The following is a 144,179-nucleotide window of genomic DNA, read 5'->3' as shown; positions in this document are numbered from 1 at the left end:
TTCAATCCCTGTACAAAAAAAAAAAAAGATTCAAATTCCTACTTCATGAAACTGGCACATAATTAGAGAAAATCAAAATTGGATCTGAATGATGGAACACAGAATTCATGCTTTAACATGTATGTGGAATACTGATTATTGACAGAGCTGGTGTTATTCATCTCAAGTAAGAAATCAGAAGCCAACTTTAACTTTATGCTTACCCTAAGAAAAAGTAAAACTGAATTTCAAAAGATGTCAATCAGGGACAACAATGGTAAATACATTGCACACTGTCATCCCCAATACATTCATCCAGAGCACAAGATGTTTGTATTCAATTTTCCAAACAATACTGAGCTGAGTTAGTCAAATAATATTGGCATTGAGACAGGGCTAGGTCCTCTAAGGAGCCCATGCAGAAGCCCAGATACCTTGCAACTCTGGGGAAGCCAGATACTTCCTGGTAAGAGTCAAACTTCAGGACAAAATATTAAGCAAATGCATTGATATTGTAAGGATTCATTCGAAATACTTCCCTAGCACTCTGAGGAAATTAGCAGTCACCATTCAAATAAATGTATCCCTATCTTAAAGCCTGATACTTTAAATAATACCTATTATCCCAGTGAAGTCCTGAGACACCTGTGAACCCCCTAATTAAAGAGTCACTACTACATAAGAATGCCTGCTTTCTGTGTTACAGGCTTCCCCATTTGTTCCCAATTTAATCAACTTTACCTGAACTATTAATCTTATTAGCTTCTATATTTCTGTCCAATCTTATGCCCATCTGCCTTGTGAGTTCCCAGTATTACCACCTTAAACCCATCTCACCAAATTATTTTACTCTATAAATGTCCCTAGAAAAGTGTCTTTGGCAACCCGGACCCCTTCTCTCTCTCAGACAGCTTTCTTTCTCTCAATAAATATACTCTACTTTTAAATTCTGTTGTTCCTAAAATTTATTCTTTAATTTTAGAGAACACAAATTCATCCTGGACATAGTAGATCATGAGTTTCTTTCCCCTGTAGCAACACCATTATAAATTTTTCTCTTTAGTGAACTCAGATAAATGAGTAGTAGTTTGTGTTCTGTAATGTTGATCTCACCTCTTCAGGGATACTCTCACTGAAGGCCCTTATGCCTGTATTTAAGTGCTGCTTCTGTTTCCTGAAAGTGAACTGATCTGTAATTGTGGTTATGGTATCTACAATTTATTAAGGATATGACTAAAAATATTTCTTTTGAATGGTTTACCTCCAGCCTTGGAGGAAGATACATAGCAAAAATTCTTTATTTTTATTTCATCATTCAAACTGAGGGATGTACTTGAAAGAGTTTTGCCCTAGAATGAGTTACAGGACCTCCTGGTTGTAGTTCAACATGGTGGAAGGCCCAATCTGGGATGCTAACCATATGGCCACTTCCACCTTTTCCCTGATTACAACTTCCTCATTCCTTTCCCAGGGGCCTGAAGAAAATTCCAATCAGCTCCTCACATAACAGAAATGTCTGCTTCAATCTCCACATCCAGGCAAAGTCACACAAACCCCTAACGTCATAGTCAGTAAAAAAAACAAACAAAAATAATCCTTGTTTTTTTAGGGCTCCTCTTCACATTCCTTGAATAGAAAGGCCACTTTTATTCTGCTTCTCTATTGCACCAGAAAATGCTAACAGTACTGATTCTTGTCTATGTACCTCCTCAGTAATTCATATGATCAATACCATGAATATCTAATTGAAATTAATGTAGTAGACTGTTGCTTAACTCCATCAGTGTCAATGCATTGAGTTTCATCCTAAGATAAAAATAAATCTTCAGACAAACTTCAATGCAGAAAAAGCATCAAAATATAAACAGGGTCCTACAGGCACACAGACTTCTTTCAATAACATAATTGAAGCTTTCTAGAAAAAGGCAAAAATACAGTTTATGTATCTTAAAATTGTTGAAGCAGCCAATAATGTAGAAATTGTTCTGAACAATTTTACGTGAACCTTCACTTTTATAAGAGATAACCTACTGCCATGGCAATATCTAGTTCTTGCTAAATTATACACTCAAATCAATTATTTTACATTTATAATGACTGATGTATACAGCTTTACACATTGCCAGGAATACAACCACTGTGAGTTGTATTGATCGCTTAAAACTGCAGGAAAAGGGAAAAGCATTCAGACAAATCATAAAGATATTTATGTTAATTTGGCTCATGTTTATGATAGAGGGGAATGTAACTCCTGACCTACTATATGTCTGGTATGAGTTTGTGTTCTCTAAAATAGAATACTGTTTAGAATGATGGAGTTTAAGAATGGAATATATTTACTGAGAGGAAGAAAACTTCTGTCCGGGAGACAGAAGGGGTCCTGAGTGGGTTGCCAAAGACTCTGTATTTAGAGAGTAAAAACAGGAGGTTAGATGGGTCAAAAGAGGGGAAGAATGGGAACTTGCAAGGTGAGCATAAGGTGGGATAGAGCTGTGTTCAACCAATAGGGTCAACTGCTCTGGTAAAATTGATTCAATTAGGAATAAATGGGGGAGCATGTCCCATAATAAGTGGGCTTGCTTAACAGCAGAGACTCTTCCTGTAGGGGGGTTGGGATGGTGTGTCTTGACTTCTTCACTGTGATAGAGAACTATTTGGACTATTGGTCCTTAGCACTTGGTGTATTTCTGTTGGCTTTTGTCTTGAGATTTTGTCAGAGCAGGAGGTGATTGTCTCTTCCAAGGCTATAAGCAATCTGCATTTATCCCTTGCTCCTTTGAGTCCCAGGCCTGTTGCTCCAGGCAGCTGAGTTAGGTAGAAATATATAGGCAGTGAGACAGGACTAGGTCCTAGAAATGGCCAATGGCAAAAGCCCAGATACCTTGCAACCATGGGGGAGATGGATACCTCCTGATTTGGGTCAGGCCTCAAGACAAAACACCAAGCAAATGCATCCCTATCCTAAAGGCTGAGCCAGTGCTGACAGACAGGCATGGACTGGCTCTGACCTTGCTGCTTCCCCAGTCTCAGCCCCACTGCTGGTCTCATTGTTCTGTTGCCCCCTGCATCATATAACCTTTTTTTTTTCCTAGAAAATATCTGGTGGATCCTAGCACTAGGAATCAAAAGGGAATTTATAATTATCTTTTAACTGTAGCTGTTAAACCTCCAGAAGATTATACTATACAGTGCAGGACAAGCAGTAAACTTAATATAGAACATTAAATGGAACTGTTGTTTTCTATTACCATGGGTGTTTTAACATTTGAGCACTGCAGAAATTTGTGACATATTTTGGACTGCTCACTATTACATTAAATAAATTTCTGCTAAAAATTTTTATTTGACTGGTGATCTTGTATTGGCCTTATCTAAATCATCAGGCTGAAACACAAGAAAAAGTCATAAGACATCTAGATATGAAAGAAAATATATTTGAAGGCATGAATATACCATCAGATCAGCAACAATGAATTGTCTTAGTAATGTGAACTTTACTTGAGCTTTCTCCCATGAGGCTACAGAGTTTATTTGGACCTACAATCAGTGAACCTTATCTGGTTGTCCATGTGTGAATACCATATAGTCTCGCTAGTTTGAGAAATGTAAGAGTACATAAGAGTTTGTAGTAATCCTGCTTCCCCATTGCGTTGCTTTGGAGCCTGATAATATTCCCATTCATTACTCAGAATGGTTTCATCCTGGGTTGTTTGATTTTATTCAAAACCAAATAACACAAAATGAACAATGGTTACTGTATTATCTATGATTATTTGAACAGCTTTTTTTTAAGAAAACAAGACATTATAATAGCTAGTACTGATTTAATATCATCTTGTTTTGAAGTGCTAACATGGTTTTAGTCTTCTGTTCCCATTGGTTCTATCTTGTTGTATCTTATTGATTGTATTATTTGTGATAGTATAAACAAATATTTTATGGGCAATGAGTAACCATTGTTCATTTTGTGTTATTTGGTTCTGAATAATCTGTAATACTTTCATGCTCTTTGATGGTTTTATAATATTTTGTTATGTTTGATACTATTGTGTATGAAAATATATTCAACTCCTTCAATGAAAGAGACATTATAGTAGTTACTGATGTCAGGTTGTCTTGTGTTGAATACTGTGTTGCTTCAATTGTTGTGCTCCAATCTCATTTGTTAAGTCCTCTTTTATTTTAATCTCTTTGAAATTAAAACAAATTTTTAAAACGTTACCAGGTGGCCACTTTCTTGTTTATCAGTTGGAGGGATGCTTAATGTTGCCTCACCCCAAGGGATTTTTTTAACCAATTTTAGCATCATTTTGACCAGCTGGCAACCTAGGTGAAAGCATGTCTTTTAAATCTGTTACCCAAATAAACCTTTATTATATGATTTGAAAATATAAATGTTGAGGAAAAAGTTGTTGAGCTCAAATAAAAAGAAAAAGCTGCTAACAGAGCAGACAACTGGACAAATGGACAACAGATATATAAACTGACAATCATCTTAGAAAATTAGAATGAACTCAAATATATTTGGCCAACTTGAATTATCATAAATAGAGGAGAGTGAACCTTCTTATAGATCAATTAATAGATATCTTTTGAAATAAGAATACCAGAAAAGGAACCTAACTGATGGTTAACCTGAGGTAGCTCAGAAAGCTCAAAAGAAGGAACACAAATATTACTTAATCCTTTAGGTCCACCCTGTTCCCAAAACAGCAGTGGATATGAGCCCAGCAGGTGCATGTGTGTAATCAACATGGGTGCTGGCAAGCATTTGGCCTGCCAGAAGTCTGCAATGCCAGATACTGAGTATGGTGGGCAGGCAGAGAAAATGGCGATGCAGGGGAAGGAGAAAAAGAATACTCAGATGGGAAAAATGGCTAGGGCAGGAGGATCGAGAAGTGAGAGCCTGAGGGAAATGCTAGGGGAAGGATTAGAGACTGTAGGGGAAAGATTGGAGACACTAGGGGGAAGATTGGAGACCCTAGAGGGAGGATTGGAGACCCTGGGGAGTGAAGGAGGAGGAGAGGATGACGCAGGGGGCATAGAAACCTTTGGCTGAGAAAGCTGCGGGATTTGGTATGAGAGATATAGGGAGAAGCTAAAAAGACAGAAGCCGCATCATAAGTGAGGGGAAGGGAGAAATCCTGGTGGAGCAGAGTGAGCCAGGAGTACTTGGGCCATCACAGAAGACAGAGTGAGAGAAAACCATGTGCTTAAAGTGAAGAAAGCCTAAAAATGAAGGGTTTTTGCCAACTTTTGACCATTTTGACAAAACCATAAATAAAAGACTAGCTTTTTGGTTGTTGTAGCCTTTTAGAGGCCCAAATCACCAAGGTTACGAACCAGGCACCACAGAGGGGTGTTTTCTGGAGCACAGGAAGTGGTCCCCATGACCGAATTATAAGGGAGCTGAGAGAACAATTTTACCTCAGGAACTAAGAGCTGTAGCTACGCCAAGGAATGTGGAAGCTGTGCTCAGTCACACACAACATAAGAGATCATAATCTATTTTGAAAGTGTGACAGGCAAAATTCCAACACCCATTCTTCTTGGCAGGTAACCATGAGAGCAGGGCAGGATCTCAGCACACAAAAATCTCAGTGTTACCTCCAGCCATGTGGCCTAAGGAGTGTGGAAACTGGTAACCCTGTTTGGGGATGGCAGGATGGGTTTTCTGTCACAAGCTTGCTAAGGAACAGAAACAAACAAACAAACAAACAAAAGACCCAGATGGTATCTCACCAATGTTCAGTGAGTAAGGTTACTGTTGTATACATATTAGCAGTGGCAAGTAAACTGTCCAGGAGGAAGAAAGAGGTGGTTTTAAGGAACAGAGACTCAAAATGGGAGGGATTCCCAGGAGACACTCAATCTGCCTTAGTGGTCAGGGAACAAAATGATAGGATTTTTGGCGTGCTAAAAGAGAGAATACAAAATATAAATGTCATGTGTGGGCATACATATAGCTTTCCATTGGGGTGGTGCTTAAAGGTGGCATTGCTGATGTGTAAGTAGCTGATTGTGAGTCTTTTCATGCCACAGGTATGTTGCATAGGAGAGGGGAAAGAGACCCCTTGTCCCACCTCCCAGTGCTGAAATATCCTATCTTGAGGAAAATCCTCTCAATTTCTTTCTCACAAAAAATATATTCTGCTCTTACTTCCATTGTTCTTAATTATTCATTCTTCAATTTTAGAGAACCTAAACCTAAACTCATACCCAACATAGTAGGTCAGGAGTTTCATTCCCCTATATCACTGTCTGATTGCTTATATTTCTAACTAACTCAGCTGCCCATAAAATTAAGAATCATTGTCAACTTCACTTAGCATAATTGTAGCAAATAAAATGTACTTAGTGGATATAGTGAAATATATGTTTAAAATGAAAAAAATAATTATTACTTAAGTGCCTCTGGAAACACGCCCATATGTTTGTTGTCTAACCATCATTAATTTTCTGTTTTGCATCTAATATCTGATATACATAGTCAGCTTATTGATTATGCAGGGGCCTAGAGTAACTAATACTAGAATCATAACAAGAGGACCAGCTAACATCACTATTATACTAGTCATCCATGGTGGGAGGGAGAGCAATTGTTCCATCCACTGCGGAATTCCTTGTCTTAGTTTTTCTCTTTCCTGTAGACATTTCTGGAGTTCAGCCAAATTTTGTTTTACTATCCCAGACTTATTAGCATACAGGCAACATTTTTCCCCTAATGCCAAACACAATCCTCCTTTTTCAGCTAATAGGAGGTCTAGCCTTCTACGATTTTGGAGAGCTACTTCAGCTAATGCACCGATTGAGCTTTCTCAGGCCTCAATGGCATTGTGAATTTGTTTCATTCCTTCATCTATCCATTTGGATAAAATGTGGTAAAGGTGTGTACTAACTGCCAGGGAGGCAGCCCCCAGCCCGAGGGCTGAGAATATACTGATTCCAGCCATAATAGGAAGAACTGGACTTCTCTTATCAATTTGGTGGCTGATAGAGATGAGGGCCCTATTTTCTTCTTCTTTGGAATGCCAGTAAATTCTAGGCAGGATCTGGGTCAGCACACAAACTTCATTCTGGTCAATAACAAACTTTCCTGAAGCAATAAAGGGGTACCATCCCAAAGTACAAGCCCACTAATGGCTGGCTGGGGCCACTATGGGAGTATTATTACCAGACCCTGTAATGCGATAGGAATGGGAGAGATCACAATATTCAGGAGCCTTGTGGCTGCAGTGATATATATAGGACCCATTTAAACCCTCTAGACTGGTACTTTTCCACAGAGACTGAGGGAGAAATATATCACATCTGGTGGCACTGGAGGCTAGTTTACTGGTGACTGTGATGTAACCCTTGTAGAAGGGAGGCTCAGAGGACAGACATAGACAACACAGGATTGTCAGACCACTATCAATGGATCCATTAATTAGCTCAGCTACTATTTCTAAGGGTTTGGAATATCTCCATCATTGAGGGTGGCATGGGGGTTTCAGGCTCAGCACCAGTTACTAGTGAGGGTGTAAGTTTCTGTCTAGACTTCACTGGGCCAGTTACTTGTGGCCTCTTAGTGGTTGCAAGTTGGAATGGGTTTGATCTGGACCAGGCACCTCAACTTTGATCCAATATTTGAGGTCCTCTTTCTTTTTCCACATACACATTTTTACTTGGGGTTGGTTTGTATCATATAGAGTTCCAATAAAAAGGGCTTCAGGCACTGGAAGCATTGGAGTGTGCCTCCAGAATTGGTTTGGAATGGACATTGGCACCTTTATTGGAGTAGGGACCACCACTGGGCAGCATTCCCTTTTGTATTGAACTACAGGAGCTTTTCTAGGTGGTTTCTATAGAATGTTAATATTAACTCCAGGGTCATACCCAGTGCAAAAGATCTTAACACAGAGTACCTCCTTTTCAGTGGACACTGCTGCCCTGGCCACTCATTTGCCATTCTGGATGAAGCTGCTTCCATTGATGAAATAGTTGTTGGCATCTCCCAAACGCTCATTGGTGAGATCATCCCATAGGTTCTGTTGTAGATCTAGGATCTCAGCACACTCATGGAGAGGTGTGTGTTGACTCTCTGGGTCATCATCGCGCATAAGGGTGGCTGGGTTTAAAGCTGCAGAAGCCTTGAAATCTACTGACTCTTGGTCTAGCAGCAGAGCCTGATAGTGTAAAATTCTAGTGTTCGAGAGCCATTTTTTAGGAGGGGTTTTGAGAAGAGTCTCTAAACTGTGGGAGGTCACCACAGAAATCTTTTGTATAAGAGTGAGTTTTTTAGCCTCCTTGAGTAACATCACCACAGGGGCTAGGATTCTTAGGCATGGGGACCACCCTCCTGCTACTGTATTGAGTCTCTTAGAGAGGTAGGCTATAAGCCTCTTCCAAGGGCCAATGTCTTGAGTCAAGACTCTTTTTACAATGCCTATGAGCTGATCTATAAACAAGGTAAATTGCTTGATAACATTAGGGAGTCCGAGGGCTGGAGCCTCGGTCAGGGCCTGTTTGAGCTATTAGAAGTCCTGCTCGCAGTCATTGGTCCAGTCTAATGGCTTTTGGGTCTCTCCCTTAAGAGAGTCATACATCAGGTGATCCATTTTGATGAAATTTAGAATCCATAGCCTACAGTACCTGACAGCTCCCAGAAACTTGCATACTTGTTTCGTAGTTTCTGGGGTTGGTATCTATAATATGGCTTGGACTCTTTCTCTAGACAAAGTTCTTTTGCCTTTTTGTAACTTGTGGCCCAGGTAAATCACAGACTGGTGGCACAACTGGGCCTTCTTAGCTGAGACTTTATAGCCTAATTGTCCCAAAGTCTTTAACAGTTCCTCACTTGCCTCTCGACAAGTCTCTAATGAAGAGGAGGCTACCAACAACTCATCCACATACAGAGCACTATCTTGGGGTGTTCTTCCCTAAATCTGTAAAGATCTCTGGCTAGTGCCTCATCGAAAAGGGTGGGCGAGTTCTTAAAGCCTGAGGTAAGTGAGTCCAGGTCAGCTGTTCTTTCACTTCTGAATCTGGGTCAGTCCACTCAAAGGCAAAACGGAGTTGACTCACCCGTGCGAGGGGCAGAGTGAAGAACACACCCTTGAGGTCCAAAACAGAGTGCCAGTTGTTCTCCGGATTGAGGAGGCTAAGAAGAGTATAAGGGTTAGGCACCGTTGGGTGTAGAGTCAGTACTCATCTATTAACCTCTCAGAGATCCTGTACAAGACAATAGTCATTTTTCCTGGCTTCTGGACTGGAAGTAGAGGTATATTCCTTGGAGAGACACAAGGAATTAAGATACCATTGTCTCTTAATCTCTGAATGTGGACTTTGATCCCTTTTCAGGCTTTGATCCCTTTGTAGGCTTAACGTGTATTGAAAATGGGGTGTCCCTAGGGTAGGAGCTCCACCACAAGGGGAAGCTGGTTAATTGCTAGCCCTGGGGGGGTTGGTTTCTGCCCAAACTTCTGGGATTTCCTGCTTCCATTTGCTTAACAATTTTAATTCTAGGTCAGTTTATAATGGCTCAGGTACACTCGACAAATTTCCCAGTAGGCGGTAATTTTCTCCTACTGGGACAAGAGTTAGCACTCTGATGCCTTCTGAGTCCAGAGTTGTATCCACCCCCAGTTTTAGTCTTGGCTCATGTGTAAAGAAGTCAATATGCACTTGCAATATATGGAGGAGGTCTCATCCCACGAGAGGGTCTGGACACTCAGGAACCCATAGAAAATCATCTTGGACCAGGTTATGTCCAGGTCAAGCAAAACTAGTTGTCACTATTGGGTACAATTTTCATCTCCCTGTGGCTCTGATTACATTGACTGAACTCTTGGTTAGCTTTCCTAAAGGTTGGGTCAGCACAGAATAGGTGACTCCTGTATTGACCAGGAAGTCCACCAGTTGCTTTCCCACTTGAAGAGTTATCCAGGGCTCGGGGGGTGGTGTCGATCCCTGACCTCCTCATTGTTGAGACAACAGGGACTTTATCTCTTTTTATAGCTTGACATTTAACGTTGGGCCATCTTTATGCCAATGTCCCATCTCTTTGCAATATGCACATTGTTCTTTATCTAAAGGAGGCCACTGGCCTTTAACCTCCTTGTTCCCAATGCTAGTCAATCTTTTAGATTCTTTCTCACCAAGCAATTCCAAAACTTTAGTCATCTTTTTATTTGTGGCTTCTAGTAGGGTCTCCCTGATGTTGAAAACCTTCTGTGCTACCTCCATCAGCTGTCTGAGGGACATCCCTTAAAATCCCTCAAGTTTCTGTAACTTTTTCCTAACATGGGGGGCTGAGTGAGACACGAAAGCAATGTTAATCACTTGAGTGTTTTCAGATGCCATCGGATAAATTGGAGCATGTAATCTGTAGGCCTCTAGGAGGTGCTCCAAGAACATAGCAGGAGACTCATCAGCTAACTGTCTTACCTCACTCACTCGAGACAGATTGGTAGACTGGTTAGCAGTGGCACGAAGTGCATCTAGGAGCCTCAGGCAATAATCATCAAGAGCCTTCTTACCTCCATCCGTGTTGGGGCCCTATTCAGGTTGAGAGGAAGGGAACAGATGTTCACGTCTCTGCTGATGAGCGGATAAAGATCCACCCAGATCCCAAAGTCCCTTTTGTCCTAGAGTGTAGATATGCATTCTTTCCTTGGCCATAAAAAGAATGCACAGGATCTGCTAACAGTCATCCCAAGTGAGGCTATGGGTAGAGAAAACAGATTCTATAAGGTTAATCAGAGTTTCTGGGTCCTTTGAGAAAGGGGGGTTTTGAGCTTTCCAGATAGAGATCAGAGAAAGAGAAGGTAGTATACACAAACATGGAGCCCCCTCTTAAGGGTGGGGACTTCCTGCAAAAGGTACAGCGGTGCTGCTTCGGGAACTTGTTCTGGAGGTCCCTCCAGCAGTGGGTGGTGGCGAGTTTGGATAAGATGATGCGGGGAGGAGTGGTGAGTCAGGGTGGGGACTAGGGGCAGGGTACAGGGGAGGGGGCAAGGGAAGAATGTCTAGTGGGTCAAAAGAGTCTTCACTTGGAGGCAAAACTGGAGGTGTATTGGGTCCAGGTGCCGCCTCTTCAGCCTTTGTCTTCAGTTTGAGGGCTGCTAGAACTCCATCCTGAGAGGGCTTAATCCATGAGGGGGCATCATAGATTATATCTATCCAAATCTGAATATAGACAATTTGGTCAGGATGAGCAGAGGGCCCAAACACATACTGGTGAACAGTCTGCACAGTTCCCAGGTCAAAAGATCCAGAAGGGGGCCAGACCTCTTGGGTCCCCAGCAGCCACTCCTGTGTGACAAAAGTTGTTAATCTGGCCTTATGAACCTTTTCCCCATATCCCTCAGCTCATCACTTAAATTATTTGAAGTGATCAAGCACAAGGCCGAGGGGAGCACTGGAAAAAGACTTGCTCTGACCCATGGCTGGCAATGCTGCTGGTTTACTTTTCCTGTCAGGAAATTTAAGAGACAAAGACAAGGTCAGAAGGAAAAGACCAATTATTAATGAGAAGAAGAAAATGGTTAAAATTGCTCTGGCTGGCTTTGGGCTTGCAGAAGTGGTTCCTAGGAGAAAATGTTCTGTAAGAGTCAGGTGACCAAAAGGACAATTAGACCACATAGACACAAAGCCAAACATAAAAGACATGATACACTGCAGCAAAAAATGGCCTTTGCTCAAAAATTCAATCAATTCTGGATTTTTGTAGGAATTTACCAAACTAGCCAATGGTGCAGTTCGCTACCTAAGGCAGAGTCACAAATGGACAGAGTGCATCGCAAAAGCCAACTGACTCCGGACTCAGCAGATCCCCACATCCCAAACTGAGGGCATCCCCTCCAAAAGTACAAAAATACAAAGTGACTATGGCCCAAAAAACCCTCCAGAGTGCTTACTTTCAAATGTTCAGAATTGAGACTGGGGTCTTGCTCCCCTCCCAGACAAGACCCCAAATGTGATAGCTCAGACCCCAGAATAAAATCCAATGAAGCAAAATATTAAAATATGGGGAGCATAGGCTTTATTTCCAGGCCTCGGGGCACAGTCTCCTTAGGATCAACACAAAGACCTCGCTCCTCACAGTTGGGGGAAGAGGCTTTTAAAGCTGAAAACTGCAGGAATGTTGTAACCACTGACACAGATAGCATCTGGGCTTTACAGAACTTCCTGAAATTTCCTTGAAGTTAAGCATTGTCTGAAGAACAACACATTTTAATATAGACCACAGGTAGGGAAGGGGGTTACAAGAAACTGAAACCTAACGCTTTTAAGGCCTTGCAGGAAATTGAAACTTAACCTAGATAGATAGGAAGGGGGAAGGGGGAAAGAGGAAAGGAGAGGCAGTGTGGTGCAAACAGAACAGAAATAAGGTGCAATGGTTAGAGCTAGGCTATAACAAACAATAGCTTGAAATGTACTACAGTTAGCACCACCTTCCCCAGGAAGTCCAGATAGGCATCTATTACCATACTGAATGACCATAGCAACTGGACTTTTATTCCCACAAAATGCATTGGCTATTTGTGCATACCTTTTCTGGGTGTCTTGCTACCCTTCTGAATAATATTAGTTAAGCACCTATAAGCTTAAATGTTGATTATAGTTTGAGACCCACACTGTACTCACATTCTAACTTTGCTGTATAAATGACCCCGACAATAGATCTGTGGCCTAAACACTGAAGACCCCTCCTGCAAAGGCAGGGCTATTCTGTCTTTTTTTCCAAGAAAACTTTTTGAACTTCTTTTGATTTGTGACTTCATTCTTCAATGTTGTGAGCCAACCAACTTGCTGCATTTGCCATCAAACAGGGTAGGATTATATTTCTCCTATTTTAATTTGAATATGAAACATCTGCTAAAGGCCATGATCCAAAGCCTTGATTTCAAGCTGCTTGTTTGCTCTGAGTTTGACATTTCCATGAGCTTTTGGACCTCCTGTCTAGTAAATTGCAGATGTATTGGAGGAAGGAGGTCACTATTGTGATGTAGCACAAAAGGTCCCATTCATAACTGTATTTTTCACTGCCTCCTGGGTGCCACTTCCTGACCAGCTTTCCTCTGCCACATCATTCCATAATTCCCATTTTAGTTAAGTCAACTTTCATTCAGCTCTACTATTTTTGTTTTCTTTTAATAGTCTTTCTCTGTTCCTCCAGTTTTTATGTTTTTCATTTTTGTTTTTTGTTTGTAAACACATAGTCCCACTTTTAGTTCTGACTGACCTTGTACTCACTATGTAAGGTAGTCTGTCTTTGAATACATGGCCTTTCTCCTGTTTCAGCCTCTTAAATGCTGGGTAAAGAGGTGGGTATCATAACACATGGTGTTTGTCTTTTTTTCCCTCCTTTTCACTATTATTCTTTCCTTAAGGTGACACTGTATTTAACCCAGGTGCTTGCTTGTGTCAGTAAAACTTTCTGGAGCTTGAGATCATATTTGTGAACAACATAGGAATCCAAGCAGCCAAAGAATAAATTTGGAATATAAATAGCTACGCTCAGAACCACTTCTATACAGACTCACCTCCCCCATTTCAAAATCTAAACAAATGGTCTTGGGCTGGAAAGTTAAGAGTTTTGAAAAGAGGGAATCACAAAGAACATTCTATTGGAAACAGTGTAGCTAGAATCTCATGTTAAATTTTGGCTGACACCTGTATCCTGTTTTGTTTTGTTTTGTTTTTGAGCAGGTTAAAATTTTTTTCTTTGGCTATAGCTCATTTTGCTTTTCTCATTGGAGTTATACACTGAGTGATTTTCCATTTTCCTGGGTCAAATACAAGGCACTAGTTAAATGTAGGGCTCAAGATGGCATGATTTATGCTGAGCTACAACATAGCTAGGATACAGTGCCAAGCCTTAATATTTTCTAGGTAAAAACACACATAATATTTGACTATTTCAATATTTGTGAGGCTCAACATTATAATAAATCCTGATCTAGAGTCATGAAAGTCTAACCTCACCAGGTCTCTCATTATTTTCCACTGGTCTTTTTCCTTATCTTCCATAAATACTCTTTGAGTTCATAATATTGGTACTCAAATTTGACACATATTCCTAGCTCTGATGTCTCCCCTTTTTGCAGTAGTGTAGTCTGTTATCTGCAGCCCATAAAAGATAGAAACACATCTTCTAATTCCCTACACTCTAGCAGTATTATATGTTAATTTGGACACTTTTCCTTTAAGGAAATGACAGCTAATGAGTATATGTGTATCTCATGACTGTTTCCTCCTCTTTCAAATAACAGCAGGAATTCTTTAAGGTGTTAGGTGCACACCTATAATCCCAGGACTTGGAACGCTGATAATCACTGTGAATTTACTGGACTAAGGTGTGAGTCCACAGCCAGCCTGAACTGCATAGGGAAACCCTGTATCAAACAAACAGGAAAAAAAATATCTATTATTGTTGATATCCTTGAGAAGAAGAACTCCATAGTTTGAAACTCTTAGGATCATACCTTTTAGGATACATAAGATGAGTATAAAAACAAGTAAGACTACATTTAAAGATATGGAAAACTCAAAAAAAAATCATATTGCAAACTTTTATACAGATTTAATGCAAAGCCCATCCAAATACTATTAGTTTAGCTCACAAACATAGAGAAAAATTTCTAAAATTCATTTGGTAAGAGAAGATCTAGAATACTCTTCTAGAGAAGATCTAGAATACTAAAGACATTTCTGGGCAAAAAGGCAAGTCAGGAGGCATCACAATTCTTCACTTGCTATAATACTGGAAAGCTATTGTCACAAAATCTCCAGAGTACTGGCAGAAAAACAGACCTGATAATCTATCAAAGAGACTAGAAGATGTAGACACAACTACACACACACTCTGCTACCTTCTCTTTGATAAAGGAGCCAAATATACTCACTGGAAAAGTGATAGCCTCTTCAATAATGCTGAAGAAAATGACTTTCCCCATACTGAAGACTTAAACTGGGTCCATGCCTATCATCTTGAACCAGACAAAAGTCAAACTAGCTTGGAAATATAAATATTACAACAGAAACACTAATGAGGCTTCATGAACAAAACACAAATTTTGAAGAAACAACTTCAAAGAATCAACCACGGGGACTCCATCTTATTAAATATTTGTACATCAAAAGAAATCATAAACAGTGAAAAAACAATGCACAATTTGGGCAAGGGATGTCTTTCCATTTTCTGATAATCTCTTCAGTATCCTTTTATTAAAGTACTGTATTTTCAATATGTAAGTCCTTGACATTCTTTGTTAGGTTCATTACAAGTATTTCATTTTCTTGGAGGCTATTGTAAAGGATGCGGTTTCTGTAACTTCTCTCTTAGTGAGTTGTGTACAGGAATGCTCTTGATTTTTGATTGTCAACTTTGTCTTCAGCTACATTATTGAATTTGGTTAAGTCTAGAAGTCTTTTGGTAGAGTAATTGACATCTTCTATATAGAATATCATGTGATTTGTGAATAATGATAGTTTACCTGCTTTCTGTTATGTGATTATTCTTATTTGTCTCATGTCTTATTGATCTGCCTGTTTCCAGATTGTATTGAATAGGAGTGGTGATAATAATCATGCTTTTGTTGTTCTTAATTGTAGTGTGAAAGTTTTTAGTTTTTCACTATTTAGTATGATGCTGAGTATATTTTTGTCTTTGCTTGTTTTATCAGATTGAGGTAAAGGCTCTCTATTATTACATACTGCATGATTTTATTACAAATCAGTGCTTGATTTTATCAAAAGATTATTGTGCATTTGTTGAGATGATCATCATGTGACTTTTGTTTTTGCCTGTGCTGATAGGACATTTAAATTTATTGATTTGCATTTACTGAAACATCCCTGCCTTCCTGGGATTAATCCAAGTTGGTCAGGTTTTAAAATCTTCTTGGTGATTTACTACATTCACTTTGCTAGTATCTTATTAAATATTTTTGTATCTATGTTCATGAGGAAAACTTGCGTATAGTTTTCTTTTTCTGGTTGTGTCTTTCTCTGTTATTAGTATCATTGTAATGCTAGCTTCCAGGAAAGAGACAGGGAGAACTGCTTCTCTTTCAATTTCATTAAAGAGTAGGGGCCTTCAATTCTCCTACACTGTTGGTGGGAGTGTAGACTGGTACAACCTTTGTGGAGGTCAGGCTGGAGATTTCTCAAAAAGCTGGGATTGGAAGTCTCATTTATTCCAGCTATTCCACTTCTATGCATATTCCCAGAAGAACTGAAAGCATCATACCACAGTGATATATATGCACCTATGTTTATAGCAGCAAAATTTGTTTTTCTTTTCTTTTCTTTTCTTTTTTTTTTTTTTTGTCTTTTTCGTTTTTATCGGTACCAGGGATTGAACTCATGACTGCCTGCTTGCAAGGCAGGCACTTATGATGCTGAGCTAAATCCCCAGCCCCAACAGCACAATTTGTAATCGCCAGATCTTGGAAACAACCCAAGTGTCCATCAACTGAGGAATGGATAAAAAAGTTGTGGTATTTCTATACAATGGAATATTACTCAGCTATAAAGAAGGATCACATTGAGATATTTATCAATAAATGGGCGCAGCTTGAGACCATACTCATAAGTGAAATAAATCAATCTTGCATGTGTGAATATTGAATAGTTTCCCTAATGTAAATAAAGATTCAAATATATAAAAATATGTGGTAATCATGATTCCCCATTATGTGGCCTTGAAGCCTTATAAAGTTTTCACTTTTTAATTGAAAAGGCTTTATTCTGGGGTTCTTGATATGAAAATATTTTGAAGCTATAGTATATGAAGCTTTATTCAAGTATTTCAAGGAAAAAGACAGACACTATGTTAACTACTATTAAGTCAGGTTATTTGGTAGTGAAGCACTAGCTTGCTGAAACAGTCATGCTTTGACCTGTGTTGTTATATTGTTATGTCCTCTTTTATCTCAATCTCTACCTTATTCATTAAAAAAATATTCAGTTATTTTTATGGTTTTTTTAATTAATGGGAAAAATTAAAAAATTAGCAGGATATATAATAGTAACATTTTTTGATTTCCTATTAACTTGTTTTGAAGTCCTGTAATACTCCCACTATCTTGTTTTGACTATTAGACTCTGTTCCATTCTGTATGATAGTATCAAGTTTGAGGGTATAGGCAACTACTTTGAAGGGAATAAGATTCACTAAGATACACATTCTGGTTTGACTATTGTCTCCTTTGGAAGTCCTGTAATGTTTACAATGCTTAAGTTTTATTGGTCTTCTTCTCTACTGTTTTGTTCAATGATATAATACCTAATGAGATACACAATTCTTTTTAAGGAAACAAGAGACATTATGGTAACCATTGTTGATAACCTTGTACTCTGTTTTCACATAATGTGCTATGTCTATCCTTGGTTTTGACTGACAGCTTTGTTTTGCCATATTTGACTTTATTCTCTCTCCCCCCAAAAAAGTAATAAGAACTAAGGAGTAATAAAACCCCAAATGTGTAAATTTTGTTATAAAAAAGAGAAGGAAAAAAGTGCTCTAAAAGATACAACAGCAAGTGTGTTTAGCGGTGTTAAATAGCTATCCATATTAATGTTTGTGGTTGGATCATTGAACACAACTGTTTGCAGTCTCAATGTTTGAATGTCCACTTTGTATGCTTTGATACTGTGACTTGAGCAACTCTCTCTAAGATGATAATATGTAATCTATTAACTGGTGATTTCTTACTGTTTTTTTTTTTTTTGTAGTTCTGTATTACTTGTACCCTTACACTGCTTTGTTTTGTTTTGTTTTTTCTCTTTTTCCTTTTAAATAAAATTTTAAAAAAAAGAGTAGGGGCCTTCAATTTTCTATACATTTCTTGTAAAAGTCAGCAGTAAATCCATGAAGACCTAGACTTGTATATGTTGGTCAATTGCCTTTTTTTGTCATTGTTTTGCTTCATTTTAATGTGTTTTGCAGAGGGTCTTATGCACTGGAGTGGCCTTAAGCTCACATTGTAGCCCTGGTTAGTTTCAAACTCACAACAATGCTTCTACCTCAGCCTCCCAAGTTCTGGGGTTTAAGGCATGCACCACCCGGCCAGTACCCACTAAAATTTAATTAGATCTTCAGTCTCATTAACAGATACTGCATTATGTAGAATTTTTATAACTTCTTGAGTAAGCTTTGGCAATTCATATGTATCTAGGAATCAATTCATGGCTATATTATCCAACCTAGGGAAGCATAAGATTTTGAAATAGATACTGATGTTTTTCTTAATTTTCACATGATCTGTAAGTGTCTTACTGTTTTCATTCCTCAATGAATGGTTTTGAGTGGTACTTTTCTTCTTTTGATATGGTTGGCTAAGGGCTTATCAATTGTGTTTATTCTTTCAATGAACCAACTCTTTGATTCATTAAATCTTTTTATTTTTTTATGTTCTGCACTGCATTACTTTCTTCTCTGATCATTATAATTTCCTCCCTTTTATCGGCTTTGGGTTTGTCATGCCATTTTTTTCTGGAAGTATGAGGTAAAACAGTAGATCTTTATTTATGCTCTTTCTATTGCCTGATGTGAGATTTGAGTACCATAAATTTCCCTCTTTGAACTTCTTTCATAATAATCCCATGAGAACCAAGGTTTGCATCTGTATTCTTGTTGTGTTGTAGATATTTTCAAGTTTCTTCCTTTATTTCATCTGTGACCCATTGATTGTTTGGCAGAGTGTTATTTAATTTCCATATATTTATGAAGTTTTTGCAAATTCTTTTACAATTATTTCCCAATTGTATTGCACTATGGTCAGGTAAAATGTATGGGGTAACTTCAGTTTCTTGGCATTTACTTCAGCATGTCTATGGACTAGTTTATGTGGCCTGTTTTAGAGTACCTCCCATGCAGAGCTGAGAAGAATGTTTATTCTGAATAAATATTCTTGGTAAAGAATGGCACAAATACTTGGTAAACATAGATTCAGTTCATTTGTTCATAGATTCAGTTCGACTTTCATATTTCTTTGCTGATTATTAGTCTAGTTCATCTATTTGTGATAGTGGAATATTGAAGTCTGGTCAGTTGTGTTATTCTTTGTTACATTATTTTCATGTCTTTTAAAAACTGCCTTATAATGTTAGGTGCTTGTGTATTAGATGCACACATATTTATGATTGTTATCTTATCCTTTTAAAAACTTTCCATTAACATTTATGTAATGAGGCTCTTTATCTTTTTGGTCCTTCTTGGTTTGAAGTTCATGTTGTATACAAAGAGCATAGCTACTCATGCTTTTTTCTGGGCCTCTGTTGCATGGAAGATTGTTTTCTGTCCTTTGACATTCAATCTATGAATTTCTTTTTGAATTAAACAGGTTTCTGTATACAGCTTATTTTTGTATATTGTTTCTTGATCCATTTCACCCATCTATTTCTTTTGGTTGATGTGACCATTAACAATGATACGTATTAGTTTGTCTTTGTTGTAATATTGCTCTGTTGTTGATTTTCTGCTTTTCTCCTCTGTTTAATTACTTGTCCTGCCTGGTTGTTTCTGTGTTTTTCTTGGAGTTGTGGCCATTTTTACCTCTCTCTATTATAACTTTCATTACTTTTTCTAGGGTCAGTTTTGCAGTCATACATTTCTTCAGTTGTTCTTTGTCATGGAAATATCTTATGTTTCCATTAATTTTGAAAGTTTTGTAGGATACATCAATCTGGATTGGATGTTCTTTCCTTTCAGGACTTGTACTTCTGTCCAACTTTCAGGACTTCTTCTGTTTCAACTACAGCTTTCTTCTTTACTTGGATATTTGTGTTGAAAAGATTGAGGTATTTTCATGAACAGAAATAAAGGAATCAAAGCATACAAATTGATAAATTTGGAATTTGATTAATAGAACTCAGGACCACTCATATAAATTCCCTGCCAATTTCAGAGTCCAAATGAATGGCTGAACTGGCAACTTACAAAGCTTTTAAACAGAGAACAACAAAGTGACATACTATTGGAAACAATCGAGCTAGAATCTTACATTAATTTTTAATTGACACCTGCATCATGTTTCTTTCATTGAGCAGGGTAATTTTTCTCCAGGTGGTGAAGCTCATTCTGCTTTTCTCACAGGACTTGTACTCTGAGTAATTTTACATTCTCTTGGTTTAAATATAGGGCACCAGTTAAAAGCAGGGTCAAGACAATGCCAGTTATGTCAAGCTACAACAAAGAGTGCTAAGAATTTGATGTGCTTTCAATTATACATGATCTGTGACTTCTCCCTAACCACATTTTATAATGTGTCCTTGTGCTGTATTTCTGGAATCTTGGATATTATATATCTTGGTGTAGTTTTATTTTGGTTATGTCTGTTTGGAGTTCTATAATTCACTTATTTGTATGGAAAATTCTTTATTCATGCTTGGGAAGTTTTATTCCTTTATTTTGTGAAGTTTTAATGGAAACAATGGTATTTGTGCTGTCTCCGGATTTCTCATTGACCACAGTCAATGTCATGCAATTCTTCTTTGATGCATTTTCTACCTGCTGGATTGATTTCTCATAGTCACTTGCTACTTTCAAGATACCACTGTTTTCATGACAACTAGCTACAATTTTGTCTTCAAGATCTGAAATTCCAAACCTCTCTTTTTTTCAGTCTGTGCATATAATTTTAATCTCTTATAGGTTTTACATATATTTTATATAGCATTGAACTTGTTGAACTCTTATTTAGATCTCTTTCATGTATTCCATTTCTTTGCTATGTTGGTAAACCTTTGTTTTTCATTGTTTTCCTATGTTCATCTATTCTTTTATTTGTGTGTTCTCTAACATATTTGACTTAAAGTATGTTTTTGTATCTGAAAGATTTTCTCTGTAAACTTTTCCACTTTTTTTCAATTCTGGATGATCAATGTAAAAAATTTAGACAAAAGTCTCTAGTTGATGGGTTTCACTATCATGCATCACATAGGATCTAATATGCATTCTGCATAATAAATAAACCATGTGTCTATCATCAGTGTAATCAATATACACTGCAAAGAAGTTCTAGTAAAAATATATCATAAATAACCAACAAAATACACAGAAAAAAATCCACTTCCTACTTGTGGTGAAAAAAAGAGCAACTAATGATAAATCTCACACAAGAAGGACATCCTCCAGGCATCAAGCAAAGGGTCCTTCAGGCAGATGCAGGCTCAAGTACAAAGCATCAACTGTCCTCAAGTTAAGACCTTACTAATGGAGTTTCTGGGACCAATCTTCCTATCATAGGAATATGCACTTTTATACTTTGTTCTATGCACAACCTAACAGAGACACATGGAGATCTCACTGTGTGCTGACTGCCCCAGATCCCCAGAAGCAGTGCACTCTTGGGGAGACAAGTGAATCCACACTGCCAATAGCTGGTGATGACTGAGTCATGGAACAGAAAGCAAAAATGAAAGGCAGGCAAATCTTCTGGAGGAGCCCTCAGTCTGGCTCCAATGTCCTGCAATTGTAGCTCTGTTCAGATCACTGATTCTAGCAAAGTGTTCAAAACTGCTGTCTCCTCTCTGACCACAGGATACAGGCTCAGAAGTTGGTGTAACAGTGAGAGCAAAAGGTTCCCCCTGCCCCTCTGTAGCTGCTGTCTTGGAGGACAAAGCCCCTTGTCCTCCTCCACCTCCCTCTCTGCCTCTCCCACCTAGCTTTGAAGGCTGAGCTGCTGCCAGGCAATCTGGGTGGAGATGCTTAGCAGGGCCTTCAACATATATTTATCTGGCACACAGCTTCCGAGTAACTGATCATGGGAAGGAAAGTTATAGTAAAATGTGACACCTGAGTGGCGGGAATAATGCTTTGTACATCATGACACCAGCATCCATGTGGTGCGGATCAAAACACATAGGGTTCTTGCCACACTCCACAGCTTTTCACAACACAGCAGCCCTATTGCTGATGGCACAGGTGCTTGTCTCACACCTGCACACTGGCCTACAACCTCACTGTGCAACTGGACTTGGAGAGTCAATCCTGCTGTGATTCAGGAGACAGTGAGCAAGAACAGAGAGAACACAATGGAAGTCCTGCAATGAGGTGGCCAAAACAAAAGAAGAGCTGATGGTGGCCATAACCTGAGGCTGGTCACTGGGACAGCATCACATTGTACACAAGTGAGCCTTGGGCCTGTCTCTTGTTCAGGTGCTGTCCAGGTCCTGAGGGATCCAGAGCCATGCCATTAGAAGGCTGACCACACTGCCACACCTTATAATACCATCCATTGCTCTTAGGACAGGACCGAAATGCATGAACTCAGGCAGCAGGAATTTGAATGCAGACACATTTGGTCTGGGGTACACTTATTTGTCTTTATTCTAAAGTGTAGTACATATCTTAGGGTCCCGCTTCACGGTCTGGTGCACCCAGCCTTTGTTCCCTGAGCAGATACAATTCTGCCCGTATCACATGTGTCACTTCAAAGTTACTGTGTGTATCTGGATTCTGCCAGACAGGAGCATCTGCATTTGTCTCCCAACATAACCAAGAACATGTGCATCACACAGGGACCCAAAGCTTAGGTCAGGTCCTGGGTTGCTCTACAATCAATTTGATCTTGATCCCCCAGTTCTGACCACCATGTTCTGAGGAGAACTCTAGAGCTTAGAGCCAAGAATAGAATTCCTGGTAGCCTCAGTCCCACATTGTGAATCAAGGACAACACATTTTGGTTCTAGTTTGTTTGTGGGTGACAACAAATCATCCATACCTGTGGGTACTGGATTCTCTCTTTGTCAAAATGTCTGGGGGAGTGCAGAGCACCTCCCAGTCCAGCCAGGGCTAGCACAAGCCCAGATGTGTGCTCTTGAGAGTAGAAGGGAGTATAAGTGGAGGATGGAGGGATGCTGGGGGAAGAAAGAAGGGAAGCTGGAAGAAGAAGGCTGAGAAGTCCCTGAGCTGCACAATGGCTGGCACTTCATTTTGTCACCCACCATACTTTTTGGCTGATAGCATCAAATTGCACCAGCTATATTTTGGGCAGCTACAAATGCAGTGTCTCCTTTTGTGGCTCCACCGAAAGTTTCAGAGAAGACTGTGGTGGACCAGGAAGGACCTGGGTAGACAAAGTCGGGCAGTCACACAATCTGTGTTGTGCAAATTCACTGCCAGACAGAGCCAGTGTCCACTGCCACCCTGACCCAGCAACAGCAGGCCAGGAGCTAACTTCTTCAATGCAAAGGTCTATCCTGATGCCCTCACAGGCACTGGGGTCCACACATCAGAGAAGGGCTGCCCACCTCTGTAGTTTCCACAGCACCTGTTCCTGTCCTTGTTTTGTGCCCTCCCTCATGGTGTTCAGCTCCCACATGGTGCCACACAGAGGGGCCTGGATTTTTCCATGCTACCTGGCACTGATCCTGTGCTTCAGCTTGCTGTGCACAATACCAGTTCAAGTGACTCCCCTCAGGCTCAGGGAGTAAGGAGGCCACACTCCCAGTTATATTGCTGCCATGTGTGAAAGTGGGGCCAAGAGATGCTATCGCCTTGAAATTTCAGCTCGGGAATGATGCCCATCAGGAGGTGGTCAGAGCAGCAAGCAGGGGAACGGCACATCTGTTGCTTGGAGAACCATGTTTCAGTCCAGGTCAGGACAGCTGAGACCCTCAGTAATCTGTGCGGCACAGGGGCAGGATGGAAGTGAGGCAAATGTCATCACAGGGCTTAGGAAATGATGCCAGGGAAGAAGAATGAAACTCAGTCTCCTCTCAAAAGCAGTACTCACCAGGGATTTGGGCTTTAGTTAGTCATCAATGCCATGGATCAGGGCACAGGAAATTTGGGTTTGTTCACTGTGTCTGAGGTATGACAGTCCTTGCAGGTACTTGGTAACAATGATCAAAGAGAATGAAGTTGCCTCAATGGACAATTCAGTCAAGAACAACCTCCAACCTTCCCAGTTTACTGATGGCCCAGGCGGAGACATTCGCAAAGCAGTTAGGGGATAGGGTTAAGCATTCATTGTTTGGGAAGGTGAGGGTTAAGGAAAATACTACTAGTAATTGCAAACACCACTTTAAATTGTTTACTTATTTCAGATGACATCCTCAAGGTAATGAGAGCCACAGAAGTCATTGCTTTAGGCTGAGGACTTCACTCAGCTGCTTCAGCACCTGCCTAGAAAATGCAAGGTTGCTAGTTTGATCCATGCTACCAAAAAAACAAAAACAAAAAATGAGAAAGTACATTAAACCAAACACACACACACACACACAACTCATTTAGAGTAAACAGTGCTTGTTAAAATCACCCTTTGAAACTGGCATAGTTATGCACAACTGCAATTCCTATACTGTAGTAATCTGAGACAGGAACTTCAGAAGTTCAAACCTAGGCTGAAGAATATGGAGACTCAGAGAGAGAGAGAGAGAGAGAGAGAGAGAGAGAGAGAGAGAGAGATGTTAAACAGAAAAAAGCTATGCACACATTATAATATCTAGTTCTCCACTCAGAAGTGTTCTTATCCACCATTTGTTTAGTTTAGGTTTGTCTTTTTGAAACAAGGTTTCACTTTGCAGTTCAGACTAGACTTGAGCTCACTGTGTAGCCTAGGTTACTCTCTAACTTTCAAGAATCCTGACTCTGTCTCTTGAGTGCTAGGATTACAGGTATGCACTGCCATGTCCAGCTTCCACTATTTTTTTAAAACACAGCCTTCAGAAAATTTTGCTAGAGGAAGACACAAAATGCACTCAAGCATGGAGTGTGTGTGCTCAAAGAGAAGAGCCACCTAATCCACCAGTTTTGATGCACAGTGCACAATGCAGCATGATCCATAATGAGATTCCAGGAGAACAGGAAAGTGTCTCCCTCTAGAGGTGAGGACCACTCCTCCCCACATGGGTGTGATAGGTCTCCCCAGTAACAACTAGCTGCCCTTGTGTTGGGGAGGCAGTTTTGACAGTTGCCCCAGCAGCTCTCTTCAATTGCCAATAGTCAAGAATCTGTCTTCACTCTGCTGTTCTCTGGCAGTGTATGCTTTTGGCATTGAACTCTGTAGGCTGCACCCCCAATGCTGTTCCTTTAGTAGTTATGAAACAGTGTGAGCAAAACAAAGGACCAGAGATATGCATTACTGAACATTTATAACAATTCTCAAGACTCTTTTGGGAGATGAGCCTTCCATAATCCTGCATCTTGGGCTGGGAACAATCAACCAACCTGGTTGATGGCCGGGTGCAAGGAAGGCAACTGGAAGCCTGAATTTCTGAAGATGCAGACCGATGCCAACCAATGATGATTCTGCTCTCAGTCAAATACTTACCAGTCAGGAGGTCATTTAGCCACTAGTCCATGAAATTAGTGCCTTCTGGAAGAGCATGGGGTGGGATGCAGCTGCCTCCCTTGTCTGTGGCCTGAGGCTCACAGAACAGAAAGGGAGGTTCCCCGACTTCTGCCAGGTCACTCTACCTGTCCATGGGAGCCTGACAGGAAGTGAAAGGGTGCAGAGTAACCTCCCTGGGCACACACTCTACCTCCCTCCCAAACCTTGACCACATACTGGAATCCACAGTATCTTGTGCCTGGGACCCACCACACCCTGCCTGACATGGAGCTCATGCTCCAGGTGATAGAATATGTTCCCCTAAGGTATGGCTCCCAGCTTCCATAGATACCTCTGCTTTTTGGAGCCTAGGTTCACCCCTCCCGTGTTGGAACCTTCATTAAGTGCAGCTCTGTTATTCTGAGACTGTGAGGCAGCTTCAACACAGACAGTCATGGCCTTGGCCATGACCAAGTGCTAGGTCACTGGTTTGAGCAGCCATAGAGAGCACGGGTTGAGAGGATCACATGCAGTGTCTGGGTCACTGACCCAAACACTCTATTCTGTGCATCCAGGAGGAGGGGAGCTTCCTTCCTGTGTAGACAGAGCCTTGTGGTGGGGAAGAAGCCACTGCCCAGCTCCTGGCTGCAGACCGCATCATAGTGTTCTCTTTTGCAATGCATAGCTCCCATGGAGCATGAAGCTCACTCTCTGAATGGACTTTTCCTACTAATAATCAACCCCAAACACATAAGGAGTCTGACTTTGACAGAAGCTTACTCTTTGGAGCTGAGCAGCCCTGAGCCTGGATATTTTGGTGTGGGATTTCATCAGTCCAGATTCACCATGATCTCACAGGTCAAAGGCCCGTTCTCAGACAGCACAAGGCTTGAAAGGTAGCCTGTGAGACACAAGGTCAAGTGCAGGTCTCTAATTACACAGGGCCAGCACTGTGCCTTTGGGTATCAGATGTGTGGTCTAAACGGAAATGGGTTATACTCAGCTGAATTCAGCAATGTGAGCAAGAATTCCTGAGGCTGAGAGCATGGGAACATATGCAGGCTGGGTCTCTTGTGTGCTGTCTTAGTTACTTTTCTCTTGCTGGTGAGACAAAATAACAAACACCCAGATTTTAAAAGGGGAGGGTTTATTTAGTTCACAGTTTGGGGAGGTTTCAGTCCATTACCTGCTGGCTTCAAGGCAGGGTGGGACATGGCAGAGGGCAACAGACCATGGCAGTGGAAAATGGTAAAAACAACAGGTGAGGAGGGTAGAGGAAGTCTCCTTTCATCCCTTACAATGTAAGCAGGTACCAACCCTAGGGCAGGTGTTCCACAAATGCCCTTAATCTCAGCATTAGACCATGAATCCTTCACAAACTTAGTTTCAGTGACTTCTGGAAAAACCATGCTCCTGTGACTTACATGAGGCTTTGGGGGTACATCCAGACACAAAATGTAACATGTGCAATATATATACTGCCAGTGAGAGATGGTATAGCCTTTTGATCTGGCTCTAAAGCAGGGACGTCAATCCAGAATCTTGGTACTCACTGCTTAATATCTCAAGAATCTAAGAAGGTCTTAATATCTCAAGAACCTAAGAAGGTCTGCTGCCCAAGAGCCCACTCAGGTGGCCATGAGTCACCAGCAGGAAACAGGAATAGAGATGGTGGTGTTTCAGGCCTTAGATGCAGAGCAGAGGCCAGGCATCCCAGGTAGAGGGAATCTCACTAGGGCTCTGAGGAAGGCCACATGGGGGCTGATAAGTGAGCCTGAGCTGGTCCAGGGTTTTGGGAACCACAATGTAAGAATAAATTCTAGATGGGGAGGGGAAGGTGGAGGAGATCCACTTCCAGAAGGACCCAGCCTGTCTTTCCCACCAGGCCAGCAAGCCCCAGATGCGATCTGAAAGGCTGCCATGGGGAACTGCAATAAAGGACCCGGCTCATCATATGCCTGGTAGCTTCTGTGCTGTCACTAGAAAAGTGAATCCTTTCCCACTTAGGCAATCCCAAAGGAGACAAAGTGAGACCTCCTGGTCTGCTGCCTGGCTGGCTTGTGGCTTTGAGTTCTTCCTGGATCATAAATGCTAGCGAACAGCTCTTAGTGACTACCTGCTCAGTGGGTCTGGGTGTCCCTACCATCCGTACCATGGGGGAACAGGGTTATGAGACATGGTGTGGCCCCTCCAAGCTCACTGTGCAGGGCTTTCCCTGCAGCTCTCTGTGCAGCCTGTGCTTCCAGAAGCTGCCAGGTCTCTGTGCTGTATTCACATCTCTGGGAGGCTTTGTGGGAGTCCTGATGGCCCCCTTCTCTGCTGGTCTGAGATCTCAGAAGCTTCTTGCCTACTACTAGGCACTGCACCAACAGTGCTGCCCCAAACATCAGCCTGGAGCAGGTCCCTGCAGGGCTGCAATACACTTAGAAGTACCACTGTGGGGCCTCCCAATAACAACAGATGCCAGCAGGGGGAGAGTGTGAACTGAGGGGACTCTGTAATGAAGCCACAGGAGGACAGGGGATCTTCAGGATCAGATTACAACTTCAGAACCTCCCTCCAGTGTATAGTAAATAGCAGGCTGGTGGTACTGCCTCCAAAGGAAACTAGGGTCTATGTCTTCAACTATCACATCCTCTCTGCTCAGCCACTAATTCAGCCAAGTGCCAGGTCACTGTCTACACATTAGTGGGAGCATCAAAATAGAGCCATGGACACTAAGTCACTTCACTTCCTGTCATGATTTACTTCTGCTGTTTTAGTTCACTGTAACTCCTGGGCCCAGCTATCCCTTTGGCAGTGGCATGACTGTGTTTCTACCATATCCTCCTCTCTGACACATCATCACATCAGAAGAGGTGCACTCATCAAAACCTAGGCCCTTGCTACTTTGTCCATGTCTCAGGGTCAATATCCAGCCCCTCAGGTCAGAGGCTAGGGGCACACTAGACTAAATGACATTGTACCAGGAAACAGTGAATACAGCCACTCAGCCTTTCATGGCTAAGAAAACTGGACCAAATTTTTTCAGCAGCACCACAGGGAAGTACCCTGTGAGTCATCACATACAGGTCCCCATTCCCACACTCAGGACAAGCCTGTTTTCTCATCTCTAGGATGTGTTGTTCTCACAGGACACATGGGATGATACTCTTCATGTAGGGAGTGTATGACATATTTGCTAACAAACTCATCTGAAAATGCTATCATTTCTAAATGCTCCTTTTGAAATTTAACCTTTGAGTATCACTACAGCTTCCAGCACTCACGGTGGGGCATGGCTGGGCCACTAACTCTAGGCTTCCTACTGTCTCATCATAGACTGCAAATCACTCAGTGTAGAACTTGGCGGTGGTCTGCACAGTGAGGGTGGCACAGGCAGAAAGGCGGCACACCCCAATGGAGCCCCTGGAACAGGACTTTCTGCATAGCAGCCCTATTCACAGCTCTTCCTTCCCAGGTCCCTCAAGGGCCAACATTTGTACCCTACAGGCCCCGATGCTGGGATAGTGAGTTTGCTCTCAGCTGCACAGTGTGACTCGGCCACCTAAAGCTGAGTCTTTGAAATGTGCTTACATCTCTCAGCCTCACTTCACTGAGAACTGAGAATTATGCCCAGTAATAGGGCAATTCTCAGAAGAGTGAATTTTACCTATGGCCAAGCTTATAGGGTCCCTATGGTACAAAATGGGGTTTCCAGGCAATTGCTTCACCAACCAAGGCTCTATGGATGGCCTGGTGGAGTAGCTGTGTTTATTCTCCATTGAGCTGCCCTCTCCATGGGAAAGGTTTGTTTCTCCCTCACTAATCCCTACCCTGAGTAAACATTCTCTCTTCATTGTAGAGAAGATTGGAGAGTTGCTCTATGGGCTTTCAGATGTATTATTCAGAGCCATATTCTCTGGGGACTGGCAGAGGCATCAGGGCCATTCAGACATCAGGGCAGGAACCAGTTGGTACCATGAGTACATGAATATACATAGAGCCACACCACGCAAGACATTTTCCAGGCACTGACCATGATCCAATGACCAGGAAAGATGTATGTACTCCCCTCTTGACCTTCCACATTAGTGGGGGCTATCCTGGATGGCAGATCATGTATCACTGACTTTATAGTACATGAGAACCCCTCTTGGTTTCCCTAGACATGGATGCACAACAGTGAAAGAGGAGTCCAGAGGAAGCACAGAGTACTGGGTGGCAAGTCACTGTGCAATCTAATGACTGAGGAGAGGTGGAACAAGACACATCCCTCTGTCCTCTCTCTTCTAACATACTTATGCAAGACAACCCCTGTACCATAGCAGACAGTTTTCCATCACCCATGAAGGCAACATGCTGCTGGAGAGCACTACAAAGATGTGTGTACAGCTTCCCTTAAGAAGGGAGAGATGGTCACACCAGTGTACACAGACTCTCGCTTGGAGTCATCTATCAGTCTCCCAGGGCTGTCTGGACCAAGACTGATTCACTGGTGGTGGAGATAGAATGGAACTGGGCTCTCCACAGATGGAGCAGCAGGCAGGTGTCTAACTCAGCAGGTTGCCTTGGGCAAGCAGTTTGGGATTGAGGACTAGACCTCACACTCAGCTCCCCACACCTGTCTCCTCCAGAACCACAGCCCTGCTTCTTAGCTCTAAGCAGCAGCTGCAAACCCACATGAGCCCTCCAATGCAGCTTCAACTTGCTGAGCTTGAGCATTGTGAACAAACTGAGGAAAAAAACAAGCGTGACAAGGACTGGTAAGGTCTGTGGGTATGTGAGGAGGACAAGGCTAAGGGACCACCTTGTAGCTCTGAGACACACAGGAATCAGTGGGTGGACTCAGTGTGAGAAACTTCCGGATAGTGGATTTGTGCACAGAGCTGTCTCTGACAGGCACTGGGAAATTTGTTTGCACTGCAAGAAACATGGGAAATTGGTGATCTTTTTCCCTTTTTCTGTTGAAGGGTCACCTGCACACCAAGCTCAAGGACCAGCTGCAGAGTCTGCACCTGATCCATCTCCAGTGCCTTCACCAGCTCTGGGTCCACGGGAAGAGCCAGCACCAGGAAGCCCATCTGTCAGCTCAGAGGTATGACTAACAGGGTCTCCACAGCAGGTGGCAGGTCCTCAACTCCCTTGAGACCAGCTCCTGCTGAAAACTTGAGTTTCCCATCTCCTCCACTATTTTTTCCATTTTCTTGCCCTTACCTCTATACTCCTTTTAAATATTATGGCATAAATTAATTTTAAACAAATGATAGGATGTCATTCACTTTAATTAGCATACTCAGTGCAGTGGCATGTGCACATTCTCAATATGAACAATTTTCAGTTTTGCCCAGTTCCAGAACATTTCCCACAACTTCATTCCCATTTGGACACATTTCCCTCTCTTCCCTGCCAGCCCCAGCCACCACTGATCTTTCTGCCTCTGTGATTTAGTACTCTAGGTTTTCACATCAGTGCATCACAGCTCTGTTTGGCCAACCATTAATTGAAGAGACTAACTGATATTTTTATTTGATAAAGAGGACAGTCCCAAATAGATCCCAGTTTATAAATAAAACTCAGATACATTCATCTTTGAGGTTGGAATTGCTTTTCCATTTGTTTTGTGAGGTAAGAGACAAATACTTGCAATGCAAAAGGGAATCTCCTCATATGGGAAACAAATGTACAAAATGCACAGTATCCCACTGAAGATACATTCAGGGCCATGTCACTGAGTGATGCTGTCCCCATTTGACTTCAGGTTTTAAGGTAAGTGGGGAACAGCAGTGGGGAGAAAATGGGGTGGGGGAAGCAGAACCATTTCCCTCAGCTCCCATCAGAGCTCTACACAGGGTCCCTGGACCTCTCTGAGCTAATCATAGAGGTATCTCCCACACAGAGAGCTGCACAACAACACACACAAAAAAAAAAATAAAGAAAAATCTGCATAACATTTTAACTTTCTTTTCAAATTGTTCACAGCACTTTTAGAAAAGGAAGGAACTAGGACCCTCCCTACCCTGCAGGTAGAGTGTGCAGGGCACCAGTGTAGGCCACAGAAAGCAGGGGAAGCTTCAGGGAAGCTGAGCTCAGTATCTCTGGGCCCACAGAGGAAGAGGCCAAGGAATCTGATCATGAAATTACCATTGATGCAAGATGGATTTGTGCATGGAAGATCTCAGTTTTTACAATGAAATATCTCTGCCATCAATATGCATACACACAGAGACAACCAGAGGGACAGAGGCAGAGTGAGGCAGGGCTGGGAGACTTGCCCATCACTTAATGAATGGAGCTGCAAAGGACTGGAAATGTGAATGCTCTTCTTGGTTTTACTCTCAAATTCCTTTATCATACAATGTCATCTTTGGGTGGGGAAGTGGCACAGGGAACTAACACAAACCTCGTGACATAGATAAATATACCAAGATTTCCTTTTTTCTTTTTCTAAATCTGTCATTTGTAATAAGAGAGCATATATTAATGGCATACAAATAGTTCTCCAGTAGCAGAGTCCTCCATGGGCTTGTCATTCGCAGACTCGGAAGACAGAAGAAGGGTGGGAGAAGCAGAGCAAGGTCCATATAAAGGGGGAAATGGCATTTTCCCTTAGTTGAAAAAAATGTCACCTGAGACAACTTATTTAAACCAAAGGGAGATGCCACCTCTTCCCAAGGTGTGTGTGTGGGGGGGTGGGCAGTACAGAGTACAAGGCTGGGTAGGAAGAGAGCCAGGGCTCAGCTGTGTGAGAGGGGATCACAATGCACCTATCAGGGCCATTAGGATGAGTGGTCTGCCATCCACCAGCTCCTCTCTCCTGTCCTTGCCTGCTGTGAGGGCCTGTGTCTCTTCACTGCTGGGTGGAGAGAGGGCCAAGCCATAAGTTTTCTGTCATCTCAAGTAAGACTGGGGACATGGCCTAGAACATGGCCTTCTTTTAGCATTTTCTGTGCCTGTAAGTTTATAATTCACTCAACAATTTTGCTGTGTGCTATGTTCATGGTTTCTAAGTTTTCACACCTTAACTGAGTAAAAAAGAACACGGGTGTCTTTCAATCTCACTTTTTATAATGAAGACTTAGCAGTACATTTTCCAGGTTAAATGCATACATGTTGAATGTCATAGTCACAGATTTCAAACCTGAAGTCTCCACATTGAGTTGGAGTCTCGAAGAGGAAGTCTAGGGGTGCTCAGATCTCTGTGGAGATCTTATGTCAGGGGAAAATGGGCCAGGCAGTGGTAGAGAACACCTTGGCACCAGGGACAAGAAACCCTGAGGTCCAGTCCTCCTGATCCACAAGTCAGCTTCTCAGCAAAGCTGCATACACTGGACAGAAGAGGGCTGGAATGACCCTGCTACCAGAACTCCTCCCTGTAGGCCTGAGGCCCCCTGACTCACTCAGGGAAGCACTATATGAAAAGGGAAGTCCATTACACAGCCAATACTGATGGAATGTCTTCCATCCAGGTGCAAATCTCAACTTCTACATGTGGATGCACCACAGCTGTGGAGCAGGACAGGTGTTTACAGGGAGCAGGTTAAGAGGTGGGGACACTGCAGGCAGGTCAATTTATGAGGCCTGAAATAAGAGACGGGCACCTGATCAGCTCCAGTTTCCTTCAGCAGTAATCAGGATTAGTTGGAAGATACAAAAGTAAATGGCTGCATCCCTAAGTAAAATGAGATGTGACCCTTAATGGGAATGTGGTCTCCTTTGGTGTCACTGAACCACATCCATCAGGAACAAACACACTGATGAACAGAGCAAAAATGAATATAGGCAATGGATCAACAATCAAAACTCATTAATAACAACAACAAAACCCATTATAAGATAAATGACTCAGTGAATTTTTTCAAGTGTATAATAAAGAATAAATAGCAATCACTTTTGGATTCTTCCTAGAAATTGAAGGGAAAGCACCAACACCAACTTCTTTTAGATGACAAAGTCACCCTGAGAGTGAAGCCAGACAATAATGTATTGAAAAATAAAATAAAAAACAATTGAAAACACCCTACTGACCAATACTCCTAATGAACATAAGAAAGATTATTCAGCTAAATGCTTGTCAGCTAAGTTTGCAAACACATGCAAAATTTAACCACCATGATCAACACTCGGCTCAATCTCAGTGATGCAACTACCATCCCGCTATAAAAAACATTGAGCATCACTTGCCACTTTCACAGAATGAGACAGAGCTAACTCTTCAATAGAATTGGAAAAATAGCTTTGACAAATTCCAAAGTTCAACATTTTGTCATGGTAAGAACTACTCAGACACCATGTATAGGAAGAATGGACCTCGCATAGCAAAGATGATACATGAGAAGCCCATCCCTGACATTGCGCTGAGAGGCTGACAAGCTGCAAGATTTTCTTCTCAGATCAGGAGCCAGACAAGGCTTGCAGCAACTTTCAACACAGTACTCCAAGTTCTAGCCCTAGAATTTACTCAAGAATAAGAAATGAAAGTTTCCAAACCAGAAAGGAAGAATTAAGCACTGTTTCTATTTCCTGAGGACACAACCTTTCATATAAGAAACTTACATCTCCACTTAAAACCTTTTAGAACAAATTCAAAAATCACATAAGGTGCAGGGTACAAGATTCACATGTCCTAAACAATTCATATCTATGTGCTTCAAACAAACTGCAGCCTCAAATATAAAGAATACAATTCATTTTACAATTCATCAAAAAGCATTAATGCTTAGGAAAAATTTAACCAAACTCGCATATTCTTTAAAATTTGTAGAAATTGATGCAAGCAGTACAGTAGCACTAACAGAATAAAACACATACCATGATGGCAGATGGGAAGAATTCATGTTGTGATAATGTACATGTTACCCAGATCAACCAGCCCTTTCAAAGCATTCTTGTCAAAATACCACTGATATTTTCCTAGAAATGGAAAACACAATATGAAAATTCACAAGGAAGTACAAAGTGTCATCCTCTAGCCATGTAAAGAACATTAAACATAGAAGCACAAAATACCTGGTTTCCAAATATATTATAAAGTGGCAGCAGTCAAAAGCATCTTATACTGAAAGAATAGGATCACAGATGAAAATGACTAGCCCAGAAACAAGCCAACTCATAGAGTCAGCAGGAATTTGGATTTGTTTCTTCATTCCATTCCTGTCCTTTCCTGTATTTTCCTTTTTCTTTTTCTTTTCAGGTTCTCCCTGTTGATCTGCCCTGCGCTGAAATCAGAGTGTGTTGCAGGCTTGTCTGGAACTCCCAGTATTCCTGCTGCCTCAGCGGCCTGACATTGCAGGTATTTTCACCCATTCCTTGCTCAGCCAGTGAGTTTTTAATAACACCAGGATGAAACCACGTCTGGTAGTGTGTCTTGCAATGCTATCACTCTGGAAGGCTGAGGCAGGAACATCATAAATTCAAGGATAGACTCACCAACTTAGCAACTTATTGAGAAACTCCTCAAAAAAGGAAGACTTTTGGGGCTGGGATTTAGCTCAGCAGCATAAGCACTTGCCTTGTAAGCAGGCAGTCATGAGTTCGATCCCTGTTACTGATAAAAACAAAAAAGTCCAAAAGGAAGACTTTTAAAAGTGGAATGTAATGGAGCTAAATGCAAAAGCTCTGTATTCAATCTCTAGAAACTGAATGGAATATCTAAACCATAACCAAAACAAAACCTTGGAAAGTAGAAGGGAAGGTAACAATGTTTTATTCTGGCATGGTCTTCTGGCAGGCAGTGCGCCCCACGTAGCTTTGTCCTTCACATCTTTGTTGGGATTTGACCCCAATCATCAATTTTCATGAGTGATCAGAGAAAAAGAGAAAGTGCTTTGGGGATATCAAGCCTCAGTCCCCCAGCAGAAGGCATTTGGAGTAATCTTCTGAATGCATGCTGACCACAGTTACAGTTAAAAAGCAGTGACTACCAATATTGTTAATTGGATTTTTAGTCCTACTCATTGTGAAAGAAACTTCAGATTAGGAAGGTGGTAGATAGCTTAACTAGATGGATTCTTTCTACAAAGTCTAAAGATCAAAGTCAAATATTTTATTCCATGAGTATACAAAATTGTTTGCCAATTGCCAACTCAGAATAATGTACACCTGTAATCCCAGCCCTCTGACAGCATGAAGAAGGATGATGAAGGGTTTAAGCCTAGCATGGGAAACTCAGAAAAATGCTGAGACTATGTCTTTAAATGTTTAAAAACAAAATTTTACAAATGTATGAAATTATTGATCATTAAGTAATCCTAGAAATCACTGTGCAAGGTACATTAACCACTCTTATTCTACAATTATTTTTATTTTCCATAGACTTAAAAGAGTATCTTTTATATGGTCCTTATTATTATTTCAAAAAAAATAGCAATCCCTTGATCAACTTCTGATTCTAAATATAAATTTAGGAGAGGAAAAAAAGCAATGATCACATTCTCTTCACACTGAGCTACACAAATCCTAAGGAAGTATATTCAGTAGCATATCTGCAGTCATCTCTGTAAAATATTCAAAAAATTGAAACAATGCAAACCTGGCAGCACATCAATGTCTACATGATGGTAAACCTTATGCTAGGTGTGCTGACTAAAGTACATTTGCAAGAAAAACTCACATATGTTTTTTATTCTGAATTCACAGGTGATATTTGACTTTGTATTTTTAAACTTTTTAATTTTTCTATTCTTTTCTTTCTTTCTTTCTTTTACTCTTTCATTCTTTTTTTGAGACGGGGTTCTGCTATACAGTTGAAGCTGGCCTTGATCTTCCCTTTTTAGCCCCAGATGACCTCAAAATTACAACAACCGCCCTGCCTCAACCTCTGAGAACTGAAATGACAGGTGTGTACCAACATCACAGACTGTGTTTTCCTTTTAAAATTTTCTCCAAACAAACTTACTCAGAGTTATGTGATATTCTTATATTTTCTCAGATTGAATATACAAAATCAAATCAGAAACCACAGAAAATACAGTTTCAAAATCCTCACCAACATATAACATAATGTAACATAATATAGCATAGCACAATATACCATAATAAAACAAAACAAAAAGCAACCACCTAACTCTGCTTTAAACAACTACTTCCAAAGATACTTTAAGAATTTCTAGTTAGCCATAAACTAGTAATATAATCCATTAATTTCTAGTTAGCCATAAACTAGTAATATAATCCATTAATTTCATGTTTAAGTTGTTTTTCTTTAAAATGAAAGACTGCATCCACTCAAGCACATGTATAAGATTGGCTGTGGCAGCTTGCTTTCAAGGGTTGAGCCAGAAACAGAAGAAATGGACATCGGCAGATGGGTGAGGGGTGCATGAACAAGTGACAGCTGGTTTTGTTCAGCCCTGCAATGGCATGTGGTGGCAGCACACTGGGAGCCCAGGATAGAGACACTGCTTGAAGGAGACCAACCAGAGAGCATTTTGCCTGATCAGCCTCAGGGCCATCACCTCTAGGAAAGGCAAACTACCCAGGAAAGACACAAAGCCCATGGTCTGTTTGGGATGGGAGGACTGGAAGTGATATCAGTGGCTATGAGACAATTCCCCAGGAGTGATGTGCATGTGTTCTTCGTCAGCAGGGGGTGATGATGTCCATGGCCTTGGAAAGCCTCCCCTTGCAATCACCACCTGCTCTCCCCTCCACAGGGTGTCAGAGTATGGAGCTACAGTGTGTGGCTGAGTTAAATATCTAAGGATGAATAAGTAATCACTCATAGGCCCATGAGAGTAAAACTTCTTAGGAATCCTCATCCCCTGGACAGGAGGAGGTTATAACATGAAACATTCACATACTTCAAAGAAAATTATTATGGTTATTCTGGGAATATCTCCATACTCCCTAATGGATTTGAAATGAAACTAACATAAGCCAAGGAAAGAAACTCATCCTAAAGTTTGACAGATCTCTAAATGAAGCCTAATTCTCAATGAAAAAAACTTTTTGGATGGAAATGTGCACTTGGTTCCCAGCCTGCCACTTCTGCAGAATCCACATGTTTGTTGTATGAAATATTTCAAAGTGAAGAAAAGTATAAAACCACATTCTGTTTTCTAGTTTTTCACTTGCAATTTCTAAGGAACACAAATTTGTTCCACAATAAAAAGAAAGGAGGCATCAGAGGAGGCAGCCCAGCTATGGACCCCAGCACATGACACAACTTCCTTGGCAACAGGTCTAAACAGAACTTTGAAGCTTCTGGTCACCAGGCAACTTTGGTGGCAGTTGACCTTCACCAGCACTTGGCTCATGAGAGTAAGCAGTGAATATGCTGTGCTGCTTTCTGAGGCTTTGAAGCCCAAGCCTCTTGACCCTGCATGTGAAAACCACATGCAAATGAGTGAAAGGATGGTTCACTGGGCCAAGATGTTTCAGGAAGCCCACCGGGAACTGCCTAAAATCAAGGGCAGCATAGGGCAGGGCCCAAGAGCCCCAACTCCCAAGACACCAGAAACAAGAGGGAGCCCAGTACAGGTGTCCCTAGGCTCAGCCACCAGCCACTCAGAGACACCAACTAGAGGATAGCACATTAAGGCATGGCCACCTCTGTGAATTCTTCTAAACAATTCCCAACCTAAATCATCAGTGTAAGGGCTCGGAGGACAGGCAGTGAGGGCAGATGCTCTGGGGCAGGGGCAGGTGTTGGGAAGTGTAAGCCTGTGCTCCTGTCATGTTCCTACCCAGGACAGGGCTGGCTGGAGGAGAAGGGCAGCACTCATGCTTATCCAGAGCCTCCAAAGTCATCTCCTGTCCTCCTGGGTAGAAGTCTGGGACAGAGCTGTTAGTCTTTGCGGAACATAAGGTTATCTGGGTTCACAAAGTGAAACCTGTGGTGCCTCAGAGTCTCAGGCTTCCTGTTGGCTGCTGGGCACTGCCCCAACCATGCTGTACACAGACATTGGCATGGAGGTGGACCCTGGGCCCTGTGTGCCACATCCCTGCTCCAGAGATGGGACCCACAATAACAGGAGGTATTGGCTCCAGTGCAGAGTATGTGAGCAGAAGGGAACGTATGGAGGCCCACACACGACTAAGAGGAACTTTGGGTCTGATTAACCCTTCCAATACCTCTATCCAGGGCTTGTCAAACACTGGGCCCATGGTCTTACTCCAAAGGAATCTGGACTGCAAGTGCTCAACTATCATATCCTCTCTACTAATCCTCTACCTTGTCACAGGCAAGGTCACTGTTCACATATTGATGGAAGAGGAGAAAGGGAACAGACACAAAATCATTTCATTTCTTGTCATGAATGAATCATGCCATTGTACCTCATTTTCTGTACTGGGCCTGGTGTCCAAGGACCATTAGCAAGGTGTCTTACTCCACTGTCCCCAGCTCTTACACAGCATCACCACACCAGATGTGTACTCACCTCAAATGTCAGTCCACTCTGTCCCATTCTCTGGCACTTGTCTCATGGGATTTTTCCATGCACTGCAGATCCTTTTGCAGGAGCCTCTGGGCTAAATGAGCACAAGAAGAGAGCAGTGAGCACAGTGGCTCAGCCTTCCATGGCTATAGAAGAGGAACTTAATTCCTTCCTGGGGACTTTTCATCAGAATCTTGGGAACATTCTGAGGTGCCTCATTAATGCACCTGGACATCCAGAATGAGCCTCCTTTTTGCATCTCTAAAATGGGTGGGATGTCTTAGGACTCATAGGTTTTGTTCATAAATAGACTTCTATTCAACCTCTCTATTGAGGTGATCTGAGCATGCTAGTATTTCTAAGTTTCCCTTGTGAAATGTAAGTTTTAATAAGAGAATCCCTTTTCTGCAGGGGCCCTCCTGTGAGCCCATTACCACTAGCCTTTGCAGACTAATTGGAGTGTGGGCTTTGCTTCAGCCCCAAAACCTCCTGAGAAGCTATGAGCAGGACACCAATTCCATGTCTACCCACAGTCTCAGAAGTCAAGCAGCAGAGAGACTGGGAGAGGTCTGTACAGGAAGCACAGTGCAGGCAGATGGGCCTCACAGCCTGAAGGAGCCTAAGGAGCTGGCCTTCTGGATAGATACCCAGGCACAGCCTCTCCTCCTTGGACTTCTCCAGGGCTAAGCTCTCTACCCTATAGGCACCAAAGCTGAGCAGATAAGTTCTTACCTAAGCAGCCCAGTGGGAATTGGTCACCTGTGGATTCAGGTCCTGGCCCTATGCAAGGGCCTCACTCAACCCTAGTTTACAGTGCCAAACAGGTCGGGAATGAGTGGATTGAGAGCTTAGGGTCACTGAGGATGAAATGGGGGCTCCATGCCAAGCAGTTAGCTGTGGCCTTGGCCCGATGAAGACCTGCTGTAGAGGCTGTGATAATTCTGATGGATGATCTTCCATCCCACCCAGTGACCAACACTTGGTGGATGCAGTTCTGTTCATCAGAAAGGAGATAGGAGAGTCACTCCGTGACAGGAAATCTTGAGAATGGCAAATTGTCCATAGCTGTCAAACAGATAGGAAGAGCAGATAGGTGTTACCAACCCACAATTGTATATGAAGACACACTGTGTGCAAGCACGTTTCTGGGTAATAACCAAGATTCTGTAAGCAGAGCCAGGGGAACCACTGCCCTTTTGAGTTTCAATGTTTGTGGCAGGCCACAGAGTAACCCTTGGCAGCAGAACAGATATTGCTCACCTCAAAGCCATTGTTCCAGTCTCCAGGCCTCCCTAGTTGTGGGTACAAACCATGCACAAGGAGTTATACAGGGGCAAAGAGAATTGGGCACTGCATCACTGCCTGAGCTAGAGACTGCAGAGACACAGGACAGACACTGATTGATCCCTCACTTCTCAGATATTCATGGAGTGGCAGCCCTGAGCCTTTGAGTGCAAAGACAGGGCAGACTGCAGTCTCTACCTTCTCCAAGCTGACTTTCACTGGGAAGTGGCAGGGAGATACTGTGGCAGGATTCCCTGAAGAATGTAGATGTATGATAAAACTAAGCAAAGTCTCCCTCCCAATGAGACTTCTTTCAGCCACTAAGGGCTCCTTGGGCCCTCACTGCCCAATTGTGGGGGGTGAGGATGGGGCTGGACACTGAATCAACTGGGCAGGAGGTCCATAAAATCCTGTCTACAAGTGAGATGTGCCGGCATTGTGGGAGGAAAGCCGAGGTCTCTCACTCTGCTGGTTCCCTGTCTGCCCCAGTTCTTCTGTGCTTGAGGCCACATTGGAAGTATATGCCCATGTGGATCCCCAGGCTGAGCTTCTCCTAGACCAGCTGGAGCCCCAGAGACTGAGCCACAGGATAACTATCTTTGGAGTGTAGGATGTAGGGTTGTGGGGAGGTGATGGCCTTGGAACTCAGCAAAGTGCCCAGATGCTGGGTGACCCAGGAGTATGACACACTCAGCAGTCTTTGTGGGGATGCAGTCAGGAGGCTTTCCTGGGGTTGTGTTGGTGCACATGGCTGCCTCTGAAAGGCAGTAGGAAGGTTTTGCCCAGGAAGTCCATGGAAAGTTGGCAATTTTTTCATTTCCTGCAACTACAGGGCCAGGCTCAGCCCATGCACAAGTTGCACCTGCAGACCTTGTGCCAGCTCTACCTGCAGCTCCCTAACCAGCTGTGATCCCAGAGCAAGAGCCAGTACCTGGATTCCTTTGTCCAGCAGCTGAAGTTCTGAGCCTCCTGGTGGCTCCACTTAGGAGTCATATCTCGAGCTCTAACTGCAGGCAGCTCTTGACCCACACCTGCCATTCCCCTCTCTTCCAGATTTACTTACTATTGTTTTCACAGCTACACTTATTTACCAGAGATACATTAGTGATAGAACAAATATAGATAAAATTTAAGATTTTAGTGTTGTTTAAAATAATCAGCTTGCTGGCATTCAGTGTATTTTCAATGTTGAGCAAATTTCCCCAAGTCCACTTCCAGAATATATTCTTCAAATTTTTACACAATTCTGTTTTGTTTTCTTTTCCCTCTTGCCCCATCAAAGCCACCACTGATTGTATGTCCTCAGTTTTAACATGTATTATATTTCTGACATCAATGCCATAAAGTTTTGTTTGGCCAGGGATGGTGGCAGTGACTATCTTTGGTTAGAGTTATGTTTAGGGGTAGGTTAGACTTAGGGTTAGGGTTGGACTAAGCTCCCAATTATTGCATCATTACCCACTGTATTTGTCATAAAGAAAGGACAATCAAGACAAAGCACATCCTTATCCAGGCAATCTCTTGGCCCTGAGCTGTATGCTCAATGCACAAAACTTTGAGAGCAATCACTGGTGGTTGGGTTGTACCACTGTGCAAAAGATAGGACCTAATATGCATTCTATGCATCACATGTGCCCTGGTCCTAACACCAACATAATCAGTATACACTGTAAATAGGTAGTAAGAAAAAAATGTACAGTAATCTGTAAACAAAACACAAAGTAAGAAAATCCACTTCTGACATTTGGGGAAAAAAGAGCTATTGATGAAAAATCTCACACAGGAAAGACATGCTCTCTTTGGCCAGCAATGGTTCCTTTGTGCAAATGCAAATCTGTGGAGCAAAGCATCAGTTGTCCTCAATCTATGTCCTTGCTAATGGAATTTCTGGGGCTCATCTTCCTACCATAGGACCATGCACTTTTATACTTTTCTCTATGCACAACCTAACAGAGACACATAGAAGACTCACTGTGTGCTGGGTACCAGAGCTCCTCAGATGTAGATCACACTTGGGGAGACAATGAAACTCACAATGCCAATAGCTGGTGATGACTGAGTCAAGGACAGAAGGTGAAAACCAAACACAGGCAAATCTTCTGTAGGAACCCTCATTCTGGCTCCCAAGTCCTGTATTTGTAACTCTGCTTAGACCCCTGATTTCTATCAAAGTGAGAAAAACTGCTGTCTCCTCTCTGGCCTCAGGATACAGGCTCAGAAGTGGGTGTAACAGTGGCAGGTGGAGGTGCCCTGGCCCCTCTGTAACCACAGCATTGGAGAAAGACTCTTGTCTTCCTCCACCTTCTTCCCTTGCCTCTCTCACTATATTTCAAAGACTGAGCTGCTGCCCGGCAGTCTGGGTGGAGATGCTCAGCAGGGCCTTCAACATAGTTTTATCAACATAGTTTTATATGTGACATACTGTGTCACATACACAGATTTCCAGTAAATGGTCTTGAGATAGAAAAATGTAGTAAAAAGTGACAGCTAACTGGAATGAACCCTGCTTTATACACAAAGGCCCCACATCAATGTGGTGGGGGAGGAAATATATTAGGTTTTTGCCCCACTCTGTGGCCACTCAAAACTCAGCTGCCCCATTGCTGATCACACAGATTCCTGCCCCACCCCACCACAGTAGGCTAAAGCCTCACGAACACAAGGACCAGAAACCTAGGTGTTTGCCTCTGGAGCCAATGGCAGGAAAGTGAGGACACAGTGGTGCCTGGCAACTAGCTGACCAGACAAAAAAGAGATGACAGTGTCCATGACCATCTTACCTGAGGGTCAGTCACTGATACAGAGGCATACTATGCACAGGTGAGCCTTGGGCCATCTCCTTTCCAGGTACTCTCCACTCTTGAAGGACCCAGAGACATACAAATAGCAGGGTGATGATGCTGCCAGGACTTATAACACAGTCATTTGGTTTGGGACAGAACACAGATGGATGATAACAGAGACGGATGAGTTGGGAAGAATTAATGCCCAGACACAGTTGGGCTGGGGCATCCTTATTTCCCTTCCTTCCAATGTGTGGTCCAGATCTCAGGGTCCTGCTTCAATATGGGGTGCACATAGCCTTTGTTCCCTAGCCAGATCCAATTCTGCCCATCCCACAGGAGCCATTTCAAAGTTACTGTTTCTGCTTGGATTGTGCCAGACAGAAGCATCTGCATTTGTCTCCCCACATATCCAGATATTCATGAATCACATGGTAACCCACAGATTAAGCCAGCTCCTTAGATGATCTACAGATAGGGATTTCCAGACTGACCTTGAGACCTCAATTCTAAGCACCATGTTCTGAGCAGAACTTCTAGAGCTGGGAGCTAAAATTAGGGCCTCTTCAGTCCTAAGCCCTGGACCAAGTGCAACACCGGTTGGACCCAGCTTGTCCTAGGTGATAACCAATCAGCCATACTTGTGGAAACAGGATTCTCAGACAGAATGGGATGGCACAAAGCAGCCCCTAGGCCAGCCAGGGATAGCACGAGCCCAGCTTTGTACTCTTACAAGGAGAATGGAATATAGTAGGAGGAGGGAGGGGTGACTGCAGAATGAGGGAATGAAAGGTGGAATAACAGTAGAAAAAGGCCCTGAGTTACTCATTGAGGGACACCTGATTTTGTTACCTACCATACCTTTTTTTTTGTCTTTTCTTTTTCATTTGTTTATCGGTACCAAGTATTGAACTCACGACTGCACACTTGCAAGGCAGGTGCTTATGCCACTGAGCTAAATCCCCAGCCTCCACCCACCATACATTTTGGGTGACATCAGACAACAGTGACACTTGACTTTGGGCAGCTACACATACACTGCCTCCTCCTGTGATTCCATTCAAAGGTCCAGGAAAGATTGGAGTGGACAATGGGTACCCTGTGAGGACAAAGGTGTGTAGGGGAATGACAAAGACAGTGTGAGAGGATGTCCTGGACATGTGGTAGTGGTACACACTCTATGTTGTTCAACGTGGCTACCCAACACAGCCAGTGTCCAAATGCCACCCTGACCCAACACCCCCAGGCATGGATCTCCATAGCTCATTCAAGAGGGCCATCCCAATATCTTGAAAGACACTGGGGTCCACACACATCAGAGAAGGGCTGCCCAAATCTATGGGAACCATAGCACCTGCTCCTGCCCTTATTGTGTGCTCTCCCTCATGGCACTCAGCTACAACATGATGCCACATGTTAAGAACAGATGGCTTGAAGAGTACTTGGCAGGAGTCGCCTTCAGCAGGGTTTGTGCTGGGGAAGGGATACCCCTGCCATGCATTAGTGCTGTGCCTGGTTTTAACACATCATGACACATAGGAAAAGTGAGTCCCCATGGGTTCAGGAATCAAGGGAGGCTAAGATATTCTAGTAAGTAGCTCCACTGTGTGAGAGTGGGGCCAACAGACACTTGTCCTCAGCCTCCAGCTTGGGACTGACTCACCTCAGACCATGATCTGGGCAGTCTGTTCAAGAACTACACATCTGCTGCTTGGGGAGCTGCATTCCAGCTCCAGGTCAGAACATTTGAGACCTTTCATGCCCTGTGGGGTACAGAAAAGGAATGGAAATGGGAAAAAGGTCCATCACAGGGCTTAGGAAGTGATCACCATGGCACAGGTATATAACTTGTTGTCCTTTCTAAAGCTGTTCCCCAACAGAGATTTTGGCTTTAGGGTATGATGAATGGCTTGGAACAAGGCACAGAGACTTTAGTTTTGTGGGGCATTAAAATGCCCTGTATCTGCAGCATGAAATTTTCTTAGAGTTAGGGAGGTGAACTGGTATTTTAGTGGGTAAGGTCCCCAGAGAGAAGAAACCACATAGAGCCAACATTAGCAACAGCAGTAAGCAAGCATCTTTATTATCCAGCCTGTATATATCAGCCATCATCAAGCATTACATTCTTGCATAGTGTCAAAGCCTGAGCACATCCATAGCTGTCTATGTTAACTCATGCTTACATAACTTATGCTTATATAACTATGCTTATATAACTATGTCCATGCTAATCGGTTGGGTCAGATCCCATAGGTCCTCATACCTTTTGGTGTTGAAGCAGTGTGCAGTGGTTTCTCACATTCCACCACCTCAAAGATCAGGGAAACTGTGCTTATTGCAAGTGACCTATAGGGTAGATTCATGCACACAAAGACCATGATAACAATAAATGTAAAAAATAATGCCACGAGTCATGCCACAGTGCAGCTTATGGCTACCCAGAGCCAGGTGTATCCCAAGTATTCCCACCACTGCATGAGCAGGTCCTGATGCAAGGCATCAAGGACACAAAATTCCACATCCATTTCTTTTTATTTTATCTTTTAAAAATTTTTAATTTAAAGATAGAAAATAAAATTAAAAGAAAACAAAATACAAAAAAGCAAAAAAGTGTAAAATATAGAGTTCAAAAAACTTAACTCCTAAAATTATTAGTTGATACATTACATATTGTCATCTTAGAAACAGTTGTTAAAGTTACAAAACAAAGCACAAAATGTAGCTAAATACTGAATCATTGACGTGCAAACCCTTCTGTTCAGTGATCTAACAGAAATTTAGTAATATGGTCATCTATCTTACACACTATACATATCATTATATCATTATATCATTTAGAGCCCATTTCTTTGCTTTCGCTTTTACAATATATACTATACTTTTTTGGATCCCAATTCTTTGTCAGTTTTTATTATTTTTTACACTAGAGAGTCAATGAGAGAGGATATTCTCAAGTTACTTTCATTTATTTATAAAGGCCTCAATTTTTTCTATAGCTGAGTGGTATTCCATTGTGAAAACATACAATTTTTTATCCACTTGTGGTTGATGGCATTTTGGTTGTTTCCAAGATTTAGCTATCACAACTGTGTTGCACATATATCACTGTGAGATAATTTTTTTCAAATTTTCTGGGAAAATACCCAGAAGGGCAATAGCTGGATTGAATGGAACATCCAATCTTAGTTTTTTGAGGAATTTCCACACTAATTTGCACAGTTCTTTTATCAGTCTGCATTCCCACCAACAGGGGACAAGTGTTCCTTTATCCCTTCATGCTGCCAAAATTTGTTTCAGTGGATTTCTTGATGTCAGTCATTCTTTCCAGAGTAAGATGAAATCTCAGTGCTGTCTTAATTTGCATTTATCAAATGACCAATGATGGTGAACATTTCTTTATGCATTTATTTGCCATTTGTATATCTTCATCTGAGAACTGTGTACTTACCTCTGATGCCCATTTTTGGAAAGGGTCTTTAAATTTGTGGGCTTGACATTTTTCAGTTCTTTATATGTTCTGCATACAAGTCCTTTGTCATCTATCCAGATTCTTTCTGACTCTGTGGGGTTTTTTCACTTTATTTAGTCCAAAAACTTTTTAGTAATATGAGATCCCAGTTGTTGATTCTTTGAAGTATTTTCTATGTAATTCTGTTTTATTAATGAATTCTCTGCCTACTCCTATGTCTCCAAGATTTCTATCTACCATGTCCTCCAGTAGATTTTTGTTTCTTTTTTAATATTAACATCCTTGAAACACTTTGACTTTAGTTTAGTGTATGGTGATAGGTATGGGTCTAGTTTCAGTCTTTAGCATGTAATGTCAATTTTTCTAACACCATTTATTAAAGAGGCTATCTTTTCCCAGTGAACATATTTAGCCCCTTTGACAAACTTAAGGTGGCCCTGTGTCTTTGTAGTAGTGTTTGCATCTTCTAATCTGTTCCATGGATCCTCAGGTCTATTTCTTTGCCAGTACCATGCTGATTTTATTATTGTGGCTTTGTAGTATAGTCAGGAATTGAAATGAGTCTTGTCTCTCTGTTGTTTCCCAGAAATGCCTTTGTTATTCTAGATTTCTTTGGTTACCAGATGAATTTCAGAATTACTTTCTCTAGATATGAAGGTATGTTGATATTTTGATTGGGATTGCATTGAATCTGTATAACAGTTTTGGAAGTATGGCCATTTTCACAATATTGGCTCTTCCTAACCAAGAGCAAGAAATATCCTTCCATTTTCCAATATCCTCTTGAATCTCCATTTTCAGAGTAGTATAATTTTCAGCATATAGGTGATTTACATTTTTAGTTAGGTTGATTCCTAAGTATTTCATTTTTTAGATGCTATTGTGAAAGCTGATATTTTCATAACTTTTCTCTGATGGCATTTTTTTGTGTGTGTACAGGGATGTTATTGATTTGTGAGTGTTGATTTTCTATCCAGCTATTCTGCTGAATTTGTTTGTTGCCTCTAGTAGTGTTTCAATTGAGATTTTGGGATCTTCTATGTAGCGTATCATGTTGTCGGCAAATAATGATAATTTAACTTCTTTCCCTATTTTTATTCCTTTTATTTCTCCCTCTTGTCTGATTGCTCTGGCTAATATTTCCAGAATTATATGGACTAGGAGTGGTGATAGTGGACATCATTGTCTTTTTCCTGATTTTAGTGTGAAGCCTTTCAGTTTTTGTTTTATTTAGAATAACATTGGCTGTAGGTTTGCAATAAATGGTCTTTAGACTTTGAGGTACATAGCATCTATTCTGAGTTACTGTAGGGTTTTTATCGTGAACCGGTGTAGTATGTTATCAAAAGCTTTTTATGCATGCATTCCAATGATTAGGCAATTTTTGTTTTTGTCTCTGTTGATGTGGTGTATCACATTCATTGATTTGTGCATGTTGAACCATCCCTGCATTCCTGGAATAAATCCTACTTGATTATGTTGTATAACCTTCTTGATGATTTGTTGCATTCTATTTGCCTATATTGTATTGAGAATCTTTGCATCATTGTTCATTAGTGAGATTAGTCTATAGTTCTGCTATTTGGTTTGATCTCTCTGTGGCTTTGGAATGAGAATGACACTTACTTTTAAGAATGAGTTAGGGAGGACTAATTCTCTTTCAATTTCATTGAAGAGTTTAAGGAGTGTTACAGTCAGATCTCTGAATTTCTTATGAAATTCAGCCCTGAATCCAGTGGGATATGGGCCTTTATTGTTGGTAAGTTTTTAATCACATTTTTGATTAATGTAGCTGATATTTGGTTACTCAAAATTGTTATATCTTTTTGATTGAGCATTGATAGTTCATATTTCTATAAATCTATTTCCTATATTTTGCACCCTTTGTGAGTAGAGCTTTTCAAGGTAGGTGTTCATGATGTTTTGAATTTCGGTGGGATCTACAGAAATTTCTCTTTTCAGTCAATATTGTGTGGATTTTTTTTTCTTGATAAGCTTGGCTAGAGGTTTATCAATTTTATTTTCTCAAGAAAAACAGCTCTTTGATTCATTAATTCTTTGTAATTTTTTTGGTTTCAATTTCATTAATTTCTTCTCTTATCTTTATAATTTCCACTGTTCTATGAACTTTGGGTTTGACTTGCTCTTCCTTTTCTAGAAGCTTGAGATATAGCATTAGGTTATTTATTTGTGTTCATTCCATTTTCTTGATGTGACTACTTATTACTATATATTTCCCACTTAGGACTGCTTTCATCGTGCCCCATAGGTTGTGGTATGTTGTTTCTGCATTTTCATTGTATTATAGACATTGTTTTATTTCTTGTTTAATTTCATCTGTAACCCATTTGTTGTTCAGGATTGTTATTTAATTTCCATGTATTTGTGCAGGTTTTTCAGGGATTTTTGGCATTGATTTCCAATTTTGGTGCCCTATGGTCCCATAATATGCATGAGATAATTTCGCTCCATTTGCATTTACTTAAAAATTTTTATGGGATAATATATGGTCTATTTTGTAGAATGTCCCATGTGCAGCTGGGAAGAATATATGTTCGGATACGGTTGAGTGGAATACTATGTAAACATGCACTAAGTCTATTCGTGCACAGGTATGATTCAGTTATGTTATTTCTTTGCTGACTTTTTGTCTAAGTTGATCTATCTCTTTGTGACAGTGGGGTGTTAAGGTCTCCTATTACAATTGTGTTCTTGTGTGTTAGTTTTTCATGTCCATTAGTATTTGTCTAACATTTTTGGGTCCTCCTGTATTTGTTGCATATATATTTATAATTGTTAGTTCTTCCTCTTGTAGTTATCCATGTAAAAATTTGTAGTGGCCTTCATTATCTCTTTTAATCATTATATGTTTGAACTTCACTTTGTCTGCAAACAGAATAGCTACCCCTGCTCTTTCCAGGGTTCCTCGTGCATCGAAACTCTATTCCATGCTTTGACTTTAATCTGAGTTTCTTTTTGAGTCAGATGTGTTTCTTGTATACAACATACTCTGGATCCTATTTCTTTATGTATTCTGTCAACCTGTTTCTTTTGATAAGTGAATTGAGCCCATTTACTTTTATGGATATCACTAATATATACTGCTTTGACTTTACTATATTGTGTTCCTGTTGTTGGTTTCCTGCTTTTTCTCCATTATTTAGTTTCTTGTCCAGCCTGGTGTTTTTTTTTTTTCTGTTGTTCTGGAGAGTGTGGTCATTTTTACCCATATTTTGCATGTCTTTCAGTATTCTTTCTAGGGTTGGTTTGATGGACATGAATTGATTTAGTTGTACTTTGTCTTGGAAGTATCTTGTTTTTCCATTAAATCTGAATGAAATTATTGCTGGATACATTAGTCTGTGCTAAAAGTTGTTTTCTTAAAGGGCTTAAAATGCTTCACTCCAAGCTCTTCTTAATGTGAAGGTATGTGCTGAAAATTCTGCTGTGATTCTAATAGGCTTTCTTTTATAGGTGAGTTGTATCTTTTCTATAACAGCTTTCAGTATTCTGTTTTTATGCTGTATGTCTTGGATCTTAATTATTATATATCTAGGTGTAGATTTATTTTGCTTGTGACTGTTTGACATTCTCCATGCCTCACTTATTTCTATATATTTTCTTACACTGGGGAAATTTTCTGCTATTACTTTCTGTGAATTTAGTTATGTCATTAGTATCAACTCCTGTGTCTTCACTGATGCTGTTTACTCTTACAATATTTCTCTTGGCATCATCTTGAAGCTACTGAATTGTCACTTCATGTTCCTTTGTTGTTTTTAAAATTCAACCCTATCATGATCACTATGTTCAACTCTGTCCTCAATGTATCCTCAGCTTCATTCAAATGGTTTTGCCAACTTTCAATAGTTTTTTTTTTTTGTCTTGGATATCTCTCTGCATTTGTTTCATGGATTCTGCTTGTTTTCTACATTATTCATGCAAAGTTTCAATTTCCCATGCTACTGTTTTCTAAAAAAATTTTTTCTTCTCTAGCTATGTTGAGCAACTAGTTTAATAAGGTTGGTATTTCTGTGTCTACATGAGACAGTCTTTCTGATTTGATTTCTGCTATGAACTCATGGACTTGTTTCTTTGCTTCAGTTGCTCTCTTTTGAGAGATTCCTGGTGTATGACTTTTAAGATCCTCTGTTTCAGTGTTGCCTTTTATTGCTCCTGATTGACTAATGTTTGAGAATGCACTTTGCCAATTTGCTTGTCATTTTCAAAATTGGGGTACATAGTTGGTCTTTAAATCCCAACATAGTTTGACCTTTAGGGTCCTACTGTGTGTGGGATGTTTGTGCAACTGCTGGGTACCAAAATGAAGAGGAGAGCCAGTCGCCTGAATTTCTCCTGCAGAGCCTGTTTTGTGAGTCCTATATTCTTCCCAGGGTAACTAGCCTAGAAGTATTGATGTAGGTCAACTCTTACTTCCTGCTATTGCTATGTCTTCAGGTTGTTGCAGTTCACCAGATCTCCCTGTCTATAATGTTCATGTCAGCCTAGGCTCTACTGTGTCACTGGGTTTCTAATAAGCTCTTTTAATTTGCTCCATTTGGGTGAGACCTTATTAGGGCACTCCTCAACCTGTCCAATATTCTCTGTGTGGAGAAGGTGATTCTTGACCCTCTTGTCAGGTTCTCCAAGGGCTTATAGTTGGAGGGAGATTCATGTCTGCTCCTGTTTACCCATTGCAGACCTCTGTTTTAGGGGTAAACTCACCACAATGACTAGAGCCTGATGATGGCTTCTGTTTGCGTGAGGGGTTCCTGAGTCTCTCATTGAGCCAGCATGGTAATCCACTATATTCCAAGGTTTTGGGAGAAAGGGTGAGAGTCAAAGTTCAATGGCAATACTAGGTCCAGGAGGTGGGGGAATTCCTTCATGGGGTGGGCCTGAGTGGTTGTCCAGTGGGTCCTAGGTTGCCTGTGGTGGCAGTCCAGGTGTCGCAGGTGCACATCCATTTCTTGCAAGGCTTCTTGTTCCTGTCTCTGTTGGTCAGGGATACAAATGCCAGATTCTAAATGCAAGGCAGCACAAGTACCTTCTTGTGCTGTGGTTCACAAATCAAGGCTCATGTGGTTTTGCAAAACCAACTTTCACATTTGTGATGTTTCATCCATGAGCAACACCAAGCCTAGCATGTGAGGTTCATGGATTGGGCTCTGCATTGACAAGGGTTTCAATCTGGATGGTGAGGTCCATGATACCTGCTCTTGGTAGCAACACAGCTACCAGAGAAATCCACCAGGCCACCTGTACAATATGGTGGCACCTGTCAAGTATTGTGTTACTTATAGAACTGTTTCACAATATTGCAGAATGTCCAATATAATGTGTTTGATGGTGTCCTGGATATATGGGAAAATCCAGGTGGTGTCACAGTCATGGTGGGGATAGTTATGGTCATCCCTAGCTCACACAGACCTAAGAGGCTTCCACAGTAAGCCAATCAGTGGGCACCACCCTGATGAGCTTTTTGCCACCCCAAATGTTTGTATCATTTTTTGGTGATACACAGTTACACAGGTCAAGTCATATCCACTGCACAGTGGGGTGCCCCAATGCTGAATTTACCTGTTGCATAAAATGTGGGGCTGCATCCAGTTATGCTCCTTAGTTCCCTGTTACCCAACCCCAGACATTGTACATAACAGGACCCAGTCCCTGTGGTGTAGTCATGTTCTACAAATCAGCACCTTGGTGGCCTGACATCTCTGATCCCAGGCTGCTGCTATCAACAAGTTTATGAGATTGTGCTTTTCTGCTCACAGGTTGTCATTTGCACATTCTGTAGAACTTGTCAAGTATAGGGAGTGCTGGCTGGAATAAATTTGGGACACATTCTGTGGGCTCAACTTTGTGTTATCAGCACCATTTTCCCATAGCTGTAAAATCCATGTTGGGACAATTTCACTCACATTTTGCTTCAACTGTTTCACCAAGTCTCATATTCCAGCACATTATGGGTAGAGAAGAGCATTCCCACAAGTCCCCCTTCTTAGGCTAAGTGCTCTTCCACCTCCACCTTCTGTCAAGAGCAGACCTATCATGAAATATTAGTGAACTCTCACAGGGACTATCCTGGTCATTAGGCCTTAACCTCTGAAGGAGGCAGTGTTCCCTGGGTCATGGAGAGTGACTTATGCAGGAGCCAGCAGTGATTCCAAGGCCTCTGTTGGGTCCAAGTGTCTATCCCTTCTGAAGGCCTTCAACGTTCCCTTGGGAGTCAGATGGACCATTCCCAGTATGTACATGTCTCTTATTATTATCAGTAATCAGGTAAGTGAATATTCATCACACAAGGAGGAACACTGCTCCTGTTTTGAAGAGCAGACTTTGTCTTTTACATCAAAGTACACTGATATTGGTGGGGAAGTGTAGGAAGGAGACTCCTTCAGCCTTGCTAGTGGTACATTCACTTCAGAAATCATTTTGGTAGTTAATTTAAGAGTAACACATATGAGTACCTTAACATTCTGTGCCTCCAATCCTCTTTATGTCATGAAGAGAATTTTACAAGATATTCACATCAACATTGTTTTCCTTAAACTGAAAACTACAATGTGAATATCCAGTAAAACCTGAATGAATAAATAAACCACAGCAAGCCATGCACTGAAAGTCTGCAAAAACATAGCAATAACCTCAGAATGACTAATTGGTGAAAAAAGGTAGAGAGGTCAAATTTTGTCCAGTCATTACACACATTTGCAAAATATGACAAGACACATGTGTGACAGAAGGCAGGTCAGTCTGTACCTATCTGATACAAGAGATAATATGTTGTTGTATCAAGAGTTGCTGTGTATGAATCCAGGAGACTTAGCTGGGGCTGCTATCATAGTAGCTCAGTGCACAGAGATACATACTCAGTGAACTTACCAGTAGGGCAGAATTTGCTCTTGGGCTCTGTCCCTTGCATACAGGCAGGACTCAAAAGCCTGATGTCTCCTCTCTCTGTTTTCTCTTTTGTCATTCAAGGTTCATCAGCCTGTCCTCAAAGAAGCTGCAGAGACAGGAGTGACTTATACGGAGCCAGAGATCCCACCCCCAGAAAACCCCCACAATACTGGGGAGAACAAATGAAAAAATGAGGAGGTTGGTCACAGTTATTTTGTGTGAACCTTAGTAGTACCAACACACAACCTCTTCCATATCCAGTTATTTAAGACTGAGTCAGGAACTGGGGAGAGAGCTCAGGATACAACATGTGCTTACCATGCATGAGGCCCTGGGCTCAATTTCAGCACTGCTAATGAAATATAATAACACTAATAATAATAATAATAAGCCATAAAGCTAGGCCCATAATATAGGGAACAGGCTACTCAGGATACGGCCATCACAAGATGAGGTTTCAGTGACTAAGCAGAAGCACAGGCAGTAGGCCTGGTAGCTCACACAGGTGTGAATATAGGAGCTATGGACATAAATATGGGGATGTAGCTCCATCCATAATGCTTGCTTAGTCTGTGGGAGGTTCTGATTTGAGGCTACAGCACCAATGCATAGAAGAAATTGAGAGGCTTAGGGAAAATAAGGATGCCTGAATTGACACACTTCCACCCCTCATGAAACCACCAGGGAAACATGTCCAGGATTTAAGTCTCATTTCTACTGCCATACAGCAGAATCCAGCATTGTGTGCACTGTATTCCACCTGCATCTTAACCCTCCCTGGATTTCACTTCTAGTTCCCTGCTCTATGTAAATTTTATACCAGCCCACAGATTTTACAAATGTTATCTCACACCACTGATGATGTTCCCAGGTAGTAGATGCCAGCATGACCTCCACAGAGCATAGGAACACATTGGGAAAGTCCTGAGAGGCATGGTGTCATGTCTAGGTTTACATAGGAAGTCAGGAGGACAAGTTCAATCCAAACCCCTGACTTTTGCCTCAGAGGTGAGACCCTGCCAACACTGCTGTATTTCCTTAGCCTTGGAAAAGCGTAGCATCCTACCAAGGATCCATCACTTGGGTGAAGAAGTTGTTGTTTATTGTGAAGGACAACAGAGATTCATTCTGTGGGCTTCCATATTATCCTGACCAGCAATCTCTGTGAGATATTATGGAACCAGGTTCACACAGAAATCATGGAGGGAATAGGTGGGTACCTTTAATCATCAATTTACTAGGCTCTGATAGATGTAATGACCAGATTCAACATAAACACTGTTGTCTTGTGCTTCAATGTTGTGCAGGCCACACAGTCACCCTGCAGAGCAGACAAGGTACTACCCACATTACTGTGAATGCACCTAACTTCCTGTCCTCTGTACACGTGAACACATAATAGGGTAAGGAGAGTCCCACTAAGGCACATAGAATGGGGTGGTACATCATTATATACACTGAAGATGGAGGAAAGGCAGGCAGGACCCCTACTCTCTGTCCAAACACTTTGAAGATATTTATAGTACAGCACCCCTGTAGAGTGACTATGAGTAGAGTAACACTGCAGATACCACTCCTCCTCATAGAGACAACAGGCCACAAGGGTGGTAAAGTTAGTTGTATGTCAGGCTTCACTGAAGAATGGAGGAAAGGTGGTCATAGCACTATTAGGGACTTCTGTCAGCACATGTGGACAACCTGGCCCACCACTGTCATATTCCAGGCAATGAAAAGCCTGTGGCTGGGATCTCTGCAACAGGCACAGGAGTTTGATGTCCCACTCTACAAGATGCCCAGTTGAGTTCAACCAACCTAAGCTCACTGAAAATGAGAACTGCAGTCAGGTGGGTTTGGCCTGGGTCTGTGGGCCTCTGGGAAGTCCAAGGGACATTTTTACACAGACAAAGACTCCAAGACTTGTGACCTACAGCAACACTGAGGCAAGCAGAAGTGAGTGGGTCAAAGAATTGGAAGCTTTCCTGGAGTGGATTTGTGCACAGAACTGTCTGTGACAGACACTGGCAAGTTCTAGAGCCTGCAAGGAACAAGGACAGTTGGTGATTTTTCTCCTGCTAACACAGGGTAGTACCTAACTGAGCTCAAGTCTCACATGCAGAATTTATGCTAAATCCATACCCAGTGATCTCTCAAGCTTTGGTAGCAAAGTGAAAACTAAGGCTATGAACCCTGTCTTGAGGAATTCTAGAGCTGAGGCTTTTACTGGCTCCACAGCAAGCATCCTGAGCTCTACTCAGGGCCAATCCTGCAAAGCACCTGCCTTTCCCTTCCCCTACCCTTGTACCCCTTGTATTATTTTCAGCTTATATTTCTACTCCTAAGTCTGTAATTACAAACATTAAATTCCAGTACAATTTAAATTAAAAATTAAGATACCATTAGTTTCATCATGTTAAATTCAGTAACATATAAGCACATCATCAATTTGTACAATTTCCACATTTGTTGAGTTCCAGCTTTTTGCTAAGTTTTGGAGCCACCCAAACCCCTATCCTCCCCTGCTATAACCCACCCAACTCTGACCTTTTTCTCACTGTGATTTAATACTCTGGGTCTTTAATAACCCTTTATCAGATTCTGTTCAAATTTTACTGGACAACAGTGGCTGCTATTGCTCTTTGATAGAAGAGAAAACCCCAGATAGAGAATGAGTTCATTCTGTGAGAGATGAAAAATTCTTATAATTTAGAGCAGAAATCAATGCAATAGATACTAAGAAAACAATCCAAAAAATCAACGAATCAGAGAGTTGGTTCTTTGAAAGAATAAATAAAATCAATAAGCCACTAGATATCTTATTTTAAAAAGGGAAGAAAAAGGTCAAATTCATGCAATAAGGAATGAAAAAGGCAAAATCACTAGAGACCCAATAGAAATACAGAAGATCATCAACCCCTGTTTCGAAAACCTCTACTCTCATTTTTTTTTGTCTTTTTTATTTTTCGGTACCAGTGATCGAACTCACAACTGCCTGCTTGCAAGGCAGGTGCTTTGCTGCTAAGCTAAATCCATAGCCCAAAAAACCTCTACTCTCAAAGATTAATAAAACAAAAAAAAATAGACAGATTCATAGAAGCATATTAAGTACCAAAGCTAGGTCAAAAAGAAGTAAAACTGCTGAATAACCCAAATTCTATTAATGAAATTGAAAATGTAATTAATCCTTACCCACAAAGAAGAGCCCAGGCCCAGATGTATTCACTGCAGAATTCTACAAGAAATACAAAGAAGACATAATGCTGACACTCCTCAAACTATTCAATGAAATTGAAAGGGAAGCAATCCTTCCCAAGTCATTCCTGGAATCAAATATTACTCTAGTACCAAAACCTTAGAAATACCCAACTGAAAAAGAGAACTAAGGCCAATCTCCCTAATGAACACAGATGCAAAAATCCTCAATAAAATATTGACAAATAGGATGCAGCAAATCATCAAGAAGATCATACACCATGACCAAGTGGGATTCATCCCAGGCATGCAGGAATGGTTCAATATACATAAATCAATAAATGTAATCTACCATATCAATAGAGTCAAAAGTAAGAATCACATGATCATTTCTATATATGCAGAAAAACTTTTGATAAAATCCAACATTCATTTATGATAAGAACCTTGCAGAAAATTGTAATAGATGGTCTTTACCGCAACATAATAAAGGCCATTTATGACAAACCAACAGCCAGTATCATACTAAATGGCCAAAAAGCCTTTGAAAGCCTTTACTTTAAAATCAGACACAAGACAAGGATGTCTGTTTTCACCACTCCTATTAATATAGTACTGCAAATACTAGCCAGAGCAATTAGACAAGAGAGAGAAATAAAAGGTGTAAAGATTGGAAAAGAAGAAGTTAATTTATCATTATTTGCAGATGACATGATACTTTACATAGAAGACCCCCAAAACTCCATTGAAAGAATCCCAGATATAATAAATAAATTCAGCAATGTGGCTGGAGACAAAATCAGTATTCAAAAACCAATAGCATTCCTATACACTAACAACAAAGTCACAGAAAAAAAAATAAGAGAAGCCACACCCTTCACACTAGCAATCAATAAATGAAATATTTAGGAATTACTCTCACAAAAGAATTGAAAGACTTATACAGGGAAAATTATACACTGAAAAATGAAATTGAAGATGATTTCAGAAAATGGAAAGACATCCCTTGCTCATGGATAGGAAAAATAAATATTGTGAAAATGGCCATTCTCCCAAAACTGTTATACAGATTCAATGCAAGCCCAATAAATATACCATCAACATACCTCATAGATCTCAAGAAATCACTCCTAAAATTCATCTGGAGTGAGAAGAGACCTAGAATAGCAAGGACAGTTCTAAGCAGCAAAGGCAAGGCAGGAGGCATCACAATCCCTGACTTGAAGTTATACTACAAAGCAACTGTAATAAAATCGACATGCTACTGGAATCAAAACAGAGCTGAAGATAGATTAGAAGATAGATTAGAAGATACAAACACAACTACAAACACACTCAACCACTTATCTTTGATAAAGGGCCCAAACATGTTCACTGGAAATATGGCAGACTCTTTAATAAATGGTGGTGAAAAACTGGCTCTCCATATGCCAAAAACTAAAACTAGACTCATGCCTATCACCATATACTAAAATAAAATCTGAAAGGATCAAAGATCTAAATATTAAAACATAAACACTAAATCTATTGGAAGACAAATTGGGTAAAAACTTTGAAGACATAAGGGTAGGTAGAGAATTCATAAACAAGATTCAAACCACATGGGAAATACTTCCAAGAGTCAATAAGTGGGATCACCTCTTATTAAAAAGTTTCTGCACGTAAAAATAGATCTCTAACATAGTGAAAAGAAAACCTATGAACTGGGAAAAAATCTTAGTGAACTGTCCCTCAGACAAAGGACTTCTTTATAAAGCATATAATGAATTTAAAAAAATCAGACCCCCAATATTCAAAGACCCAATCCAAAAATAGGCTTCTGAAATGAATATACAATTCTCAGATAAAGAAATACAAACAACAAATAAATATATTTAAAAATTTTCATCATCATTGGTCATTAGAGAAATGCAAATTAAAACCACACTGAGATTTCATCTCACTCCTGAAAGAATCGCCAAGATCAAGAAAACCACCAACAACAAATGTTGGAGAGGCTGTGGGGAAAAAGGAACTCTCCTGTATTGTTGGTAGGAGTGTAGACTTATGCAAACATTGTGGAGGTAAGTGGGAATGTTTCTCAGAAAGTTGGGATTGAAAGCCCCATTTGACCCAGCTATACCACTTCTAGGCATATTCCCAGAAGAACTGAAAGCATGATACCACAGTGACATATTTGCGCCCATGTTTATTAGCAGCACAATTTGTAATAGCCAGATCTGGGAAACTACCTAAATGTCCATCAACTGAGGAATGGATAAAAAAGTTGTGGTATTTCTATACAATGAAGTACTACTCAGCTATAAAGGATGATCACATTGAGATATAAATAAATGGATGCAGCTTGAGAACATACTCATAAGTGAAATAAATCAAACTCACATGTATAAATACCAAATAGTTTCCCTAGTGTAAGAAATGATAAGAATACATAAAAGTGCATGGTAATCATGATTCCCATCATATTAGTTTGAAGCCATATAATGTTTTCATTCATTAATTGGAATGGTTTTAATCTAGGTTGTTTGATTTTATTGTCTGTGACAGTATGAATATAGCTATTTTGAAGAAAATTAGGCAGCATAATAGCTAATGCTGATTTAATATCATCCTGTTTTGAAGTCATATCAATTTGTTGTTCATCTGTTTCCATTGGTTTTAATATGTTGTATCATATTATATTTTAATATGTGCGACAGTATAAAGAAAAATTTTTATAGGCAAAGAGATAGTATAGAAACCATTTTTCGGTTTCTGTTAGCTGGTTCTAAAAACCCTGCAATAGTATCATTCTCTTGAATGATTTCACACTGTCTTGATAAGTTTGATACTATAGTAAACAAAGTTATACTCAAATATGTCAAGGAAAGAGACACTATGGTAACAACTATTATGTCAGGCTATCTGGTGGTAAAACACAATGATGCTTAAATTGTTCAGTTCTGACCTGTGTTGTTCTATTGATATGTCCTCTTTTATTTCAATCTTCCCTTTTAAAAAATTAATTTCTTATTATTTTTAAGGTAAAACTAAATTAAAAATATTGGGATATATTATAGTAACTCTTTTCTTATTAACTGATTTGAACCCCTGTATTGTTCTCCACATCTTGTCCTGACTGATTTTCTACATTCTGTTTTGCTTAATAGCATCAAGTTTGAGGGTGGGCAACCGCTTTGAAGGCAACAAGATATTCTATGATGCTCATTATGGTTTGACTATTATTTTCTTTGAAAGTCTTGTAAGGTCTCCAATGTGGGTCTTATTGGCCTTGTTATATACAGTTTTGTTCAAATCTATTATAACAGATGATACAGGCAACTCTTTTTAAGATAGCAAAAGGCATAATCGTAACCATTGATGATCACCTGGTATTCTCTTTTGCATTATATACTATGTCCATCCTCCTCTTCTAACTGACGCTGTTTTGTTTTGTCAAGTTGAGATTTTTTGTTTTGTTTTGTTTCATTTGTTATGTTTTTATTTTTATTTTTTTCCTCTTCAAAGAGAAAGTTATAAGAACTTTGGGAATAATAAAACCCCAAATGTGTAATTGTTATCATAAAAAAGAGAGGAAAACAAAGTGATCTAAAGGATATAACTGTATGTATATTTAAGTCTATAGAATAGAAAACCATATTACTGAGTTTTTGTTGGATCATTGAACTGAACTGACTACAACTTCACTGTATTAATGACCACTTTGTATGCTTTAATTTTGTAATCTGGACAACTGTTAATGAGATGACAATATGTAATCTATTAACTAGTGATTTCTTACTGTATTTTTTCCTGAAATTCTGTATTACTTGTACTCTCTTACTGTTTTGTTTTGTTTTTCTCTTTAAATAAAAAAAAAAAAAAAACAGAATCACCACATTTGGGCAACAAATGCAGAAAACGCTGAGCCTTCAAAGCTGATTCATGCAGGCACACATCCCTTAGAAGTACTGAGTCTCCACCTGATGGCAGGTTTTAAGGCAGGTGCTGAGTAGCACTGGGGAGAATATGGGGGGCAGAGCAGAGACCTGTCTGGCAGCTCACATCAGAGTGCTACACACATTTGTCCCTGGACCTGGCAAGGTTAACAACAGACATTTATCCCTTACAGAGAGATGCACAACTTTGCAAGATTTCCTTGAAAGTGTTTGATTCACAGCTATTTGAAACAGGAAGGAATTGGGACCATCCCTCTCTTCCACATAAAGGGTGTGTGGTGCCAGTGTGGGTCATAGGAAGCGGGGAAAGCTGGAGGGATGCTGAGATTGGTCTCCCTGGGTCTACAGGGAAAGAAGCCAAGGAATTTGATCATGAAATAATACATGGATGTGAGAACAAGTATCTCAGTTTTGAAAGGGAAACGTCTCTGACATCAAGGTGCATCCACACATAGACCTGTAAGAATCTGTGTGTAAGAATGGTGTCTCAGCAGTGTAGTTACTTATGGTGACCCTGGCTAAAAATAAAAAAGAATTTTAAAAACAGAAGTTAGTGTAGTTAAGTGTAAGTCCGTTGTCATAGTTTATGTCTGTGGCCCCAAGGCATCATGTCTTTACATTATGCATTTGTGATTGGTTCATTGTTTAGGGCTTGCATTGGGGGTGTGAGTGCTATACTGGCCAAGGGGTAGAGCCAGGATGTGATGTAATGCCAAGAAGAAGTTGTGACTGATGCTTTTGCCAGTTTCCTTCTTGCTGTTTGCAGCCGACATGAACTGCGGCCCTGCCATGCCACCCTACCTTGGAGCCAACTGAGTATGGACTGAAACCTCCACAAACTATAAGAAATAAACCTTTCCTTTCCCAAATTTTTGCATCAGGATTCTTGTCTCAGCAACCAGTAAAAAGTAACTAAGACAGCCCTGCATCCAATTCCTAGAATTCAGTTAAGGAAAAACAAACAAACAAAGAAACAAAAATTGGGAGCAAGGTGAAGGGCTAAAGAGTACTGCTGCCTGGTCTTTCTGAAGAGCAGTGTGCCCCAAGTAGCTTTAGCCTCCACACAATTCTTGAGCACTCTTATTTTAAAAAATGATCATTTCCATGAGGGATGGTGAAAGAAGGATGGTCACCCAAAAATACAACATCTCAGTCATGGTGGACAAGAAATTTTCAGTTCTCTACTAAACTGTATGGTGACTACAGTTAACTAAAAAAGATAGATTTCAAAACTACTAAACAATGGGATTCACAGTCTCAGTCACTGTGAAAGAATTTGTAGGTTTCTAAGATGGTAGGTACATTAACTAGATTGATTCTTTCCACAAAGGAGCCATAGATCAAAAGCACATTTTATCCCATAAACATACATAAACATTGTGAATTTGTAAGTAAAGACAGCCTGTACCTGTACTCCCAGAACTCTGGGAGGTAAGGAAGAAAGATCATCAGGTTAAACCAAACCTGGGGAACTGAGTAAATTATTTAGATATTTGTTTGTCTCAAAAAACAAACAAATAAGAGCAAATTTTAAAAGTGCAGGAATATATACCTCATGCAGAAATCCCTAGAATCACTGAGCATAGTACATAAACTGCATAGTATGAAACTGCATAGTTTCTTTCTTTCTTTTTTTTTTTTTTTTTTTTTTTGTTCTTTTTAAGATGTGGTCTTGCTATGCACTTTAGGCTGGCCTTGAGCTCACTTTTTAGCCCAGACTGGTTTCAAACTTGCAAGGATTCTCCCACCTCAGCCTCCTGAGTGCTGGGATTACAGGTGTGAGCCACCACACCCAGCTGAAAAATTTCATAGTTTCATACTATGCAGTTTTGCAGTATATAAATTTATATAAAGTATGCTATATTGTATAAAGATACCATATAGTTTCATAGTATACAAACTGTATAGTATGAAAACTTTATTTATAAAAGTGTTTTCATATTTTCTTTATTAGTATCTACTTATGGTACATTAAAATAAGAAAAGAGGCAAAAGGGGTTGTTTATTTCGTTCTGAGACAAGGTTCTGCTATGTACTGCAGCCTGATCTTGAACTCAGCAAGTATTTCAGGCTAGCCTGGCATTCACTGTGATTCTCCTGTCTAACCCTCCAGAGTGCTGGGATTACAAGCATGCACCACCATGCCCAGCAAGAAAATATTTTTTATTTCATTTTTATTTTTAAGAGAATAAAATGAAACGAAACAAAACATAATGGAGTGAATGAAAACAAAAAGATGAACATGGTACATGACTTAAAAACAAAGTCCAACAGTAGGTTGTGTGGCCTGTCTCTCAGCCTGCACAGAAAATGACTCAACCTCTTGCTGAACTCCGAATTTGCCAAGAAATTTGGGCAAATACCTAGATTTTGAAAGAGGTAAACGTGTCTTGTTTAGGCACCAATTCATATCAAGTGGCAGGGAAAGAGCAGAGAACTTTGACTTAGTATTTCCAAATTCTGGAATTTATCCCAAGAAAAAATGATACATGTTCAATGAAAGTTTTCTAAGAGGAACTAGACTTGTGTACATGGTCAGTAACAGGATAACTAAGTACACTCTACCTATGCATATAATATAAATATTCAACACTATGCAAATATATAAATGATGTGAGCAGAACTGGGGAGTAATGGTCAGAGACAGCAGAATAGGGACAAGAAGGGTATTCTGCAGCAGGGTTCAACAACGTGTGTGCATTATTTTTGTGGACTTAAATTGTGGAATCACACTTCCTCATGCCTCAAAGCCCCATGCCGCATTCAGACTCCTCACAAAACCTAAACACCCAAGTAGCGCCAATATTAAAAGAAGCAGAAAGCCCCTTATCAATGAAATGGACTGGAGCCACAGCATGTGCAGGTAGAATAATAACTGCTATCTTACTGTAACATCTCAGTCCTCTCTCAGTTTCTGCAGGGAGGAGCTCCTAGTGGAATGAAATTGTGGTTTTGGGGGGTAAATATCCACGGCTCAGCATGGCCAGGCTCACTGACAGCAGAGGCCATGTGAGACCCCAAGCCGCCTCCTGCAGGTCCCACACCAGGGCTGGGCTTCCAGTAGCCTGGCTGTGCTGACCAATGATGGAGAGGAGGGAGGAAAGGAGAGAGGGGCCCCACGGGCGGAGGCCGGGTCGCCCCCAGCGCCATGCGCACGACCGCCCCGGCCCGTGACCCCGCCATAAGGACTCCCTGCCCAGGCACCTGCACCCACTAACGTGGGGGCCACTGGGTGGCGCCGCCACTCACTGCCGGCTCCCTCCGGCCTACCTGGCCCAGACCCCAGCTCAGGCCCCGACGCAGCCTAGGCCGCTGAAGGAAGAGAGCATTGGTCTTCAGACAGCATCTCTAGTGGCAAAATGGCGTCTCCAAGCACAAGACCGGCATGCACTGCGAGGGCGAGGCGGGGCGCGGGCAGGTCTGAGCTGGGATGTGGAGGCTCATGCTCAGGCCGTCTGTGGGCGTGGTCCGCTGGGTGTGGGGCGGGACAGCAGAACCTTTGGTCCTGGAAGGGGGTGGGGCGAAGGGTGTGAAGGAAGGGTAAGGGGCAGTGCTAGAAGTTGGGACAAAGCAGGCGCCAAGCCTGTCAGTGGGGCAAGAATGAGGCAGTGGGCGTGGCAATTAGGGTTAGGGTCCCGCTGAAGCATGGTGTGGCGGCCGGTGGAGGTCTCTGATGAGACTTCTGGGAGACTATGAGCCCCAGGCCCACTATGACAGGAAGCAAAGGAGTGGACTGAGTCCCAGACTTGGAATTTATAGGTGTCTGGACTCAAATCTTGTATCTCTGAAACCTTGGGCCCACAGCTTCTCTTCTTGGAGGCTCACTTTCCACTACTGTCATTCTCCTATTACTTTGTTTTGAAATATTGTGGATTCTTTTCCATTCAAAAAATAAACCGTGATGAATGGCAATACTCCTCTCTTGGCACTGCTGTGAAGATCCAATGAAAACCCTGCAGAGCTCTTCCCATGGCTCCTAGTATATAGCAAGTGCTCAGATGCCATTGTTATTTGCGTTGTTGCCCTTCTTTTATTACAGAGAAATGAGTGCTTCCGGAATTCATTGTCTGATGTTTTCATATCTTAAAAGTTTGCTTACATGTTCATATAACGTACTAACAAGCTTCTTTCGCAATTATCAGTTTCAGGCCAGGGCCTCTTTGAGGCGCTTTACATATGTTAATTATTACAAGAGTGTGAGTTAGGAATTATCTTCATTTTCATTGCTGTGTGGGCCTAGACACCAAAAATAAATATCTTTTCGAGTGACAAAGCAGTGGACAGAATTTTAACCCAGTGGGCCTTACCCCAACACCTCTGTTAACTAATCCATACTTAGCACAGCACCGCTGCAGTTCTGCTTTGGATTTTTCACATGAGTGAGGCATAAAACTGTTCAAGGGAGGTTGCACAGCTAGGTAGAGGCAGTTTTTGTCAGGGTTCACTATAGGATCAGATTCAATTTCTCTCTTAGTGTGTGTGTGTGTGTGTGTGTGTGTGTGTGTGATATAAAGGATTTGCAAATTAGGCTTAAGGATGGCCCCCTGCAGAGTCAGGTGGAGAAGCGCACAAAAGGGTCAGGTGCTCCTTGGAGATGCAAAAATTCCAATCACAAGTCTGAGGCCTGGAGATCACTGCAGAGTCCCTGGAGAGTCTCTGGCAGGGAGCAGAAGAATCTGTGCTAGGTGCCTGGAAATGGATACTTAAGGTGATGGCAAGCATTCAAACTCTTCCGAAGAGGCAGAAGCCATACTTTCTCCTTTCCCTTTTTACAGCTTCCAGGAAGCACGCCTATTGGTTGCTCACCACAAACAGAGAAGGTCTTCCATCTTCAGTGAGTCAGTAATCTACACACAAACAAAAAATTGTGCTGAAACAATCAGCTAGGTGTTCTTTGTTTGTTGGTTTTTGGTTTTGTGAGACAGAGTTTTGCTATGGAGTTTATGCTGGCCTTGAACTCACTGTGTTGCCCAAGCTAGTCACAAACTCAAAAATTTTATTGCTTCAGCCTCCCAAGTGCTGAGTTTACAGGTATGCACCCCTACACCAAGTTCCTCCTTCATTTGAATGCATTTATTCCATCATGTTGCCATTTTCTTTGAAACAGTTCTGGAAGTCCTCTTATGAGAATCTTTAGTTGTGCTGTTGTGGCTGCCTCAATGTATTGAATCAACTCAAAATATTCATCTTTCATGGTCATTTTGATTTTCAGAAGAGCCACAGGGGTCCAGATCTGGTGAATAAGGTAGATGAGGACACACCATAATGTATTTATGAGCCTTCCTTTCCACTGGATGGCACTAAACAGCAGCACTAACTATAATGTTTATTCCAATATCTAAAAACATTCACAAACAGGACTTCCAAACTGCTTCAGAAATTGCAAGAACAAATGGAGAAGTGTTTTTGAAGTGAGGATGTGTATTTTATTTATTTGTCTAAATAGGTGCTTTTTAAGAAGGATTAATAGCCACATGTCACTATTGTAGTACATCTTTGATCACCCCTTGTATTTCTTCCTTGAGGTTTTTAGTTAAACATCTACAAATTCAGTGTCCCCTATACAACATGATTGTGACCAGAAGTGTTTGGAATGTCTATATTTTTCATTTTTTGGAAAATTTGCATATACATAATAAGTTATCTTGAGGATGGGAAACAAGTTTAAATATGAAATTTATTTATGGTTCACATATACTTCATAGTCATAACCTGAAGATAATTTTATATAATACTTTTAATAATTTTGTGTTTGACTTGTGTATTGTGTTGTTTCTCTGGTGTGGTAAGCTGAAAATGTAGATAAGCACTAAAATAATATAGATATTGGGAACATTCTCTAATGAAATGAGGAATTGGGCATGTAGAAGGGAGAAAACAAGGAAGAGAAAAGAAACAAATGATGAGAAAAGAAGCAAACAAAGCTTTCATAAACAAGGAAGGGAAGGGCGTTGAAGCAAAGTTAGGGGAATGGAGAATAACACATTCAAGGTTTTAATGTATGGTACAAATTTCCCACGGTTTACATGATCATGATTTACACCTATAATATACCAATAATCTCAATGAAAAAATATTTTGTGTTTGAAACAAAATTTCTTGTTGTGGAATTTTTCACTTTTGGCACTGTATCAGTACTCAAAAGTTCTAGACTTTGAAGCATTTCAGACTTCAGGATTCAGATTAGGAATGCTCAGCCAACATTTGGGTAGTGATTGGATAAATATCCCTCCACCTCAATAGACCGTAGACTTCATGATGAGAGTACAACAGCAGGCTCTTTGTCATGGTTAACCTCAGTACCCCTCAAGCCTCATGCCATCATGGGTGTGATCATATCTATGTTTTCTGATTGGTTGTTCTGTAGCACTCAGATTGATGGTATGAGTACTACACCTGCCAAGGGTGGAGCCAGCATGCAGTGTACCTGAGGAAAGAAGGCTTGTGTTTCTCTTTTGCTGTTCATGCCTGATGTTTGTAGCCACCACAAACTACAGCCCCTCAGCCATGTCATTTAACCTTGGAGCCAACTGAGTATGGACTGAAGCCTCCAACCTGTAAGAAATAAACCTTTCCTTCTTTCATGTTGGGCATCAGATGTTTTGTCTCAACAACCAGTGAAAAGTAACTAAGACAACTTGTAATTACTGTTTCTCAGTACCCAACTCAATGCCTGACACAAGAATAGTGTAGTTTTGTTGACAGAAAGAAAGTAAGCAATAGCTCACAATTTTAGATTTGTATCACACAGAATTTTACTACTTCCAAGGCTCTGGAGTGAAATGAGGTCTCATCAGTTTTTGTCTCTGCTGGCATAAGCTTATCATTTCTTTTGCTTTATTATAGCAAATAATGCTCCTCTGTCCAGTTTTCATTTACCCTTCAGTCTTAGAAATAAATTGTAAGCCATTATACAATCTTATGCTGGGCATGTAACTCAGGACCTCCTTCATGCTAGGCAAGTCCTCTACCTCAAGACACATTCCAGCACTCCCATTTTTTTCCTGGAGTTTAGGCCATGGGAATCTACTGTGGTGGATGTCCAGCCCAAATGACTCACCAGGGAACTGCAGTTTTAGCTGCAAGCTGACTGAAGTTCCATGACAGTGTACTGTAATCAAGAACTACCCAACTGAGCATAGTCAAACCAAAAAATTAATAACTATAAAATTTTGCAATAAGGCACTGAGTTTGGGAATACTTTGTTACACAACAATGGCTAATGAGCAAGAAAGGAGCGAGAGAGGCACTATTCACAATAACCAAGGCAAGCAATCAGTCTACATATCTGTCAGCTGGTCAATGGGCAAAGCAAATATGGCATGCACACGTACACACATGGACACACACATCCTACTCAACCATAAAGAAGAATAAAAGCTGGTTATATGCAGAAAAATGCATGGAAATGGAGGATACGTGTTAAACAAAATAATTCAGATACAGAAAAATATTGCATGTTTTCTCTCATATGTGGAAACTTAAAAAAAGTAGAAGAGGAACTACACAACCTGGGAAGAGGGTTAGGAAAGAGGGAGAAGGTAGGAGAGGGGTGGACAAACTTGATTGATGCACAATATATGCAAATATGAAAATATAATGAATCTCCTTACTCTGTACAACCAGTATGTGTCAAAAATTATAGTTTTTAAAACAGAAAGGAGGTGGAATAAAATTTAAAGCATGTGGGCAGTTATATGCTAATGCAGACATTGCTGAATCGCTTGCTAATTCCTTGTCTCTTTGGTAGTTTCCGTGTGATAGGAGTGCTTAGATTGCTGGGAAAACATCACTGGCCATATTCAAGGCTCACACTCTTGCATGTGGAACATGAATCAAGAGGCCCAAGGCTAAGAATCTTGCTATCATTTGATAGAAGTTTTCTTTTCCCAAGCAATGTACTATAGCAGAATGATTCCCTGCCTTCAGATGGCAAGGAGGTGGCTGTCAGACACCAGGAACAGGACTGCATGCTGACTCTCCTACTGCAGAAATGACCTTGAACAGATCCTGTAGCTTTTCCAGTTAGTTTTCTCCCTGAATAACAATCACATAAGTTAGCAGCTGTAGAGACTGGAGGTGAGAAATAGCATTTTGATGGAGTTCATGAATCAGAGGTGACCAGAGAAAAGTCTTTTGCAAATGCTTCTTCACCCTCACATCTGTGGCCATCAAGGAAGAAGAACAAGGGTGTCATGTTTCCCTAAGGAAAAGAAGAGGACAATGGCTTGTCCTGCAGTGGGAAGCAGCAGAGGCCTAAATCAGGTCACCTCACATGGGGGTTTTGAAAATTTCATCATTTAATACTTTCCTCATTCTCAAGTTTTTGTTTCTCTTTTTCTACCTAAATTAATCTTTTGGTAATTATGATAATATTTACACATTTCACAAAATCAAACAAGGAAAAATGAAGAAATATTTGCAATTTTTCTATGTAGAGAGTTAAATATTGTTCATACATTTTTAGCCTCTCTTTTCCTGTTAACAATTTATTGTAGACATGGTTCCAGGGTAACTGATTTAAGTTTGCATCACTGTAACAGGAATCAGTGAAACAGAACTTTGGGTTCTACCAGACATTAAGGACAGCAAATGGAGTTAGCAAGTCCAAAATGGAGCCTTCTGAGTTGTGACCATACAGGCACCTTACAGAAACATCTCCTGTCTGTCCTTCAGCTGATTGGGACTTTTCCAGAGAATGATCAGGCAGGCCATTGGCTGAAGGGAACATGGGATTTGCATGGGCAGTGAGTGAAAATTTGTTAGGCTGCTTTGAGGACCCAAGGAAAATTTTCATGGGTGAGGTCCCAAGGTTAGAGAATGTACATGTTCAAGACATCCGTAACAGTGTAGGCAGCATGGAGCAGAGCAAAGAACCACTGTTTATGTTGCATAATTCTTACACAGGTTGTTATCTCATATTTACATTCTTTTGTAGTGCTCTAACAAGTGCATGGGAGTTCACCTGTGCTAAGTCATGGTTACATAACTGTAGCCAACAGTGTGCCTGTGCAGACAAGTAGAGTCATGTCCTCAGTTGTCTTTAGACATCCCTGAACTGTGAAGCAGTCTGAGTGATTCCCCGCAACACTACATAGATTGGACTCTGAAAAGTAGGTAGTCTTCCATAGGGTAGCTCTTTTCGAAACCCATTAACAACTTCTAGACAAAGACTACCTCATGGTTCCCCTACTCGGAACCCCTCCTTACTGGTTGGCACTTTACTTCCTTGCCTTTATATCTTTCAGTGTGTAGGAGGCTAAGGGATAAATTGCTTGTGAGGTCCCCAAATACAGCATGGAGGCAGACATCAGCACAGCAGCAGCAGCAGGCAGCAGCAGAGAGAACAACTGTGTCTTTATCATCCAGCCTCTGAATATGTTGTTATGTTTACATTCTTGCATGCTGGCCTCACCCGCACGTGTGTGGTCATCTCATGCTAAGTCATTGTTACCTAAGTGTATCCTGTATTGCACCTGTGCTAGACAGCAGGTTCATATCCTCAGGACAGTGTTTGGCTACCTGCTCAGGACCCCTTCTCAGTCTCAGGCAGCTTTCTTTCTCTCAATAAGTATATTCTTCTGTTAATTTCTGTTGTTCCTAAAATTCAGTCTTTGAATTTACAGAACAAAAACCTCATATCAGACATAGCATACCTGGAGATTGATTTTGCTACGGCAATATCAGTATAAACTTTTCTCTTTCTGGAAGTCAGAGAAATCAGTTGTAGTTTATATTACACAATGTTGAACTCACCTTGCCAGGGATACCTGCATTGAAGGACTTTATCCCTGCCTTTAAGTGCTTCTTCTTTTTCTGCAAGTGAACTGATCTGTAATTTTGGTTATGGTATCGACAATGCATTAAGGAATTGAATCAAAATATTTCTTATGAATGGCTTATCACCAGCCATGGAGGAAGACAGATAGCAAAAATTCTTTGTTTTGATTTCTTCATTCAATCCAAAGTATGTACTTGAAAGAGTTTTGCCCTAGAAAAATTACAGGACCTCATAGTGGTAGTTCAAAGTGAAAGAAGGTGAACTCAGGGATGCTTACTCACATGGCCACTTCCTCTTTTCTCCTTGATTATAACACCCTCTTTCTTTCTGGGGCCTAAATAAAATTCCCATTAGCTCCTAGCATGACATCAATGTCCCCTCCAAGCACCACATCCAGTCAAAAGTCACATATACCCCATAACCCCATAGTCAGTCAGAAAAAAAAATAAAAGCCAAGCCCTTTGTGGCTGTGGGCTTGTCTCCATATTCTTTAAATAAAAGGCCACTTTTACATTCTTACATTCACCTTCTCTATTGTGCTAAGCTACCTCCTCAGTAATCTCAGTAATCTAACCCACTTTAAAGCATTTTCACCACATGATTTTATTCTATAAAGTCCCTATAAAAGACAGAGTCCTTTGCTATCTGCTCAGAATCCCTCCTGTTTCTCTCAGACAGAAGCTTTCTGATAGGATTTTTGGTGTAGTAAAGAAGAGAATATAAAGTCAAAATGGCCTTTATTCTAAGAATATGGAGAGAACCCCATGACCACTGGGGGTCTGGCTTTTTCTTTTGGAAGTGTGTGGGGGGCATACATATAGTTTTTGACTTGGGTGGTGCTTAAAGGTGGCATTGCTGATATGCAAGTAGCTGATTGAGATTCTTTTCTGGCCACAGGTCAGTTGAATAGGGAAAAGGAAAGTGACTTCCAGGTAAAAGTCCCCTGGTTCCACCTCTCTCTCCCAAAATGTCCTATCTAGAGCAAAATATTTTCACTTTCTCTCTCTCAATAAATATATTCTGCTCTTCAACTCTGTTGTTCCTAAAATTCATTCTTGCACTTTAGAGAACACAAACTCATACCAGACATAGAAGGTCAGAAATTGCATTCCACTTTATCACGGTATGGTTGCCTGTATTTCTGACTAACTCAGCTATCTGTAACTTTAAGAATTGTTTATCAATTTGACTTTGAGTAATTGTAGCAAATAAATGTTCTTAATGGATATAGGGAAATATATCATTAAATTGAAAAAAATTTTATCACAGTTTTTCTAGCTAGCATCAGCCAACATTTTCAACTTTCAAATATGTGGGAAAACAAAAACTAAAAACAACTCAGAAAATAGCAATCCTCTAGGGGACAGTACATCATTCACTGTAATTGCCATGTTATCTGCAGGTATTTCACAGACCAAAAAAGAAACATTGAGCCTCTTAATTAACAAGCATAAGTTTCAATAAATGTGCTCACAGCACTGCATCGTTGACAACTGTGAATTTTTTTTGTATGAGGGATTAAACTCATGACCTTGTGCTCTCTAGGCAGCTCCTTGTTTCACTGAGCTCAATCCCCAGCCCAAACAACTTTAGATACTAAATATGACTATTAACAATGTTTACTTTGCAATTGACATATTTAATTATAAATTTTGTAAACCTACATTTTCACGAAAGAAATTATTTTCTTTCCTTGCAGTTTAAATTACATTTTTTTTTTAGATACCAAGGATCAAAGTTACAACCTAGCACTTTCCAGGCAGGCATTTCTGCCTGCTGAGCTAAATCCCTGGCCTGTATTAATGAATATTTTTAAATGTATAAACATCAGTTAATTGACTCAAATACTACTTTTAGCACAGGATGTCAATGCAGAGAGAAACTGATATACAATCAGAGGAACTGGAACCTCAGAGAGTCAATGCAAAAAACTAAATACAACAATCACTGTTACAGGCACAGGTGAAGAAAGCCAGAACTGAAGATGAAGATGCAGTGACCAGGTCTACATACTCCTGCAGAGAAAAAAAAAACAGCTTGAAATGTACCACAGTTACCACAACCTCCTCCAGGAAGTTCAGATAAGCATCAATTACCATACTCAATGACCAGAACAACTGGACTATCGTTCCCACAAAATGCCTTGGCTCTTTCCACATACCTTTTCTGACTGATTTGTTCCCCTGATGAATAATATTAGTTAAGCAGCTATAAGCTTATAGGTTGATTGTAGTCTGAGACACACACTGTACCCACATTGTGACTTTCCTGTATAAATGACCCCTGACAATAGGTCTGTGGCCAAAACACTGAAGACCACTCCTGAAAATCCAGGGATATTCTTCTCTCTTTTTTTCTAAGAAAATTTTTGATCTTCTTTTGGTTTGTAACTTCTTCACTTCTCAAAGTTGTGAGCCATTAAATTTGGTGCATTTGACATCAAACAGGGCAGGATTATATTTCTCTTATCTCAATCTAAATATGAAATGTCTGTTAAAGGCCGTGTTCCAAAGCCTGGATATCAATCTGCTTGTTTGCCTTGAGCTTAACATTTCCATGAGCTTTTATAAGTCCTCCATTTAGTGAACTGCAAATGTATTGGAGGAAGGAGGTCACTGTTGTGCTGTAGTACTATAGTTGTCATTCCTAAATCTGTGATTGTCACTTCCTCTTGCATGCCACTACATGGCCTTCCTTCTTCTGCATAATCATTCAATAATTCCCATTTTGCATAAGTCAACTTTCACTCAGCTCTATTATTGATTTTTTAAATAGTCTTTCTATCACCTTGGTTGTTTATTATTTTCATTTTAGTTTTTTGCTTTAAAGACATAGTCTCACTTTGGAGTCCTGGCCAGCCTTGCACTCACTATGTAGGTTAGGCTGTCCTTGAATACATGGCCATTCTCCTGTTTCAGCCTCTTCATTGCTGGGGAAAAGAGGTGGGCATTATAGTACATGGCATTTGTCTTTTTCTCCTCTCCTTTAAACTACTATTCTTTCATTTCAGTGGCACTGTCATTTAATCCTGGTGTTTGCTTGTGTCAGTAAAGGTTTCTGAAGCTTGCGTTGAGTTTGTGAACAACAATACAGGAATCCAAGCAACCCATTTGAGAAATGTGGAATTTCATTAGATGGTCTCAGGACTACTTGTATACAGAACCCCCACACCCATTTCAACATCTAAACAAGAGGCTTTGAACTGGAAAGTTACAGATGTTTTAAAAGATAGAATCACAAAAAGATCCTGTTGGAAATCATTTAGCTAGAATCTTATAATAATTTTTGGATGACAACTGTATTCTGCTTCTTCTGTTGAGCAGGTCAATTTTTTTCTTTGGGTATAGCTCATTTTGCTTTTCTCCTGGGACTTCTACCCTGTGATTTTCCATTTTTCAGGGTAAAATACAGGGCACTAGTTAAACACAAAGCTCAAGATGGCATCTATTATGACAAGCTACAACACAGCTAAGTTACAAGCCTCAATATTTTCTACGGTAAAAACACACATATCTATAATCCCAGCACTCAAGAGGCTGACACAGGAGTGCTGCTTTGAGGTTAGGGCAATTCTGCACTCCATAAGGGGTTCAAATCTAGCTGATATACATAGAGAAAACATGTCTCAATAAAACAAAACTAAACTAAACAAATAAAACCAAACAAAACAGCTGAATGGAGACTGATTTCTTGAAATCTTAATTCCATATCTTGGGGATTAATTTCTTGTATATACACATTTTTGAGACAGCAAATTTGATGCTATATTGCAACTCACAGCTAATGTAACAGCCAAATAGGAGCACTGATTCTTGTGCTGAGTCACTGCAAGAGTCCCTGTGCACTGTCTGTAATGCAGAGCTCATAGTGAGAGCCTGCAGGACCAGCATCCATAAAGCACAGAGGTAGACAAATAGCTCATCAATCACTCTGATGTACTACCAATGATATCTCTTCAAATTTCAATTAGGCCACTAAGTCCTTTGTTCTTAATATACTTAAGCAGCATTTTGAGATTTCAATTTGGTTTTGTTAGGGCCGACGCCGCAGGGAAAGAGACCCCAAGGACTCAATTCTTGGTGAGGGAAAAAAGTTTATTTCCATGCGCATGGGGTCCCTCAGGCAAACAAGTGCAGAGGGGCCCCGAGGGGAATTTGTGTAGGGTTTTTAAAGGTACATGTAGGAGGCAAGTAAGTTTACAGAAGCAAATCGCATTGGTTAATTTTGAGCGGCGCAGGACCTGGCTAATGCTGATTTGAGGGTTTGGGGCTGAGTAACCATGGAGACCGAGGGTCTTGGGTTGACCTTAGAGTGCCAGGTGCTCCCTGGTCCTGTTTATACAGTATATTCTTTTGCTTATCTCTATCTTTATAGAGAACAGAGCATTTAGTGGTTAATGACTAGCAGAGACATTCCTTTTGGCCCTGCTCTGACTATCTCCTGGGAAAGGTTTAGGGAGTGAAGCACTCTTTACTGCTCTGTTCTGAGAGCTCCGGGGAGTTAGGGAGTCAACCCTTTCATTCCCCGCTCTGGGGAGTTAGGGAGTTAACCCTTTCATTCCCTGCTCTGGGGAGTTAGGGAGTTAACCCTTTCATTCCCCGCCCTGGGGAGGGGGTTGTAGCAGGGGGGTCGACTCTCACATTCCCCCCTTTTATTTCTCCAATGACTTTTAATCCTAAAAGTCCTGTATAGGTAAGGGGTCATATTGTTGACGTAGCACCATAACTTTTACCTGAGAGATCTGAGCCCTCACAAACCGGGTTACTCGGTTAATGAGGCAAGGGGCTATAGCCATGACTATAATGAATCCGGCCAGGGGTCTCAATAAAGGGAGGATATAGGGCAGAATTGATTCTCGGAAAGAGAACACTTTGGCTTTATTTGAAGGGGGCTCTTGAGATCTGATTTTTTTTTCAACTTTTTTTTTATTGTATCTTTTACAATCCCAGTATGATCAGTGTAAAAACAACATTTTTTTCTAAGTGCGGCGCAGAGACCCCCCTTTTTTTTAAAACAAAAGATCTTTAACAATTGGTTTTTTTTTTTTTTGCTTACAGGGGGACCAAAGCCGCCATGTAAGGTCGGCATTAATGTTATTAAAATCAAAACAAGCAAGCTAAAACAGTTAGTCAATTTTTAACTTTAAGGGTTACCAGTCTGTTGTGTAGTCCACTGAGTATGTCCCTCGTTGTCTGCTGTTTCCAGTGGCTTTACATGAGTGTAGTGAATCCGCGCAGTTTTTCCTGCTATCTTGATGGCAGTGGGGGTACTGAGCACCACGGTGAAAGGTCTTTTTCAGCGGGGTTTAAGGGAGTCACGGTGGTGACATCGAACCAAGACTGGAGTCCTTGAGGCCTTGGTCTCTGAAGGCAGGTCCAAGTGTTTTTGTCTAAACAGCTGGTGGATCCAGGCCAACACAGGTTGGAGTGTCTGTAGGGACTTAAGATCTCGATTAGTAATTTCAGCTAATTTGTCTTTTGACAATCTTGGAACCAATGGCGGGGGCCTCCCAAACATGGCTTTAAAGGGGGAAATTTTGGAAACATATGGGGTATATCTAGTTCTTAACAGTGTAAAGGGAAGAAGGCTCATCCAATTATTGCCAGTTTTTGAAGACAGCTTAGCTAAAATGTCCTTGAGACTTTGGTTTATACGTTTTACTTGCCCTGAGCTTTGTGGCTGATAGGCACAGTGGAGTTTTAATTAATCTTTAATGTCTGGGCTAACTTTTGGGTGACTCGGGCTATGAAAGCCAGGCCATTATCGGACCCCATTGATAGTGGGAGGCCAAATCAAGGTATGATCTCATGTAATAGCCTTTTAACTACCACTAAGGCTGACTCAGACTTAGTAGGGAAAGCCTCTACCTAGCCAGTAAAAATGTTTATTAATACCAAGAGATAGCAGTGTCCCTGTAAATTAAGTTTTACCATGTCCATGAAGTTTATTTTTTAATGTTCTCCTGGAACAATTTTTTGATGTCGGGTGGTCTCCAACGCAGAGCTCTTGGCTGAGTTGACTAACAAACACTGTGGGCATCTGGAGCTCGAAGAGGTGGTCAGTTTGTAGAGTTTTGGAATAAAATACTGAGTTCTGAACAATTCTGTAAGGTGAAACAGCTCCCACCCTAGTGCCTCCAGTAACAGTACTTGTTTATCAGGTAACTGGTATTAGCCCCTTGGGGTGGGAGACTTTATTCCAAGTTGAGATGTCAACTGTAGGTCTTTTTTTTTTTTGTGTAGACTAGTTCTGACAAGGTCAGAGGACTAGTATCAGAGCAGTTACTTTCTTGGTTGACCCCTCTGATGTGGTTGTTATTTTTTATCTCTGGTTGGGTGAGCCTTGTAAGGAATAGCAACCCATTGAGGCAGCCAGACAGCTGCCAGCAAATCTAGAATCTGTGGAGCATTTTTAGATGGCTTCCCCGTATATGTACAGTAGCAAAGGGATGTCTTCAGTAAAAAAATGTTTACCCTCTTTTTTGTGGCTAGTTTTAGCCTTTTAGTCAAAGCAATAAGCTCCGCCTTTTGGGCAGAAGTGCCAGGCTCTACCCGCTTAACCCAGAGTACCTCCTTTTCGGTGGTCACTGCTGCCCCGGCCACTCGTTTGTCGTTTTGGATGAAGCTGTTTTCATCGAACAGTTGTTGGCATTTCCCAAAAGCTGGTCAGTAAGATCAGCCTGTAGGTTCTGCTGCAGTTCGAGGATGTCAGCACACTCATGGAGAGGTGTCCTTTGTTCCTCCGGATCATCATCAGGCATAAGGGTGGCTGGGTTTAAAGCTGAAGAAGTCTTGAACATCATTAACTCTGGGTCTAGAAGCAGGGCTTGACAGTAGAATTCTGGCATTTGAGAGCCTTTTTTAGGAGGGGTTTTGATAAGAGTCTCTAAACTGTGAGAGGTTACCACAGAAATCACTTGCCCAAAGCGAGTTTTTTTGTCTCCTTAAGTAACATTGTCACAGTAGCTAGTATTCTTAGGCAGGGGGCCATACTCCTGTTACTGGATCAAGTCTTTGGAGAGGTAGGCTATAGGCCTCTTTTAAGGGCCAATGTCCTGAGTTAGGACTCCTTTGGCAATGTCCCTGAGTTTATCTATGAACAAGATGAAAGGCTTGGTAACGTCAGGGAGTCCCAGGGCTGGGGCCTCTGTCAAGGCCCGCTTGAGCTGTTGGAAGGCCTGTTTACATTTATCAGTCCAGTTCAGCGAATTTTGAGTTTCTCCCTTATGGGAGTCAGTCATATAGAGGCAAGCTTTTCAGTAAAATTTAGCCTACAGTATCCAACTGCCCCCAGAAACTCTCGTCTGTTTTTTAAAAGTTTTTTTTTTTTTTTAGAGCAATTTTAACACCTTGGCTATCTTTTTGTAAATTTTTTAGTTCTCAAAGACCTTTTTGTGCTATCTCTATTAACTGGCTGAGGGGCATTTTTTTAAACCTTTTAAACCTTTGTAATTTTTGTCTAACATGTGGGGCCGACTGAGTTACAAAGAGAACAACTGGCAATATTGGGAAACCTCCTTACCTCTGGATGTCCAGTCAGGGTGGCACAAAAGGAGAACATGGTTTTGGCATTCCGGATCAGAGAGCCGGCTTCATCTGGATGGCACACTGTTTTTTTGTCCAAGGGTGTCACGTGACAGGCCATTATTTTATTAAAATTATATTTTTAACAAAAAGGGCTTTTTCATAGGTAACAAAATTGTGCTGTATAATCTCCCAGATGTTTACAGCGCATGTAAGAACTTGTATCTTATTTTTAATATCACCTATAATCTCATTTTAATGAAAACATTTTGCAGCAAAGTACAATCTTATGTATACTTTTACCAAAACTGATCTAATACTGTCAAATTCTGAACACATTTACTTTTTGTCAAACCTGTTATTTGTAGTACTATAAACCAAGACAAATAAAATTCACATCCTCTTGAGCCTTCTACAACTTACAATAATACCTCTCAAACTAAGCTTTAATCTTTTTTTACATTCTGGCATAGCCAGACACCTTTACTTGAAGACCACTCTCTTTGTCCCTCTTTTTACTATTACCAGTCAATTACCTTTTTTTCTCACTTCTCAGACAACATCAAAACTCTCAACAAAACCCTTGAAGTCACCTTCTAGTAGCCCAAAACATACTTATTTTATGTCTTTTTACCACATAAAAATGTTGTATTTTAAAAACAAAACTGTAACCTTTTAACTGGCTCAAATATAGTACCGCCTGGTTTTTACTTGGCAAAGTTGACATGACTCTTAACAACCATAGATATACATATATATGTGCACATGTTTATATTTTCACCAGAGAGAAAAAATACTCCTTTTAAAAGGCATGCCGAGGTTGCAAGAAATCAATTGAAGTCTTACATATTAAACAAGGTGCCACAACATTAAAGACACAAACAAAGGGAGCTTCTTGCATAGTTTGGTCAGCTAAAGGAAATAATTTTTCTTATCATGAACCTTGAATCTAATAAGCCATATGGATCCTACAACAGAAATGGGCAAGAAGCCCCTAAGTTAGTAACAAGTTTAAACAGGCAACCAAGGAGAGGGCGGAGGAAGGAAGGGTTTTACCCACAGTGGGGGCTCCTCCCTGAGGTCTTGTCATACCAAGATGTAGGCGATCCGGTCGGGGTGGCCCTCTCGTCCAGGGCAGAAGATGATGTTCTTAACTGCTAAGATGAGGGGAAGGTGGAAAGTCCCCTCCGGTAGCCAACCCACGGAGAATGTGGGCCACTCAGACGAGCAGAAAGTCTGTCATTTACTTTTTTAACCTGTAAGGAGAGATTGTGAGCCCTCTCTCGAGCCTCCGACCAATGGTTGAGGCTGAGGGACAATGGGGACGATGTCGTCTGGCCCATGATGTTCTGAAGACAAAGAGTGGTTAGCGTACACGCGACACAACAAATAACCGTTCACAACAGTCACAACATACAGGACAAACAGGCCGGCCACCTCACTCTCACGCATTAGTTTCACATCAAACGAGTCACCTTAGGGGGTGCCTCCAGATTGGCCCGGACGGACCACAGATTGGGAATGAAATTCCCCAGATTGGCCCAGACGGACCACAGATTGGGAATGAAATTCCCCAAACGAGTCACCTCAGAGGGTGTCTCCGAATTGGCCCTGACGGACCACAGATTGGGCCCCAAACCGATAGGAAAATCCTATCACAGACGGTGAGTCACGGAAAACCGTGTGGGGCGTCCCCCGGTCACCAGAGAACAGAGAACAGATAACAAAAACAGGTAACAAAAATTGCCCGGTTGACTCGGGGCATAAAATACCGGTAGATTGATCCTCAGAGTAAAAATAAGAAGCGACCGGTCGTACTCACCCACCGCAGAGCCGTTGAGGTCACCTCCCGTGAGACGTGCTATCTCGCTGGGGCCTCCAAGATGTTAGGGCCGACGCCGCAGGGAAAGAGACCCCAAGGACTCAATTCTTGGTGAGGGAAAAAAGTTTATTTCCATGCGCATGGGGTCCCTCAGGCAAACAAGTGCAGAGGGGCCCCGAGGGGAATTTGTGTAGGGTTTTTAAAGGTACATGTAGGAGGCAAGTAAGTTTACAGAAGCAAATCGCATTGGTTAATTTTGAGCGGCGCAGGACCTGGCTAATGCTGATTTGAGGGTTTGGGGCTGAGTAACCATGGAGACCGAGGGTCTTGGGTTGACCTTAGAGTGCCAGGTGCTCCCTGGTCCTGTTTATACAGTATATTCTTTTGCTTATCTCTATCTTTATAGAGAACAGAGCATTTAGTGGTTAATGACTAGCAGAGACATTCCTTTTGGCCCTGCTCTGACTATCTCCTGGGAAAGGTTTAGGGAGTGAAGCACTCTTTACTGCTCTGTTCTGAGAGCTCCGGGGAGTTAGGGAGTCAACCCTTTCATTCCCCGCTCTGGGGAGTTAGGGAGTTAACCCTTTCATTCCCCGCTCTGGGGAGTTAGGGAGTTAACCCTTTCATTCCCCGCCCTGGGGAGGGGGTTGTAGCAGGGGGGTCGACTCTCACAGTTTCACAGAACAAAACATAAATAACATCAAATATGGTACATAAATAATAACTCAAATGTTCATGGAAAACTGCTGTATGTAAAAAACATATAAACAATTAAACCAAGTGCAAGCTTCAAATTATACCTCAGTGTCAACAAGTGATTACTTTCCACTCAGATAGAAGAAATCTATCTTGGGAGGCTGATGCAGGAGAACTTCCTTGAGTTTGGAGCTAGCCTAAGTTACAGAGCTGTCTGAAATAGAGAAACCCTGACTGAGACACCCCACAGACAATGTGAAACTTGAAAAGTGACTGCATAGGACACTTTTGGTTTGCTTTAAAAAATTTAGCCATACAATATAGAAAAATTCCACAATGTTCAACATTTTCTGAGGAAAAATGTTGATATCATCCATAATATACAGAAAACACTTTCAGAGCTGGGTATTTAACTAGCAGCATGAAAACCTAACTTGCAAGCTTGAGATCATGAGTTCCATCCTTGGCACAAAAAAAAATTGAAATTTTACCTTCATGATACTGGGTCATAATTTGAGATAATCAAAACTAGATCTCAAGTGAAGAACACAGAATTCATGGGTTGACAGGGATGTGGAATACCGATTGTTAGCAGAGCTGGTGTTATTCACCTCAAGGAAGAAATCATAATTCAACTTTAACTGCATGCTTACCCTAAGAACTACCTGACTTTCAGGGAAGACCCTCTCTGTTGTATGTCCTGTTATTTGCACACTGTGTCCTGCCAGTCACCTCCACATCCTTTTCATGCTCCTGTGATCCATGCTAAGCAGAAAACCCTTCATGTCTAGACTATTGCTATCCCTGCACAATTTCAATTTAGGGCATCTCCTTTATAGGAATTAGTAAAGTCCATCACAGAGCATTTCCATATTTAAACAATGTATATGATCTACCAAGCTATTAAATTAGCTCTTAATTCAGAGATAACACCCATATTCCTTTCCATTCAGAAGGATATCATGTATTTATATGTTCATGCAAATGACTACATTTAGGCATTTTTCAGTGAGAATTTAACAGGCACCCCTTTCTAGAATTTGTCCTTAGCAAGCACCCTTTACCCTGCCCTTGATGACACTTTTATATCTGCTTTTTTTCCCTCAAAATTCAAACCTCTATGGCTGTTCTCACAAACATAGTCTATGAGCACATGTGACACATTAAGTATGTTCAGAAATTCTTTGCACAGGAGTTCACCAGGTGTTTGGAAAGCCTTCCTCCACTGAAGCACATCACTACACATCTCTGAATTCTCTTGATTTTGCCAACACCTGTCATGAGGTTGGAAATGTGAGAACATAACATACATTTAGGCAATCCCTATAAATACAAAAAAGTACAGGTTTAAGAAGTGCCATTGCGATATGAGGCCCTGCATTACATACATTAATAAACTTTAGAGCATCAGGATTGCTGATCCCTGGAATAAGAGCAGAGACCAAGCTAAGTACTGCTGCTCCAGCTACAAAATGCATCAGAGTCAGGGCTTCCCAAGCTCCTTCCACTGCTCCTTATGATGGAGGTGCCAGGACAGTAGAAAATTTCAAAGATGATAATCCATTCTGATGCTATCATATTTAATTCAGGGTTCTGGGGACACAGAATCACCCTTGTTCCCAGCAGGAGAAAAAGGGAAAGTGGATGACCCAAGGCCAATGCTAGAAGAGCTCAGGAGCTGACACTAACTAAATACCTGAGTCTACACACACCAGAACTGCTTGTAACCACTTGTAACTGTTTTTTCCCAATTCTGCCCTTTTTATGGGCTCCAATCCAAAGCCTCACCATTCCGTGGTTAGAGGGTCTCCCAGACTCTTTGCTGATCAGGCCACAGGACTTCGAAACCAGGAAATGAGATCCAGCAAGCATTCTGCTCCCAGTTTTGTATTCCAAACAGGTAAACAATGTCTACACACCAGAAAAGACCCAAGAGACCTCCTGCCACCGCTCACCTGATTGGACATTTCATATAGCCCGCCTCTTCATCACTGATTGACTGCTGCTCAACTGTTTTCTTTCTGAGTCCAAAATAAACAGGGAAAGGAACTCCTTCCTGCAAGAGAGGATCCCAAATGATAGAAAGTAATCAGAGACTTCTGAAGCTGGTTGTCTTCAACAGTGTTGATCTCAACTACACAGAGGAATATGTGTACCAAAGTGCCTTACCTCAGGCTTTTCATTTCCAAATCCATTTCATTTCAAGGATAAAAAGAAAAAATAAACTAAAACTAAATTTCAAAACATATGAATTGTAGGGCAACACTGGTATATATGTTGCACACTGTCATCCAGGATCATTCACCCAGAGCACAAGACATCTGTATTCAATTTTCCTAAAAGTACTGTTATGTGGAGCTGAGTTAGTTAATTATGATTAGCAATGAGAGAAGGTTGGGTCCTCTTAGGAGCCCATCCAGAAACCCAGATACCTTGCAGCTATGGAGAAGATGGACAACTCCTGCTACGGGCTAAGCCTCAAGACAGAATATCAACAAATTCATCCATATGCTAAGGACTGATATTCTAAATAGTTCCCTAGCACTATGAGGAAGTCAGGAGTCACCATTCAAAGAAATGTATCCTTATAAAGACTGACATTTTAAATAGTTCCTATCATCCTGATGACCTCAGTAGTGACCCTCCCAAACCCCTAAGGGAAGATTCACTGTTGCCTAACAATGCCTGCTTCCTATGTGACTCCCTTCCCCTTTTGTTCTCAATTTAATCAACTTTACCTGAACTATTTATCTTATTGGCTACCATAGCTCTGTCCCATCATTTGCCCATCTGCATTGTGAGTTCCCAATTTTCCCACCCTTCAAACCATCTCACCACATGATTTCACTTAAAGTCCTTGGAAAATAGTCTTTGCCCACCCAGTCAGGACAAATTTGCTCTCTCTCACACAGCTTTCTTTCTTCCAATAATTATATTATCTGGACTTCTGTTTTTTCTAAAATTCATTTTTTGACTTCAGAGAACACAAACTCATACCAGACATAGTAGACCTTGAGTTTCATTACCTTATAACAATAACAGTGTAAATTTTTCTCTTTCTTGAAGTCAGAGAAATCTGTAAATGATTGTATTCTTAAATGTTGATCTCAGCTCTTAAGGAGCATTTGCATTGAAAGGCTTTATCCTTGCCTTTTGGTTCTGCTTCTGTTTTCTGAATGTGAACTGATCTGTAGTTTTGTTTATGCTATCTTCAGTGCATTAAGGAAATGACTGGAAATTTTCCTTATGAATTGTTTACCACTAACCATGGGAGAAGACACATAGCAAAAATTCTTTATTTTCATTTCTTAATTTAAACTGAAGGGTGTACTTTAAAGAGTTTTGCCCTAGAATAAATTACAGGACATCATGGTGGTAGTTCATCAGGTTGAAAGATCAAATCAGGGATGCTTACCCATATGGCTACTTCCTGGTTTTTCCCTGAATACAACTTCCTCATTCCTTTCCCAGGGGCCAAAAGAAAAGTCCAATCAGCTCCTTACATGATTTTAATGTCAGTGCCAGCACCACCAAATTTCAGATATACCCTATAATCCCATAATCCATCAGAAAAAAAGGGAAACCATTGGTGGCTTGAGGCTCCTCTCCACATTCTTTAAATACAAAGGACACTGCTACTTTTTCTTATATTCTGTGAAAGGGTTTTGGCCCAGACAGGACTCTGTAGCTGGGAAAGCCTCAACCAGAAGCAGGGAGACCCTATCTCCCCACCCCTAGGAATTTACCTGTGATGCCATCTTTCCGCACATGGAAATTTACCTATGGTGCCAAATCTATGACCAGTGGGCTACCTGTGCATCCCTAATGCCTCCTTAGGTTCCACCCAAAACCGAGGCTACTTACACACCTCCATCCCACGTATCCGCCAGAGAGATCACTGGACTCCAGCAGTGGGGGGGGTGCCAGACATCTCTCTTCATGTTCTCGGAATGAAGGCCTCTTTTTGTTTTATATTTCTCATCTTTTGGAAATATTTTCATCTTTTGGAAATAATCCTATCATTGGGCTTCTCTATTGGGCCACAAAATCCTAACAGTACTGATTCTTTTCTATGTATGAAGCTAATCTACCTCCTCAGTAATTCACATGCTCAATGCCATGAGTATCCAATGGAAATTAATGCAGTGGGCTTTTGCTTTACTCTATCAGTGTCAATGCAGTGAATTTAATCCTAAGATAAAAATACATCTTCATACAAGTTTCAAAACAGAATTATTCATCAAAATATATATAGCCAAGGTCCAAGAGGCCTACAGACAGCTTTCAATAATATAATAGAAGCCTTCTAGAAACTGAAAAAATACAGTTTATCTAATTAAAAATTGTTCAATCAGCCAATAATGTAGAAATTTTTCTGAACAATTATAGGTGAACCTTCTCTTTTGTAAGATATAAACTAGTGCCATGGCAAAGTCTATGTCTTGCTAAATAATACAATCAAAGCAATTATTTTACACTTATAATGATTGTTGTATACAATTTTAGATATTGCCAGGACTATAATCACTGGGAATTGTATTAATCACTTGAAACTGCAGGAAAAGGAACAAATTTCAGACATTATAAAAGTATAGTCATGTTAATTTGGCTCATGTTAATAGTATAGGGGAATGAAACTCCTTACCTACTATATATCTGGTATGAGTTTGTGTTCTCTAAAATTGAAGAATGAATTTTAGGAATGATGGAGTTTAAGAGTGGAATATATTTATTGGGAGAAGGAAAGCTTCTGTCTGAGAGACAGGAAAGTTCTGAGTGGGTTGCTAAAGACTCTGTCTTTTTGAGAAACTTGTATAGAGTTAAATCATGGGGTTAGATGGGTCCAGGGGAGGGAAAAATGGGAATCTGAAAGTTAAGCATAAGGCGGGATAGAAATGTGGTCAACCAATAAGGTTAATTGCTCAAGTAAAATTGATTAAATTGGGAGCAAATGGGAGCAAGTCATAGTAAGTGGGCAGGTTTAAGAGCAGAGACTCTTCTTTTAGAGGGTTCGGATGGGGGCTCTTGAGTTCCTCAGGGTGATCAGAGAACTTTTTGGACTGTTTCTCCTTAGCACTTGGTTTTATTTAATTTACCTTTTGTTTTGAGATTTGGCCCACAGCAGGAGGTGATTGTCTCTTCCAATCCTGTAAGCAATCTGAATTTATTTTCTAGCTCCTTTGAGGGGCAAGCCCTGTTGTTATAGGCAGCTGAGTTAGTTAGAAATATATAGCCAGGGAGACAGGATCAGGTCCTAGATGTAGCCAGCTCAGAAGCCCACATACCTTGCAGCTATGTGAAGACAGATACCTCCTGTTATGGGACAGGCCTCAAGAGAAAATACCAAGCAAATGCATCCATGTTCTAAAAGTTGATTTTCTAAATTGTTCCCTATCACCCTGCTGAAGTCAGGAGTCATCCCCCCAATCCCATAGAGGAGAATTACTGCTCTATAAAATGCCTGATTTCTATGACCTCGCTTCCCCATTTGTCTGCAGTGTAAATGATTTTGCCTGAACTATTAATTATATTGGCTAAACATAGCTCTGTCCAAAGTTATGCCCATCTGCCTTGTGAGTTCCCAATTTCCCCCACCTTAAGCCCATCTCACCCCATGATTTTATTCTATAAAGTCCTTAGAAGATACAGAGTCCTTGACAACCCACTTATGACCCTTCCTGCTTTCTCAGACAGAAGCTTTCTGATAGGGTTTTCACTGTGGTAAATGAGAGAATATAAAGTAAAAATGGCCTTTATTCTAAGAAGGTGGATCACATGACCACTAGATGGCGGCCTTTTTCTACTGGATACATGGTGAGGGGGCTTATATCTACTTTTTGACTATGGAGGTGCTTAAAGGTGTCATTGCTGATGTGCCAGTAGCTGATTGGGACTCTTTTCATGCCACAGGTAAGTTGCCTAAGGGAGAGGTAAGTGACCTCAGGGTAAATGACCCCTGGCCTGCTTCCCACTGTGGTAATATCCTATCTAGAGCAAAAACCTTTCACTTTTTTCTCTCAGTAGTATATTCTGCTCTTTACCTCCTTTGTTCCTAAAATTCATTCTTTTATTTTATAGAACACAAACTCCTACCAGACATAGTGGGTCAGGAGTTTCATTCCATTATATAACTATCTGACTGCCTATATTTCTGACTAACAAAGTTGCCTGTAACATTAAGAATTATTTATTTGTTTCACTTAGCATAATGGTAGCAAATAAAATGTACTTAGTGGATGTAGTGAAATATCCAATAAAATTGAAAAGATTATTATCACAGTTTCTCTATCATCACCAGTCATTTTCATCTTTCAACTATATGGGGAAAAATAAGAGCAGCTCTTAGCAAATAACAATGTTATAGTGCACAGTGTATTATTCACTGTAGTTACCATGTTATTTATAGGTACTTCATAGACAACAAAAGAAACATTGAGCTTTTTAATGAACAACTATCAATTTCAATAGTTGTGCTCACTATAGCACTACAGGGTTGACAACTGTAGATTTTCCTTTGGTACCAGGGATTGAACTCCTGACCTTGTGCTTGCCACACAGGTGCTTTGACCACTGAGCTCAATATGCAGCCTAACATCTTTGGATTCTAAATATGATTATTACCAATGCTTACTTTGCCATTGACATACTTAATTAAAAATCTTGTTAATCTACATCTTCAATGAAATTATTTTCTTTCATTGCAGTTTAAAACACTTTTTTTTTAGGTACCAGGGATCAAACTCACAACCTAGCACTTCTCAGGTAGGTGCTTCTGCCGACTGAGCTAAATCCCAGGCATCCATTAAATAATATTTCATTAAACGTTTAAACATTACTTTATCCATTCAAATAGTATTGCTATTTTACTAGAGGAGGTCAAAGTAGAGAGGAATTGATATACAGTCAGAGAGGAAATGGAAACTCAAAGGAGTCAGTGTAAAAACCTAAACACAACAATCCCTGCTAGAGGCAAACCTGAAGAAAGCCAGAAAGTGAAGATGCAGTGACCATGTCTACATGCCTCCTGAAGAGAAAAACAACAGCTTGAAATGTACTACAGTTACCACCACCTCCTCCAGGAAGTCCAAAGAGGCATCAGTTACCATACTCAATGACCAGAACAACTGGACTATTGTTTCCACAAATTCCCTTGGATCTTCAAACATACTTTTTCTGGGTGACTTCTTTGAGGGTTGAATAATATTAGTTAAGCCACAAGTTTATAGGTTGGTTGTAGTTTGAGACCCATAATGTACCCGCATTGTGACTTTCTTGTAAAATGACCCCTGACAATAGGCCTGTGCCTTAAACACTGAAGAACATTCCTGAAAATCCAGGGCTATTCTTCTCTCTTTTTTCCCAGAAAACTTTCTGAACTTCTTTTGTTTTGTGACTTCATTCCTCAGTGTTGTGAGTCAATCAACTTGGTGCATTTCACAACAAACAGGGCAGGATTATATTTGTCCTGTTTCAATTTGAACATGAAATATCTGCTAAAGGCCATGTTCCAAAGCCTTTGTGTGAAGCTACTTGCTTGCTGTGAGTTTAAGATTTCCATGAGCTTTTGGACCTGTTCATTCTAGCAAATTGCAGATTTATTGGTGGAAGGAGGTCACTGTTGTGCTGTAGCACTCTAGGCACTATTCCTAACTCTGTATTTGTCACTGCTGCCCAGATGCTACTACATGGCCAGCTTTCCTCTGCAACATCTTTACATAATTGCCAATTTAGGTCAGTTTTCATTCAGCTCCATTGTTTTTGTTTTCCTTTAATAGTCTTTCTCTCTCTCTTGTTTTTTACTCTTTTCATTTTTATTTTTGTTTTTAAATACATAGTCTCACCTTGTAGTTCTGGCTGGCCTTTCACTCACCATGTAGGTTAGATTGTCTTGCATACATGACCATTCTCCTGTTTCTGCCTCTTTAATGCTGTGGAAAAGATTGGGCATCATAACACATGGTGTTTGTCATTTTCTTCCATCCTTTTCACTATTTTTTCATTTCAGGGGCACCGACATTTAATCCTGATGTTTGCTTGTGTCAGTAAATCTTTCTGTATCTTGAGGTGAGTTTGTGAACAACAGTATAGGAATTCAAGCATCCAAATTTGGAATTTAAATAGCTGAACCACTTATATACAGACCACCCTCCCCATTTCAGAATCAAAACAAGTGACCCTGAACTGGAAAGTTAATCATGTTTAAAAGAGAGAATCACAAAAGACATCCTGTTTGGAAACAATCTAGCTAGAATCTTAAATGAATTTTTATTTGACACCTGTATCCTGCTTCTTTTTTTAGCAGGTTACTTTTTTTCTTTGGGTACAGCTCCTTTTGCTTTTCCCATGGAACTTATATCATGAGTGATTTTTAATTTTCCTGGGTCAAATACAGAGCATGAGATAAATGCAGGCACAAGATGTCATCTGTTGTGCCAAGCTACAAAACAGCTGAGCTACAGTGCCAAGCCTCAATATTTTCAAGGGTACAAAGTACATAGTTTGAATATTTCAAAATTTGTGATATTCATTCTTATAATAAAGAATGATCTATAGTCAGGACAAGCTAAGCCAACCAGGTCTCTCATTGCTTTCCACTGGTCTTTTCCTCATCATCATTAAATACAATACTCTCTGAGTTCTTAATACTAATGCTCACATTTGATTCATATTCCTACCTGTGACATCTCCTGTTTCTGCTGATAGTCTGGTCTGGCATCACCAGCACATAAGAGATAGAAATACATCTTGTGATTCCCTACACTCCAATGATATTATGTGTTAAATTAAACATTTTTCCTTAAAGGGAATAGCAGTTAATGAATGCATGTGTATCTCATGACTGTTTCTTCATGTTTCAAAAAACACCAGTAATTCTTTCAAGTGTTAGGTGCACACCTGTAATCCCAAGACATAAGAGACTGAAGTAGGACAATCAGTTTGAATTTACTGGACTAAGAAATGAGGCCACAGTCAGCCTGAACTGCATAGGGAAATCCTGCCTCAAACAAACAGAAAAAAAATATCATATTATTGTTGATATCCTTGGGAAGAAGAACTCAACAGTTTGAAACTCTTAGGATCATACATATTAGGTTTCATCTGGTGAGTATAAGAGACCAGTAAAACTACTTTCAAGGTTATGGAGAAAACTCAAAAAATCTTGTGGCAAACTGTCATATAGATGTAATGCATTGTCCACCAAAATACCATTAGCATAGCTCACAAATGTAGAGAAAACGTTTCTGAAATTCATTTGGAAACAGAAAAGCTCTAGATCACCAAAGTAATTGCTGGGCCACAAAGGCAAGTCTGGAAGCATCACAATTCCTGACTTGCTACAATACTAGAAAGCTACTATCAGAAAATCAGCATTGTTCTGGCAGAAAAACAGACCTGAGAATCATCCAAAAAGACTAGAAATGGCAAATAGAGCTACAAATACATTCTGCTACCTTGTCTTTGAAAAGGAGCCAAATAGGTTCAGTGGAAGACAAATAGCCTCTTCCATAAATTGTGCTGAATAAAATGACTTTCCTCATACTAAAGACTTAAACTGGACACATCTATCACCATGAAATAAATGTAAGTCAAAGTAGATGAAAGATCTAACTATTAAAACAGAAACACTAATGAGACTTCGTGAACAAAATACACATTTTAAAGAATCAATCACTGGGACCCCATCTTATTAAAAATATTTCTACATCAAAATAAATTACTAACAGTGTAAACACAATGCGCAGAATGGGCAAGGGATATTTTTCTATTTTCTGATAATCTCTTCAATATCCTTTTCCAATGTACTATAAATTTCCATATGTAAGTCCTTTACTTTCTTTGTTAGGTTCTTTCCAAGTATTTCATTTTCTTGGAGGCTATTGCAAAGGGTCTGGTTTGTGTAACTTCTCTCTTGGTGAGTATGTTGATTGTATACAGAAATGCTATTGATTTTCTATTGTCAACTTTGTCTCCAGCTACATTATTGAATTTGGTTATTAATTCTAGAACAGTTTTGGTGGAGTTTTTGGCATCTTCTATTTAGAATATCATATCATCTTTAAATAATGATAATGTAACTAATTTCTATTATATACATATTCTTATTTCACTCTTTTGTCTAACTGTTCTGCCTAATGTTTCCAGAACTATATTGAATAGGAGTGGTCATAGTAGTCATCCATGTCCTTTTCATAACTGTAGAATGAAAGTTTTCAGTTATTATCCATTTAGTATGATGCTGGATTTTCATTGTCATTGTCTGATTTTTTTGTTGTTTTTTCTTTTTATCGGTACTGGTGATCCTACTCATGCCCACACAATTGCAAGGCAGGTGCTTATTCCACTGAGCTAAATGCCCAACCCCGTCATTTTTTGATTTATCAGCTTGAGATAAAGGTCATCTGTTGTTATTTAGTGTAGGGTTTTTATCACAAATCAGTTCTTGACTTTATCAAAAGCTTATTGTGCATTTATTGAGATGATCACCATGTGACTTTTGTTTTTGCCTGAGTTGATATGACATTTAAATTTGTTGATTTGCATGTACTGAAACATCCCTGCCTTCATGGGATGAATCCAAGTTGTTCAGGTTTTAAAATCTTCTTGATGATTTGCTACATTCACTTTGCTAGTATCTTGTTAAGGATTTTTGCATCTATGTTCATTAGGAAAACTGTCCTATAGTTTTCTTTTTGGGGATGGGTCTTTCTCTGGTGTTAGTATCAGGGTAATACTTGCCTCCAGGAATGTGTTAGGGAGAACAGTTTCTTTTTCAATGTCATTAAACATCAGTGGCCTTAAATTTTTTTCTACATTTATTGTAGAATTCAGCAGTAAATCCATCAGGAACTAGACTTTTTTATGTTGGTCATTTGCTTTTCTGTTGACATTGTTTTTCTTTTTTTTTTTTTTTTTTTTTTTTTTTTGATGTGCTCCAGAGATAGGCTCTCATTATTTAGGTCAGGCTGGCCTTGAGCTCACTTTGTAGCCTTGTTTAGTCTCAAACTCACAACAATCCTTGTACCTCAGCCTCCCAAGTTCTGGGATTACAGCAGTGCACCACCATGCCCAGCAGCTGATACATTTTTAATTAGATCTTCATTCTCATTAACTGATACTGTGTTTTCTAGAATTTTTTATCTTGAATCAGATTTGGCATTTCATATGTATCAAGGAATCAGTGCATTTCTATATTTTCTAACCTATGAAAGTATAAGCTTTTCAAGTAGATATTGATGATCTTCTGAATTTTCATAGGATCTGTATTTTGTTCTTCTGATTCATCAATGCATGGTTTTCAGTCTTTATTTTTTTCTTTTATTATATGGTTGTCCGAGGGTTTATGAATTTTTTTATTCTTTCAGTGAAGCACCTCTTTGATTCATTAATTCTTTGAATTGTTTTCTTTGCATGAATTTCTTGCCTGGTCTTATAATTTCCTCCCTTGTATGGGATTTGGGTTTGGCTTGCCATTCTTCTTCTGGAAGATTGAGATGCAACATTTCATTATTTGTTTGTGTTCTTTCTATTTCCTGATGTGACATTTGACTAGTATAAATTTCCCTATTTGGACTGCTTTCATTGAATCCCATAAGGTACAGATTTTGCATCTATATTCTTGTTAGGTTGTAGGTATTTTTAAGTTTCTTTGTTTATTTCACCAGTCACCCATTGGTTGTTTAGGAGTGTTTTACTTAATTTCCATATACTTATGAAGTTTTTGCAACTTCTTTTACCATTATTTCCCAATTTAAATACATGCTTAATAATACTAGCCTTAGGCTGCAAACTCAATCAAGTAATACAAGGATTAAGTTGTTTTTATACCTCCATTGCTGTTAACTCAGCATGTCCTCTAAGCCAGTCAGATGGTTGGTGGTGGGAGGAGGTGATTGTGGTCCTCCTCTCCCAGCCAATGCAGTGGTTAGCTCACAGGAAGTGTAAGTTATTTTCTTGATTTTCTTCTGAGAACCAGAATAGTTTCCACAGAATCACAACATGGACACATTGGCTAGTTTCCCCTACTATTCCCCACATGACTTCCACCAGCTCACAGGAAGGGCAGATTAGCCTTCTATTTCTCCTCTCAGGCCTGGAATGACTCACTCAGGATTGTTAATTTTGTCATCAGCATGACTTGGTGGAGACATATCATAAAACACGCATATTTATGTGTGTGTCCTACAGAAAATAATTCATATGTAGCTCATTGATTGGAGTGGAAATGTCTTGAGGAAAGTTGTGTCATGTAAGAGGATTTGGCATTGGTGAACCAAAAAAATAAAATGGAATAGAACAGCATCTGTATACTTAAATTGTCTTAAACAGGTTTGATACTTGGTCCTGTCACATTCCAACAATACCAGATTTCAGTGCTGAGTCTTTAAAACAGACACATTTTATGTTTCATGTTTGGGTCTTTTCCTAGAAACCAAGACACCAAAAGGGTGTACCAAAAAGGCTCTAAGAAATGAGAAACACAGCATGTTCTTCAGGGTTGCAGAATCAGAGAGATCCTTGGCAGAGCTCATCACTCTGCTAGCCAGCTGGCCAACTCATGCTGGCACGAGTTGAGTGGACAATGGAGGAAACCTGATCAGGATCTTGGGAGAGTTTCAAGACCCCCTCAGAGCAATAGATGATGCTAACTGAAGAGAACTATCCCACAGAAAGTGTCTAGGTGGCCTCAGCTGTGGCCTATCATACCCCCTGAGGCATCTCTTCATTCTCTGTTTAATAATGCCTGTGCCACATCACAGCCCTGTATGAGTATTCAGCTTCAATGGCTCCAATATATCCCTCCTTTTTGTTTTGTTTATAAACAGATAGGTGACCAGCAGAAGATGGAGAGGCTGTGTTAGAGCTCCCACCACTGCACAGTCCATACATTCATAATGGTAGTCAGTTACCAGCATAGCCAGCAATTGTCAGAGGATGTGGGTGATCCGAGATTCATGCAGACAATATTTTACATTGCACTGTACCTCCAGAGGCCAGACTTTTCTGCAGAAGGTTCAAGACCAAGCTAACATAAGGACTGCACTAAAGACAATTGGTTCATTACTTCCTATCAAGGCCAGTTAGGTCTACTCAAGAACAATCTTATAACCATGCATAGCTCCTCATATATCTTCTGTCAGTGTCAGCTACCTGCAAGAGTTAGGGCCATTGCTTAATCACATTGATTTCTGGGAAATCCTAGGAGATTCTTTCTGGTGACTCATGACTCTCCTTAGGCACACCTTGCATCAAAGTTCACTTTCCACTGTGGTCTCATCATCTTCCTGATCAGAATACTAGGTACTCACTGAGTATCTTTTCATAGGGCAAGCAGGTCAAGCAGAATTTCTTTACATCTTGGGTCTCCTCCAAGCTTTAAGCGCTGGGGCCAAAATATTGGCTATCCATTTAGCCCATCTGTGTGTCTCACATTTTTGGTCTCTAAACGTTAGCTGTTGGACATCCAGAAGAAAAGATTGATAACAACACAGTATATTAGAGGCAGTAAGCTTATTTGAGAGTATAATGAGCTTGTTCAATGATTGCTTGTACAGTGGCATTATAGGGGATACAAGTTAAATGAGAAACGTTCCATGTGGAACAAAAGGAAGCCAAAGCCTGCGAGGTATACACTGGACCATTGACAGTTTTAAGGAAGGAAGATACACCCATGACTGCAAATGTAGTCAGGAAATGCTGAACTACATGTCGGGCATATTCACCATGAAGTGGTGAAGCACAAATAAAACCAGAAATTGTATCAACAGAAACATGAAGAAATGAAAAAGAAATCAAGGAACAGTGTGTGGCATGTTTACCATGGGTCATTGGAACAGAGGACATGAGAGTTGATAGCATTACAGGGAAAATGGTGAGGCATGGCAGCACAATGGAAACCAGTGGAAATAAAAGCTTTAGCTTCAGAAATTGGAATGTGAAACAATTTATGCAAGGAACAAGCTTATTGTTGAAAAAAGGCATGGCTTTGCTTAGTGTTATCAAAAAGAGGGTAGACTACAGAGTAAGCCCAAGGCCAGACTGAACTGCATAGGGAGGACCTGCCTCAAAAAGGCCAAAAAAAAAGTGGGGGCTGTAGAGTATATGCAATCCTTGATCAGAAAAAGCATTATCTTGTAAAAAGCCAGGAAGGTGTAAATGAAGGAAAAAGAGCAGCATTGTGAGGGCAAAGAAGAATCTGTAAATGTAAAAAAAAAGACACTAAGTGTGAGTCCATTGCCACAGAAGAGATAAAAACAGAAGATAACCTAGATGAAAACAGAAGAAAACTAGCTCACTTCTTAAAATCTGTGCCCCCAGTGCTGGAACACCTGTTCACCTCCAGCACTCCATGTCCTCAGGACATTTCCCAGATGTTCTGCGCACCTTGAGCACTCCTGTATGGGCAGTTTTGCTTTCTGCTTTACATGTATGAACAACCACAAGCTCAGCAACTTTCAGCACCTTCTTACAAGCCAACTGGACAAACAGGCAACTGATATGTGGACAGACTAACAAATATAAAATCAGAGTAAACTTGAGCATATCATTAATCAAGCCAAATTATAATACCTTCTTACAAATTTAGAATTTACAACTACAAATAAACCAGTTGGATTTGTTATACACCAACTAGCAAAGATCTGGTACAAAAGAATCCAAGGCTTGATTCAGGGAGAGGTGAAATGGTGGAATTATGTTGAGCAGCCTGTGGTACCAACTCATTCCATGCAGGGAAAACACAACAAGCAGAAATCCACACAAGGCAATAACATAGAAGCATCCCATCTTACCCAGTTCAGTAGGGGCACCTGACCCTGCCTGTGTGGCTCTTGGGGTGTTTTATATAATATAAAATGCTTTGTTAGAGGTATACCCTCATGAAAATGTATTGAATCAGAGAAGAAGAAAGCCTTGTTGGGAAAGACAAGTAACTGAAAGTAAATAGCACCATGGACAGAATAGTAAAACTTGTGCAGGAAGAGCATTTTTCTCCTTTAATTGTTTTAAGAGAAGAGATTTGAGTGAATAAGGAACTTGTTCAATGATAGTGTGGCCACTGAGATTAGAGGGGATACAAGTTACATAACAAATTTGCCATGTGGAATAACAAGAAGCAAAATGCTGTGAGGTGTAGGCTGGACCGTTGTCAGTTTAAAAAAGGAAGATACACCCTTGACAGCTAATGCAGCCAGGACATGTTGAATTACATGCTGGGCAGATTCACCAAGCAGTGTTGAAGCACAAATAAAAAAAGAAAATGTATCAAAAAAAAACTTGAAGTAATGAAAAAGTTTTAAGGAGGAACACTGTGTAGCATGTTACCATGAGTCATTAGAGCAGAGGCCATGAGAGTTGACAGCATCACAGGGAAAAGGGTGAGGCATGGCAGCACAATGGAAACCAGTAGAAATAAAAGCTCTAGCTGCAAAAGGTGGAATGTGAAACAATTTGTTCAAGGAACATGCTGATTGGTGAAAAAAGGCAAGGCTTTCTTTAGTGTTATCAAATGAGGGTACACTACAAATTAATCTCAAGAGCAGCCTGAGCTGCATATAGAGACACTGTGTCAAAAAGACTTTGCCCAAAAAAATAGGTAACAGAATATTCAGTGCTTGATAATAAGTAATAGCATTATCATATCAAACAACATGTAGGGCCTAATGACTACATATATGTCAAAGAAAAAGGGGAATGGGGAAGGCAAAGGGGAGCCTGTAGATGCAAAAATCAGACATTAAGTGTGAGTCTATTGCTACAGGAGAGATAACAAGAGAAGATCAGTGTGGGATAGCATTCTGTACACAAAAAGAGGCAGTAACTAAGTTAAGGACGGTATGAAAAAAATTTGCAAGGCAAGGATAACACAGAGAGCTCACTGCATTGACAAGAGGTGTGTGGTAGTGAACACAGGTGTTTCCAAGTATTATAAAAACATATATTACAGCTTCATGATGGAGGGTCCCATCAGTGAAGACAGTGAGGGCACTATTTAAAGCAGTGCTAACTAAAAAAGTTTGAAGAGAAAAGGGAAGAAGGGTAAGTAGAGATAAAAAGTGATCATGGGTCATATCAATAAAGATGGAACCAACATAGACAGCCAAAGTCACTTGCAGAGGATTTTTTTTTTTTTTTTTTTTTTTTGGTCCCAGGGATCAAACTCATGACATTGCATTGTAAGGCAGGCACTCATGCCACTGAGCTAAATTCCCAGGCCTGCGTCTTGCCAAGTAAACAGCAGAGGACAGCAAAAAGGAAAAGTCAGCTTTGGTAAGTGGTAAGACAGTATTGATTAAATCAATTCCAAGGACTATAGGCGTTCCACTATATCCTCAAGTGTTGAGAGGGAATAGCATTGGCAATGAGAAATAACGTATTGTCAGGTGAGTGCAGTAAAAAAAAACCATCATCTCCAGTGTGTAACAAACCTGAAAAGGAAAGGTTGTCAATAGTTACAGAGAGGCTTCAGCATTCATCAACCAGGGGAATAGCAGTAGCCACCACAGTAGAGCCAAATGCTTGATTTCCATGAATAACATCACAAGTTTTAGAGGAGACAAGGCAAGACAATTAGTTGGGCTACAGATTCAAAAAAATTAGTTGAATGGGTAAGACAGATCACAATTGAAACAACAATATGCCCATATAACCAGCATCAATGAGGCCAAGTATAACAAAAGTGCCTCTTTTTTTTTTTTTTTTTTGGTCTTTTTCATTTTTACCGGTACCAGGGATCGAACTCACGACTGCCTGCTTGCAAGGCAGGTGCTTATGCCGCTGAGCTAAATCCCCAGCCCCCTAAAGTGCCTCTTTTTTGATGCAGGTGAACAGGAAAGAACTTGCTAGCTTTCCTAGGAGGTAAAGGATCATGAAAAGTAGTAGGAAGCTTCTAAATCATACCAGGGAATTCCAAGCTAGTGTCAGGTATCATAGAAACATCTTTTAAAGCATTTTTGTAGCCTTGGTTTGCATTTTTGTATGTTAATTGCTTTAATAAGATAGAGGTTACTGGGGTTGTGGATTTGGCTCAGCGGCATAAGCATCTGCCTTGCAAGCAGGAAGTCATGAGTTCCATCCCTGATATTGATAAAAAGGCAACAGACAAAAAAAATAAATAAAAAGATAGAGGCTACTGTCTTGCTGTCCACCTGGCATTCAATAACTTTATTTAAACTTCTATAAAGGCAAGGCAAGGTTTAGTGTCCTCCTCTTTGATAGTACTAAAAACCTTGTGTGTCCACTGCTTCAGGGATTCTTTTTCAAGCTTTTAAAGCAATTTGAGGATAATAGCCTGAGGGTGGCAATGAACTTGTTGACAAATGTCTGAAAAATCTCTCTCCCCTCATAATTCAGCAGCTCCTATAGGAATATAGCAATCAAAATTAATAATAGCTTGCATGTCCTCAGCACCAGTATGTTCTTAAGCCACACCTGAGGTTGGGCTGGAGTGATAACTGTACGCACTGAGACTTTCCAATCCAAAGGTGTCATTTCACAACCATGAACGATACCCTCAAATAATGTCAATTACAAAAGTACTTTTAAATCCATATTCCATGACAGCCATTTTAAACTCTTGATCTTTCTTGATTTTGTTTTTTTGAAACATGGGATTGAACTCACAAATTTGTGTGTATCAGGTGGCTACTTAGGCCACTGAGATTACCCCCTGCTCCTTTTAACTCTTTAAATAGTGTACTGCAAACTTTCAAAGTGGGGCTGTTTTCCTGTTGATACAAAACAGGTCAAGCAATTAATTTGCCATGTTGTTTATCTTCTTGCGCCATCTTTTCCTGGGAGGTTCAAGAGGTGAAGAATTGCCCAGACATTTTACAGGGTTTGCATATTTTGGAGGCAGCAGCAAGAGAAAGTGGAGAAGCAGCACAAGTGAGGCATCCAGGAAAACAGGGAAGCCAACCGTGTGTTGTTCCATGTGCCTGCCTGCCAAATGTCACAGCTTCCCTGCAAAGATACCAAGTGTGCAAGACAGAGAACAGAGCTCAAGGTTCGTCAATGCAGCAGTTTATGTATGTTTCTCCAAATCTGCCACAGTGACCACACAAACTTCGGAATAACAAGGAGAATGACCATGAATTTCCCAGAAGAGGTGCACCAAACTATCCTTGGAAGTAACATGGCCCGCCGTCCTAAGGAAATGCACTTCTGCATTTTGTTTCTGTTGCACTTCAGACACAGAATTCCCCATGATTTAATGGGTAAAGGGATTTTTTTCAAATAAAAGAAAGGATTTTCCAAAGAAAGTGAAATAGACATTCTTTGGAGGCTGTATTCCACTCCAGAAATTCAGCAAAAGTAAGTTACACTCTTCATCAGACATCTCCACTCTAGAGTCCCTGTTGAGGCACCAAGATTTTGGGTTCCATTCCTGGATCCCCAGCTCCTCAAACAAGTTCATGGCAAAGGCCCAAAACAATGAAACAAGTGACACAATCTTAGGTCTACAGGAGAAGTAAAATTCTTGGCAGAGTTCATAAGTCTGCTAGCCACCTTGGTGAATGATGCTGGGTAGCAAGCATTTAATCAGAACCAGAAAGGAGTTTAGTGGACAATGGAGGAAACATGAGCAGGTCTTGGAAGAGGGGTTCAAGGATCCCTCAGAGCAACAAATGATGCTAATTTAGGTGAACTATCTTGCCCTTTCTGTCCCCCTGTGTTGTCTCCGCATTCTCAGTTCAGTCATGCCCAGGCCATGCCACAGGCTTGCATATGTATTCAGCTTCAATGGCTCCAACATTTTCCATATAATTACATTAATCACAGGTGCAAATCACTCAGGTCTCATTCATCACTGCCACTTTCTCTCACTCACAGACCTGGCCTTTCAGTTTTACTGCATACTGATAGACATTTGCCCTATCTCATCACATTTATGCTTAGTCACTGTGCTCAACAGGAGAGAATTTGTCAGTCTGAGCCATGAGATGCTGAGAACAGACTAACACTTTTTTTGATCAATACTATTTCTCAGTGTGCATAATACTTTTAGACCAAGTGAGTATGAAACTCACAGTGGTGATAATAAGGAAAAATTAAAAGTGCAAGATGCTGTAAGAAAATGAGAAAAAGCAGTGTGAAACTCACTTGCGCAAATGAAGAGTAAAATTGCATTTTACCTAGTGTTGCTTGAATAACACAAATAGGTTACCCAGACAATGTAAAAATAGAATTGATGGCAGAAACAGTAGTTTGAAGCAAAGGCGAGGGTCTGCTGACCATAGAGACATGGCATTGTTACACACTGTGTAAATGTAAACTAAAAATGAGAAGAGAGGCTCTGAGAAACTTATCCCTCTTGTGTTTGTAAAAGTTAATAACATGTTGCAGAACCAGTTAGGTTCCAGATTGATTTTAGATGGAATAAGGGGAGCCTATAGTTGAATTTCCATGAGTTCAGATAGGTCTATAGGATTGTAATAATTTATTATTGGGAACTCAGATTGTGCATCCTACATTTTTTTCACATCCAAAAAAAAAAAACAGTAAAAGATATGGGAGACTTCAAATTATATTTTTTTCAGAACAGAACAATTTAAGCAACACAGTATTTCACCACAAGACAACCCCATATATCAATAGCTACCATAATTTCCCTTTCCTTGAAATAGTTGCGTATACCTTCATATACAATAATATCAAACATAACAAAATGGAATAAAATCATTAAAGAAAATGAAATTATTACAGGACATTCAAAACCAAATAACAGAAAATCGAAAATTGTTACCATATTACCTCATTATTTATAAAAGATTTGTTTATACTATCACACATAAAATCCAATTAGATAAAACATGATGTAACCAATGGAAACAGAAGAACAAAACATGGTAGCACTTCAAAGCAAGATGATATTAAATTAGCATTGGTTATTATAATGTGTTGTGTTCTTAAATATAGCTGTTCATAGCATCACAAATAATAAAATGCAACAACCCAGGATAAAATCATTACAACTAATCAATGGGAACATTATAAGTGTCCAAAGCAATGTAATGGGGAATCATGATTACCATAAACACTTATGTACTCTTATCGGTTCTTACACTAGGGAGAGTATACAGTATTTGTTCATGTGAGTTTGATTGATTTCACATATGAATAAGGTCTCAAGTTGCATCCATTTATTTATAAATATCTCATTGTGATCATTCTTTATAGCTGAGTAGTACTCCATTGAATTAAAATACCACAGATTTTTATCCATTCCTCAGTTTACAGACACTTAGGTTGTTTCCAAGATCCGGCTGCTATAAAATTTGTGCTAGTATAAAAATGGATGTACATATGTCACTGAGGTATGGTGCTTTCAGTTCTTCTGGGAATAGGCCTAGAAGTGAATATCTGGATCAAGTATGACTTCCTGTCTCAGTTTTTTGAGAAATCTCCATACTGACCCCAAAATGGTTTCACCAGTTTAAACTCCCATGAACAGTGCAGGAGAGTTCCATTTTCACCACAGCCTCTCCAGCATTTGTTGTTGGTAATTTTCTTGATCCTGGCCATTCTTTCTGGAGTGAGATGGAATCACAGTGTGGTTTTAATTTGCATTTCTCTAATGAGTAAACATAATGAACATGTTTTCATGTATTTATTTGCCAATTGTATTTCTTCATCTGAGAATTGTGTATTCATCTCAAATGCTATTTTTAGATTAGATCTTTGAATTTTGGGAGTCTGATTTTTTTTAATTCTTTATATGTTTTATACAGAAATCCTTTGTCTGAGGCATGATTCACTAAGATATTTTCCCAGTTTGTGATTTCTTTTTTTTTTTTTCACTATGCTGGAGATTTCTTTTGACATGCACAAACTTTTTAATAAGATGTGATCCCAGTTATTGATTCTGGGAAATATTACCCATGTGGTTTGATTACTGTTCATGAATTCTCTACCTGCTCCTATGTCTTCAAGAATTGTACCCTATTTATCTTCCAACAGATTTAATGTTTCTGTTATACTATTCATATCTTGGATCCACTTATATTTTAGCTTAGTACATGGTGATAGACATGGGTCTATTTTTAATTTTTTGGCCTATGGTGAGCCAGTTTTTCAAGCACAATTGATTAAAGAGACTGTCGTTCTTCCAGTGAACATGTTTGGCCCCTTTATCAAATATAAGATGGTTGAGTTTGTTTGTAGTTGTGGTTGGATTTTCTAATTTTTCCATTGATCTTCAGAACTGTTTTTATTCCAATACAATGTTGATTTTATTATAATTTCTTAGCAGTATAAGTTCTACTCTGTAATTGTGATGCCTCCTGCCTTTCCTTTGCTGTTTAGAATTATCTTTGCTATTCTAGGTTTATTCTATAATTTTAAGACTGATTTCTCTAGATCTATGAGGTATGTTGATGCTATGTTCTTTGGGATTGCAGTGAATCTCTATAACAGTTTTGAAAGAAAGGCCATTTTCAAAATATATATTCTTAATATGCATGAACAAGAGATGTCTTTCCATTTTCAGAGATTCTCTTCGATGTATTTTTCAGGATAATAATTTTCCTTATTTAGATTTTTTTTACTTCTTTTCTAAGATTAATTCCAAATTATTTCATTTTTGGGGTGGTAGTGTGAAGGTTGTGGCTTCCCCTATTTCTCTCTCAATAATTTTCTTGTTAGTGTATAGGAATGCTATTGATTTTTGAGTATTGACATTGTATCCAGCTACTTCGCTGAATTTATTCTATCTAGGAGACTTCCAATGGAATTTTGAGGGTCTTCTATGTAAAGTACCATGTCATCTGCAAACAATAATAATTTATCTTCCTCTTTTCCTGTCTTTATGCCTTTAATTTCTGTCTATTATCTCACTGCTCTGGCTAGTATTTCCAGTACTATTTTGAATAGGATCAGTAATGAGGGGCATCCTTGTCTTGTGCCTTATTTTAAGGTAAAGGCCTTCAGCTTTTGACCATTTAATATGATGCTAGCTGTTGGTTTGTCATAGATGACCTTTATCATATTGAGGTAAAGATCATCTATTCCAATTTTCTGTAAAGTTCTTTTCATGAATGGAAGTTGCACCTTATGAAAAGCTTCTTCTGCATCAATAGAAATGCTCATGTGATTCTTACCTTTGGTTTTATTGATATGGTGGATTACATTGATTGATTTACATATGGTGAAACATCCCAGCATGCCGTGATGAATCACACTTGGTTGTGGTATATCATCTTGGTGATTTGCTGCATCCTGTTTGCCAATATTTTATTGAGGATTTTTGCATCTGTGTTCATTAGGGAGGTTGGCCTGTAGTTCTCTTTTTTTGTTGGGTCTTTCTGAGGTTTTGCAACTAGAATAATATTTGCTTCCAGGAATGTTTAAGGAAGAATTGCTTTCCTTTCGATTTCATTGAAGTGTTTGAGGAGTGCTGGCATTAAACTTCTTTGTATTTCTTATAGAATTCCACAGTGAATCCAGCTGGGCCTAGGCTCTTCTTTGTACCTAAGGAGAATTATTATATTTTCAATTTCATTAACAGAGATTGAGTTATTTAGTGGTTTTACATCTTCTTGATCAAGCTTTAGTACTTCATATGTTTCTAGCAATCTCTCCATTGCTTCTGTGTTATTAAACCAATGAAAATAGACAATTTTAAAATAGGTGTTGATGATCTTCTGTATTTCACAAGAATCTGTTGTGATTTTGTCATTTGCGTTCCTTATTTCATGAATTTGAGCTTTTTATTTCCTTTTTTAAATAGTGAGGTGCTTATCAATTTTATGTATTCTTTCACAGAACCAACTGTTTCATTCATTGATTCTTTGGATTGTGGTCTTAGTCTCTATAGCATTAATTTCTGCTCTGATTTTTATAATTTCCTCCCTTCTTTCGACTTTGGGCTCCAGTTGCTCTTGTCTTTCTAGATATTTGAGGTGTACCATCAGGTTGTTTATTTGTATTCATTATGTTGTGGGAAGTCAGTGCAATAAATTTTCCTCTGAGGACTGCTTTATTGCATCCCACACATTCCAGTAAATTGTATCTGTATGTTTGTTTGCTTTTAGGTATTTTTAATCTTTTCTTTAATTTCCATTGTGACACATGGATTGTTCAACAGCGTGTTATTTAATTTCCATGTGTTTGTGTGATTTTTGCAGTTTCTTTGATCATTAGTTACTAGATTTATGGCACTATGATCTTATAATATGCATGAGATAATTTCAACATTTTGCATTTATTTAAAAATGTTCTGTGGCTTAGTATATGATCTATTTTAGAGAATATCCCATGTAATGCTGAGAAGAATATGTATTCTGATATTGTTGTGAGGAACCCTCTATATGTGTCCATCAGCTTCATTAGTTTACAGGTGTGATTCAGTTCTGTCATTTCTTTGCTGACTTATGTCTGGTTGATCTGTCTCTTGGTGTCCATGGTGTGTGAAGTTCTCCTGTTAGAATTGTGTTATTGCCTCTTTGATTTTTCATTTCTATATATACCTTCTTTGGATAACTGTGTGTCCTGGAATTTGGTGCATATATATTTAAGATAGTTATCTCTTCCTCTTGAATTTTTCCACAAAACAGTATGTAGTGACTTCTTTATGTCTTAGAATCATTCCTGATTTGAAATTCACATTGTCTGCAAACAAAATTGCTACCCTTGTTTTTTTCTCACTTTCTGTTGCATGATGCATTGTTTTCCATCCTTTGATTTTCTGTCTGTGAATTTCATTTTGGGTTAGATGTGTTTCTTGTAGACAGCATGTGATTGGTCATTGTTTCTTGATCCATTGTACCAGTCTGTTTCTTTTAATTGGTGAATTGAGCTCACTCACATTAATGTTTTTTTTTTTTTTTTTTTTTTTTTTTTTTTTTTTTTTTTTATCGGTACCAGGGATCGAACTCATGACTGCCTGCTTGCAAGGCAGGTGCTTATGCCACTGAGCTAAATCCCCAGCCCCCTTGACTATCTCTTTTTTTTTTCATTTTTTTTTTCACATTAATGTTTATAACTGTTATATATTGGTTTACTGTTGACATGTTATCTTTCCATACTGGTTAATTGTATGGCTTGCTTAGTATTTTTATTCTGTGAGTATCTTAACTGTCTTTCAGTATTCTTTGAAGGGTTGGCTTGGTGGTCATAAATTTCTTTAGATGTTCTTTGTCATGAAAGTTAAAGATGCAACAGCAGGATATAACATGTCAATAGACTTGCAAGTCAATTGTCATAAAAATGACTGTCTCTGTGAGTGTATCCTTTTTGGCAATTAAGGTACACAGAGGCCTGACAGCATAGGCTACAAAGGCTAGGTTCAGGTGACAGGAAGCACCATGTAGGTTCCTAACCCATGTGTTTCTTGATCATGCAACACAGAATTTAATGGCCTAATATCCATAGAGAATCTCTCAACAGTTTTCAAAACCAAGCTATTGATATAGCTGGGCTTCTCCACATGAGAAAAGTCACATGGGACATTAGCTAACTAAAGAACTTTGTCATGTCTGAAAAATGTCACCTTTTACCCTTTCCCATCTGTTGTAGTCAGGGTTTGCAAGGAAAGAGATTTAATATGCAACTTACAATTGATAAGATTATATTAAAATATTTACTCCCAAAAAGTCAGATTTAGAGAGGTGTAGATCTGTCCACATACTAGATACCTAAAGAATCCAGCTGAGAATCTGAATCCTATGACAATATACTTCTTAAGTCCTGCTGAACACCTAGAGCCCATGGCAAGGACCACAACAAGTTTTCCTGGAGACCTAGAGGAACTGCCAATGTTCATGCAAGTCTCTAGCAAGGTTGTGTACTAGGAAGAGTCAAAGTTCAGTCTGTGAAAAGTCTGTGCACTTGGGAACAGCCTGTGTGCCATCAGGCTGAGTGATCAGTACTGGAGCCAAGACAAAAAGCTCAAGTTGAGGGCCAGAGATCTGAAAAAGAAAACAGTAGCCATGCACAGTATTAGTGATGTCCTGAGATCCTACTCCTCTGGTGATGATGTCTGTGTTCATATCTGGAAAACTGTAATACCAGCTTCTCCATGAGTATCAACAGCCCAGCATGTTCCCCTCCATTTCTCCTTTGACGGTGTTTGCAACAACCTTTCAATGGATGCTCTATGTCCAAAGCCATGGTACCTCAGTTCACTGGGTGATCCAAGTTGACATTACTAAGTGGGCCACACCACCAAAGCAGATCTTTAGACACTTAAATTTCAAAACAGACTTTATTGGGTGCCAAGGATTGATCTCAGTGGCATAAGCATCTGCTTAGCAAGGTCAGGGTCATGAGTTTGATCCTCTGTACAAAAAAAAAGGACATTATGTAACTCCATGTCTTAAAATAGTCATCTGGTCTACCTCACATAAACAACAGTGAGAAAACCTGAGGTGAATTCAACTGTAATAATCAGGAACACATATCTCCAGAGAGTTTTCTTCTCATGTTCCTTGACAAACCTCTCATGGGAACTATGTGGTCTCTTTCCTGTGTGTGTGTGTGTGTGTGTGTGTGTGTGTGTGTGTGTGTGTTTGTGCTACACTCTGCTTAACTGTTGGCATTTGCATCAAACTGTAGACAAGGTCATTGATTGTATCAGGTAATTTTAAAATCTTTTTGAAGGAAAGTAGAAAAAACAAGCAGTTATATACATTTGTACACATAAGTCTCACTGCAGTACACTGACAGCACTGAACACAGGAGAGAATGTCATGAGGCTGGTGGTATGTACATTACCACCTCAATAAGGTCACAGTGGTTATAGATGCTGGAGGTAAAAAGTGGAAACACTTTAACAACCAAAACAGTTGAAAAAATACTGAATATACATTTAACATACCAAATCTAAACTGGGCCTGATGGCATGTGTGTGTAAGCCACGTACTTGAGAGGCTGAGGCAGGTGAATTGTTTGAGAACCCTCTGGGGTATAAATTGATCTTAAAGCCAACCTGAACTTCATAGCAAGATGTTGCCTCCAAAAGAAAAACAGTTCAATCTAATAAACATAGTGCAATCGTGAGGGCCTTGTTACATTAGCATGACTATCATGCTTATGTCATGCTTATCACACTATGAAAAGCTAATTTAGAGCTTATTTCAAAATAATATCATATCATTTACTAAACAGAGTACACTGATGGGTATTTGTTTTTCATCATTGGCATTTGGTAGTGATGTAGCAGTGCTTGCTGCTGCTCTCCACAGAAAAGTGACTATTGCTGCAGTAAACAGGAATATGCATGAATCACTGCAATGGGTCCTTAGATCTTTGAGTATGAGACCCATTAAAGGAAGCACTGCACTTAGTGGACTTACTATGTTTAATCATTTGAATACTTTGAACACTGACTTCAGTAGTGGCTGAAGTACTTGTTTACATTTCCACCAACAAAGTTAAATAGTTTGTTTTCTCCTGCCGTCTTATGAGTATTCATTTGATCTTGTGGTGATTTGTCTCTGCAATGAGATGGTATATTGATTTGCATTTCTCTATTGTGCATAAATGCTCAATAGTTCTTCAGGTATTTCTTGACAATTTGTACCTCTTCTTAAAAGTGTGTATTCATTTCACATTTCTATTGGATTTACATGTTAGCTCTCAGGGGGAACATGCAATCTTCTCCTATCCTGTAGATTATTTCTTCATCCTTTTTAAATTTGATTTGGTTTTTTTTGTTTTGTTTTGTTTTTTGGCTTCTACATTTGTGCATAAGTATTAAAATTTTATATAATCCTTTTTGCTTGTTTTGTTGCCCTATCTTATTTTCTACAAAAAGCACCAGCAATAGCATTGAGTAAAAAAGTTTTGTTAATGCCTCTACTTTCAGAACAGAGAATGTCTGGCTCATTTATGTTTCACTATGCTTTACTCTAATACAAGTATATTTAAGACTGCTGCACAAATTACCATAAAAAGCACATTTCCTGAGCCAAAAAATCATGATTTGCATTTTGCTTCAGTATTCCCATCCTACATTTATATTCTTGACCTAAACTTACCTGTTTCCTTAAACATCAAATGCAGGTATAAAAAAAACTGCCACACACTGCTAGATCATATAGCAAAATTGCCTCCCAAAGTCAGCTTCAAAGCCCTGATCATCTAATCTCATCCTCTACTGATGGTGGGAATAAAGGAATCACACTTAGCCTAGGGCTTTATACGTAAGTCCTTACTAGTGCAATTATTTAAGTAAACGATAATCAATAATTGCATACTTTTTGTTAGTTTTTATCAAGTAACAAGAAATATAAAAGTGACTATTGTAATGTATTCAATATAAGAATCAACTGGTTAAAATGACAACTTCCCCAATGATGCTCAGCATAGTCAGTGCGTAAACAAATGTGCTTCCCAAGTGATGTTAGGGGATAAGTGCTGAGTGGCCAAGTGATAAAAGTATGATCCTAAAGATTCATCCATATATTTCTCAAAGGAAGGTTGGGACTCATGGCCTGGGATATCTTAAATTTGCTCATAAAAATCTGAATCAAAAGCAGAGTTGGTGCATATCTACTATTCCAGCCCTCAAAAGGCTGAGAGAGGAGGGCTTTTATGAAGTCAACAAAATTGTAGGCACCATAGTGATATACATAGTGAAAGCCTGTCTCAATAACACAAAACTAAACTAAACAACGTAGAACAAAACATCACAGCTGAATGGAGACTGAATTCTTCAAAGCTTAATTCCATGTCTTGGTGATTAATTTTATGTATAGATACATTTTTTGAAAAAGCAATTTGGATGATAGATTGCAGCTCACAGCCAAATGGGAGCAGTGCTTTTTGTGCTGAGTCACCGGAAGTATCCCTGTGCACTGTCTCTAAAGCAGAGCTCACAGTGGGAGCCTGTAGGACCAGCATCCACAAAGCAAAGGGGTAGACAAATATCACATGAATCACTTGGATAAATTACAGATGATATCTTTTCAAATCTCATTTAGGCCACTACGTCCTTTGTTCTTAATATACTTAAGCAGCATTCAAATAAATTTGAATTTATTTTCACACAACAAAACATAAATAACAACAAATATGGTACATAAATAATAACTCAAATGAAAATGGAAAACTGTATGTAAACAATGTATAAACATTGAAACAAGGCACACATAGCAAATTATAGCTCAGTGTCACCAAGTGATCCCCTTTCGCTCAGAAAGAAGAAATATATCTTGGGAGGCTGATGCAGGAGAACTGCCTTCAGTTGGAGGCCAGCCTCAGTTACAGAGCTGTCGGAAATAGAGAGAAAGACCCTGACTGCAAAACTCCACAAAAAAATGCAACTTGAAAATTGACTGCATAAAACACCATTGCTTTCTTTTAAAAATTATATATCGATACAATGTAGTAACATGCCAAGAACTTTCAACATGTTCTGATGTAGAATGTTGATACTTTTCTTAATATACAGAAAACACATTCATGTTTGTGTATTTATCTCAGTGGCATAAACACCTGCCTAGTAAGTATGAGCTAATGAGTCCAATCCCTGGTACAAAAAAAAAATAAAGATTCAAATTCCTACTTCATGACACTGGCATATAATTAGAGAAAATCAAAATTAGATCTCAATCATGGAACACAGAAATCATGGGTTAACAGGTATGTAATACTTATTATTGACAGAGCTGGTATTGTTCATCTCAAGTAAGAAATCAGAAGCCAACTTGAACTTCATGCTTACCCTAAGAACTACTTGATTTTCAGTAAAGATCCTCTCATTTGTAAATCCTGCTCTTGACACCCTGTATCATGCCAATCACTTGCACATCCTTTCCATGCTGCTCTGATCCACACTACACAGAAAACCCTTCATGCCTAACAATGGATATCCCTGAAGCATAACTTCTATTTAGGGCTTCTATTTTACACCACTTAGTAAAGTCCATTGCAAAGAATTTCTATATATAAACAATGTGTATTATCAGCCAAACTGATAAATCAGCTGTTATTTCAGTGATGACACCCATATTCCTTTCCATTCAGAAGGCTATCATGTGCATGTGTCCATGAAAATGCATAAATTTTGGAATTTTTCAATGAACGTTTAACAGGCAGGTGATTCAGGAATTTGTCCTTTGCAAGCATACTTTACCCTGCCCTTGGTAACACTTTCATATCTGCTTCATTTTTCTCAGAATTCAAAAATACATGGCTGTTCTCACAAACAGTCTGTGAGCAGAGCTGTCACCTAAATAATTATGTTCAAAATTCTTTTGCATTGTCATGTATGATACAAAGTTCACCAGGTATTTGGGAAGCCTTCCTCCACTGAGGCACATCACTACACATCTTTGAATACTCAGTACCTTTGCCAACACCTGTGATAGGATGGAAACACAAGAACATCCTATAATTTAGGAGATCACTCTAAATACAACAAAGCACAAGTTTAAGGACAGAAGTTGTGGCTATGAGGCCCTGTATCACAGACATTTATAAACATCAGACCCTCCAGGTCTGCTTTTCACAGCAATGAGGGCAGAGACCTTCCTCAGTACTTTTGCAGCAGCTACAAAATGCATCAGAGTCAGGGTTTCCCCAAGCTCCTTCCCTCACTGAGCTTGTGGAGGTGCCAGGGCAGCAGAGAATTCCAAAGATGATACTGGAATCTGCTGCTGTCAAAGAGAAGATAGAGTCACTCTTTCCACCAGAAAGAGGCAAAATGTACAATGGATGACCCACAGCCAATGCTGGAGGACCTCAGGGGCTGAAGCAAACTAAGTACCTGAAGATCGAGACACTGGAACTGGTTCTAACCACTTGTAACTGGTTTAGGCCTTTTGCCCTATTTCTGGGCTCCCATCCACAACCTGAGCATTCTGCAGCTTGAAGATCTCCAAGGTTCTTTCCTAATCAGGCCACATGACATTGAAACCACTAAATGAGATCCAGCAAACATTCTGCTCCAGCACTGTGCTCACAACAGGTCAATAATGCCCTGATACAGGAAAGACTTAAGAGACCGCCTGTCATGGCCCACCTGGTTGGACAGTTCATATAGCCCACCTCTTCATCTGTGCTTGAATCTTGCTCCTCTTCCCTCCTTCTGAGTCAAGAATAAACAGGGAAAGGAACCCCTCCCTGCAAGAGAGGATCCCAAATGATAGACTGTAGTGCAGACTTCTGGACCTGGCTGTCTTCTTCAGTGCTGATATCCACAGAGGAGTGCTTGTACCAAAGAGATTTACCTCAGGTTTTTTATTTCCAAATCCATTTGATTTCAAGGCTAAAAAGAAAAAGTCAAACTAAATTTCACAACATGTCAATCAGGGACAACAATGGTAAATACATTACACACTGTCATCCCCAGATCATTCCCCCAAAGTGCAAGACATTTGTGTTCAATTTTCCAAACAATACTGAGCTGAGTTAGTCAAATAATGTTGGCAGTGAGACAGGGCTTGGTCCTCCAAGGATCCCATGCAGAAGCCCAGATACCTTCAACTATAGGGAAGGCAGACACTTCCTGCTAAGCGTCAGACTTCAGGACAAAAGATTAAGTAAATGTATTAATATTGTAAGGATTGGTATTTGAAATGGTTCTCTAGCACCCTGAGGAAATCAGCAGTTACCATTCAACTAAAGCCTGATATTTCAATAGTTCCTATCATCCTGGTGAAGTCATGAGTCACCTTCTGAACCCCTTAATTGAAGAGTCACTACTGCATAAAAATGCCTACTTTCTGTGTGACAGGCTTCCCCATTTGATCCCAATTTAATCACTTTTACCTGAACTATTAATTTTATTGGCTCCCATATTTCTATCCTATCATATGCATATCTGCCTTGTGAGCTCCCAGTATTCCCACCTTAAATCCATCTCCCAAAATTATTTTACTCAATAGAAGTCCCTAGAAAAGACAGTCTTTGGCAACCCACTCAGGACCCCTTCTCTCTCTCAGACAGCTTTCTTTCTCCCAATAAACATATTCTACTCTTAAATTCTGTTGTTCCTAAAATTTATGCTTTACTTTTAGAGAGCACAAACTCATACCAGACATAGTAGATCAGGAGTTACTTTCCCTTGTAGCAACACCATTATAAATTTTTATCTTTAGTGAACTCAGATAAATGAGTAGTAGTTTGTGTTCTATAAAGCTGATCTCACTTCTTCAGGGATACTCTCACTGAAGGCCTTTATGCCTGCATTTAAGTGCTGCTTCTGTTTTCTGAAAGTGAATTGATCTGTAATTTTGATTATGGTATCTACAATTTATTAAGGATGTGAGTCAAAATATTTCTTGTGAATGGTTACCTCCAGCCATGGAGGAAGACACATAGCAAAACTTCTTTATGTTTATTTCATCATTCAAACTGAGGGAGGACCTCCTGCTTGTAGTTCAACATGGTGGAAGGCCCAATCAGGGATGCTAACCATATGGCCGCTTCCTCTTCTTCCCTGATTACAACCTCCTCATTCCTTTCCCAAGGGCTTGAAGAAAATTCCTATCAGCTCCTCACATGACAGAAATGTCTGCTCCAATCTCCACATCCAGGCAAAAGTCACTTATACCCCTAACCGCATAGTAAGAACAAAACAAAACAAAACACAACAAAACAAAAAACCTTGATTTTTTTGGGCTCCTCCTCACATTCCTTAAATAGAAAGGCCACTTTTACTTTTTCTTATTTTCTGCATCTCTATTGCACCAGAAAATGCTAACAGTACTGATTCTTGTCTATGTATGTAGCTAATTTATCTCCTCAGTAATTCATCTGATCAATGCCATGAATATATAATTGAAGTTAATGTAGTGGACTGTTGCTTCACTCCATCAGTGTCAATGCAGTGAGTTTAAGCCTAAGATAAAAATAAATCTTCATATAAACTTCAATGCAGAAAAAGCTTCAAAATATAAACAGGGTCCAACAGATGTACAGTCTTCTTTCAATAACATAATAGAAGGCTTCTACACAAAGGCAAAAATACACAGTTCGTGTATCTTAAAATCGTTGAAGCAGCCAGTAATGTAGAAATTTTTCTGAGCAATTTTAGTTGAACGTTCACTTTTATATGAGATAACCTACTCCCATAGCAATATCTAGTTCTTGCTAAATTATACACTAAAACCAATTATTTTACATTTATAATGACTGATATTTACAGCTTTATACATTGCCAGAAATACAACCACTGTGAGTTGAATTGATCACTTAAAACTGCATGAAAAGGGAAAAGCATTCAGACAAACCATAAAGATATTTATGTTAATTTGGTTCATGTTGATGATAGAGGGGAATGAAACTCCTGACCTACTATATGTCTGGTATGAGTTTGTGTTCTCTAAAATAGAAGAATAATGTTTAGAATGATGGAGTTTAAGAATGGAATATATTTATTGAGAGAAATAAAGCTTCTGTCTGAGAGACAGAAGGGGTCCTGAGTGGGTTGTCAAAGACTCTGTATTTATTGAGTAGAAACAGGAGGTTAGATGGGTCAAAAGAGGGGAACACTGGAAATTTGCAAGGTGAGCATAAGGCGGGATAGAGCTGTGTTCAACCATTAGGGTCAATTGCTCAGGTAAAAGTGATTCAATTAGGAACAAATGGGGGAGCATGTCACATAATAAGTGGGATTCCTTAACAGCAGGGACTCTTCCTGTAGGGGTTTGGGGTGGCGACTGTTGACTTCTTCAGGGTGATACAGAACTATTTGGACAATTGGTTCTTAGCACTTGATTGTATTTCTGTTGGCATTTGTCTTGAGATTTGGCCCAAAGCAGGAGGTGATTGTCTCTTCCAAGGCTATAAGCAATCTGAATTTAGCCTCTTGCTCCTTTGAAGTCCCAGCCCTGTTGTTACAGGCAGCTGAGTTAGGTAGAAACATATAGGCAGTGAGACAGGACTAGGTCCTAGAAATGACCAATGCAAAAGCCCAGATACCTTGCAACCATGGGGGAGACGGATACCTCCTATTGTGGGTTAGGACTCAAGACAAAACATCAAGCAAATGTTTCCCTATCCTAAGGGCTGAGCCAGTGCTGACAGACAGGCTTGGACTGGTTCTGTTCTGGCTGCTGCCCCAGTCTCAGCCCCACTCCAGATCTCATTATTCTGTTGGCCCCTGCATCAAATAAACTTTTTTTTTTTAGAAAATATCTGGTGGATAATAGCACAAGGAATCCAAAGGGAATTTATAATTATCTCTTAACTGTAGCTGTTAAACATCCAGAAGATTAATACCATACAGTACAGGACAAGCAGTAAACTTAATATAGAACATTAAATGGAAGTGTTATTTTCTATTAACCATGGGTGTTTTAACATTTGAGCACTGAAAAAATTTGTGACATATTTTTGACTGCTCACTATTACATTACATAAATTTTTGTTAAAAATTATTTGACTTTGTATTGGCCTGATCTAAATCACCAGGCTGGAACAGGAGAAAAAGGCATAAGACATCTAGATATGAAAGGAAACATTTGTCATCATAAACAATCACAATTTTATATTTGAAGGCATGAATATACCATCAGATCAGCAACAATGAATTGTCTTAGTAATATGAACTTTACTTGAACTTTTTCCCATGGGACTAAAGAGTTTATTTGGACCTCCCATCAGTGAACCTGACCTGGTTAAAGTACCTGGTTGTTCATGTGTAAATACCATATAGTCTCCCTGGTGAGAGAAATGGTAAGAGTATATAAGAGTGTGTGGTAATCCTGCTCCCACATTACATTGCTTTGGAGCCTTATAATATTCCCATTCATTACTCAGAATGGTTTCATCCTGGGTTGTTTGATTTTATTATCTATGATTATTTGAACAGCAATTTTGAAGAAAACAAGACATTATAATAGCTAGTGCTGATTTAATATTATCTTGTTTTGAAGTGCTATCATGCTTTTATTCTTCTGTTTCCTTGGTTCTATCTTGTTGCATCTTATTGGATTGTATTATGTGTGGTAGTATAAACAAATATTTTATGGACAATGAGATAATATAGTAACCATTGTTCATTTTGTGTTATTTCATTCCAAATAATCTGTAATACTTTCTTGCTCTTTAATGGTTTTACAATATTTTGTTATGTTTGATACTATTGTGTATGAAGATATACTCAACTACTTCAAGGAAAGAGACACTAAGTTAGCTACAGATATGTCAGGTTGTATTGTGTTGTAATACTGTGTTGCTTAAACTGTTGTGCTCCAATCTCATACATTAAGTCCTCTTTTATTTTAATCTCCTTAAAATTAAAATAAATTTTTTTAAAAAGTTACCAGGTGTCCACTTTCTTGTTTATCAATTGGAGTGCTGTTTAATGTTGCCTCACCCCAAGGGATTTTGTTTACCCAATTTTAGCATCATTTTGACCAGCTGGCAACTTAGGTGGAAGCATGTCTTTTAAATCTGTTACCCAAATAAACCTTTATTACATGATCTGAAAATATAAATGTTGAGGGAAAAAGTTGTTGAGCTCAAGTAAAAAGAAAAAGCTGCTAACAGAGCAGACAATTGGACAAATGGACAACAGATACATAAACTGACAATCATCTTATAAAATTAGAATGTGCTCAAATATATTTGGCCAACTTGAACTATAATAAATAGAGTAGAGTGAACATTCTTATAGATCAATTAATAGAGATCTCTTGAAATAAGAATACCAGAAAAGGAACCTAATTGATGGTTAACCTGAGGTAGCTCAGAAAGTTAAAAAGAAGGAACACAAATATTAGTTAATCTTTAAGGTCCAGCCTGTTCCCAAAGCAGCAGTAAAGATGAGCCCAGCAGGTGCATGTGTGTAATCAACATGGCTGCTGGCATCCATGTGGCCTGCCAAAAGGCTGCAATGCCTGAGACCCAGTATGGTGGGCAGGCAGAGAAAATGGCAATGCAGGGGAAGGAGAAAAAGAACCCTCAGATGGGACAGACAGCTAGAGCAGGGGTATTGAGAAGTCAGAGCCTGGTGAGAAATGCTAGGGGAAGGATGAGAGACACTAGGGGGAGGATTGTAGACCCTTGGGAGTGAAGGAGGAGGAGCAGATTACGCATGGGGTATAGAAACCTTTGGCTGAGAACGCAGTGGGATTTGGTATGAGCGATATGGGGAGAAGCTGTAAAGACAGAAGCTGCATCATAGGTGAGGGAAAGGGGAGAGATCCTGGTGGAGCAGAGCGAGCCAGGAGTACATGGGCCATCACAAAAGACAGAGTGAGAGAAAACCACGCCCTTAAAGTGAAGAAGGCCTAAAGATGAAAGGTTTTGGCCAACTTATCACCACTGTGACAAAAGCATAGATAAAAGATCAGCTTTTTGGTTGTTGTAGCCTTTTAGAGGCCAAAAGCACCAAGGTTATGAACCAGGCATCGCAGAGGTGTGTTTTCTGGAGGACAGGAAGTGGTCCCCATGACTGAATTATAAGGGAGCTGAGAGAACAATTTCACCTCAGGGACTAAGAGCTGTAGCTCCCCCAAGGAACTTGGAAGCTGTGCTCGGTCACACACAACATAAGAGATCATAATCTATTTTGAAAGTGTGACAGGCAAACTCCCAACACCCATTCTTCTTCGCAGGTAACCAAAGAGAGCAGGGCGGGGTCCCAGCACATAAAAATCTCCATGTTACCTCCAGCTGTGTGGCCTAAGATGTGTGGAAACTAGTAACCCTGTTTGGGGATGGCAGGATGTGTTTTCTGTCACAAGCTTGCTGAGGAATAGAAACAAACAAACAAACAAACAAAAAAAGAAGGTACCTCACCCATGTTCAGTGAGTAAGGTTGCTGTTGCATGCATATTAGCAGTGGCAAGTAAACCATCCAGGAAGAAGAAACTGTTGGTTTTAAGGCAAAGGGACTCAAAATGAGAGGGATTCCCAGGAGACACTCAATCTGCCTTAGGGAACCAAATGATAGCATTTTTGGCATTTTAAAAGAGAGAATACACAGTAAAAATGTCACATAGGGGCATATGTATAGTTTACCTTTGCGGTGGTACTTAAAGGTGGCATTGCTGATGTGCAAGTAGCTGATTGGGACTCTTTTCTTGCCACAGGTAAGTTGCAAAGGAGAGGGGAAAGTGACCTCAAGGTAAATATAACCTGGTCTCACCTCCCAGTGCTGAAATGTCTCATCTAGAGCAAAATCCTGTCAATTTATTTCTCTCAAAAAAATATATTCTGCTCTTTCCTCCATTGTTCCTAATTATTCATTCTTCAATTTTAGAGAACCTAAATTCATACCCAATGTAGTAGGTTAGGAGTTGCATTCCACTATATCACTGTCTGACTGCTTTTATTTCTAACTAACTCAGCTGCCCATAACATTAAGAATTGTTTATCAACTTCTCTTAGCATAATTGTAGCAAATAAAATGTACTTAATGGATGTAGTGAAATATATGATTAAAATGAAAAAATAATTATCGCGGTTTCTCTATCTAGCATCACCAAATATTTTCAGGTTTCAAGTAAGTGAAAAAATAAAAACTAAAAACAACTCTCAGCAAATACCCATGGTATAGGAGACAGTATATCATTCATTGTATTTACCAAGTTATCTGTAGATATTTTGTAGAACACAAAAGAAAAATTGAGCCACTGAATGAACAACTGTCAATTTCAATAATTGTGCTCGTAGCACTACATGGTTGAAAACTGTAGAAATTTTTATTTTTCATACCAGGGATTGAACTCATGACCTTGTGCTTACCTGGCTGGTCCTTGAACCACTGAGCTCAATCCCCAGCCTGAACAACCTTAGATTCTAAATACAACTATTACCACTCTTTAATTTGCCACTGACAGATTTAATTGAAAAATTTGTTCATCTACATCTTCACAAATGAAATTATTTTCTTTCCTTGCATTTTAAATCTCTTCTTTTTAGGTACTGGGGATCAAACTGACAACCTGGCTCTTGCCATGCAGGTACTTTTGCCTGCTGAGCTAAAACCCAGGCCCCCTATTAAATAATATTTTCTTAAATGTATAAATATCACTTTATCCATTCAAATAGTATTGTGATTTTACTATAGGAGGCCAAGTAGACAGAAATTGATATACATTAAGAGAGGAAATGGAACCTCAAAGGAATCAATGTAAAAAACTAAATACAGGGGCTGGGGATTTAGCTCAGCGGCATAAGCGCCTGCCTTGCAAGCAGGCAGTCGTGAGTTCGATCCCCGGTACCGATACAAAGGAAAAAGACAAAAAAAAAAAAAACAAAAAAAAAAAACTAAATACAACAATCCCTGCTAGAGGCACAGCTGAAGAAAGCCAGACCTGAAGGTGAAGATGCAGTGACCAGGTCTACATGCCTCTTAAAGAGAAAAACAATAGCTTGAAATGTACTACAGTTACCACCACCTTCCCCAGGAAGTCCAGGTAGGCATCTATTACCATACTCAATGAACAGAACACCTGGGCTATTGTTCCCACAAAGTTCCTTGGCTCTTTCTGCATACCTTTTCTGGGTGACTTGCTGCCCTTCTGAATAATATTAGTTAAGCAGCTACACACTTATAGGTAGATTGTAGTTTGAGACCCACACTGTACTCACATTCTAACTTTGCTGTATAAATGACCCCTGATAAGTGATCTGTGAGCTAAACACTGAAGACCCCTCCTGCAAAGGCAGGGCTATTCTGCCGTTTTTTCCAAGAAAACTTTTTGAACTTCTTTTGATTTGTGACTTCATTCTTCAATGCTGTGAGCCAACCAACTTGCTGAATTTGCCATCAAATCAGGTAGGATTATATTTCTCCTATTTCAACTTGAATATCAAACATCCGCTAAAGCCCATGATTCAAAGCTTTGATTTCAAGCTGCTTATTTGCTCTGAGTTTGACATTTCCATGAACTTTTGGACCTCCTGTCTAGTAGACTGCAGATGTATTGAAGGAAGGAGGTCACTATTGTGATGTAGCACAATAGGTCCCATTCATAACTGTATTTTTCACTGCCTCATGGGTCACACTTCAGGACCAGCTTTTCTCTGCAACATCATTCCATAATTCTCATTTTAGTTAAGTCAACTTTCATTCAGCTCTAATATTTTTGTTTTCCTTTAATAGTCTTTCTCTGTTCCTCAGTTTTTATATTTTTTCATTTTTGTTTTTTTGTTTTTAAAGACATAGTCCCACTTTGTAGTTCTGGCTGACCTTGCACTCACTACCTAGGGTATTCTGTCCTTGAATACATGGCCATTCTCCTATTTCAGCCTCTTTAATGCCGGGTAAAGAGGTGGGTATCATAACACATGGTGTTTGTCTTTTTCTTCCCTCCTTTTCACTATGATTCTTTCCTTAAGGTGACACTGTATTTAATCTAGGTTTTTGCTTGTGTCAGTAAACCTTTCTGGAGCTTGAGGTCAGTTTGAGAACAACAATATAGGAATCCACACAGACAAAGGATAAATTTGGAATTTAAATAGCTGTGCTCAGAACCATTTCTCCCATTTCAAAACCTCCCCCATTTCAAAATCTAAACAAGTGATTCTGGATTGGAATGTTAAGAGTTTTTAAAAGAGAGAATCACAAAGAACATCCTATTGGAAACAATGTAGCTAGAATCTTATGTTAATTTTTGGTTGACACCTGTATCCTGTTTGTTTTTGTTTTTGTTTTTGTTTTTGTTTTTTTTGAGCAAATTAAAGTTTTTTTCCTTGGGTACAGCTCATTTTGCTTTTCTCATTGTACTTATATGCTGAGTCATTTTCCATTTTCCTGGCTCAAATACAAGGCAATAGTTAAATGTAGGGCTCAAGATTGTATGATTTATGCCAGGCTACAACACAGCTAGGATACAGTGCCAAGCCTTAAGATTTTCTAGGTAAAAACACACATAATATTTGACTATTTGAATATTTGTGACATTCAGCATTATAATAAAGCCTAATCTGGAGTCATGAAAGGCTAAAGTCACCAAGTCTTTCATTATTTTCCACTGGTCTTTTCACTCAACTTCCATAAATACTCTCTTAATTCATAATACTTGTGCTCAAATTTGACACATATTCCTAGCTGTGATGTCTCCCGTTTTTGCAGTAGTGTAGTCTGTTATCCCCAGACCATAAGATATAGAAACACATCTTCTGATTCCCTACACTCCAAAGGTATTATGTGTTAATCTGAACACTTTTCCTTTAAGGAAATGACAGTTAATGAATACATGTGTATCTCATGACTGTTTTCTCATCTTTCAAATAACACCAGGAATTCTTTCAGGTGTCAGGTGCACACCTGTAATCCCAAACTTGGAACGCTAAGGTAGGATTACCATGTGAAGTTACTGGACTAAGATGTGAGCCCACAGTCAGCCTGAACTGCATAGGGAAACCATGTCTCAAACAAATAGGAAAAAATGTATCTATTATTGCTGATATCCTTGAGAAGAAGAACTCAATAGTTTGAAACTCTTAGGATCATACCTTTTAGGATACATCAAGTGAGTATAAAAACCAATAAGACTATGTTTAAGGATATGGAAAACTCAAGAAATATCATATTGCAGACTCTTATACAGATTTAATGCAATGCCCATCCAAATACAATTAGTATAGCTCACAAATATAGAGAAAACTTTTCTAAAATTCATTTGGAAACAGAAAAGATCTAGAATACCAAACACATTCCTGGGCAACAGAGGCAAGTCAGGAGGCATCACAATCCTTCACTTGCTATAATACTAGAAAGCTACTCTCACAAAATCACCAGAGTCCTGGCAGAAAAACAGACCCAATAATCTATCAAACAGACTGGAGATGGAGACACAATTACAAACACACTCTGCTACCTTGTCTTTGATAAAGGAGCCAAATATGTTCATTGGAAGAGAGATAGCCTCTTTAATAATGCTGAAGAAAATGACTTTCCTCATACTGAAGACTTAAACTGGGTCTATGCCTATCACCATGCAATAGACTAAAGCCAAACTAGCTTGGAGATCTAAATATTACAACAGAAACACTAATGAGGCTTCATGAACAAAACACAAAATTTGAAGAATCAACTTCAAAGGATCAAGCACTAGGACTCCATCTTATTAAAAAAATATTTGTACATCAAAAGAAATCACTAACACAGTGAAAAGACAATGCAAAGTTTGGGCAAGGGGTATCTTTCCATTTTCTGATAATCTCTTCAGTATCCTTTTACAAAGTACTGTAATTTTCAATATGTAAGTCCTTGACTTTCTTTGTTAGGTTCATTCCAAGTATTTCATTTTCTTGGAGGGTATTGTTAAGGGTGTGATTTCTGTAACTTTTCTCTTAGTGAGTTTATTGTGTACCGTAATGCTCTTGATTTTTGATTGCCAACTTTGTCTCCAGGTACATTATTGAATTTGGTTAAGTCTAGAAGTCTTTTGGTGGAGTAATTGACATCTTCTACATAGAATATCATGTCATCCATAAATAATGATAGTTTACCAACTTTCTGTTATATGATTATTCTTATTTGTCTCTTATCTCTAATTGTTCTGCCTAATGTTTCCAGAGCTATATTGAAAAGGAGTGGTGATAGTAATCATCCTTTTCTTGTTCTTAATTGTAGTGTGAAAGTTTTTAGTTTTTCACCATTTAGTATGATGCTGGGGGTATTTTTGTCCTTGCTTGTTTTATCAGATTGAGGTAAAGTCTCTCTATTGTTATATATTGCAGGATTTTATTACAAATCAGTGCTTGATTTTATCAAAAGCTTATCATGCATTTATTGAGATGATCACCATGTGACTTTTGTTTTTACCTGAGTTGATATAACATTTAAATTTGTTGATTTGCATGTACTGAAACATCCCTGCCTTCATGGGATGAATCCAAGTTGTGAGGTTTTAAAATCTTCTTGATTTGCTACATTCACTTTGCTAGTATCTTATTATGGATTTTTGCAACTATGTTCACTAGGAAAACTTCCCTGTAGTTTTTTTTTTTTTTTTTTTCTTCTGGTTGTGTCTTTCTCTGGTATTAGTATCAGTGTAATGCTGGTCTCCAGGAAAGAGATAGGGAGAACTGCGTATCTTTCAATTTCATTAAGGAGTAGGGGCCTTCAATTTTCTACACATTTCTTATAAAATTCAGCAGTATATTCCTGAAGACTTGGACTTCTATATGTTGGTCAGTTGCCTTTTTGTTGTCATTGTTTGCTTCATTTTAATGTGTTTTGCAGATGGTCTTGCTATGCACTGGAGTGGCCTTGAGCTCACATTGTAGCCCTGGTTAGTTTCAAACTCACAACAATCCTTTTATCTCAGTCGCCCAAGATCTGGGGTTACAGGCATACACCACCCGGCCAGTACCCAATAAAATTTAATTATATCTTCAGTCTCATTGACAGATACTGCATTATATAGAATTTTTATATCTTATTGAGTCAGCTTTGGCAATTCATGTGAATCTAGGAATTGATTCATTTCTATGTTATGCAACCTAGGGAAACATGAGTTTTTGAAGTAGATACTGATGATCTTCTTAATTTTCAAAAGATGTACAATTATCTTACTGTTTTCATTCCTCAATGAATGGTTTTAAGTGGTTCTTTTCTTCTTTTGATGTGGTTGGCTAAAGATTTATCAATTTTATTTATTCTTTCAATGAACCAACTCTTTGATACATTAAATCTTTTTATTGTTTTTATGTTCTGCACTGCATTACTTTCTTCTCTGATCTTTTTAGTTTCTTTCCTTTTATTGGCTTTGGGGTTTTCATGCCATTTTTTTTTCTGGAAGTGTGAGGTGCAACAGTATATCTTTATTTATGCTCTTTCTATTCCCTGAAGTGAAATTTGAATACTATTAATTTCCCACTTTGAACTGCTTTCATTGAATCCCAGGAGAACCAAGGTTTGCATCTATATTTTTGTTATGTTGTAGATACTTTCAGGTTTCTTCCTTTATATCATCTGTGACCTATTGATTGTTTGGCAGAGTGTTACTTAATTTTCATATATTTATGAAGTCTTTGTACCTTCTTTTACAATTATTTCCCAATTGTATTGCATTATGGTCAGGTAAAATGCATTGGGTTACTTCAGTTTCTTTGCATTTACTTCAGCATGTTCTGTGGACTAGTTTATATGGCATGTTTTAGAGAACCTCGCCTGCATACCTGAGAAGAATGTTTATTCTGAATATGTTGGGTCACATACTTAGTAAACATCTATTCAGTTCATTTATTCACAGATTCAGTTCTACTTTCTTATTTCTTTGCTGATTAATAGTCTAGTTCATGCATTTGTGATAGTGGGATATTGAAGCCTCTTGGGTCAATTGTGTTATTTTTTGTTTGTATTTTCTTCATGTCTTTTAACAATTGCCTTATATTGTTGGGTGTCCTTGTATTAGATGCACACATATTTATGATTGTTATCTTATACTTTTAAAAACTTTCCATTAACACATATGCAGTGAGGCTCTTTATCTTTTTGGTCATTCTTGGTTTGAAGTTCATATTGTCTGCAAAGAGAATATCTACTCATGCTTTCTTCTGGGCCTCTGTTGCATGGAAGACAGTTTTCTGTCCTTTGACTTTCAGTCTCTGAATTTCTTTTTGAATTAAACATTTTTTCTGTATACAGCATATTTTTGTATCTTGTTTCTTGATACATTTCACCATCTATTTCTTTTGGTTGATGAGGTGTGATCATTAACGATGATATGTATTGGTTTGTCTTTGTGGTAATATTGTTCTGCTGTTGATTCTCTGCTTTTCTCCACTTTTTAATTACTTGTGCTGTCTGGTTGTTTCTGTGTTTTTCTTGGAATTGTGGCCCTTTTTACCTCTCTCTAGTATAACTTTCATTACTTTTTCTATGGTCAGTTTTGCAGTCATATATCCCTTCAGTTTTTCTTTTTCATGGAAGTATCTTGTGTTCCCATTAATTTTGAAAAATTTTCAGGATACACCAATCTGGATTGGATGTTCTTTCCTTTCAGGACTTGTACTTCTGTCCAACTTCAGGAACTGTTCTTCTGTTTCAACTACAGCTTTCTTCTTTACTTGGATATTTGTGTTGAGAAGACTGAGGTAGGTTCATGAACAAAAATGAAGGAATCAAAGCATACAAATTGATGAATTTGGAATTTATTAATAGAGTTCAGGACCACTCATATAGATTACCTGCCAATTTCAGAGTCCAAACAAGTGGCTGAAATGGAGACTTACAAAGCTTTTAAACAGAGAAACACAAAGTAACATCCTATTGGAAACAATTGACCTAGAATCTTACATTAATTTTTAGTTGACACCTGTATCATGTTTCTTTTGTTGAGCAGGGTAATTTTTCTCCAGGTAATGCAGCTCATTGTGCTTTTCTCACAGGACTTGTACTCTGAGTCATTTTCCATTCTCTTGGGTTAAATATAGGCCACCAGTTAAAAGCAGGGCTCAAGATGATGTCAGTTATACCAAACTACAACAAAGACTGCTAAGAATTTGATGTGTTTTCAATTATAAGTGATCTGTGACTTTTCCTTAACAGCACTTTATACTGTGATCTTGTGCTGTATTTCTGAAATCTTGAATATTATATATCTTGGTGTAGTTTTATTTGGGTTATGTCTGTTTGGAGTTCTATATGCTTCACTTATTTGTATGGCAAGTTCTTTAATCATGCTTGGGAAGTTTTATTCCATTATTTTGTGAAGTTTTTTTATGGTATTTGTGTTGTCTCTGGCTTTCTTATTGACCCCAATCAATCTCATGCAATTAGTCTTTGATGCATTTTGTAACTGTTGGATTGATCTCTAATAGTCCCTTGCTAATTTTAAGATAGCATTGTTTTCATGACAACTAGCTACAATTTTGTCTTCAAGATCTGAAATTCTAAACCTCTCTTTTGATCAGTCTGTGCATATAATTTTAATCTCATAGGTTTTATATATCTCTTATGTAACACTGAACTTGTTGAACTCTTGTTTGGATCTCTTTCATGTATTCCATTTCTTCGCTATGTTGGGCAACCATTGTTTTTCATTGTTTTCCTCTGCTCATCTATTATTTTATTTGTGTGTTCTCTAATATATTTGACTTAAAGTATGTTTTTGTATCTGAAAGATTTTCTCTGTAAACTTCTCCACTTTTTTTCAATTCTGGGTGATCAATGCAAACAATTTTGAGAACAGTCTCTAGTTGATGGGTTGTACTGTCATGCACCACAAAGGATCTAATATGCATTCTGCATAATAAGTAAACCATGTGCCTATCATCAGTGTAATCGATATACACTGCAAAGAAGTGTATATTGCATCAGGCAAGGGGTCCTTCAGTCAAATGCATGCTCAAGAACAAAGCATCAACTGTCCTCAAGTTAAGACCTCGCTAATGGAGTTTCTGGGACCAATCTTTCTATCACAGGAACATGCACATTTATACTTTGCTGTATATACAATGTAACAGAGACACATGGAGATCTCACTGTGTGCTGACTGCCCCAGATCCCCAGAAGCAGCCCACTCTTTTGGAGACAAGTGAATCCACACCACCAATATCTGGTGAAGACTGAGTCATGGAACAGAAAGCAAAAATGAAAATCAGGCAAATCTTCTGGAGGAGTCCTCAGTATGGCTCCAATGTCCTGCTTTTGTAGCTCTGTTCAGATCACTGATTCTAGCAAAGTGTTCAAAACTGCTGTCTCCTCTCTGACCACAGGCTACAGGCTCAGAAGTGGATGTAACAGTGACAGCTGAAGGTGCCCTCTGCCCCTCTGTAGCTGCTGTCTTGGAGGACAAAGCCACTTGTCCTCCTCCATCTCCCTCCCCACCTCTCCCACCCAGCTTTGAAGGCTGAGCTGCTACCAGACACTCTGTGTGGAGATGCTTAGCAGGGTCTTGAACATATATTTATCTGGCACATAGCTTCTGAGTAACTTATCACGGGAAGGAAAGTTATAGTAAAAAGTGACATCTGAGTGGCAGGAATCTTGCTCTGTACATCATGACTCCAGCATCCATGTGGTGGGGATCAAAATACACAGGGTTCTTGCCACAATCCACAGCTTTTCACAACACAGAAGCCCTACTGCTGATGGCACAGGTGCTTGCCTCACACCAGCACACTGACCTACAACCTCACTGTGCAACTGGACTTGGGAAATCAATTCTGCTGTGATTCAGGTGAGAACACAATGGAAGCCTGGCAACTAGGTGACCAAAACAAAAGAAGATTTGATGGTGGCCATATCCTGAGGCTGGTCATTGAGACAAAGTCACATTGTACACTAGTGAGCCTTCTGCCTGTCTCCTGTCTGAGTGCTGTCCAGCTCCTGAGGGGCCCACAGCCATGCCATTAGAAAGCTGGCCGCACTGCCACACGTTATAATACCTTCCATTGCTCTTAGGACAGGACCAAAATGCATGAGCCAGGGGGCAGGAATTTGCATGCAGAAATGTTTGGGCTGGGACACACTTATTTGCCTTTATTCCAAAGTGTAGCACATATCTGAGGGTCCTGCTTCATGGTCTGGTGCACCCAGCCTTTGTTCCCTGAGCAGATACAATTCTGCCCATATCATATGAGCAATTTCAAAGATACTGTGTCTACTTGGATTCCGCCAGACAGAAGCACCTGCATTTGTCTCCCCACATATCCAGGAACACATGCATCACACAGGGACCCAAACCATAGGTCAGGTCATGGGTTGCTCCACAATCAGATTGATCTTGATCCCCCAGTTCTGACCACCATGTCCTGAGAAGAACTCTAGAGCTAGAGCCAAGAATAGAATTCCTCGTAGCCTCAGTCCCATGTTGTGAATCAAGGACAACACATTTTGGTTCTAGTTTGTTGTGGGTGACAACAAATCATCCATACCTGTGGGTACTGGATTCTCTCTTCTGGGGGAGTACAGGGCAGCTCCCAGTCCAGCCAGGGCTAGCACAAGCCCAGATGTGTGCTCTTGAGAGGAGAAGTGTGTATAAGAGGAGGATGGAGGGATACCTGGGGAAAGAGAAAATGGAAGCTGGAAGAAGGCTAAGAATCCCTGAGCTGCACAATGGGTGGCACTTCATTTTGTCACCCAACATACCTTTTGGCTGATAGCACCAAACTGCACCAGCTAAATTTTGGGCAGCTACACATGCAGTGTCTCCTCTTGTGGCTCCACCGAAAGGTTCAGAGAAGACTGGGCTGGACAAGGAAGGACCTGGGTAGAAAAGGTCAAGCAAGCACACAATCTGTGTTGTGCAAATTCACTGCCAGACAGAGCCAATGTCTACTGCCACACTGACCCAGAAATAGCAGGCCAGGAACTCCCTTGTTCAATGCAAGAGGCCCATCCTGATGCCCTCACAGGCACTGGGGTCCGCACATCAGAGAAGGGCTGCCCACCTCTGTGGTTTCCACAGCCCCTGCTCCTACCCTTGTTTTGTGCTCTCCCTCATGGTGCTCAGCTCTCACATGGTGCCACACAGAGGGTCCTCGGTTTTTCCATGCTACCTGGCACTGATCCTGTGCTTCAGCTGGCTGTGCACAATAACAGTTGAAGTGACTCCCCCCAGGCTCAGAGAGTAAGGGAGGCCACACTCCCAGTTATATTGCTGACACATGTGAAAGTGGGGCCAAGAGATGCTATTGCCCTGGACTTTCAGCCTGGGAATGATGCCCATCAGAAGGTGGTCAGAGCAGCAAGCAGGGGAACGGCACATCGGTTGCTTGGAGAACCATGTTCCAGTCCAGGTCAGGACAGCTGAGACCCTCAGTAACCTGTGCAGCACAGGGGCAGGATGGAAGTGAGGCAAATGTCATCACAGGACTTAGGAAATGATACCAGGGAAGAAGAATGAAACTCAGTCCACTCTCAAAAGGTGTACTGACCAGGGATTTGATCTTTATTAATCATCAATGCCATGGATCAGGGCACAAGGCGTTTGGGTTTGTTCACTGTGTCTGATGTATGACAGTCCTTGCAGGCACTTGGTAACATTGACCAAAGAGGATGACATTGCCTCAATGGACAATTCCATCAAGAACAACCTATAGCCCTCCCAGTTTACAGGTAGCCCAGGAGGAGACAATCCCAAAGCAGTTAGCTGCTATGCAGGAGGGGATAGGGTTAAGCATTCATTCTTTGGGAAGGTGAGGGTTAAGGAAAATACTACCAGTAACTTCAAACACCCCTTTAAATTGTTTACTTATTTCAGATGACATCCTCAAGATAAGGAGAACCAAGAAGTCATTGCTTTAGGCTGAGGACTTCACTCAGCAGCTTCAGCACCTGCTTAGAAAATGCAACATTGCGAGTTTGATCCATGATACTGAAAAAACCAAAACAAAAAATGAGAAATTACTTTAAACCAACCAAAAGAGCACACACACACACACACACACACACACACACTTGTAAGTCATCTAGAGTAAACAGTGTTTGTTACAATGACCCTATGAAACTGGCATAGTTGTGCACAATTGTAATTCCCATACTGTAGGAATCTGAGACAGGAACATCAGAAGTTCAAGCCTAGGCTGAAGAATATGGAAAGTCAAAAAAATGGAGAGAGAGTGAGACAGAGACAGAGTTAGAAAGAGCAAGGAAGGAAGCAAGACTCATAAGGCCATGAATTCAATCCCCAGTGAGTGAGAGAGAGAGAGAGAGAGAGATAGAGAGAGAGAGAGAGAAAGTTAAACAGAAAAAAGCTATGCACACATTATAATACCCAAATCTCTACTCAGAAGGGTTCTAATCCACCATTTATTTCATTTGATTTTGTCTTTTTGAATCAAGGTCTCACTTTGCAGTTCAGGCTAGACTTGAGCTCACTGTGTAACCTAGGTTGGTCCCAAACTTTCAAGAATCCTGACTCAGCTTCCTGAGTGCTGGGATTAAAGGTGTGCACCACCATGCCCTGCTTCCACTATTTTTTAAAACACAGGCTTCAGAAAGGTTTGCTGGAGGGAGATACAAAATGCACTCAAGCGTGGAATGTGGGTGCTCAAAGAGATGAGGCACCTAATTCACCAGTTCTGATGCACAGTGCACAATGCAGCATGATTTATAATGTGATTCCAGGAGAGCAGGAAAGTGTCTCCCTCTAGAGGTGAGGACCAGTCCTCCCCATATGGGTGTGATAGGTCTCTCCAGTACAATCCAGCTGCCCTTGTGTTGGGGAGGCAGTTTTGACAGTTACCCCAGCAGGTCTCTTCAACTGCCAATAGTCAAGAATCTGTCTTCACTCTGCTATTCTCTGGCAGTGTATGCTTTTGGCATTGAAATCTGCTGGGTGCACCCCCAATGCTGTTCCTTTAGTAGTTAGGAAACAGTGTCAGCAAAACAAAGGGGCCAGAGATATGGACTACTGAACATTCATCATGATTGTCAAGACTCTTTTGAGACATGAGCCTCCCATAATACTGCCTCTTTGGCTGGGAACAATGAACCAACCAGGTTGATGGATAGGTGCAAGGAAGGCAACTGGCAGCCTGAATTTCTGAAGATGCTGGCAGATGCCAACCAATGATGATTCTGCTCTCAGTCAAATACTTACCAGTCATGAGGTTATTTAGCCACTAGTCCATGAAATTAGTGCCCTCTGGAAGAGCATGGGGTGGGATGCAGCTGCCTCCTTTGTCTGTGGCCTGAGGCTCACAGAACAGAAAGGGAGGTTCCCCGACATCTGCCAGGTCACACTGCCTGTCCATGGGAGCCTGGCAGGAAGTGAAAGAGTGCAGAGCAACCTCCCTGGGAAGACATGCTACCTCCCTCCCAAACCATGACCACATACTGGAATCCACAGTATCTGGTACCTGGGACGCACCACACCCTGCCTGACATGGGGTTCATGCTCCAGGTGACAGAATATGGTACCCTAGGGTTAGGGTTCCCACTGAGCACAGTTTCCATAGATGCCTCTGCCTTTTGGAGCCTAGGTTCACCCCTCACCTGTTGGAACCTTCATTAAGTACTGCTCTGTTATTCTGAGACTGTGAGGCAGCTTCAACACAGACAGTCATGGCCTTGGCCATGACCAAGTGCTAGGTCACCAGTTTGAGCAGCCATAGAGAGCATGGGTTGAGAGGATCACATGCAGTGTCTGGGTCACTGACCCCAACACTCTATTCTGTGCACCGAGGAGGAGGGGGACTTCCTTCCTGTGTAGACAGACCCTTGTGGTGGGGAAAAAGCCACTGCTCAGCTGCTGGCTGCAGACCGCATCATAGTGTTCTCTTTTGCTCTGCATAGCTCCCATGGAGCATGAAGCTCACACTCTGAATGGGCTTTTCCTACTAATAATCAACCCCAAATACATCAGGTGTCTGACTTTGACAGAAGCTTACTTTTTGGAGGTGAGCAGCCCTGAGCCTGGATTTTTTGGTGTGGGATTTCATCAGTCCAGGTTCACCATGATCTCACAGGTCAAGGGCCCAGTCTCAGACAGCACACGGCTTGAAAGGTGGACTGTGACACACAAGGCCAAGTGCAGGTCTCTAATTACACAGGGCCAGCACTGCGCCTTTGGGTATCAGATGTGTGGTCTAAAAGGGAAATAGGTTACACTCAGCTGAATTCAGCAATGTGAGCAAGAATTCCTGAGGCTGAGAGCATGGGAAAAGTTATAGGAGGCTGGGTCTCTTGTGTCCTGTCTTAGATACTTTTCTCTTGCCGGTGAGGCAAAATAACAGACACCCAAATTTAAAAAGGGGAGAGTGTTTTAGTTCACAATTTGGAAAGGTTTCAGTCCATTACCTGCTGGCTTCAAGGCAGGGTGGGACATGGCAGAGGGCAACAGTCCACGGCAGTGGAAAACGGTAAAAACAACAGGTGAGGAGGGGAGAGGAAGTCTCCTTCCACCCCTTACAATGTAAGCAGGTACCAACCCTAGCGCAGGTGTGCCACAAACACCCTTAATCTCAGCATTAGACCATGAATCCTTCACAAACTTAGTTTCAGCAACTTTTGAAAAAAACATTCTCCTGTGACTACATGAGGCTTTGGGGGTACAACCAGATGCAAAATGTAATGTGTGCAATATGTACTACCAGTGAGAGATGGTACAGCCTTCTGATCTGGCTCTAATGCAGAAACTTCAATCCAGAAGCTAGGGACTCACTGCTTAATTTCTAAAGAACCTTCCCATGTACATAAGAAGCTCTGTTACCCAAGTGCTCACTCAGGTGGCCATGAGTCCCCAGCAGGAAACAGGGATAAGGATGGGGTTTTTTCAGGCCTCAGATGCAAAGCAGAGGCCAGGCAACCCAGGTAGAGGGAGATTCACTAGGGCTCTGAGAAAGGCTACCTGGGGGCTGATAAGTGAGCCTGTGCTGCTCTAGGGTTTGGGGAAACAGAGGGTGAGAATAAATTCTAGATGGGGAGGCAAAGGTGGGCGAGATCAGCTTCCAAAAGGACACAGCCTGGCTTCCCCACCAGGCCAGCAAGCCCCAGGTGCTGTCTGAAAGGCAGCCATGGGGAACTGTACTAAAGGACGTGGTTCATCACATGGATGGTGGTTTCTGTGATGTCACTAGAAAGGTGAATCCTTTCCCACTTAGGCAATCCCAAAACAGACAAAGTGAGACCTCCTGGTTTCTGTCCTGGCTGGTTGTTGGCTTTGAGGGCTTCCTGGATCATAAATGCTGGTGAACACCCCTTAGTGACTATCTGCTCTGTGGGCCTGGGTGTCCCTATCATCCCTACCATGGGGGAGCAGGGTTATGAGACAGGGCATGGCCCCTCCCAGCTCACTGTGCAGGGCAAACCCTGCAGCTCTATGTGCAGCCTGTGCTTCCAGAAGCTGCCATGTCTCTCTGTGCTATACTCAGAACTCTGGGAGGCTTTAGGAGAGTCCTGATGTCCCGATTTTCTGCTTGTCTGAGATCTCAGAAGCTTCTTGCACACTACTAGGCACTGCACCAACAGTGCTGCCCCATACATCAGCCTGTAGCACGTCCCTGCAGGGCTGCAATCTACATACCTGTACCACAGTGGGACCTCGCAATAACAACAGATGCCAGCAGGGGGAGAGAGTGACCTAAGGAGATTCTGTAATGAGGCCCAAAGAGCACAGGGGATATTCAGGGTCAGATTACATTTTCAGCACTTCCCAAAATGGTGTGTAAACAGCAGGCCTGTGGTCCTGCCCCAAAAGGAACCTGGGGTCTAATTCTTCAACTATCACCTCCTCTCTGCTCAGCCAACATGGCCAGGTGCCAGGTCACTGTCCACAAATTAGCGGGAGCCTCAGAATAGGGACATGGACACTAAGTCACTTCACCTCCTGTCATGATTTACTTCTGCTGTTTTAGTTCACTGTAACGCCTGGGCCCATTTATCCCTTTGGCACTGGTGTGACTGTGCTTCTACCCTGTCCCCAGCTCTGACACATCATCACATCAGCAGGGGTGCACTCACCCAAAACCTAGGCCCTTGCTACTTTGTCCATGTCTCAGGGAAATTATCCAGGCCCCTCTCGTCAGAGGTTGAGGCCCCACTAGGCTAAATGACATTCTACCAAGAGAGAGTGAACACAGCCACTCAGCCTTTCATGGCTAAGGAAACCCAATTTCTTCAGAAGCACCACAGGGAAGTACCCTGTGTGTCATCACATACAGGTCCGCACTCCCTCACCCAGAACAATCCTGTTTTCTCATCTCCAGAATGTGTGGTTGTCACAGGACACGTGGGGTGATACTCTTCATGTAGGAAGCTAATGACTTATTTGCTCACAACTGATCTGAAAATGCTATTATTTCTAACTTCTCCTTAACCTTTGTGTATCACTACACCTTCCAGCACTCACTGTGGGGCATGGCTGGGCCACTAACTCCCCTGCCTCAACCTCTGAGTACTGGAATGACAGGTGTGTACCAACATCGCTGACTGTGTCTTCCTTTTTAAATTTTCTTCAAAAAATACTTACTCAGAGTTATGTGATATTCTTATATTTTCTCAGGTTGATTATACAAAATCAAATCAGAAACCACAGAAAATACAGTTTGAAAATCCTCACCAACATATAACATAATGTAAAATAACATAGCATAACACGGTATCAACTCCTGTACTTTCACTGATGTCTGTTACTGTTATGTTTCTCTTCACATCATCTTGAAGCTACTGAATTATTATTTCATGTTTCTCTGTTGTTTTTACAAGTTCTAACCTATCACGATCACTATGTATGACACTGTCCTCAAGCTATCCTCAGCTTCTTATAAATAGCTTTACCAGCTTTCAATAGTTTTTTGTCTTGGATATCTCCTTGCATTTGATTCATGGATTCTGCTTATTTTCTACATTATTCATTCAAAGTTTCAATCAATTTCTCATGCTCTTGTCTTTTTAAAAATCTATTTCTTCTCTAGCTATGTTGTGCAACTAGTTTAATAAGGTTGGTATTTCTGTCTTTGCATGGGACATTCTTTCTAATTTGATTTCTGCTATAGCCTCGTGGATTTCACTCTTTACGTCAGTTGCTATCTTTCCAGAGATTTCTGGTATATGACTTTTAAGATCCTCTATTTCAGTGTTACCTGTGCTTGCTACTGATTCACTAGATGTTTGAGATTGCATTTTGCCAATTCACCTTGTCATTTTCATCCTTTGGGTACATATTTGGTCTTCCAATCCCAATAGTGTGGATTTTAGGGTCCTATTGTGTGGTTGATTTTTGTGCAATTGCTGGGTACCAAAATGAAGAGGAGAGCCCGTCACCTGAATTCCTCACACAGGGCCTGTTTTGTGAGTCCTATATTCTTCCTGGACTAACTAGCCTAAAAGAATAGATCTAGGCAAACTCTTAGTTCTTGCTATTGCTATGTCTTTAGGTTGTTGCAGGTCACCAGATATCCCTGTTTACATTGTTTTTGTCAGCTGAGGCCCTATTGTTTCACTGGGTGTTTTATAAGCTCTTTTAATTTTCTCCAAGTGAGAGGAGGCCTTATTGGTACACTCCTCAACTTGTCTGATGTTCTCTGTGTGGAGTGTTACTCACTCTCTTGCCAGGTTTGCCAAGGGCTTGTAGTTGGAGGGAGCTTCATTTCTGCTCCTATATACCCACTGCAGACCTCTATTTTAGGGGCGCACTCACCACACTGACTGGAGACTGCCAACAGCTTCTGTTTGCGTGAAGGGTTCCTGAGTCTCTCATCGAGCCAGCATCATAATCCACTGTAGTCCAAAGTTTTAGGAGAAAGGGTCAGAGCCAAAGGTCAACTGTAATACTACATCCAGCTGGTTGGGGCATTTCCAACTGTGTGGGCCTGAGTGGCAGTCCAGTGTGTCCTTGGTTGCCAGGTTGTGGGGCAGACCCATGATGGCAGTCTGGGAGTCTCAGGTGAACATCCATTTATTGTAAAACCTCTTATTCCTATCTCTGTTGGTCAGAGATATAAATGCCATATTCTACATGAAAGACAGTGCAAGTACCTTGTTGGGCTGTGGCTCCCAAATCAAGGCTCATGTGGTTTTGCAAACCCACCTTTCACATTTGAGAAGTTTCATCCATGAGCAACACCAGGCCTAGCAAGTAAAGTTAATGGCATGGGCGCTGCATTAACAAAGGATTAGGTCCATGATTTTTGTCCTTGGTAGCAACACAGCCACCAGAGAAAAGCACCAGGCCATCTGTACAATATGGTGGCACCTACAGAACAGTTTCACAATATTGCAGTGTGTCCATAATAATGGGTTTGATGGTGTCGTTGATATATGGGAATACCCAGGTGGTGTCCTGGTCAGTGTAGGGATAGTTATTGTCAGCCCTTGGTAACACAGACTTAAGAAGCTTCCACAGTAAGCCAAACAGTGGGCATCGCCCTGATGAGCTTGTTGCCACCTCAAATATCTGTATCATTTTTCAGTGATACACAGTTACCCAGGTGAAAACATATCCACACCACAATAGGGTGCCCCCATGCTGCATTTACCTGTTGAACAAAAGTGGGGCTGCATCCAGTTATGCTCCTTAGTTCCCTGTTATCCATCCCCAGACACTGTACATAACAGGCCCCAGTCCCTGTGGTGCAGTCATGCTCTCCATATCAGCACCTTGCTGGTCTGGCATCTCTGATCCCAGGCTGCTGCTGTCAACATGTTTATCAAAGTCTGCTTATCTGCTCACAGGTTGTCCTTTTCACATTCTGTAGAACTTGTCACATAGAGGCAGTGCTGGCTGGAATAAATTTGGCATGTCTTCTGTGGGCACAACTTTGTATTATCAGACCCATTTTCCCATAGCTATAACACCCACGTTGGGACAGTTTCACTCACATTTTCACTCAACTGTCTCTACAGCTCCCATATTCCAGGGCTATGCAGATTGTATATGTGTATCATGGGTAGAGAGGAGCAGTCCCTCAAGTCCCCCTCCTTGGGCTAGGGGCTCCTCCACCTCCACCTTCTGTCAAGTAACTCACAGAGACTGTCCTGGTCATGGGGCCTTAACCTCAGTAGAAGGCAGAGCTCCCTGGTTCATGCAGTGTGATTTCAGCAGGAGCCTGCAGTGATTGGAAGGCCTCTGTGGGATCCACATGTCTATCACTTCTGAAGGCCTTCAACATGCTCTTGGGAGTTATGTTCCCTTCCAGGGTCTGTACATGTCTCTTAACATTATCAGTAATCAGGTAAGTGAATATTCATCTCACAAGGAAAGACCCTGCTTATGTATTGAAGAGCATTAAGAGCCGACTTTTTTTTTTTTTAGGTCAAAGTACACTGGTATTGGTGAGGAAGGAGACTCCTTTTGCATTGCTAGTGGTATATTCACTTCAGAAATCATTTTGGCAGTTAATTTAACAGTAGCACACATGACTACCTTAACATTCTGTGCATCCATTCCTATGTAATGAAGAGAATTTTACAAGATATTCACATCAGCTTTGATTTCAAAACTGAAAACTACAATGTGAATATCCAATAACATCTAAATTAATAAAGAAACTACAGCAAGCCATGACTTGAAATTCTAATAAAAATATAAAAACACTGTACAGTAACCTCAGAATGATTGATTGGTGAAAGAAGGCAGAGAGGACAAATTTTGTCCAGTCATAACATACATTTGCAAAATATTAAAAGATACAAGGCAGGTCAGTCTGTGCCTATCTGATACAAGAGATAATACTCTGTTCTAATAAGAGTTGCTGTGGATCAGGAATCCAGGAGGCTTTTCTGAGGCTGCTACCATAGTAGTTTGGTACATAGAGCTACATACTCAGTGAACATGCCACTTGGGCAGAATTTGCTCTCAGACTTTGTCCTTTGTCTATAGGAAGGACTCAGGACAAAAGCCTAATGTCTCCTCTGTCTGGTTTCCCTTTTGTCACTCAAGGTTCATCAGCCTCTCCTCAGGGACGCTGCAGAGATAGCAGTGACTTCTTTGAAGACAGAGATCCAGAGAGGGACCAAAAAAAAAAAAAAATAGGAAAAACCACCATACTGGGGAGAACAAAAGAAAAGATCAGGAGATTGGTCACAGTTATTTTGTGTGAACCTTAATAGTACCATCACATAACCTCTGCCATATTCAGTTATTTAAGAGTGAGTCAGGAACTGGGGAGAGAGCTCATGATACAATACTTGCTTACCATGCATGAGGCCCTGGCCTCAATTTTAGCACTGCTAATGCAAAATTAAAATAATAATAATAATAATAAGCCACAAAGTTAGGACCATAGGGCTGGGCATTTAGCTCAGTGGCACAAGTGCCTGCCTTGCAAGCAGGCAGTTGTGAGTTCGTTCCCCGGTACTGATAAAAAGGAAAAAGACAAAAAAAAAGTTAGGACCATAACATAGGGAACAGGCTACTCAGGATATGGCCATCACAAGATGAACTTTCAGCTACTGAGTAGGAGCACAGGCCATAGGCCTGTTTGCTCACACAGGTGTGAATATAGAAGCTATGGACTTAGATATGGGGATGTAGCTCCATCCATAGTGCTTGCTCAGCCTGTGTGAGGTCCTGATTTGAGTCCACAGCACCAATACATAGAAGAAATTGAGATGCTTAGGGAAAATATGGATGGCTGAGTCAATGCATTTCCATACCCTCATGAAGCCACCAGGGAAACATGTCCAGGAGGTGAGTCTCATTTCTACCACCACACAGCAGGAGCCAGCATTGTGTGCACTGTGTTCCACCTCCATCCTACCCTTTCCTGGATTTCACTTCTAATTCTGTGCTCTATGTATATGTGACACCAGCCCACAGATTTTAAAAGTGTTATCTCACATCACTGATGATGTTCCCAGGTGGCAGATGCCAGAATGACCTCCATAGAGTACACTATCATATCGGGAAGCTCCTGAGAGGCATGGTGTCTTGTCTAGGTTGACATAACAAAGCAGAAAAACAAGTTTTACCCAAACCCCTGACTTTTGCATCAGAGCTGAGACCCTGCCTGCACTGCTGTTTTTTCTTAGCCATGGGAAATATTTGCATCCTGCCAAGGATCCATCACTTAGGTGAAGAAGCTGTTGTTTATTGTGAAGGACAATGGAGAGTCATTCTGTGGGATGCCCTATTATCCAGAGCAGGAATTTCTGAGAGATATCATGGTCCACACAGAAATTATGCAGGAAGCTGGTGGGTGCATTTAATTATCAATTTACTAGGCTCTGACAGATGTAATGACCAGATTAAACATAAACACTGTTGTCTTGTGCTTTAATGTTGTGCAGGCCACACAGTCACCTTAGAGAGAACACTATGTAATACCCACATTACTGTGAATGTGCCTAACTTCCTGGCCTCTGTACATGTGAACACATAATAGGGTAAGGGGAGTTCCTCTAAGGCACACAGAATGGGGTGATACATCATTATATAAACTGAAGATGGAGGAAAGGCAGGCAGAACCCACACTCTCTGTCCACTCACTTTGCAGATATTTATAGTACATCACCCCTGTAGAGTGACCATGAGTAGAGTAACTCTGCAGACACCACTCTTGCTCAGAGACAACAGGCCACAAAGGTTGGGAAGGGAGGTTTATGTTAGGCTTACCTGAAGAAGGGAGGACAGGTGGTCACAGCACTGTTAGGGACTTCTATCAGCATGTGAGGACCACCTGGGCCAGCACTACCCCATTCAAGGCAAAGAAAAGGCTGGGGTGGGGCTCTGCAAGTGCAGCAGTAGGTTGATGTCCAAATCTATAACATGCCCAGTTGAGTTAGACCAACCTGAGCTCACTGAAAATGAGAACTGAAGTCAGAAGGGTTTGGCCTGGGTCTGTGGGCCTCTGGGGAGTGCATGGGAAACTTTAGACAGACAAAGACTCCAAGATTTTGGGCCTCCTGCAACACTGAGACATGCAGAAGTGAGTAGCTCAAAGAAGAATGGTAAGCTCTCCTGGGGTGGATTTGTGCACAGAACTGTCTGTGACAGGCACTGGGAAGTTCTAGGGCCTGCAAGGAACAAGGATAGTTGGTGATTTTTCTCCTTCTGCTGACACAGGGTAGTACCTAACTGAGCTCAAGCCCCACATGCAGAGTTTATGCTAGATCCATCTCCAGTGACCTCACCAGCTTTGGGATCAAAGTGAAAACTATGGCCAGGCAGCCTGTGTTGAGAAATTCTAGAGCTGAGGCTTTTACTGGCTCCACAGCAAGCATCCTGAACTCCACTTAGGGCCAATCCTCCAAAGCACCTGCCTTTCCTTTCCCCTCTCCTTGTACACCTTGTATTATTTTAAGTTTACATTTCTACTACTAAGTCTGTAACTCTTCTAGACATTGAATTCAGTACAATTTACCTTTAAAGATAAGATACCATTTGTTTCATCATGTTCAATTCAATAGCACATAAGTACACCATCTATTTCTACAATTTCCACAGCTATTGATTTCTAGCTCTCTACTCAGTTTTGGACCCCCCATACCCCTGTCCTCTCCTGCTATACCCCAACCTCCTCTGACCTTTTTCTCACTGCAATTTAGTACTCTGGGTCTTTAATAATTGTTTATCAGATTCTGTTCAGTCAAATTTTACTGGAAGACACTGGCTGCTGTTGCTCTTTGATAGATGAGAAAACCCCAGGTAGACAATTCTATCAGGAAAATGTAGAGACCATTGTGTACCTACTCATCTTTTCATTTTGGAAAAGTTTTCCCATGACTTCAGTGATAGAAAGGAGCTACAAAGGTCTGATTCATTGCATTTGAAAAACAGAAACAAGTATCATGTAGAAACTACAAGAAACCTTTCCTTACAAGCCATAGTCAGACAGATAGTTTGTGATACAGGTGTAAAAGAGGTGTCATGAGTTCATTCTGTGAGAGATGAAAAATTCTTATAAATCAAAAGAGAATCACCACAAGTGACCAACAAGGGCAGAAAACACTAAGCCTCCAAAGCTGTTTCATGCAGTCACACATCCCTGAGATGTGCTGTGTCTCCATCTGATAGCAGGTTTTAAGGCAGTTCCTGAACAGCACTGGGGAGAACATGGGGGGCCAAGCAGAGCCCCATCTGGCAGCTCCCATCAGAGTGCTATGACTTACAGAGGTTTATGACTTACAGAAAGTTGCACAACTTTGCAAGATTTCTTTTCAGGAGTTTGATTCACAGCTGTTTAAAGCAGGAAGAAACTGGGACCATCTCTATCTTCCATGTAAAGGGTATAGGGCATCAGTGTGGGCCACAGAATGCAGGGAAAGCTGGGGGGATGCTGAGATTGGTCTCCCTGGGTCCACAGGAAAAGAAGCCAAGGAATCTGATCATGAAATAATACATGGATGTGAGAATAAGGATCTCGGTTTTCAAAGTGAAATGTCTCTGACATTACGGGGTTCTGTCCTAGATCCCGGATCTCCCAAACTAGTTTATGGTGGAGGTTAAATAAAAACAAAATTATATGATTTGTAGGGCTCCACTTTGAGGGTAAAGACAAAGGATTGTCTGTGTCAATCTACTTACATTAGGACCAAGGATAAAGGGCAGAGAAACTGAGGAAAGTACAATCAATGAGCAGGACCTTGGGAGTCACTTCAAGGATGTCTCCAAGTAATGAATCAAGTCAATTCAGTAGCACTGTCTTATCATGAAGACATGGTAGAAGTGACACTGTAGGAGTAATCTTTGCATCTGCAGTCTCTACCTAGTTAATTGGTGTTGGAGCCAGACTGTCCACAGCTATAGCCTTATCTTGCCCTTTGAGGTATCTCTGGCCTCACAATCCACTACAGGCCTCCGCCAGGACCTGTGATTCATATAGGTTCACTTACTATGAATCAGCTCCCATCTCCAGGCAATGGGCCTGGGCCTAGGACAGATTGACAGCTACCCATAGAAAGTCAATTAGTAAAATTTAAATCCTGCTCAGAGTTATTTCATCTCCTGTTAGTTTCCAACATGACATCAAGGTGCATCCACACATAGACATGTAAGAATGTATGTCCAAGAATGGTGTCTCAGCACTGTAGTTCCTTCTGGTGACCCTGGCTCAAATTAAAAAAGAATTTTAAAACAGAAGTTAGTCTAGTTCAGTGCAAGGCCCTTGTCATAGTTTATGTCTGTGGCCCCCAGGCCTCATGCGATTCTATTACGCATTTTTGACTGGTTCATTGTTTATCCCTTGGACCGGGGGTGTGAGTGCTACACTGACCTAGGGGTGGAGCCAGGATGTGATGTAATGGCAGAAAGAAGGCCTGTCTTGCTCTTTTGCCTGTTTCCTCCTTGCTGTTTGCAGCAGCCATGAACCTCGGCCCTGCCATGCCAGCCTGCCTTAAAGCCAACTGAGTATGGACTGAAACTTCCAAAAATTGTAAGAAATAAACCTTTCCTTTCCCAACTTTTGGCATCAGGTATTTTGTCTCAGCAAACAGTATAAAGTAACTAAGACAGCCCTGCATTCAATTCCTACAATTCAGTTAAGGAAAAAAAAAAAGCAAACAAACAAACAAAAAAACAAACAAAAAAACCCAAAAGAACTGGGAGCAAGGTGCATGCCTGCAGAGTACCACTGCTTGGGCTTTCTGAAGAGCAATGTGCCCCAAATACCTTGAGCCTTCACACCTTTCTTTGGCAGTCTGATTTTAAAATATGATCAGTTCCACGAGAGATAGTGAATGGAGGATGTTTACCCAAGAATACAAAATCTCAGTCACAGTGAAGAAGAAATTTTGAATTCTCTACTAAACATTATGGTGACCACAGTTAATAAGAAGACAGCTTCAAAACTGCTAACCAATGGGATTTACAGTCCTACTCACTGTGAAAGAATTTGTAGATTAGTAAGGTGGTAGGTACATTAACTAGATTGAGTCTTTCTACAAAGGATCCATATTTTAAAGGCACATTTTATCCCATAAATATACATAATTATTGCAAATTTCTAAGTAAGGATAGCCTGTACCTATACTCCCAGCACTCTGGGAGGACCACAAGTTTAAACCCAACCTGTGGAATTAGTGAATTATATAGACCCTGTCTCAAAAAAAAATTTTTTTAAATTGCAGGGGCATATAGCTCATGCACAAAAACCCAGGATCACTAAACATAGAATATAAACTGCATAATATGAAACTGCATACTTCATACTAGTTTCGTACTATGCAGTTTTAGAGTATATAGTTATATAAAGTATACTATAGTATATAAATATACTATAGTTTCATAGTATATAAACTGCATAGTATCAAATCTTTAATCTATTTATAAGGGTTTTCATATTTTCTTTATTAGTATCTACTTGTGCTACATTAAAATAAGAGGAAAAAGTGTTTGTTCATTTTGTTCTGAGATAAAGTCCTGCTATGTACTGCAGCCTGACCTTGAACTCAGTATTTCAGGCTAGCTTGGCATTCCCTGTTGATGAACCTGTCTAACCCTCCAGGGTGCTGGGATTACATGCATGAACCACCATGCCCAGCAAGAAAATTTTTTAAAAATTTTATTTTAGAGAGAATGAAGCCAAATGAAACAAAACAGAATAGATTCAATCAAAATAAATAGATGAATATGGTACATCACTTAAAAACAAAATTCAACAGTAGGTTGTTTGACCTGTCTCTCAGTCTGCACAGAAAATGACTCAACATCTTTCTGAACTCCAAATTTTCCAAGATAATTGGACAAATACCTAGATTTTGAAAGATGTAAACATGGCTTGTTTAGGCACCAGTTCATGTCAAGTGTCAGGGAAAGAACAGAGAACTCTGAATTAGTATTTCCAAATTCTGGAATTTATCCCAAGAAAAAATGATATATGCTCATTGCAATTTTTCTAAGACGAACTAGACTTTTGTACATGGTCAGTAACAGGATAACTAAGTACACTTCTACCTATATAATAAAATTATTCAACACTATACAAATATATAAATGATATGAGCAGAACTGGGTAGTAATGGTTAGAGACAGCCAAATATGGGCAAGATGGGTATTCTGTAGCAAGGTTCAATTATGTGGGTGAATTATTTTTATTTGTGGATTTAAATTTTTAAACCCTACTGATCACACTTTGCCTTGTTGTCAAAGCCCCATGCTGCATTCAGTCTCCTCACAAAACCTAAACACCCAAGTGGCACCAATATTAAAAGAAGCAGAAACCCCTTATCAATAGAAGGGACTTGAGCCAAAGCATGTGCAGGTAGAATAATAACTGCTATCTTACTCTAATATCTTGGTCCTCTCTCAGTCTGCAGGGAGGAGCTCGGAGTGGAATGAAATCCTCATTTGGGGGGTAAATGTCCCCCCCTCAGCACAGCCAGGCTCAGTGACAGCAGAGGCCATGTGAGACCTGAGCTGCTTCCCGCAGGTCCCACTCCGGGGCTGGGCTCCCTGCAGCGCCTGGTGGAGACCAGCGACTCCGGGCCGCGCGCCAAGTCCTGGCTGTGCCGACCCCTGAAGGAGAGGAGGGAGGAAGGGAGAGAGGGGCCTTGCGGGCTGAGGCCGGGTCACCCCCAGAGCCGCGCCCGCCGCCCTGGGCCCGCGACCCCGCCGGCAGAACTGCCCGCCTAAGGCACCTGCGCCCGCTAACCTCGGGGCCACCGGGCCGCGGCGCCGCTGCTCACAGCCGGCTCCCGCCCGCCTACCTGGCCCAGACCCAGTCCCGGCGCCGCCGCAGGCTAGGCCACTGAAGAAAGAGCGTTCAGGTCTCCAGAGGGCTTCTCTAGCGGCAAAATGGCAACTCCGTGTACAAGACCGGCATCCACTGCGCGGGCGAGGCCAGGGCTGGCGCGGGACTGAGTGGGATGCGGAAGCGCAAGGTGCGGGACAGTCCATGGGCGCGGCCTGCGCAAGTTAGGCCAGGTGGAGTGTAATCTTCGCTTGAGGCCAGTGGTGGGGCTCATTGGCTTGGGAGGCGGGGCAAGGGGCGTGGCCAGAAAGTTGGGACCCAATAGGTATGTAGTCCTCCTGTGGGGGGGGAAGGGGCGTGGCTTTGGGGGTTGGGTGAGGCTGAATGGAGGTGTGTTGCAGGTCTCTGAGGAGGCTTGTGGGAGACTCTGAGCCCCAGGCCTACTATGACAGGAAGCAGAGAGTGGACTGAGTCTAAGGCTTGGAATTTATGGATGTCTGGACTCAAATCTTCCCAGGCCTGACACTTTAGGCACACTGCTTCTCTTCTAGGAGCCTCAATTTCCACTATTGTTATTCTCCTATTATTTCGTTTTGAAACATTGTGGGGTTTTTTCCATTAAAAAAACAAACCATAATGAATGGCAATACTCATCTCTTGGCACTGCTGTGAAGATCCAATGAAGAGATCTTCCCATGGTTCCTAGCATATAGCAAGTGCTTAGATACAATTGTTATTTGTGTTGTTGCCCTTCTTTTATTACAGAGAAATGAGTGCTTTCGGTATCCATCCTCTGATTTCTTTATATCTTAAAAGTATCTTTATATGGGGGCCGGGGATTTAGCTCAGAGTCATATGCACCTGCCTTGCAAGTAGGCGGTCGTGAGTTCGATCCCTGGTACTGATAAAAAAAAAAGTATCTTTACATGTTAATATAACATATTAATAAGCATATGTAGCACTTATAGGTGTCAGGCCAGGGCCCCTTTGAGAGACTTTACATATGTTAATTCTTACAAGAGTGTGAGTTAGGAATTATCTTCATTTTCATAGCTGTGTGAGCCTAAATGCCAACATTAAATACGTTTTCCAATAACAAAACAGTGGACAGAATTTTAACCCAATGGGCCCAACACCAACATCTCTGTTAACTAACCCATAAATAGCACAGCACCGCTGCAGTTCTGCTTTGGATTTTTCACATGAGTGAGGCATGAAATTGTTCATGGGAGGTTGCACAGGTGGCTAGTGGTAGTTTGTGTCAGGGTTCACTAGAGGATCAGTTTTAACTTGTGTGTGTGACAGATAAAGGATTTACAAAGGAGGCTTAGGAAGAGCATCTGCAGAGTCAGGTGGAGAAGAACGCAAACTTGCCAGGTGCTCATTGGAGATGCAAAAATCAACACATAAGTCTAAGGCCTGGAGCTCACAGCAGAGTCCTGGGAGAGTCTCTGGCAGGAAGCAGAAGAACCTGTGCTAGGAGCCTGGAAATGACACCTAAGGTGAATGCAAGGACTTGAACTCTTCTGAAGAGGCAGAAGCCAGACTTTCTCCTGTCCCTTTTACTGCATCCAGGATGCAGGCCTATTGGTTCCCCACCACACAAGAAGGTCTTCCACCTTCAGTGAGTCAGTAATCCACACACAAACACAAAATTGTGATAAAGCAATCAGCTAGGTGTTCTTTGTGTGTTTGTTGTTGGTTTTTTGAGACAGGATTTTGCTATGGAGTTCAGGCTGGCTTTGAACTCACTGTATTGCTCAAGCTAATCTCAAACTCAGATTTTCCTGCCTCAGCCCCCCAAGTGCTGAGTTTACAGGTATGCACCACCACACCCTGTTCTTCCTTCCTTTGATTATACTGATTCCAGCATTCTTGCCATTTTCTTCTGAATCAATTCTGGAAGTCCTCTTATAAGGATCTTTAGTTTTGCTTTTGTGGCTGCCTCATTGTCTTGAATCAGTTCAAACTGTTTACCTTTCATGGTCATTTTGATTTTGAAGAAGAGTCAGAAGTCACAGGATCCAGATCTGGTGAATCAGGTGGATAAGGCACACCATAGTGTATATATGAGCCGTTCTTTCCATTGGATGGCACTCAGCAACAGCACTCACTATATATTTTATCTCAATTTATAAAGACACTCGCAAAAGAGGACTTCCAAACTGCTCCAGAAATTGCAAGTACAAATGGAGATGTGAGTTTGAAGCAAGGAGGTGTATTTTATTTAATTTATTTTCAGAATGTGTTTCTTAAGGAAGATTAATGAGTATGTATCCCTTATTGTAGTAAATTTAAAGAATTTGAATCCTAACTG

General features: G+C 40.4%; 1 protein-coding gene across 14 annotated transcripts; it reads right to left on the bottom strand.

Moving 5' to 3' along the window:
* Positions 1–71,310: 71,310 nt before the first annotated feature.
* On the bottom strand, positions 71,311–142,124 carry LOC134476164 (uncharacterized). 14 transcript variants are annotated; one of them, XR_010047721.1, is made up of 7 exons: positions 141,879–142,124; positions 126,272–141,687; positions 125,940–126,056; positions 125,726–125,851; positions 109,982–110,201; positions 81,952–82,052; positions 74,029–81,270 (listed from the first exon to the last, which is right to left on the bottom strand). XR_010047721.1 is itself a non-coding variant. In XM_063249411.1 (6 exons), the coding sequence occupies exons 1-5, from the start codon at positions 142,066–142,068 to the stop codon at positions 81,965–81,967; spliced, it is 741 nt and encodes a 246-aa protein (XP_063105481.1). In that variant the 5' UTR covers positions 142,069–142,124; the 3' UTR covers positions 71,319–71,970; positions 81,952–81,964. The 14 variants fall into 14 exon arrangements, 7 of the variants coding, with proteins under 7 accessions (XP_063105481.1, XP_063105482.1, XP_063105485.1 ...); XR_010047722.1 differs by having other exon boundaries at positions 74,029–82,052; positions 109,982–110,056; positions 110,164–110,201; XR_010047723.1 differs by lacking the exons at positions 74,029–81,270; positions 81,952–82,052 and adding an exon at positions 99,503–104,898 and having other exon boundaries at positions 126,272–133,013; positions 133,772–141,687.
* Positions 142,125–144,179: the final 2,055 nt, after the last annotated feature.

Source organism: Cavia porcellus, unplaced genomic scaffold (assembly GCF_034190915.1).
Source record: "Cavia porcellus strain 051 isolate PalLab524CR breed Dunkin Hartley unplaced genomic scaffold, mCavPor4.1 scaffold_5, whole genome shotgun sequence".
NCBI lineage: Eukaryota > Metazoa > Chordata > Mammalia > Rodentia > Caviidae > Cavia > Cavia porcellus.
This window is presented reverse-complemented; position numbering and strand designations above follow the sequence as displayed.

What these genes read in the sequence shown, in the direction of transcription:
- LOC134476164 (XM_063249410.1), bottom strand. Translation starts at nt 142,068, where the DNA reads ATGGACTGTCCCGCACCTTGCGCTTCCGCATCCCACTCAGTCCCGCGC. An exon ending in CGGGACTGGGTCTGGGCCAG is followed by an intron (nt 126,057 to 141,878) that starts GTAGGCGGGCGG and finishes TTTTCTACCCAG; the next exon opens with GTCCTTCCTTGTCCAGCCCA. An exon ending in AGAGAATCCAGTACCCACAG is followed by an intron (nt 110,202 to 125,725) that starts GTATGGATGATT and finishes TTTTCTTTTTAG; the next exon opens with CCTTGAAATCAAATGGATTT.